This window comes from Hippoglossus stenolepis, chromosome 13, assembly GCF_022539355.2.
Source record: "Hippoglossus stenolepis isolate QCI-W04-F060 chromosome 13, HSTE1.2, whole genome shotgun sequence".
NCBI lineage: Eukaryota > Metazoa > Chordata > Actinopteri > Pleuronectiformes > Pleuronectidae > Hippoglossus > Hippoglossus stenolepis.
In genome coordinates, this window is record NC_061495.1 from 24,505,008 (window position 1) to 24,649,186 (window position 144,179).

A 144,179-nucleotide genomic window follows, 5' to 3' on the forward strand; every position below is an offset into this window, starting at 1 on the left:
CTCTCTGCGTTTGAAACTGCTGAACTGTTGATCAATCACGTTATCAAGATTCATGGTATCCCAGTGACATAGTTTCTGACCAAGGCCCACAATTCATATCTCAAGTTTGGCATGCTTTCTGCAAAGCTATGGGTACATCTTCAAGTTTATCTTCAGGTTTCCACCCTCAAATCAATGGCAAGGCAGAAAGGACCCACCAGGACCTGGAATCCACCATACGCTGCATGGCTGATGCGAATCCTACCTCTTGGAGCACACATCATTCAAAATATATTCCACCATGCACTGAATCCAGGAAGCTCTCACCCCGCTTCCTCTGGCCCTTTTGTCTTTGACAAGGTCATAAATCCCACTGCAGTCATGCCTAAACTTCACAGCAACATGAAGATTCATCCCACTTTCCATGTCTCCCAGCTTAAAACTGTTATTTCCAGTGATCTGTTTTAAAAAATATATATATTTAATAAACAAGCACTAAACGTCCGTGTAACACTTGCAATGGAAAAAAGGAAAAAGTGAGATAAGTTCAGTTGTGTGAATGCTTTGCTTTGCCCTTAGAGCAGGTGGCTATGAAGTCCCAAACTAATAAAGTAACATTTCTAAAATCGTATTAAATTTGTACTTTAAGGAGGATCAGCATCTTAGTTGGAATGATTACAGGGTCTGATGTGGACCAAAGTACTAAAAGGAAGAGAAATCTTTCTTGGATTAATGTATCATTTGTCTTGGTTATAATTAGTTGTTTGTTTCCCATTATTCTGATCCTTATTAAGAGGTCATTGAAGCTGGTCACTGGTCAGTATTCTGTCACCATAGTGCAGGATGTTCAAGATTTGTATGAAGATTACCTAGAAGAACTACCTGATTTGCATCACCTCAAACAGCTGAGCTGGGGAAACACATTGACAGCACCTGTGTCTGACTATCGTTGTTTATATTACCAGCATGCCCATTGTCGTTTTTACATACTGAGTGCATTATGTTGCATTCCTGATGATGATAAAAGTTCAATTATACGAATGTAGGGCTGCACGATATTAGGAAAACATGTGATAACCTTGTTTGAATATCAAGATAACGATATGACTTGTGATAAATAAACATAAACGCTCCCTGGCTACAGATGCAGGGAACTTGGACAGCTCCAAAGTACAAGGGAGAAGGTGCACAGCTTGGCCACAGTGTCACCAAGACCGGGGCAGACACAAGGGAGCCATGCAAAGCTCCATTAAGTCTGCTTAAAGTGTTAATTTTGGGTCTTTTCATACATCGTGAAAAGTATTTTTTTTTTACAGTTTATAGTGTCCCCGTCAGTAATTTACTGCTCCTTTCTGTGTCTGTATCATCCGTGCTGTGCACTGCGCCAACCGCGTCAAGCCAAACCAAGCTGCCATCTCCTCCAGATCTATACATTGACTTAGTTTACAGGTTCTGTTGTTTTTACACAATCTGAGTTTACACGTGTCCAATCAGACTGTTTGTGTGTGTGTGTGAGAAAGAGAGAGAAAGAGAGAGAGGAAAAGAATGCGCGGGACGGCAGATGAATGCGCTGCTCTGAAGAATGATTTAACTTATTTGAGAAAAGTATAATTATGTTATGATCAGTGTTGATATTGTGGCTTAAACTGTAGCAAGATGTCAGCTGAGTGTGAGAGAGAGATATCTGATTGGCCAAATATATTGACATGTACATATATTGACATGTAGAGTGTGAATGCATAGCACATGGAACACCATTTATAGCAGTTCAAGCTGTCCTTTGTGATACATATGTTGATATCACAATGACGATCAATTTCCGATATATCGTTCAGCCCTATGAACTAGTTAATATTGTAGTATCCTTACAAAAAATAAGGGCACACAACAAAATACGGGCTGACAACACGGGAGACAATTGCAGAGGCAATTCCCTAGCAATGCATCTGCATTCCTTGCAACGGACATCTACTAGAGGCTTCCAGTATATCCAGTATACAATAACCATCGTGAACTGTATAGTTATATATAGAAATTCAGTTTAGTTGCACTTATATATGGCATTTACATGTAGCACTTGTGCTTTGGCTTTTTTTTAAGCAAGTTGTACTTACATGATTCTTGTTGTTCTGGGTTTGCACCCTCATGGTTGAATGCACTTATTGTAAGACGCTTTGGATAAAAGCATCAGCAAAATGATATGTAATGTATCGTCTGGACGGATGTATTAGTTCATTGGCTCATGACATTTTATTTTGATTTACTTCAAACTGTAGTAATGGTGTAATTTGATGTTACACTGCCATTTGATTTGATGAGGCACATCATGTGAAGTTACATCACAATTAACATTATGTTTGATGTAATGTTCAACATTCTATTTGAAGACTAGAACCAATATGTGTCTTTATTTTGTTGTACTTTGGGAATACCAGAAGTTGTGAAGTTGGAAATGTTGTGATAATTTTTGTATCATCATCCCTTCACATCGATTCGAGTCCATTAATTAATTATCATTATTTACTATGTTTCATTGAATACCATTTTCAATGTCATTAATTACTTATTATTCATTATGTGTCGATGTGTCATTAGTTACTTGTTATCATTGACTGTCATTATTAGGGTTGGGTATCATTTAAATTTTATCGATTCCGATTCCGCTTATCGATACTGTTTTTTATCGGTTCCCCATTTTGATTCCAAAAGGGTAAAAAGAAAAGAGGTCAAATGTTGAGATAACAAAAATATCTTTATTGGACTGGACCGATGCACAGTAGCTGTGCTTCATGTTACACTGGGGCAGCAGTGGTAATGCCTTGTGGTAGACAGGCAACATTACAAAAGAAAACCCACACAACTCATCTCAGAGCCTCATCAGACATGCTCAATGTTTTTAACCCAACTGTGTAAATTAGTAGTAACTGAGATAGAGGCAATGTTGAAACTTTTTGCCTTAAAAGTGTTTAAATTAACCATTAACAACACATAAGTCGTATTTGTGGATAATTAGTAGAAGAAAATGTTCTAATTGTCCCTGTAAATTAATGTTACATCAATAACTGTCAACTTTAAGATCTCTGATAAATATTAATCTCTCATATGTTCTATAACAACACAGTGGAAATTCAACAGTTCAACCATTTGTGGATAATAACTCTGAGCTGCTTGTAGTATATCTTATTTATATGAAACCTACTGACATAAATCATACAAGTCATGTTAGTCAGGTTTCCCTTGAATACCATGGAGCCATCACGGCTCGCTCTCCCTGGAGGTGCTAGCGAGGTGCTACAGTACTAGGGCTAGCTGAAGATGACACACTCAGGCTCGGGACCGCAGGACATTAAACGCTGAACAGTCTTTCAGATCGATGTCGTGCTGCCTTAAATGTTTGGTGAGCTTCCCGCATGCATTGCACGTTGCCTTGTTGTTGTTGTCTTTTTTTAAAGCGAAGCCACACTTCTGACCGTTTATCGCGGCTCATCTTAGCCACTTTAGCCATGCATGCTAGGTCGAGTCGAGACAAATGGACAGGCTGTTGCGTAGTCCGTGACGTAGTCACGTAGGCAGGTCCTAGCAGATACATACTCCCTTTACCGAGTCCAAATGGTGCAGAATGCTGCTGCACAGAAGTTAAGTACAATCAAGAAATATGAGAACATTCCTCCAGTATTTTAAAATTTACAGTGGCTGCCTCTTTCTGCACTGAAAAATAATCTAATTTATGAAGCAATCAAGGATTCGTTATTAACCCCATAGGTGCCATATGAGCTTTGATTGTTGAACGGATGGTTACTTTAACTATACTAATTACCAATTGCTTTTGTCTTGAAAATAACTATAACTCATACCTCATACCTCATTTGCACCTGGCATTAAAATTCATTGTAAAACAGGTGGTTACTACCGAGGGTTGAGGCAGCACGGAGCACATGGGACACAGCTCCGTTTGAAATATTTATTAAGATTAATTCACACACTTTAACACTTCGCACCACTGTGTGTGCGCGTGCGCGCGTGTGTGTGTGTGTATTTTTTAAGTGACTGAAGTAGGCGGGACCCGCGTGCACAGGCTTTAACAGATGCAGCCCGATAGCGAGGTGACAGAGAAGGCTCAGACCCTTTAGAAAGAGATACTGTATGTCTTTGTGTTTGAGAGACAGACTGGCGGGCTAAATGTCGGACCGCTGACTCACTTTTCACCTCCTGATTTTTTTTTGAACGACGGTGGGCGTAGGACTGGAGCGGCGGCACGGAGCCCGGAGCAGGAACTTCACAGTCAGAGGCTGACGCCGTGCAGAGGGTGGACTATGGGCTCTGCTTCCTCCTCTTATCGGGTCATCTACCTGGACGTGGATGGCAGGATCCAGAAGGTACAAAACATACAGAATGGAGGTTGGATGTCACTGTCATAGAACAAATGAAATTTATCTTAGTCATCCGGTAGGCACCCAATCATCTAGAGAATTTTAAAAATGTGATATCTTATCTAACTTTAGAAAGTAGGCATTTCAAAACAACGAAATATTTAATACATATCTATAAAACGTCATTATTTAGAATAGAAATATTAATGTTGTCAATATTGAATAAATTAAATGTGATTGGAAATGGTTTAGTTTTTTGATATATTTTGGTTGTGTTATTAGGCTATTAATTTCATAATCTACAAGTAATGGTTATTGTTTTTAAAGTTCTTAGTAAATATATAGGGTTATCTCACTTTTGTTGCCCTGCAAACAATATCTCTCAAATGTAGCAGCCTGGTCGGTAAAATTACCAAAAATATATAGGTAAAACCTTGATAGACACCCTGAACAGCAGTCATATGAAGTCACCTAAATTGTACTTTTAAGTAGACCATAAACTATTTAAGGGCTACTGTGTGTCTGAGGGTTGAACAAATGAAACGAATAAAATATCACAGAGTTGCTTAAAGGGGACATAGCATGCCCATTTTACCACAAGTTGATATGGTTCCTTGGGGTCTTAATGAAATGTCTGTAACATACTTTGGTCAAAATACCACAAGGATCATTTCAAACAGCACCCTTTTTACCCTGTATAAAACAGCCCTCCACAGAGTGACCTGTTTTGAGTGCCTGTTCCTTTAAATGCTAATGAGCCAGCTCCCCCCTCCCCCCTCGCCCCCCATGATTTTAAACGATATAAATTACATATTTTATATGATATAAATTATCAAATATGCATCCCATACTTTGTATTCCCCTTCTGTTGTCCTGGAGTTTTAATTTTCCCAATCACATAATTAATTGTCCCCTCTGCCCATCCACTACAAGCACACAAGCAGACAGACAGAGAGAGAAAGAGAGGTGGGGGCTATGAAGACCATCATTTACCCCCGAACCCCGACATTCAACGGGTACAACAACAAGCGGAGAAAGCAGAATCGCGGGCTGACCTTATATATACAGTCTATGGGGCTGACCAGTGCGGAGAAATGCACGTCCCGTGTGAACAGCCAGGCGGCTGCGCGCTTGGGAACGGCGCTGCGCTGCCTCGCAGCCTCGCAGCCTCGCAGCCTCGCTGCGTCCGGTGTAAACCCGGCGTAACGAGTGTGGGGGGGCGGGGGGGGATGAGGTGGGGGGTGGGCCAAGGCCATGTAGGGAGACTTCCAGTGCCTTGTTACGACACAAAACCCAGGAAGCTCAATCGAGTCACTCAAGCATGACGTTTCTGACTTAGAGGAACCATAACAAAACGCGCGAGTGTTTTTTCCCCAGAGTTTTTGGGTTGGTAGACATGCCAGATACCCACATTAACCTGTAGAAGCACTAACAAAGTGGAATTTGTATGCTATGTCCCCTTTAAAATCCACAGCATGCACAGTGGAAATCTTGCAACTCCCATTTGAATTGCATAAAAATCGAAATGCTCAACATTTCAGTTCTTATGAGATCAACGTCTGTAAAGATTGAAGTGTTCAAAACAATAACATAGAATTTTAGGATTTTGACAGAGTGGGTCAAATTAATTGTTGGAAAAGCAACAGCTGTCAACATTTTATCTTAGATTGAACTTTATTCATCCCTTTTCTTAACCTTTTTATTTTGTTCAATATCAAAGAATTGCCAACTTCAATCTGAAATCAAAAAAAGATTGTAATGCCTTCACAGCCCCCCCCCCCACCGCTGTGGAGTTATTATTACTCATTGACAGTGAAGGGCAGTAAATGGTCTTTATTTATATAGTGCTTTTCTATTCTTGATGACAACTCAAAGTGCTTTACAGTACAGTTTTACGCACTTTTCTCTATGAGAAGGCTGGGATTGAACCACCAACCTTCTGGTTAGAGGAAGACTGCTCTAACTCCTGAGCCACAACCACCCTGAAGTGAAAACATTGAAATGCTAAGAGTTTTCACTGTCCCTCTCCAGACTGGAGTTTGTGAGACAGAGAATGTCAGAGCTCTGTTGACACTGACAAACCAATGGAGGAGGGACAGCAGCTCATAAAAGGCCATATAATGAGGTTTATACCTCACCAGCACTTTGCATTTATTGCGTTGTGGCTTCTTTATGGAGTCCACAGAGTGTGTAGCTGTCCGCTTCACAAAATACATGTAATTTCCTCATGCACACAATTTCACAATTTGTAAAAAAAAAAATCCAGCAGGGTGAGAGGATTAACATTTGTATAAGGGTCATATGGCTTTATGTGTATCAAGCAAGGACGTTTTTTTTTAACTGTCTGGAAACTGGAAAATGATACTAGCCAACATTTTATGCACAGTATAGTTCAGTGCTGAGGCTACATTTTGGTTTTTTCATTTCTCTTTATTTTATTTAAATCTTCTGGTCGGGTGTGTGTTTTTCCAGGAATGAGTGATTGCATTTGATGCCTCACCACCAGCTAAACCTGCTGTGTTGACTGTTAATAATATTGAGTTTTGTGTCTCATTGGTTCAGTAGTCACTTGTTGTAAGGCTGCTTAGATCAGCTCCTGTCTATGCTGTGTAACAGACTTGGTTTTGGGTTTTAACATACTACTTTTAGGTCAGAGTTACACACTGAAGGTCAAATGCAGCAATATGTCTATGTAATGATGAAGAATCTGAACAAAAATCAAGGGAAAGGCTGTTATTGAAATCAGTCCCAGCATTTTAAAACTAGAGCATGGATTTGTTTAGCAATGGTTATTAATGTGGAGAATGTAATTAAATAAACACTGTGATTTAAATCCTACCAAGGACTTAAACTGCCGTATAACCAAAAAGTAATACAACGCATGTTTTTTCATCAGTAAAAGTGCACTTAAGTGTTCTAGGGATGTTATCATTTTCTAAAAGACATATTTCTTTCAATATAGAAATATAAATATGATTTTATCTTTTTATATCATGTTCATCATCATCATTTTTTTTGTCTTAAAATTACTTATATTCAATTAGATTTAATTTGTATAGCACCAAATAACAATAAAGATTTTATCTCAATGAACTTTACTAAGCAAGGTCGAGACCATCTTGGGTCTTAGGAAATTGTGATTTTTTTCTATCTCCAGACTTGTTTATACACCAAATGATTATTTACCTAAATCTAGTCTATCTAAATGTATTCAATTTATCTGTTAATTGATTTAGCAGATCATGAGAAACATGTTAGTTGAGTCTTAGTCCTTATGCTTTTCCATGCACTTATAATTGTAACACCAGCAGAATGTGTTGTAAATTTCATGCTTAGGGAATTTACAGAAATTAGAATCAGCTCAACTTTTCTGACTACATAAAACTCAAACCTTGTAGGATATATAAATCGATGTCGGTGTTTCTAAAGCACTGACCTCCATCAGTTCCTGTCTCTTCCACATGTGATGGCTGCCAGTGTCACACTTCTGAAGTGCTATTTGACCTCTCACCTCCTCCACAATCATCTCTCCTTTTGCCTCCTGACAGCCCTCATTAAACCCGCCCCCACCCCTGCCTCTGGTTACACTGATAAATCTTGTCATGCCATCTCTCCCTGCACCTTGGCTGTTTGGGGTGTTCTATGCCATCACATTCAAATGTCAGGTTTATCTATTTGGGTCATCTTCTTTCTGTACTACACAAAACATTTGTGATATCCAATTACAGTCTTGAACATTATTTCATCAGTAAAGAGCTCTTGGGAATCTTGCATATTCAGATTCAAGAGTTTCTCTCCAGTGGCACATTGCTCCACTTTCAAATTCTGTAGTTTGAGGAGGAGGGAGAATCAAAATACCCTACTGCAATCTAATTAGAAGCACAAGATAAGCAGAAGAAGCTGACAAATGTCTTAGATTATTTGGAAATTAGTGTGTTTTGCACATAAGAATAAGCAAGACTGAAGACTAGAGCCTACCAAAAAACTGTTTTTTAAAATTAGATTTATTACAAGTAGAGGGGCAAAACAAATTAAATTAGGATTGGGGGTGGTGCTATGGTCGTCTTCACAATTTAGGACATTTCAGATTCTCATCAGACGTCTTCTTTACAATGCAATATATAAGCTCTAATACTACCCAATAACTGTTAGGAACATACCAGTGAGCCACAATGTCCCTTCTTGTTGCCAGAAACACTAACAGTAAATTTTTCATTAATCTGCTGCTGAAAATAGTAATCAGTAAGGGTGTTCCGATCGCCGTTTGAAGTAGTATTGGCCGATACCGATTCTGATCACGGAGTCTATGGCTCTGTTTACACCTGATTAACATGCGTCTTGGGTGATCCAAGTGACCACTTATATTCTGATTTCTCTTCCCCGATCTATATGCAAATAAACACTACAGGGCTGAATCCTACAGGAGCGCCACATGAACTCCTGTATCAGTCTGTGTCTGTGTCAGATGTTTCACCTGCGCTGTCAGCAGCTGCAGGAGTGACACTGTGCAGGATTTTATAACTGAACTATATGAGCAGGACACACACTTTAACTTTCTCTGACTGTGTGGAATTCTGATGTTTTCACATCAACGATAGCTAGAAAGGCAGTAATACCAGCGAAAGGAGAAATATGTGTCTGTCCTGCCGGGCTGTGACTGGCTCTCACCCGGGAGTCACACACAGAGGACCGCAGTAGAGGAGGTTATACAACCCGATCAGATAGACCACTCGGGAAAGAATCCCCCGCCATATATGCAGATAAACACGTACATCACATCAGATGAAATGTTTTAAAAAATGTACTTATATAGTTATATAAATTACTTATATTTCAGAAACCAATAGCAGTGGTCGGCTAGTAAGTTTAGTTTCGGGCCAATTTTTTTACCAAGGCATTAGATAGCGGGCTTAGTGAACTGCTTCACTGTCATCAAATTGTGTTGTGCAGCCATATATGTTTAAAAATATTAGAAATAAAACTAAGGATTATTTGACAGAAATTATTATTTGATTTCTGAATTATTCCAAACACCCAGGCCATACTGGGTGCGTGTGCAGCACGTGACGGCAGCCTTGCTGATCTGCTGTGTCTGTTGTTTACACAGGGAGCATGTCTGCTGCGTGCCTGCTGCGGAACTGCTACATGAAGTTTATGGTATGACTACTTTGTTTCCTTGATTAAAAGTAGCCCTATGTACTCAAATAAATGCCTTGACTCCATGGTATGAAGCCGTGCGTCTGAATGGATATAGTCAACGTAAACATTAAAGTGTTGCATATATGAATAGTATTATTTGACATGTTCGACAGATAGACATTGAAACTGTGGTGAAAGATAATTTTCACCGTCCATTTTTAGGCATGCGGAGAAAAAAGGCAAGACTCTGAGTCTCCAGAAGAGCAGTGCATCTTATACACCTGAGACCCACATGCCTCTAACTTGATAACGTGGGCACTGAAACAAAAAGCAAGACGTTCCACAACGCACACAAACTGTTCATGCACTCAGTGTAGCCTGGGCGTTAGGCTCAGCTAAAAATTGAGCTTAGTGATGACATTAGTACGTAACTAGGGATGCACTGATATGGAAATTCTTGGCCGATACCGATATTTAAAACAACAATCTAGCCGATAGCCGATACCGATATTTGTTTATTACTTGAATAATATGAAAAACAGAAAAAGTGACAAGTGTAACTTTAGATGCCATGTTGAAATCCTTGGTGGTATTACCCCCTCTTGAAATGTCGGCTGAACATGTCTTGCAAATTGCTAAACGGCGATCTTTCTCTGAGACAGTGAAGAAATCCCACACAGCCGACGCTGCCGACATTGTCTCTGCTGTTTGTATGTAGTACCTGTTGCGCATGTGCACACCGGACCTGCATTTCTCCGCACCGGTCAGCCCGCGATTCTCCGCTTGTTGTTGTATGTAACCCGTTCAATGTCGGGTGTCGGGGGTAAATGACGTATTCTCCAAGCAAGCCTTTAGCCCCCCCCCCTCTCTCTTTTTATCTATATGACTGCTTGTGTGGCTGTAGTGGATGGGCAGAGGGGGACATTTAATTATGTGATTGGGAAAATTGGGAAAATTAAAACTCCAGGACAACAGAAGGGGAATACAAAGTATGGGATGCATATTTGATCATTTATATCATATAAAATATGTAATTTATATCGTTTAAAATCATTTTTCAGTCTGTTTCCTGGCGCAATATGCTCGCTCGCACGCCGAAACCATCGGTGAAGGGCGCTGGCGCGGCGCATCGCAGCCCATGTGAACCGCACAAAGGTTTAACAGGGGGGTGGATGGGAGAACATCGGCCAATGTTATCGGTGAAAGTCAAGTTTATTACCGATATGCCGATGGCAGTAAACGAGGCGAATATCGGCCGCTACCGATATACGGCCGATACATCGGTGCACCACTATACGTAACATAATAACACTTATACTGTTGCTGCTTTTTTCAGTATTAGCTGTGCAACTAACTGGCAAGCTCAAGTACAGGCAAGAGAAGAAAATGCTAACCCACTCAGTTATTTTCTAATGACTGTTGCTATTTTTTAATACAATACAATGGTACAAGCCATGGGTTCAAGCCATGACCTCATAGCTCCTAGCGCAGGAGTAGGCAACCTTTACTATCAAAAGAGCCATTTTGCCCCCTCTTCCCCCAAATAAAATTTGTCTGGAGCCGCAAAACATATTTGATAACACAGCTTATAAAGTTTTATATATAGTTGGTTGCATTTATGAAATTATAGAACGACAATAAAGCAAACTGTTGACATTTTATTGCTATTTTTAACTCTTACAACAAAGGAAAACACTAAACTCTTATGAAGAGGAGAACAAAATACACTGGCATGTGTAGGCCTACTTTGAAATAAATTAAACACAGAACTATGCAGGCCTATTTGAGTCCTCCCCATATTTGTGGGAAATGTATAAAATAAGAGGTAGCCCACTTTGAAATAAATAAAAACATATAGCTGCAGATATATTATTTAGCGCAACCGGACCGATTACCTCACATCAGTGGATCATATCCTCCACTCTGGGATATTATTTGGAAAGTGAATAGTTTTTCTTCATTTCTTGGAAGTGATCTCCAGGTCTCTGTGCGCCTGATGGCACAGTCACGTTCACTGCAGTGATTTGATGATACATGCACAGTGTTAGAAGATATTGTTAAAAACTGTTAATGACTCGGCTCTGTAACTCTGCTGTTTAATGGAATCTGAAAGTAATTTGTTGTAAGTTGTTTTATATATTTTTCAATTAAAAGGTTTGTGTCGAACACATATGTCGCTCGAGCACAACTAAAGCTGTTGGTTTTAATGTAAATGATGAAGTGGATCAATAATCTGGCTTCAGTTCACTGCCTCACGTCTGCACCGCCACTTTCCCGTCTCCAAAATGTTCGTAAGCATGGGTCCGAGTTTGCGTGGAAATGCGCAAATTTTCCCGTCAAGTTTGTTTTTATAAATCCCAACGTTTGCGTGAGAAGTGGCATACGTACGTTTCAGGCCACGTTTTGTGCGTATGCAACGGTTATAAATGAGAACCCTGGTATTTCATGATGGCCTGATACGAACAAACATTTTGTAAGATCAGCAGTACCAAAGACTCTTTTCAATCATCAATCTCCAACTCTTTCAGTAGACACTAACCTCTTAGCTGTTATCTTTGTTTCCTTTACTAAATAGGTGGTCATTAGTAGCCAATTCTCTCAACCACTCAAGTGGCATCCAATCTCACCTTGCCAAGGACACATTACCCTCCATGGTCAAGGCTTTCGAAGAGGGCAGTTCACTTGCAAGCCAAAATGTGTAGCAATATTGCTCTGCTCACATTCACTTTTCTGCCACCTCTGGTGAATAGCATTGCCGACGCTGAGGGAGCGTCAGCTGGCCCGGTCGGGACCCGCTCCTGCTCCAGCCTGCCACACCGCGCTGAAGGAGGTGGTGAGCGCGGCCCAGATTTTGCGTCCGCGTGCAGCGCTGGAGGTGACGGCGAGCAGGGCTCCGACTCCGCGCCCCGCACAGCTCCGGAAAAGCTGGCGGCTGGCGTGTCGCAGATTCTGGTGGAGGGTGCGTCGGCTGTGATGCCGACGGATGCTCCGGTCTCCACGCCTGGTCCTGTCTCCAAGCCCCTTCCTGTTCATGCACCAAGGCTGGCGGTGAAGCCAGCATCCCCTGCTCCTGTTCCCACGCCCCCTGCTCCAGTTCCTACCCCAAGGTCGGTGGTGAGGCCAACACCTGCAGCCCCTGTCCCATGTCCCTCGTTGGCGGAGAGGCCGACACCTGCAGCCCGTGTCCCTCGTCGGTGGAGAGGCCGACACCTGCAGCCCCGTTCTGTGTCCCTCGTCGGCGGAGAGGCCGATACCTGCAGCCCCTGTCCCGTGTCCCTCGTGGGCGGAGAGGCCGACACCTGCAGCCTGTGTCCCTCGTCGGCCGAGAGGCCAACACCTGCAGCCCCTGTCCCGTGTCCCTCGTCTGCGGAGAGGTCGACGCCTTCAGGCCCTGTACCTGTTGCCAGGGCGCCTGTGGGGCGTCGCCCACTTGCCCGTCCTCCGGAGAGACGCTGCTCACGACCACGCCCATCTGCTCGACCTCCGGAGAGATTCGGTGGGTAGGCTGGCTTCCTCTCCTGGTCCAAGGGGAGGGGGGGGGAGTAGGTCAGGCCGGATGGCTCCCTGGCCTGAAGTTGGTGATGGGGGTATGTGGGGGTGAGGGGGCTGGGAGAGCACGCTCACCTGCACCACAGAGGATCAATCAGCACAGGTGAGAGATGTTAGCGGATTGGTCCTCACGCTTAAAAGGCAGCGTCTGCGTTGCCTCGGGAGTGATCACTCTGGAACTCAGACACACGGAGGACTGAAACTCTTGAAAGGACTGAGCTGTAAAGCTAGTTGCTTTAAGTTGAAGTTTATTTATGTTTGTTGAAGTGTGTCTGGATTAAATAAAAATGTTAAAACCCGAATGGTTTGTCTCTGGCTGCTGTGGTGAGAGCCCTGTGGTATGGTCTACTGTTACAGTGCGTTTTACATAGTGTGGAAACACTTTAGGAAGCCAGCGGAAGAGAGGAGACAGGGGCTACTGGCTGAAGTAACTGCTGTGGTATATGTGTTATGGAAACTCCGGAGAAGCCAGCGCTGTTGTTTGTGGGTCCACAAGGCCATCCGGAAGAGCACACAGCTCGGGGACTTTCACTTGCTTCTCCAGGTGCTGTGTCTCTCGCTATGCAATAGACATGAATTTTGAGTCTAATGCTCCTGCAAGTTGCATCATGCATGTTGCCAGGGGTGAGAGATGCAGAATTTGTGTCTATTCGCATCTTTTCTCTTATTTGCCTTGACTTAATATGTAAACTTGTCTCGCAACAATCATCACAGCCAAACAATGTCTCCAGCACAATATCAGCATCAAAATGACCTCTTCAGCTCTCTAGATGAGCAGGGTACTCATCCCCAAAATAAAACATTCGACATCGATCCATGCAAGATTTTAGCTGCATCTGATGGCAATATGGATGTTGCCATCAAGAGGCTACACGTCCGAAATATAGGATTCTTAGCACACAAATTGAAGTGTGTGGTGCAGAAAATTGGCCACATTACCTACATTACATTACACATAAATTGATAAATGGGCAGGCTGCATCAGAGCAGTCTTTATGTGGTTCAGGAAATCAAAACCATCTTGAAGGCAAAGCAGCAGGTCAAAGGCCAGTTCAACCCATAAGGTTTTATTTTGGAATTCCTAGATTTAACTATTTAATTCGATATTCATGTGTGTGGTAATTGAATTTGGGTTTTTTGTTGATGTTTGTTGGTTTTGATGTCACCCCCGCACGTGCCCTTGGGCGAGAGTGTGTGCAATTTTCCGGTGGTGTAAATGAGTTTCGAGTTGATGAATTTCGGGGCTTCCGGACACTTGAATCACCACACTTTTTATATATTTCAGTGAACTGTCCCTTTAATTTGTTTGTTATCATTTCTTTAAAAAATATATATTTTGAGATTACAATAAACATACCCAATGGATTAGGCAGTATCTGAGTTGTTGTATTGTTAAAAGTTTAATGATACTCATCTGTAAATCCCTGATAACCCATTGTAAAGGAAATTCCAAATATACCTTATTTGAATAAACATCAACTTCTTTTTATGTTTTACTTTCTCTGCCTTTCAGTGTGCCACCATGTTGTAGATATTTTAATTGTATCCACTGCAAGTCAACTATTGGGTCATCAATTATAAATTAAGTCCTTGTCTTTTATGAATATGTGTGTTGTTCTCCCTCAGGTGGTCTTCAGTAGATTCTGCAGCCCGTATGACATTAAGGAACTGTTCTGTACAGCACTGGGTGTGCCAAGGTAAAACACACGCACGCACGTTTATCTATGCTTTATTTCTCACAAAGCATAGATAAAACTGAACAATATTGTCGACCAGATTTGGGCATTACACATTTAACATTACAAATCGGTTACCATTATCTACTCAAAACCCAGCAACCCAGCATCTATTCCCCTTTTATAACAAATGTTATTTTACCTTATTTACCTTACCCCCCTTACAAATACCCTTACCGGTCCTTCTAAAGTGTAGTTTATGCTTGCTGTTCCCGGATGAAGATTGCAGAGACTGTTGGTAAGGTATTCTGCAGGAAACTATGGAAAGGCAAAGAAGTATGCACAAGCCCGAGGCAGTATTTAACAAGCCTTTTATTTCCCAAGAAAAATGTCAATGATTTATAAAAATTTCAATGTTTTGCAGCAAAACAGGAAGTTGTTTTAACTTTCACACATTTGGAGGGCTAAACATGCGCGAAAAGTTGCAAAACTCATCACACATATCGGAAGTGACAAACATTTACTTCCAATATGGGTCTTGCATATATGTGTGGCAAAAATGGCTAGATAGCGCCCCCTATAAAATTTCTATGAAGCATCCCTGTAGGTAGGTATATGTACCATGTCCAGACTTAAAAAAAAAAAGCCCTAGACCCTGCAGGAAGTCGGACATTTTGAATGTAATGTACAATATTTGCTTGTTTTTTTACCAGTTCCTTGCATTGTACTTTAACAAACTCCTCCTACAGGATTAATCAGTTGGCTTCATATTGGGTCAGTGTAATCTAAACACCTTCAAAACGAAAAGTTTGTTCTGTTCTGTTTCTTCCCCTTTTTTGCCTTTTTTATTGTAGCTGTACTTCTCTCAGTGGTGACACCTATTGTTTAGGAGAACACTGCACTGAGTCACTGCACATCAAGCGGGCATATGAAATGGAAAGGAGCTGTGTCATCATCACAGTTGGCTAGAGACTATTGTAGACACACATCCACGATATCTTAAATTCAACATCCGGTAACACAACATTCATTTTTGTCTTCATGCAGGAACACTAATCTTTCCTTGCTGGATGCCTCTGGAGCCATGGTGTCCATCGACCCCACCATGCCACACAACACAGAGAGGTATTGAAAACTTATTGATTCATTGATTGACAGAACATCTGTTCAGTCCACCGGATGGCCGATGGACTCTTTTGCCAATTGACCAGTGTTTTAGATGACATTACTTTGCACTTTATAGATCACCCTTAGAGTTTACCTGAAGCTTTTTAATTACCAAGTAATCCTAATAACAACCAAGGCCCAATCCCATTTCACCCCTTGGCCCTACCCCTTAGCCCTTCCCCTTCGTTTTGCGCGTTCACGTTTAGGGGTAGGCTGTCCCAATACCTGTTGGGACGGAGGGGTAGGGCTGAGGGTAGGGCTCTATACCCCTCCAAACGGAGATTTTTCAGCCCCTCACTTCAAATGGAGGAGTACCCAGAATGCCTTTCGAATCACCGGCAAGCTGCGAGAGAGACCCAAAAATGTAGTATTTTCTCCATTAATAAGGATTAAAAATTTACGATAACGATTGTAATATCTTAGTTTTATATCATTTAAATGTATTATGGTCACTTTTTTCACAGCAACATAAAAAAAAAGATTGCGAGCCCGCTAGCATTAGCACACCTGCATTAGCATGCTAGCTTTCTTTTTTTGCATAATAATCCCGTATTTTCACATCGACGACTACTGATGATGTAACGGCTTCTTGAAAGGCTGTCCCAATTCTTAGGGGGAGGCTTCAACCACTACCCCTTGTGACTCCGTTTCAAGGGGCAAGATAACCCTAAAAAACAAGGGGTAGGGCCAAGGGGTGAAATGGGATTAGGTCTAATACCCATTTTTAACACTTTTTTTCCCTTCTATTAACATTGTTTACTTTTAGTGTAGGGAGATCATCCTGCGCACGGCTTATCTTGGTTTCCTATTGACGGTGCAAACATCAGTCAAACAAGCAATGTTTACAAGCAATGGAGGGAAAATTTCGATTCAAACATTACACATTTTTTCCGATGTTATATGATTCAATAATAGCTTTCCTCCTTTCATGTCCTAAAGGAGATACTATCTGATCGCTGAACACATTTATCAGGCAGTGTTTAAGAATAGCACTGGTGTTTGACATTTTCTGTTGTAAAACATGTCTTTGGGGATCAGGTCTTTGGAGATCAATGCTGTGCTAAAGATCATAATGTCTGTCAGCCATCAGCCCAACCCGACAATATTGACTTTCATAAAGAGACAGTTACCACTGTCCAGGGTTCTCATTTATAACTGTTGCGTACGCAAAAAACGGGGCCTGAAACATACGCATGCCACTTCTAAAGCAAACGTTGGGATTTATAAAAACAAACTTGACGGGAAAATGTACGCATTTCCACGCAAACTCTGACCCATGCGTACGAACATTTTGGAGACGGGAAAGTGGCGATGCCGACGTGAGGTGGTGAACTGAAGCCAGATTATTGATCCACTTCATCATTTACATTAAAACCAACAGCTTTAGTTGTGCTCGCGCAACGTATCTCTTCCACACAAACCTTTTAATTGAAAAATATATAAAACAACTTACAGCAAATTACGTTCAGATTCCATTGAACAGCGGAGTTACAGAGCCGAGTCATAAATAGGTTTTAATAATATCTTCTAACACTGTGCATGTATAATCAGATCGCTGCAGTGAACGTGACTTTGCCATCAGGCGAACAGAGCACACAGAGCGCACTGGAGATCACTTCCAAGAAATGAAGAAAAACTATTCACTTTCCAAATAATATCCCAGAGCGGAGGTTAGGATCCACTGATGTGAGGTAATCGGTCCGGTTGCTCTAAATATATAAATAATGCCGTGACACTGGTGCGTGATTCTGCGTGATTGATGCATGCGTGATTGATGCATGCGAATGGAAGGATGAGGAGGGAATGGAAGGATGCTGAACTGAGTCCAGTATCGCACAGATCGACCGATGGAACCGAACCATCCCAGTACAAACACGAGCATATAATGATAATTCTGTTAAATTCTATAGATTGAGGACATCACAGCTGTCTCTGAATTTAATAATCCTGCAGTTTTGGATGATTAAAATAGGAACAGACAATACAAGTTCCCTCAAATTCTGAGAGGGGGTTTTCTTTTTGCCTCCACCTTTGAATGGGATCTGTTTTTATTTTAGGCTCCGTTCTTTCTATCGTACTCACTCTCACACATTGTATTATCCACAGCAGCAGCAGAGTATCAGCAGTGTATTTTCTTTATTAGTGACATCACTGCTGTCCCTTCACCTCCACCTCCACCTCACTAACAAACACCTCGATGTCAGTGTCAGAAAGTTTTGCTTCCCCTTTTAATCGCTTGATGCCGTGACTCTTTCATGACTCACGGTGGAAACCCATGGGTCAGCATCATAATTTAATATTCATGAAGTGCTTTGTATTGACCATTTATGGGTGAAAGGGGACGTGTGGAGGGCAGACTTGGAGGCAAATCCACGTACGAACGTTCCCAGGTGGACTTTGATTTATAAAGTGAACATTGCATTCAGGTGTGCGTGCGCACGGTTTTATAGATCGGAATATTCTTTTGCGTACGCCATTTCCGGCTTTTGTGCGCACATACACTTTTAGTATGAATCCCACGCACTGATTTATAAATGAGACCCCAGGACATTCTCATTTACGGTGGTCCTGTATAAGCATTCTTTAACGCCATTACCCATTGGTTGGTAAGGTGTGGTGTGTGACTTCCGCACCCCCGCCATCTCCAAAAGTTCCCTTAGAAGCCTGCTCTCAAAGTTGGCCCCTTGATCCGAATGGATCCTCCTCAGTAACCCATATACACAGAAGAAGTCATCCCACAATTGGCGGGCAAAGTATTTTGCAGATTGACTTCGACAGGGGAAAGCATGTGCCATTTTGGAGAACGGTCGGTAATGACCAAGACATCAACTGTTTACTTGTCACTCAGTCTAGCAGGGTCCAAAAGTCAATCCACACCGGTTCCATTGGTTCAGAATGTTTTTGAAGGGTTCACGGGCTTCAAGTTCAAGGGTCTTACCAACAATACATCTCTCACATCTTTGTATAATGATATCTCTTTCCATGCCAGTCCAGAAAAACATCTCCCTGGCAAGGGAAAGGGTTCATGCACGGCCCTGATGACCAGCATTGTCGTGGAGGCCAAGGAGAATCTGAGGCTTAAGGACGTCTGACACAATGAAGTGGGACAGCTTCTTGTAGAGCCAGTGGTCTTTTTTTACCCTGAATGACGTATTGTACTATTAGCTTTTTTACAGTGTCTGAGGAGCTTACTGACGCTGTCCGGTTCAGATGCTGCCTCACGTCGCACATAGAACAGGATCCTGCTTATTGTTCGGTCTTGCTCCTGAAGACTCAAAAGCTGGCTCTGAGGAATGCAGTGGAAGTGTCTCCCTCAGGCAGCTGTGGCAGTGGTAGGTTAGCACCTAGCAGACCACAACCAGCATGAGTGCTCAGCGCAGCGGCACCTCGTCTGAGCTGATGGAACTTCCCACAGGTTGAGGATCAGGTTCAGCACCGGAGTCTGGTGACTTTGAGCTTGCGCCTTGGACCACCTGACAGTTGTTTGTCAGCCGAAAAGCCTCTTGCACTCTACACCTGACAACACCATTTTTTTTCAGCAAGCGGTAACCAACACATGACTTTTTTTTTTTACTCCTTGGATGAACTTAAGATCGAAGTTGTACACTGCCAGCTTGGCCACCCACCTTTTTTCACATGCATCTAAGCGTGGTTTTGTCAGAATGTATGACAGGGGGTTGTTATGTGTCCAGGCGGTGAAGTGTTTCCCTTTCAACCAATGGTTAAACTTGTCGCGTGTGGCCCATTTCAGCGCCAAAAATTCCAGTCTGTGCGCCGGATAGTTCATCTTAGACCGGGTCAGCGTCTTGCTGTCAAAGGCGACAGGCCGCGCAACGGTCTCACCAGGTGCAACTTGTGACAAGACAGCTTCAAAGCCATCAAAAGAAGCATCAACAGCAAGGATGAAAGGCTCGTCGAAGTTAGGGTGAGCCAAGGTGACACCATGAATAAGTTCTCTTTTCAGGGTTTGGAAGGATTTGCGACACACAGCTGTCCAGTCACTTGGTGTAAGATTTGGTGGGGGAAAGAGGATTTCTTCTTGGGCTACCTGCCTTTCTTGGCCAGAGATTGAACTTGCCATCCAGAAAGGAGCCTGAACAGAGGTTTGGCTCTTGCAGAGCAGTCAGCGATGAAATGCTGAGAGTAAAAGACCATCCCCAAAAAGGACCTGATCTTTTTCCGGGAAGGCGTGACACCATCACTCTCCATTAACTTTTCCTCTCCTACATCAGCAATGGCCTTCACCTTGTCAGAGTCTGTTCTCACCCCATCTGCACAGATGACATGTCCCAAAAACTTAACTAAGCTCTTCAGGAGATGGCATTTCTTTGGTGCCAGCTTAAGTTTGTGATTTTTCAGAAGGGAGAACACCACCTCCAGACGCCAGCTGCTCATTGGGGTTGGAGCAGCCAGAAGTCTCCAATAGTCTTCAGACTTTTTCATCCAGTGTATGAGCATCTTGATAGCATTGCTACCAACAATTATGTAATTCGCTTGTCCAGGGATGACCAGTGTTAGGGATGAGCAACTTGAAACCAAAGATAACCACCTCCAAATCATAAACTGCTTTCAGGTAGACGTGATGACCTCCAGCACCAATACCAACAATGTCATCAGCAGGAGAACTCTTTAAATCAGGGCAGTGTTGCAAGAGACGAGAAGCAGCAGCTCCACTTAGGGAGCAAGACATACAGCCACTATCAATCATGGCTTTCAGTTGAACACCACCTGCTGCATGAACATCAGTGTAGAATAAGCTGTCAGATTTCTAAAGTGTCTTTCAGGACAGTGCAAAGGAAGAAAGAGATTCATACAAAGATTCCAAGTCAACACTGTCACAGCTGGAAGGGTCACTAACATAATCCACACTGTCCTCTACAAAGTGTGGACCCATTAGTTTTACGGCTGCTGATGAGTGGTTGACGACGTGCGGCCAGGACAAGCACGCATACAGTGATCCGGTGAGTGGCACAGAAAACAGAGCTTATGGTCACGACAGTGAGTGAAGGTGGAGTGAGCTGCATCATTACAGACAGAACAAGGCATCTCATGTAACCCTTTAATCCTGGGACGCCGTGAGCCAGACTGTCTGGTTGGACCTGAATGAACAGGTCTCTGCAGAAGCAACTTCTCAAGCATGCTGATAAGGCGTACCAAGGTAGCACAGTCTGTGGCCTGCGACTGCGATGAGCCCTGCCCCCCAGTAGGTGGCGGAGTGGCAGTGAACTGTGTGTTCATTGTAACCCTCTCCTTAGTTACCTTACTCACCGTGGATGTCACCCCTGAATGATACTCATACTCAAAATGTCCTGAACTTCATGAGCAGTCCACTTGTCCATTGTCTTCGACCGAAAGGTCATAGAAAGTTCAGGAGAGGGACAGTTTCTTATGAACATGCATGTTACCTCAGTGCCAGGACAGTCAAGCGACTTGCCCTACTCTTTCAGACGTTCAATGGCAAGGTCTACGGCATGGTGCAGCCTGAGCCAGTAGTGAAATGCATCCTCACCTTTCTCAGGCAGAGTGGTATAAAAGTCTGCTAATGGGAGGAGTGAGCATGGGGCAGAGTCAAAGTGCCTCAGTAGGAGACCATAAATAGTCTCAGGGTCATGGGTGATGTCTATGTCACTGTTCCTGGTACCAAACCTGACGACATATCTGGCTTTGCCTCTAAGATGAACAAGGATCTTCTTGGCTTGTTCCTCAGGGTCTCAGGTTACCTTTCTTAATAAAAGCCCTAATGAGGCCCTCCCACTCTCTCACAGAAACAAGGTCAGAGCTGTCCCCTCTGAAGCATGGGGGATCTTTCAGTTTTCTGTGGGACACAAGCTGCACATGAGAGGAGTCAAGCATGTTTGAAGTTGACATGTCAGCATTGGATGGAGAAGTGGCACCATTGGTTAGAGGGGTACTAACAGATGGGCTAAGTTGGGCAATAATGTTCTGTACTACCTTCTGACTAACCTGCTGAATCGCATCTCCCATCTGATTGAAAATCTCAGTGGCAAGGGCATCAGTGCTAGGAATAGTAGAACTATTGTGTCGAGACTCATGTGAAATGCATACAGGGCGACTTAGGGGAGAGGCTACATCCCTATTGATTGAAGGGAACCCTGGTGTAACCTGACTATCCCCCGTAACAATACCACGTCGTGAACAGGATTTTCCAACTGCAAGAACATAGAAGAACTCAACATTCCTCTACCCCTGCCAAAACCACGGGGTGTGCTAATATCCTCCTTGATAACACTTATCATGAAAAATCGAAGGAAAATGTATAATATCAGAAATATAGATGAAACACTCAAAATGCAAAAAGGTAAGTACAGATGATCAGCAAACAAATCTAATCAATGTGCACTCAGCTCCACCTGATTACACACAGAAGATCAGCAGCAACAGAAACCATCCCCAGATTGGCGGTAAAGTAACCACCATCCAGCAAGAGAACCGAGGTTCACAGCACCAATGTTACGTTCTCTATATTGCTCTGCTGCTATTTGAATGCACTTCACAGGAGTCAGCATTGTATGGAGAAGTTGGACCGATTTATTCTGCAACACATGGGACAAACACACAAACACAGTTGTGCAGAATTAATGGCAAGTTGGTCAAAAGTCTGTCCCCGCTCGAAACACAGCGTGTGATCGTTTGCTACTGAGAGATAAGCAAAATGCACCGAATTTAGTATGACACAAACTTCCACTGTGGATTTTCAAAATAAAACACTTACAATAAAACTATGGTTATAGTCCCACGTTTAACAGGAATTTAACAATAAACAAGTTCATTATTTACACTCTTACGCTCCTAGCTGGTTTAAAATATATACCTCAAATGTGCTCAGAAAAGCAATACGAACTTGATGATATTTCACATTCAAATTGTTAGTTTTCAGTCATAGTGCCACCTACTGGTAACAGGAAGTAAGTCTCGTATGACAACTTTCATTCTGATTTGTGTGCGTGGTCTAGCGCCGCATGATGGACACAGGAAGTGACGCGCTTAGCTTTTCTGTAGTGCCCAAAATGCACTGAGCTGTTTTCCTAAGTCTGGTTCCCGTTGCTGTGTCCGGCCTTGGCTGGTCCCGACACGTGCGAGGTGCGAGGGCCTGTAAGTGCTGCTTGCAGCCCTAGTTATTACTATTATTATTATTATTATTATTATTATAATTACATTCAAGTCCAGAGGCCTGTAGTATGAAGCTAATTCAACATACCCAGGATATTTTTCAGTTATCCTGGTGAATTTAACAAATGCAGTCAGGCTAAGCGGTCACAAGCTGGTTATCAACTTTTGTAAGTCAAACCAGGTTTTCCTGCACAGCGTCTCATATTTGGTGGCATCTGATCATGATGGTGAATCCTGATCGTGGTGGCTGCTGACCGTGGACTATGATTAGACTTGATATACAATATGTCTACTCAGATACCATTACTGACAATAATCCATCAATTAATTTACCTTCCATTATGCTACAAACTGTTTATTCTAATCAATGCTGTAAATACCCTTTATCTTTCTGTTGTTCTCCATTACACGTGGCATCTATTGCACTTCTGTCCGTCCTGGGAGAGGGACCCCTCACATGTGGCTCTCTCTGAGGTTTCTATGTTCTTTTTACCCTGTTAAAAGTTTTTATCACTTACTCTTGTTGAGGGTTAAGGGCAGAGGATGTCACACCTTGTTAAAGCTCTATGAGACAAATTGTGATTTGTGAATATAGGCTATACAAATTAAATTTGATTGATTGATTGATATTTAGGAGTGATTGGACCGGTCACTTTGCTGTGAATTTATTGCTGCTAAAATGTTATCTAAGTGTGCCATCAAACTATCGTATTATGCATGTTCTGCTTGGTACAGTGGTTTGTCAACCAAACTTTGAAAGAAACTGCAGATTTTACAAAATAATGTTATTTTCTTTTCGTGAAATCTTGCATCCCCTCATACTCATATTGGCAATGAGGAATTCAAAACAGTAGGACTGTAGCTGAGGGTGTAGAGCGGTCATCCTCCAACCAGAAGGTCGGCGTCCCGATCCCAGTTTTCCCCATCTGCCTGCCGAAATGTCCTTGGGCAAGATATTGAACCCCCAATGGCCCTTTATAGAAAACAGTGCTGCCCATAGATGCACTGTATGAATGTGTGTGTCAATGGTTGAATGGCAAAACTGTAATGTAAAGTGCTTTGAGTGGTCATCAACACTAGAGAAGTGCTATATAAATACAGACCATTTACCAGTACAGCTCAAAGTAGAACAACAGAAGCTGAATCATATGTTCAATATTATTAATGGTTATGCTCCTAAGTACTTGTGCTTTAAGATTACAGGGGATAATTCTCAGCACAGCCATAATACCACGGCCAGTGCACGCTCATGTCTAGTGCCTAGAGTAAATCAGAGGCTCCTTTTCTTGCACGGGAGAAGGCGCACAGCCCGGTCACAGCACCACCAAGTCCGGGGCAGACATCAGGGAGCCATGCACAGCTCCACTAAGTCCACTTACAGTGTTAATGTGGGTCTTTTCTTACATGTTTGGACCGTGAAAAGTTATTTCTTTACAGTCTTTAGTGTCTCTGCTCCTTTACTGCTCCTCTGTGTCTCTATCATTCACGCTGTGCGCAGCGCCGACTGCGTCAAACCAAACGGAGCGCTCCCCGCCACCTCCTGCTCCACATACATTTACTAAGTTTATAAAGTCGGTTGTTTTTACCCAGACTGAGTTTACACATGTGCCCGATCACACTGTGTGTGTGTGTGTGTGTGTGTGTGTGTGTGTGTGTGTGTGTGTGTGTGTGTGTGTGTGTGTGTGTGTGTGTGTGTGTGTGTGTGTGTGTGTGTGTGTGTGTGTGTGTGTGTGTGTGAGAGACACTCTCACTCATTAATAAAAGAATCGATCATTATGTGATGATCAGTGTTGATATTGTGACGACAAACAAATCAACTTTTGAACTGTAGCGAGTCAGAGATGTCAGCTTAGAGAGAGAGAGACAGAGTCTGTGTGTGCGCTGTTACTTCCCTCAGGTACTGGGATCATGAATAAGCTTCATAATTATTTTATATAATCAACAGCTCATATTGATGAATCTGACCTTGGACAAGCGTGATCACTAGAATTTTCCACAGTAAAATTTTGTCGGAGGAGGCAGAGCGAGATTTGACGGAGCCATGCTATCATCTAAAGCGGCCAAATGTATTGACATGCAGAGCGTGCTGAGCTTGCACATCGTTAAAACAACAATTACGATATTATCGTAGATGATATATATCGCACACCCTTAAGGGCAATGCAGACATTGCCCTTACATGTTGGGTTGATTACATATAAGGCCCCAGCAGCTGACAAAGGTTTGTCATTCTCTCTCATGAGAATCTATATCTATGATGGTGCCATATTATTAAGGACTATTCTAAATTTAACAGGAAGCCAGTGTAGAGAGGCTATTATAGGATAATTGTGATCTCTTTTCCTGGTTCTTTTCAGTAGTCTGAAGGCCTGTGGGAAAAAGCTCTTGGTGAGTCTGGGCAGAAGGTTAAACGGGGCGGGGTGGGTGGAATCTCTGACTATCTTGGCGGCTCTGCTAAGGCAGCGTGTCCGGTGTAGATCCTGTATAGATGGGAGGAAGGTTCTGATGATTTTCTCTGTCGTCCTCACCACTCTCTGGAGGGACTCCGAGGCAGTGCACCTGCCATACCAGACTGAGAGGCTGCTGGTCAGGATGCTCTATAGTGCCTCTGTAGAAATTAGACAGGAGAGGGGAGGTTTGCTCTCTTCATCCGCCGCAGGAATTGAAGATGCTGCTGTGCCCTCTTGACAAGGGAAATGGTGTTTGTAGTCCCAGGAATTTGGTGCTTGTCACTGATTCCACAGCGTTACCATGGATTGTATGTGGAGTATGTACAGTGTGCTTCCTCCTGAAGTCAACAGTGTTCTCTTTTGTCTTGTTGACATTCAGTGACAGGTTGTTGTCACACCAGACACCGAGTTGGTGCACTTCCTCTCTAAAGGCTGAGTCATTGTCGCTGAGGCCCACTACCACTATTGTGTCATCTGCGAACCTGATTATGTGGTTCGAGTCCTACTTGGCACATTATATTACATTACATGTCATTGAATGTTGATGTTGAGTGCACTAAGTGTATTGGATAAAAGCGACTTCCACTAAATGCAATCAACATCTATGAGAGGCCATTCTGGGTTCAGCATCTTTCCCAAGGACACTTCAGCATGGGCTGGGATTCGAGTCGCTGACCTTCTGGTTGGAGGACTACCACTCTACCCCCTCAGCCACAGCTGACCACAGCACCAGTCGTGGGTCATCAGTGGAGCGGTTAGGTTGGTATGCAAACTGGAGTGGGTCGAGTGTTGCAGGGAGTCTTGATGTTATGTGGTCCTTGACCAGCCAAGTAGTATGGTCTTCATTTTAGCGGTGGAACTCTATATCTTCCGAACAGTAGCTTGAGACAATTTCAGTGTTGGAGCACCAGTTGTTGTTACTGTAAATACATACACCTCTTCCCTGAGATTTACCGCTGAGAGCGTGGCTCTTGTCGGCATGGAATGTTGTTAACCCATCGATACGAATGGCGTCATCTGGAACAGTGGAGTTTAACCATATCTCACTAAAGATGATGGTAGGAGAGTCCGCTGCTGTGTAGGACTCTGGGTCTTGCCAGTGTAAAATCCCCAGTTCGCTGAGTGTTTTGGGTTCCAAAGCCAGTAAACTGCTGGAGAAGCTACTGGATAAGTTGGATGCAGGAAGTCCGAGCAAAGTACAGTGATTGTAAACTAGTCTGGTATCTGACTGTGTCGGAATAGAGGGCACATTAAACGTAAACCGCACATTGCTAACGGGAGCCGGAGTATCCACTGCCATATAGGGCATGCAAAATGACATGTAATGTAATGTATAATAATAATAATAATAATAACTAGGGCTACGTTGTAGCACTAACGGGCCCGAGCACAGGCATTTTGAAGCCTGTTGCGGTTAGTGGAGAGAGCGATCAATGACCAAGAGCACGTCTCCGCGTTGCATGCGTTTTGCGCACTGCGGGAAGGATAAACGCTTCACTTCCTGCGTCCGTCACGCAACGTTGATCCTTGCCTGCTACTTGCTCATTACGGTCCACGCTATCAATTGCAGATCACATGGGGACATTTTTATGTAAATCGAATGATAGTTGTAAAATAAAGCTTACTTCCTGTCGCCATCACTATTATTACCTACAGACTAATAGACCTGTTTGAGTAGGGGCTCTGATGTGGCTTGAGCAATTTTGTGTCAATTGGACAATGTAACAACAACTTGATTTTCACACTGATCAGTAGGTGGCGCTATGACCCTGCACTAATATTAATATATGGAGCTGTTCAGGTCAGGATTGTGATCATAGGTCAGTAGTTCGGGGCCAGTTGGATAATGCAGAGTGGATTCACAATGGACATGCATCTCCATATGAAGTTGATCTGATGAAAGCCCTGGGACAAGTACATCAAAGTAAAAATGTGGAAAATGGCCAATATGGCCACTAAAGTCAAAATGGCGGGCTTCCTGTTGCTTTTTTCCAATTGCACCTCCGACCTTTTTTGTTTGTCTGGTCATGATACACCTGGGCTACGATTTTTGTGAAGATCGGTGAAAGCTAACTGAGGGGCTTTTCCTTAGATGGCGCTGTTGAGCCATTTTTCCACGCCCATTTCAAATTACTCCAGAATACAATTACTTTTTGGGGTTTTGAATTCCCTGCAAACTTTGGTAACAATTTGAGCATGTCTAGGCCCTGAAAAAGCCCCAAAAGGAAAATACAAATCTTTTCAATTTCAATAGGGCCTCCCACCGGAGGTGCTCGGGCTCTAATAATAATTGTTGTTATCCTGCAGCTCTGGAGTCAGAGATACCTGCAAAGAGAGAGAGAAAGTGAGAGAGAGACTATGGGAGGAATACATACATATATGTTTGTATATACATGTCTGTGGGCGTGTGTATAGATGTGTATGCATATATGTAGAGGGGTGTATGTATATTATGTTCTTCCATGTGTTACATTTTGACATGGTGAAAAATAATAAACACAGTCTTAAAAAATAAAGACTCATCTCCGGTATCAACTAATCTGTGCCTGTATGTGTTTCCTGTTGTGTTGTAGGTCACCGTACCGAGTTTTGCCTATGACTGGAGGACAGTTTGCCGGTGAGTTGTAGAACACACTTAAGCAAGGCCTTTATATGACACGTTTAATTGTTTTCATGTTTATTGCACACAGTCAGTGCGTTTAACAGCCATGAGTTCACTCAAGTTCTAACACAAAAATGCTAAAACAGCAGGATTCGTAACAGGATTTGTGCACTAATGAATAATTTGAAGAGGTGTAACTGTCGTGTTGTATTTATGGGAGGGAAACTCCTAAAGCTTTTTTCTCTGTGACTTCAAATTTGTTGATACACGTGACTATTTTGTACAGCTACAATTTCTTTTTGACAAGTACAAATTCCATTGTCACAGTGGCTCAGTTGTTTTGGACCAAAAAACCTTCATAAATACTGCAGTAACTTTAATTGGACAGAGCTGGACGTGACCAGTTATATGTATCAAAAAAGACGGGATTAGACAAAAAGGCCTTCTGCAGTGGAGCTAAATTAAGGTCCCATTACAATTTAAGGAAATACAGTATATAAATATTTGCATATATATGGATGATGATTGAAAGAGTAAATCTACTGCCATGTCAAACAATAGGCAGGTAATGAACAGGCCCCCTTTATTGCAGGACTGACTGGTATGCGTTGGAAGCTTCAACCAAAACGCTGCTTATTTACTTTGCATGGGGTAATGACATGCCTTACTTAACTGCATTTTGTTTTCCTTGCGTCACGTTGCATATAGCAGAAGTTGAGCAGAGCACACATTTTCATGTAGCAACAGAGGCACCAGCCAATTAAATTATGTTTAAACAAAGACTCAAGAGCAAGCACTTGCCAATCAAATCCCGTTATTGCAAAAGAGGAGGCAGTGTTAACTGGTGAGCCTGGTGTGTTAATATGGTCTTGGATTTTATTTATTGTGTTCTTCTCTTTAGTATTGTATTGATAGCTAGCATGGAACATAAGCACGAAAGAGGGCTATGTTGTGTGTCCAAAGCATGGAACTCTAATTGTTGTCATGATGATTACACATGTAACAAGCACCGTCAAGCGTTAAGGAAAAGCATAGGTGTGAGTCCAGCGTACTACTATTGTCTTTAAAGCAAACCATTTCAGTGCAGATGGAGAGATACCCGAATCTGAAAGTTTCATAAGTAACAGAGATCAACTTTTTCAAGTGTCTTTTTGTTAATCAATTAAAATATTTCACATACTTTCCTTTAATTATCCGTCCTCTTATATAGTCTGTTAGGTAGGCATATATGTGTTGAATTAGTTTTTCTAAAACCTAAGTCTTGCCAGCTTACTTTCAATTTTGTCCTCTGAAACAGGTTTAAAAGACGATATAACACCATGAATCAAATTAAAGTCTAACCTTAATGATTTGCTACCTAGTGTTTCAATATACTTTCCCTGCTATTAAGTTTAAAAATACACATTTAATATTGTGGGTTTAACTTAAAGACAGGACTGGAAGGTTAGATTTAGTTAGTTAGTTTTGCAAACAAATAACTTTTAAAATCGCATTATAATTCCAGGAATCGGGCCTTTACTTAATCCAATTACAGAATACCGTTATATCACTAACATGAGATGGACCTGCTGAATGTTTAAATTTACTCCAAGCAAAATCAACATCTTTAACATTTAAGACTGGGGATCAGTCCAAACCTTGGATTATCTCCTTATGGTTATCAGCTGAGTTGCACAAGCAAAGCAATTTACAGGAACTGTTTTATGAGCACTAAAGATAAACATCTCTGGTGGTCACTTATACCGTCAACTCAAACTCAACTCTTCATGTATGATCTATCTGTGTCAAATCAGTTGTGCTCTAAACTATGCCATGAATACAAGTAGAAGTGTTATGGATTGTTTTTCGTTGGACCCCAAAGCAGAGACTGGCAAACAGATCGGAACTAAGACAGAGTTTATTGCACAAGTAGGCAGAGAAAGCAGGCTGTGGAGGCAGGGTGCTGGCTGGCTGGAATCCACGAGAAGACACGAACACAGAAACAGGAACGGGGAGGACATGGCACGGGAAAACAAAGACGAGGACGAGCTGCAAGGCACATAGGAGGAAAATACGGATTAGTAATTAACAAACACAAGGACTAGAGAGCTGAGGGAAATACATGCGGGTGCGCTACCGAACAAGACGGAATTATCTGGCAGCGTAGTGGAGTCAAGACCAGGCTTTTATTGAGAGGTGATGATGAATGAGAGCAGGTGTGCCTTGTCAGCAGCAGCGGGGAAGCCAGCCACACCCCCTGCCACACACATGACCTGCAGGGGAAGAGCAGAAAGAGAACACAAAAACCACCAAACACAGAATCATCACAAGAACCTTGTACTTATTGTGTGAAACCAACATTTAACAAAGCCTCTATGTGGAGCAGGATTGTTTTGAACTACATTAGCATGAAAATCAACCATTGAATTATCTCTCTGTCCTACTTGAGAGATTTCAGTATACTACATTCTCCAAACTTTGATGGAAAGTGTTATAATGTGGAGGATGATTACATCAGCCGACAAGATGGTAGACATCCCTTATTTCCAGTTTTTGGAGTAATTTTACAACTTTTTTTGCTGGAAGTGTTACAAGTAACTTTCAAATTGAGCTATGCAATTACAATCACTGAAATTTTTTGACAACAAGAAATAGACAACTGCAGACTATATCAGTAAAATGCAGTTGTCATTTGAGAAGAATGAAAAGCTCTATTCTGATTTTCTATAGAATGCTTACTACTGTTGTGCACATAAACAGTCAGATTTTGATTATTGGCTCATTATTAATAATCATTAAAGATGGATATTTATATTTTAAAAGCTAATCAATCGTAATTAATAATTATAAGGCACCACCCTGGCAATAATAACAATCAATATAATAAATAAGTTTAAATTTAAATGTTCACCTAAAACATCAATATATATTACAACCCCAAATCAGAAAAGTTTGGGACGGTATGTTACTTTTGAAATTAAAACTTTTTTTTTTTAAGATTTTGAGAATGATGATTATTTGACCTGTACTACAAAAAAAACGATACAAAAGCACATTATTTGATGTTTGACCTCATGAATTGTATTGTTTTTTCAAAATAAACACTTTTTTCAAGTTTGATTCTTGCAACATATCTCAAAAAAAGTTGGGATGGTAAATCATTTACCACTTTGTAATGTTGCTATTCCTTTTCACAACACTTTAAAGACGTTTAGGGACTCAAGACACCAAGTGATGAAGCATTTCAGGGGTCATTTTGTCCCAGTATGGGGTCTCCGTTGTTGCATTTTGCGTTTTCAAAATGCGCCACATATTCTCTATTGGGGACAAGTCGGGACTGCACGCAGGCCAGTCCAGCTCCCCCTGCCTCTTCTTCTGCAGCCATGCCTTTGTAATGTGTGCACAATGTGGTTTTGCATTGTCTTTTTGCAATATGCATGGATGTCTCTGGAAAAGATGTTGTCTTGAAGGCAGCAGATGCTGCTCCAAAATCACATAAGTGTAAGTTACCTTTAACAAGGGCACTGATACAACCCCATACCATGACAGAACCTGGCTTTGGGACTTGTTGCTGGTAACAGTCTGGATGGTCATTTTCATCTTTGGTCTGGAGTACACAGCGTCCATTTCTTCCAAAAAATACCTGAAATACTGACTCTTCTGACCACAATACACGTTTCCACTGTGTTATGGTCCATCCCAAATGCCTTCGAGCCCAGAGAAGTCGACGGCGCTTCTGGACACAGTTAACATAAGGCTTCCTTTTGGCACAGTAAAGTTTTAACTGGTATTTGTGGATGTAACTACGTGGTGTGTGTATGAGCAGCCTATGTAAATCTACACTTGCTCTCTCAACACAGATAAAGAGGAACTCTTTCAGAATGTACTGACGCAAGTAGCTGAACAGTTTTCAAGGTAAGCAAATGGCTGAACAGGTTTCACACAGCAGCAGCTCTATTAACTCTTTGTACTGTAGTAACTGTTGTATATGAACATATTATATGTGCATATTTTCTCTGTTAATTGTAAATAATTTCTTAAGTCCCTCTTACTTTCTTTTAGATTTTTTCTCCTTTTATATCAAGATTTTAATTCTTGTGAGTCTTTTATAGTGTATCTCCCAAACCAAAGACAGGCTTAAGCAAAGCAACTTGTTTCGTATCTGATAACAATACTCCTTTTTTCGTTTATGAAGCTGATTTTAAGTAGGCTATTGCACCACAATTACAAGATCCTGGAGAATGGTCTCAACTCATACAGGAGTTTGCAATCCTTCTTCGTAATCGCTAAAGGGTTTTCATGCAGTTGCAACATGTGAATGTAACAATTTGTGATGTTGCATTTTCTCCATATCACTTATTTCATACAGTATCTGCCTCTTGCCTTTGTCTTTGCACATTTAATACATTTTTCAGGGGGACATGATTTCACTCGTATACCCTGCTTCAGCTCTCCTATCATACTTTTTTCTCTGACTCTGAAGTGCATAGGAGTACAAAAGCACACAAGAGTAGATGTACAAAGGGTAGGACAGGAGTACACTGGTGCAATGTTAACAAAGCAAAATGGCATCACATACAGTGCAGTCACTGATCTGACTGCAGAGTCACAGTTTGAATAAATAGATACGATACGAAGTCATATGCTACAGTCTGACAAAATGTCTTTAAAGAGCAAGGGATGAATCAACATTTTAGTTGTAATTCCAGTTGCTTATTTTGTCTGGTTAATGGCCTGTCCCAATTCCTCTCCATTAGCCCTACCCCTACATCTGAAGTACCCCACAACAACAGGACTCGCAACATCATAAGCAGCCAACCAACTTTATTGCAGTGACAAACAATATCAACTATTAATATATTAACAACCGTTACAACCAAAATTATAATAGTGACAGTGACACATCTGTACAATTTGCAGGACAGACGGACAGATTGATCCATCAATCAATACACAGTCAATCACCACGTGCTATTTCAATATTACGTAAGTCCTGTCCATAGAAACTGAGTACTGAAAATGTAATAAAATGCGCGTTGGAATTTTGCAAACATTTTTTAAAACTGCATATAATCGGAGTAACGAATGTTACTCATAACTCTTAATCAGACCGGTTATAATCTTGTTTCTAAGTTTATCTTGTAAATTCACTTTACAGCAATTAAATTACATTTCATTTGTTACTGGATTAAACTAAGATATTTCGGTGGATTCTAAAACATTTCCATAGTAATTTTGCAAGATTTCATTCTTAAATTTTTGAACATTTTTGCCACACTGGTCACCATGTTGATTCGCTTTGTCCCTTTGTGAAGCATTTGGGAATTTCCATCTACCCCTTTGTTTTTAAGGTGGTCCTGAATATACTATGGTTGAAGGGTTGATGAAAGGCTAGATGGCCGATACCCCTAGATCACATGGAGAAACACGAAAGGGTAGGGCTAAGTGGTAGGGCTAAGGGGAGAATTGGGACAGGCCCTAAGTATTGCATCTGTTAAATTCACACAGATACCAAGTCTGGTTTGGTACAAAACAGTTTACACATTATTAAATTCTACCTGCAGCAGAAAAGTGTAAATACAAAAGATGTATTGTTATCATAGAGACAAAGTCTCAGATGGCAGTAACTTCTCTTTCTTAAGTAATTTCTACCTGTCTTTCTCCCACCTGTGTCAATCTCTCCAAAGGGCGTTCAAGATCAATGAGCTGAAAACTGAGGTCACCAACCGTCTTGCCATGTTGGAGAAGAGAGTAGAATGTAAGTTTGTTCCCATCACCCCATGTACAAGTATGTTGGCATTTATTTGACAGTTTAAAGACTGGAAACATTGGTGGAGAGACATGCAACAAGCTCCCAGGTTGGAATTGAACTGGTTGGTTACATCCCCATATTTTCATGGCCCATAGTAATGTATTTATGATACACAGATTACACACAGTAATGCAAAAAGATGCAGACAATCAGTTATACATTACGAATAATCAGAGACTTGCTTAGCTTTGACTTTCATCTCAGCACTGAATATCACATGGTGCATTGTGGCAATTATCCAGTGCTTGCTAAGGCCTTAAGCAGAGAGTGGTCGTACTGTCCTGATTTATCAGTGGCCATAATTATGAAAAAAGAGTCAAAAGCATCCAGGAATTTTGAAATAGACAGCATAGTAGAGCAGTGCTAGGGTCAAAGACATTATCACTAAAAGCCAGTTGGACTATCAATAACAATATCTGCACTTAAATTAGAAAGAGTAAAGTCCAATACTGCACGAGTTTGAAACACAAAAGAAATGTTTTATGCAAGTCCACACACCCTCAGCAGTTATATTTCACCCTGACTCAAGAATACACCACTGATGTATAACATTTTAGGTTCTTCATATACAAAAGATAAATGGTAAATAGTCTGTATATATATAGCGCTTTTCTAGTCTTGATTACCACTCAAAGCGCTTTACAGTATAATTTTACATACACCCATTTACGTACACATTCATACAGTGCACCTAAGTGTAGCAGTTTTCTCTATGGGAAAGAGCAATGTGGGGTTCAGTATCTTGCCCAAGGACACTTCGACATGTGGAATGGGGAAGACTTGGATCGAACCGCCGACCTTCTGGACTCACAGTCGTCATTTATTATACAAGTATTTGATTATAATCCAAATGAAACTGATCTGTTGACTGGTGTTTATGGTAAATCATTTAAGTTTAGCAATTTTGTGTCTCATTTGATTTTATTGTGAAAGAAAAAACAACATAATATCACCATCATATATCAACATTTGACCACGTTCCTCTCTAAATATTGGCACCGGTTGTTAATGGTCTTTACCTGCTAGTCTGATGGCATCCTGGCACCTGGTGGGAATGTGTCAATTCTCCCATGATTAAAAACTAGCTAGAACATATCATCAATAAAGGTGTTGTGATTGGCAGGTTGGCGGCACTGCCCTGCACCATCAGAGGTTTTTTTCTTTTTTTCCTTTTATTACATAGGTTTTGGTGTTCTTGATGGGCTAGCTATTATAAGAATTACCCACAGGAATATTTAATCAGTGAATATTTTGCAATCATTACATCTTTCCTGGAAAAGCTGTGATTAAAGATGAAAGTCAAAATTAATATATGTGTACTTCAAGTCACTGTTTTTATGGCTCAGTGGCCAATGGCATTATGTTTTCGGGTTGTACGTCCGTCCATCCCATTCTCATGCACACGATATCTAAAGAATGCCTTGAGGGTAACTGAATAGATTTTGGTGGTCAAAGGTCACGCTGACATCGCAAATCAATTTTTTGTATTATGAAGGTGAATTGGATCTGAGGACAGCTGAGAACAATGACAGGATGTTACACTTTTTAGAATGTATAGTGCTCTATTTAATAACAATTATCTCGTCACGTATTATCAATTTTTATAAATTTATAAGGAACTCATAATAATTCTCATATCTATGTTATAGTAACTGTGTAATGACCCTAAATTTAAAACCGCAGTGTATTTGTTTTATTAGAATAGGCCTAAAATGTTTACATAGACTGCAGGTCGTGTTCCCATGGAAATGATACTTCAGTCGCCCAGAAAGGGCAAACTTGTTAGAAACAGGGTTCCGCTTTTTATTTTATTTTATTGCAAGGCAGAGAGGACGAAACATCAACAACAACAATGATACAAGGCAGACAAAAACAGTGGATAAATGACCATCACAATAACAAATCAAAATTGTGTGTATAGATATGCGTGTGTGTGGGGGTGTCTGTGCTACAGCCTATAAGTTTTGGATCTGTGGAAAATAAAGAAAACTTAAATTCAAAATAAGTTAATAAATTAAGAATAGAAGAACTATATCAATAAATAAACTAGGGCTACGTTGTAGCACTAACGGGCCCGAGCACACGCATTTCGAAGCCTGTTACGGTCGGTGGAGAGAGCGATCAATGACCAAGCGCACGTCTCCGTGTTGCATGCGTTTTGCGCACTGCGGCAAGGATAAACGCTTCACTTCCTGCGTCCGTCACGCGATGGACGCAGGAACAACTTATTTATCACACTGATCAGTAGGTGGCGCTATGACCCTGAACTAATATTAATATATGGAGCTGTTCAGGTCAGGATTGTGATCATAGGTCAGTAGTTCGGAGCCGGTTGGATAGTGCAGAGTAGATTTACAAAGTACTTCCTGTTTCATGGCGAATCAGTAGATGGCGCTATGACACTGAGGAAATATTGACATAGAGCTGTTCAGGCTTGGTCTCTGATCATGAGACAGAAGTTTGGCGGTGATAGGACAATGCACACTGGAGTTATGACAACATTGTCTCCTTTGGCGAAGGATGAACCTTCGCCGCACCTCAATGTTTACACGGTTTGAGGAAATGTCACAATTCTGACCATGGTCCAATGACTTGACTGAGCTCTTTTGAGCTGTATATTGTAAAGCAGCCAGGAGCAGTGCATCAAAGTATAAAACATGTCACTTTCTTTAGCCACCAGGGGGCGCTGTGATTTTAAGTCATGATTTCTGTGTAGATGTCATCAGGCCCGGACTCTTGTCTTACATGTCTAGTTTGGACTCGATTGGACCATGTATGTCCGAGATACAGAACCTCGTGTTTTGATGGCGTGTAATCAAACTTTGACCCCACGCCACAGTCACACCGTGTAACGAAAAATCGATCTTTGAGTTAGTTTTTATCTCCATCTTGTTGTGATGACACTCACCTCAATTTGAAGTTGATCTGATGAAAGCCCTGGGACAAGTTCGTCAAAGTAAAAATGTGGAATATGGCCAAAATGGCCACTAAATGCAAAATGGCGGGCTTCCTGTTGCGTTTTTCATAATGCTCCTTGAGACTTTTTTATATGACTGGTCACGATACACCTGGGCTACGATTTTTGTGAAGATTGGTCGAAGGGAAACCTAGGGGCTGCGTTCCAGGGGGCGCTGTTGAGCCATTTTTCCACGCCCATTTCAAATTACTCCAGAATACAATTACTTTTTGGGGTTTTGAATTCCCTGCAAACTTTGGTAACAATTTGAGCATGTCTAGGCCCTGAAAAAGCTCTAAAAGGGAAATACAAATCCTTCGAAATACAATAGAGCCTCTCACCTTCGGTGCTCGGGCCCTAATTAAAAAAGGAGAGTGGTTGGTGGAATTGACTGAAATCAGAGCTAAGAGCAGAGCCAAGAGCAGAGCCAAGACGATGTCAGGGTGCTCCAGAATGGGTCAACAGGATCCTCTTGGGTCAAGAGGATTATGTTTTATGTGTTCATTTTTGTATTATTAGGGCCTGAGCACCGAACGGTGGGAGGCCCTATTGAAATTGTAAGGATTCTTCTTCTTATTATTATTCTCTGCCAAATGAATTGGCTTTTTGAGGGCTTTAACATGCTCAACTTCTTACCAAACTTTGCAGGAAATTCAAAAGTCGGAGAAATTTACGTATTCTGGAGTAATTTGAAATGGGCGTGGCAAAATGGCTCAACAGCGCCACCTATACACAGCCCCTGAGTTCACTTTGACCGATCTTCCCGAAAAATTGATACACAGGTGTATCATGTTCAGACGCACAAATAAGTCTCAAGGAGCATTATGAAAAACGCAACAGGAAGACCGCCATTTTGCATTTAGTGGCCATTTTGGCCATATTCCACATTTTTACTTTTATGTACTTGTCCCAGGGCTTTCATCTGATCAACTTCAAGTTGAGATGAGTGTCATCACAACAAGACGGAGATAAAAACTAACTCAAAGATCGATTTTTCGTCACACGGTGTGACTGTGGCGTGGCGTCAAAGTTTGATTACACGCCATCAAAACACGAGGTTCTGTATCTTGGACATACATGGTCCAATTGAGTCCAAACTAGACATGTAAGACAAGAGTCCCGGCCTGATGACATCTACACAGAAATCATGACTTAAAATCACAGCGCCCCCTGGTGGCAACAGGAAATGTCGTGTTTTTGGAACGTCTTACACTTGGAGGTATTCCTCCTCACCCACTGCTCGCAGCCATGTCAAACTGTATCAAGTGTGTCTCAAGACATTGATAATGAAGGCATAAGATTACTGTGACCTTTCGTCAAACGCCATAATAGTGGCGTGGTGTCAAAGTTCATCAACTCGCTGTGACACATGAAATTGCTATAACTTCGGTGTTCGAGGTTCAACCTCCCTCAAACTACATTTGTGTAACAACAGCCCCCCCCCTGCAGACATTCAGATGGTTTTAAGGAATGGGCGTGGCAAAATAACTGACTAGCGCCCCCTAAAGTGCAGCCCCGGCACTACGATTGGCCGACATATACAAAAATCGATAGGGACATGTGTCTTTTCATAATAAACAAATAAGTCACTTGGATAGATATGCTAGACCAAACAGGAAGCCCGCCATTTTGACTTTAGTGGCTATTTTGGCCATTTTTCACATTTTTACTTTGACGAGCTTGTCCCAGGGCTTTCATCAGATCAACTTCAAATTGAGATGAGTGTCATCACAACAAGATGGAGATAAAAACTAACTCAAAGATCGATTTTTCGTCACACGGTGTGACCGTGGCATGGGGTCAAAGTTTGATTACACGCCATCAAAACACGAGGTTCTGTATCTCAGACATATTTGGTCCAATCGAGTCCAAACTAGACATGTAAGACAAGAGTCACGACCTGATGACATCTACACAGAAATCATGACTTAAAATCACAGCGCCACCTGCTGGCAACAGGAAGTGACATGTTTTATACTTTGATGCACTGGTCTTGGCTGCTTTACAATACACAGCTCAACAGAGCTCAGTCAGGTCAAAAAACCATGGTCAGAATTGTGACATTTCCTCAAACCATGTAAACATTGAGGTGCGGCGAAGGATCATCCTTCGCCAAAGGAGACGATGTTGTCATAACTCCAGTGTGCATTGTCCTATCACCGCCAAACTTCTGTCTCATGATCAGAGTCCAAGCCTGAACAGCTCTATGTGTCAATATTTCCTCAGGGTCATAGCGCCACCTACTGATTCGCCATGAAACAGGAAGTACTTTGTAAATCCACTCGTTATCCAACCGGCCCCGAACTACTGACCTATGATCACAATCCTGACCTGAACAGCTCCATATATTAATATTAGTGCAGGGTCATAGCGCCACCTACTGATCAGTGTGAAAATGAAGTTGTTGTAACATTGTCCAATTGACACAAAATTGCTCACGCTACATCAGAGCCCCTACTTGAACAGATCTATTAGTCTGTATGTAATAATACTGATGGCGCCACCTACTGGCAACAGGAAATAAGCTTTGTTTTACAACTATCATTCAATTTACATAAAATGTTCACAGTGTGATGTGCAATTGATAGCGTGGACCGTAATGAGCAATTAGCAGGCAAGGATCGACATCGCGTGACGGACGCAGGAAGTGAAGCGTTTGTCCTTGCCGCAGTGCGCAAAACGCATGCAACGCGGAGACGTGCGCTTGGTCATTGATCGCTCTCTCCACCGACCGCAACAGGCTTCGAAATGCGTGTGCTCGGGCCCGTCAGTGCTACAACGTAGCCCTAGTTATTATTATTATTAGTAGTAGTAGTTCTCTTTCTTTTTCCTTTTCCCTTTCCAAAACTTGGTCTACAGCAGCCAAAATAACACAAAACCACCAAATTAAAAAGCTCAAAAGGACAAAAAAATGGCATCAGCATGAATTTGTCAGACAAAGTTGAAGTGCGCCCCTAAAATAGCATAGAAAAATTATTCAGACCGGGAGGTTGTTATTAAAAGTTTGTTGGGAGTTTCTTTACAGAAATTACACAAAATGGAGGATCATACTTACACATTAACAACAGAAAAAAATGATGAAGCGTAGACCAACGTTGTCTAAGACAGCTAAAATACTACAAGGTGAAACAAAACAGGACATGTGACTGAAACAGGTCTTATACATGTGTTGCTTCCAAGATGGAAATCTCTGATGACAGAAAAAGGGTTTCAGACTGACGCAGAAGTCTCCAGTTTTATACAGGACAGGTATTTCACCACACAAATATAAATTAAGTTTTGTATCTGTTTTACAACAATGCGCAAGACCAGAACTAAAGTTTTTGTAAGTTGAACCCAGGTGATGTATCAGAGACAGTTAGACATAAACTACATCAACGTTACATTTTAAACAAGACAGCTACCACACAAATTGTATAGTAACATTTACATTGTAACAGACAGTTGGCATCGGTTTTCCGTATTGTCATCTATTCATGCCCAAGATCAATGTTGAGCCTTCCTAGATTTATGTATTTTTAGTAATTTTGATTGTTTGTGCAAGTAAACTTCCCACCACCTTAGGATGTAAAATAGTATATGAGAGGAGTAGCCCACTGTGTCATGTAGCACTTATTTTCTTACTGTTCTTTTTCAGCTATCAGAAAGACCAGACTGCCCGTAGGGAATTTCATTCAATCTGGACCTTATATGAATCTGAAAAAAAGTATGTCGAAATATTTACATAGAAACTGCAATGGGTCGTGGAGACATACAACCGCAATGCGGTAACAAAAAATTGTGTTGTATTGGTCTTGTTAATATCATGCAGACCACGTTGGATTATAATAAAAAATTGTTTTATTAAAACCAACCTGCGTAGCTTCAGTGTTACAGTTGTTGTGATACTCTGCCTTACACAGACCAGACAATATTAAATGTTGTGCCTTTGGGCATCCAATAACTTTAGCTATCAGAAAATATCTAAGATTAATATTAAAATATACTCCATAACATAAATGAAATGGAGTTCTTGACATTGTAGAGGTTGGCAAAATTCACACTTATGTTACTATGTGACTATAAGACCGATTCTTGAGAAACGGGAAAAAACACGTCCAGCAGTTGAAAATGCTCTTGGGTTTAAAAATAAAAAATATTTTTAATTGTAGATGTTATGAGGGATTAATAATAGAATGCATTCAATACAATTATTCCCTTTAATTTAATAATTATGATATCAAATCTATGACACTTAATATCTTCCTACTACATCTATAACATGTGCAAATTAAATGGATTAAATTATTTTTATTGATTAATAAGCTTGTTTCATCAAAAGAAAAACTTAATTATATCTCATAACAGAGCAAAGTTGATTTTGAATGTCAAATGCTTATTTCATAAGGTTTCAAAGTTGTGTCCCCACTTTTTGCCAACACCTGAAAATGCTTGCTACATGAACTCCATTTGTTTGGTGAACAAAATGCCTATTATGTCAACTCCGTCAAATCTGTCGGTGGTGACAGGCTTATTACGGAATTGACATTTAATGGGAAGAATAATTTTTTTAGTTTTTTGAGTCATTTGAGTCAAATATAGATATAGATAATTAGTTTGTCTAATAATATACAAATATACTAAATATGTGGCATCAGCATTTTCTGCTTTTTTTATTGCTTTTGTGAATCATCAACTCTTTTAGGGTTTAGTTGAGGGAACAAAGGGTGTACACACACATACTAGTGAAGGTACACAGACACACTCCCTCTCTAGTACAGGAAAATATGGTTAATCATATTGATAGTGTTCTTTTTGGGTTGTGATTGAAATTTGACTTGGTGAGACGAAGAGCATGCTGCAGAGGGAATGACAAAGAAACATTCCAAGGCATGTGCTTCTATGCAGATTTAGTGAAGGGGTGAGATGTGTGTGTGAACCGAGTGAAAAATAAAATCCCAGGAGATAAGACAGGCTGAAGACCTCTTCGAGGTCTTGGTGGGGGTGACGAGCAAAGTCTCCGATTTGTGGCTCTGATGTCATCTTGGCAGTTACACAAACAGAAATGCTATACATGAACAGAGATAATATATAATATAGTATAGTGGTACAATTTTCCATTACAGGGTGTTTTTGTCTCCACCGCCAGATATCGGTCAACTCCGTCAGGTCTATGTCACCTCCATCAGATGCATATTTTGATAATATTTCAGTGATATTTTATATTTTTTTAAGAATTGTTGGTCATATGTGAAATAGTAATCTGTCTCCTAACATGATAACGTGTAGTATAGCAGTTATGCCTAGCATAGCAGAACACAGTTCACGTGTTTTAAATCTAAATAACCTTTTGATTGCTTTTTAAGGTAAATCTAAAATTCCATTATACAGTACAATAAAAAAACACAGATGAAAATCTTTATAATGTGAAAATATATACATATTGAAAGTACTTTTCTTGAGGGCTCTGTCAGCCTTGGTGAAAATTGTTTTTGCTATAGTTTTTATAGATCTAGCATTATGTGAGTGAAAATACATTTTAGGTTTTGGTGTTTAGTACATGGTAGATGCATACATTTAGTTTAATTTGTCTGAGCTTATGGTTACATTTTTTCACTATTGGATCCAGTTTTGTCTCAGTTCTCAGTTCATTAGCTGCACTACAAACAAGATAGCGGTTAACAAAGAAAACTACAATGATGGCGTCTCAACCACATGGCTGCTGTGTTTCTTATGCCACGTCCCATAATATCTTGGAGCTTGGCCCTCGAAATTCCGACTTGAGGGGGTATTTCAGTTGCAAATTGTGACTCGTGGGTTGGCAATTCTAAGCATGAAGAGAAAATATATACGTTCGATTCTTAGTGAAACTGCAGCGGGTCAGAGGACGTCAGCTGAGTAGGAGGTCCTTCATATGTATATATATATAATGCTGTTTTGCTCCGCGCTCCGGAGTGGTCATGCACAGATGAGGACATTTTTACAAAACTAAAAGAAGAGGGACTATCTTCGGAAAACTGTATTGGTGTGTGTAGGGACAGGGCTGGAGCGATGCTGGGGAAAAAGGCAGGACTGAAAGCGAGTGTCTTACAAGTGGCGCCGCACGTAAATCCCACACACTGTATTATTCACAGAGAATCTCTTGCAAGCAAAACACTTGAACCAGAGCTTAAACATATTCTTGACATTGCGATAAAAATGGTCAACTACATAAAAACACGTCCACTCAATATCAGACTTGCTCTTGCGGGGAAATGTGCTGAGCCGCCTGTATGAGCTGCGGGACGAGGTGCGCATATTTCTGATGGAGCATGGATCCCAGCTCGCTGACCCACCTCACTGACCCTGACTGGTTAACAAGGCTGTGCGAAAAGACTTTCTCAGCCCTGACATACATAAAGAATAAATACAGAGTGCAGCTAAACGTGGAGAATGATCTCCGAGTCGCCATCTCCACAATAAAGCCGAGAATGGACTTGCTCTGCTCCATGCATATTGCCCACCTATCTCATTAGTGAGTTTAGAGATGAAAGTAATGTTTAGGCTAAAATAAATAACCCTAAAGTTTTTGCACATGCCAGTAATAAGGTGTCTGCTGCTCATTATGCATACAGACGCGCACAGACATCACCTGCGCACTTTTTTATACTTACAGTATAGGCTCACTCAGCCCTGCTGTTTATACAGGGAGTTTCCCTGTATTCTGGTTATATCCTATTTCTTAAATTGCTATAAAATAATATCATGGCTGTAAGGCTGTTCTTTTGAGTTGTATTAATGCCCGTGTTTGCATAGGCCTAATAGTGCGTATGCGTGGCTGTGCGCAACATTATATACCACATCCAGGGTCGGTGGGGGTGGCCAGCCTCTGGCACCGTTATTTTGGTGGTTGCGGGCTGAAAAGTTTGAGAACCCCTGGTGTATGGGGCCAAAGATGACATGTGGTCAGGATTTGGGTACACATGTAGGCCTGTCTATTGTTCACCAAAAGTGGATCCCAACACAGTGTTTCCAGGCTCTCCTCCCTGCAGCAGCTGCTCCAGGAGCACACCCTTGTCTCGCCCTGACAGATCCTCCGCCCCTAACTGACTCTCCGAGGGCTATCAAATTGGTTTCTTCTTCACCACTTTCATATGTGGTTCTAAATCAGATACAGATCATATTTTTTTAAATGCGACCTCAGTCTGAACAGCCATTTGACCCGTATCGGAGTTCAGATTTAGATTCGGGCCACTTGGGCCCACTGTGTGAATGTAATGCTACGCAACTGATGTCCTATTACCCAGTTTCATTAGTTTCATATGCTTCACATACAGATTTATTTGTGGTCCCCGCATCCCAATATAAGCACTGTTCACCACATGTTTGTGTTGTGATTATTATACCGTAAGCGTGACACCATTAAATGGTGTGCCTTTGGGCATTCAATAAATTCAGAAAAATATTGAAGATTAATATATTAAAAATATTAATATTATATAATTAATTATAATTGATTAAAGTTACCTCGGGGCCCCACCCTTCAAAAGAATGGAAAAGATAGCCAATTTATTGATTAAGTCTCATGAAAGTACTAACTACAAATTAATTTTGAGAATTACAGAGAATTTGGTCGAGGAGGTGGAGTTGCTGCTATTTTTAACTCCAGTCTATTAATTAATCCTAAACCTAAACTAAGCTACAACTCATTTGAATGTCTTGTTCTTAGTCTTCCACACCAATCCAAGAAACACCAACAGCCAATCATATTTGCTGTAGTTTACCGTGCTCCTGGGGCTTATACTGAATTTTTAACAGAATTCCCTGAGTTTTTATCAAACCTAGTCCTAAAGACCGATAAAATTATTATTGTTGGTGACTTTAATATTCATGTTGACAATAATAAAGATAGCCTTAGCGTAGCATTTATTTCGCAATTAGACTCAATTGGTTTCAGTCAGTGTGTACACCAACCTACTCATTGTTGTAACCACACACTTGACCTTCTATTATCATACGGTGTCAAAATTGAACATCTAACAGTACTTCCGCGCAATCCAATTCTATCAGACCATAATTTAATAACCTTCGATTTTTCACTATCAGAATATATGCCACTAATAATGAACTCATTTTCAAGATGTTTACCTGATAGTGCTGTAGCTAAATTTAAGGAAATAATTCCGATTACATTTAAACCCGTACTATCCGTCGATATAAACAACAAATTCATTAAAAACCCTAGCTCCACTGAGATTGACCATCTCGTCGATAGCTCTGTAAGGTCATTACGATTAACATTAGACTCAATAGCGCCTCTAAAAAAGAAACATATAAAACATAGTAAATTAGCTCCGTGGTATAATTCCAAGACACATGAGTTAAAACAAGTATCAAGAAAACTAGAAAGGAAGTGGCGCTCCAGCAACCGTGTTGAAAATCTCGTAGACTGGAAGAATAGTGTTAAAGCATATAAGAAGGCCCTCCACAAAGCAAGAGCTGCCTACTATTCAAAACTAATAGAAGAGAATAAAAACAACCCCAGGTTTCTCTTCAGCACTGTAGCCAGGCTGACAGAGAGTCACACCTCCACCGAACCCAGTATTCCTCGATCCCTAAATAGCAATATCTTTATGAATTTCTTTAATGATAAAATTCTAACCATTAGAAATCAAATCAACCATCTCCTGCCCTCAATTGGCACTAATACCCCATCAAGAATAGAAAACTCAGAAACGGCCAAGAATCTTACCAATTATTTAGACAGCTTCTCTCTGATCAGCCTCGATCAGCTGACCAAAATAATCTCATCTTCTAAACCAACAACTTGTATCTCAGACCCCATTCCTACAAAATTACTTAAAGAAATTCTGCCCCTAATTGACAGTTCATTACTGAACACAATACATCTGTCATTATCATCAGGATATGTACCACAGTCTTTTAAAATAGCTGTAATCAAACCCCTCCTCAAAAAACCCACCTTAGACCCAGAGGTTTTAGCCAATTATCGTCCGATATCTAATCTCCCCTTCCTGTCTAAAATCCTAGAAAAAGTTGTAGCCAATCAGCTGTGTGAGTTTCTCCAGGAAAATAATATATATGAAGACTTTCAGTCAGGGTTTAGAGCCAATCACAGCACAGAGACAGCCTTGGCAAAGTCACTAATGATCTTCTAATAGCTTCAGATCAGGGGTTTGTGTCTGTCCTCGTTCTGTTAGATCTTAGTGCAGCATTTGACACAATTGACCATAATATTTTATTACAGAGACTAGAACAGTTAATTAGCATTAAAGGAACCGCCCTAAAATGGTTTAAATCCTATTTTTCAGACCGCTCCCAATTCGTGCAAATTAATGATGAGTCATCTGTGCGCACCAAAGTTAACCATGGTGTTCCACAAGGCTCTGTGCTCGGCCCAATTTTATTCTCATTATATATGCTTCCACTTGGAAACATTATCAGGACACACTCGGTAAATTTCCACTGCTATGCGGATGACACCCAGTTATACTTGTCAATAAAACCTGAACAAAGTAATCAAATAACTAAACTCCAAGCATGTCTCAAGGACATAAAAACCTGGATGACCCGCAATTTTCTCTTATTAAACTCAGATAAAACAGAGGTTCTAATACTTGGCCCTAAACACCTTAGAGATACATTATCTAACGATATAGCTGCGCTAGACGACATTGCCCTTGCTTCCAATGAAACAGTCAGAACTTGGGAGTGATCTTCGATCCTGATTTATCCTTTAATTCTCACTTAAAACAAATTTCTAGGACAGCCTTTTTTCACTTGCGTAATATCTCCAAAATCAGACATGTCCTTTCTCAAAAGGATGCAGAAAAACTAATCCACGCCTTTGTTACATCCAGACTGGATTATTGTAATTCCTTATTATCAGGCTCCAGCAGTAAGTCGTTAAAGACTCTGCAGCTTGTCCAAAATGCCGCAGCACGTGTCCTGACAAGAACCAAGAAAAGAGAGCACATTTCTCCAGTATTAGCTTCGCTACACTGGCTTCCGGTTAAATCTAGAATAGAATTTAAAATTCTCCTCCTCACCTTCAAGGCCCTTAACAATATGGCACCATTATATCTTAAAGAGCTGTTAGTACCTTATCAACCCACTAGAGCACTGCGCTCCCAGAATTCAGGCTTACTTGTCGTCCCTAAAGTCTCTAAAAGTAGAGTAGGAGCCAGAGCTTTCAGCTATCAAGCTCCTCTCCTGTGGAATCATCTCCCACTTTCAGTTCGGGAGGCAGACACCATCTGTACGTTTAAGAGTAGGCTTAAAACCTTCCTTTTGATAAAGCTTATAGTTAGAGCTGGTCCAGGCTTGTCCTAGACCTGCTCTTAGTTAGCTGCCATAGGTTTAGAAGGTCGGGGACACATGACACACGGAGCTTCTCTTTCCAGCTTCTCCTTCCTCTTCTCAACCGTTATCACATCAAAGTAATTCATATCCCATCAATACATGTTACTGACTTGACTTCTCCCCGAGTCCCTTGCCTTATTGTCCGCAGACCCAGGGCCGCGGCTGTGGCCACATCATGGATTAGGATCTGTGGATCACGTATCAGAGGTCGTAATGGTGGATCCAGTATGGCGGATTCTGCATCGCGCTGGCTGATCGTGATAACAAAGGCAGATCCTTTATCGTGTTGGCATCAGATACTGGTAGTGGACCACGACCGAGGTGGCAGCTGATGATGGATCCTACGGCGCCGTGGACAATAACTGTGGACTATAGTGGCATCCGATCTTGATGGTGGATCATGATCTTGCTGGCTGCTGACCATGGACTATGATTGCAGCAGGACTGCTCGATACATAGTATTTCTCCTCAGACACTTGACCATTAATGACATTAATCCACCAAATCACTGACCTTCAGTTATACTTCAAAATGTTTACCCTAATCAATGCTGCTAAAACCTTTATCTTGATGTTCTCCTTTACACTTGACATCCATTGCACTTCTGTCCGTCCTGGGAGAGGGATCCCTCACATGTGGCTCTCTCTGAGGTTTCTACGTTCTTTTTTCCCTGTTAAAAGGGTTTTTAGGTAGTTTTTCCTTACTCTTGTTGAGGGTTAAGGGCAGAGGATGTCACACCATGTTAAAGCCCTATGAGACAAATTGTGATTTGTGAATATGGGCTATACAAATAAAATTTGATTGATTGATTGATTGAAAAAGATTAAGAATGAAATTAATACCTATAACCAAAATTACCACATAATCAATCAATCAATTTGTATAGCCCATATTCACAAATCACAATTTGTCTCATAGGGCTTTAACAAGGTGTGACATCCTCTGCCCTTAACCCTCAACAAGAGTAAGGAAAAAAAAACAGAAAAAAAAACCTTTTAACAGGGTAAAAAGAAGGTAGAAACCTCAGAGAGAGCCACATGTGAGGGGTCCCTCTCCCAGGACTGACAGAAGTGCAATAGATGCCACGTGTAATGGAGGACATCAGCAAGATAAGGGTATTTGCAGCATTGATTAGAATAAACAATTTGTAGCATAATTGAAGGTCAATGAATTGATGGATTATTGTCAGTAATGGTCGAGTATCTGAGGAGAAATATTATATATCAAGCAGTCTTGTTGTAATCATAGTCCATGGTCAGCAGCCACCACGATCATGATCCATCATCAACATCGGATGCCACCATAATCCACAATCATGATCCACTGCCGCCATCAGGATCCATCATCAGCTGCCACCTCGATCGTGGTCCACCACCATTATCAGATGCCAACACAATACAGGATCCGCCATTATTATCACTATCAGCCAGCACGATACAGAATCCGCCATACAGGATCCACCATTACGATCTCTGATACGCGATCCACAGATCATAATCCACGATGTGGCTGCAGCTGCGGCCCTGGATCTGCGGACAATAAGGCAAAGGGACTCCGGGGAAGAAGTCAAGTCAGTAACATGTATTGATATAAAGATATTTATTTCTTTGATATGATAAGGACGGAGAAGAGGAAGGAGAAGCTCCGTGTGTCATGTGTCCCCCGATATTCTAGACCTCTTGCAGCATAACTAAGAGCAGGTCTAAGACAAGCCTGGACCGGCTCTAACTATAAGCTTTATCGTAAAGGAAGGTTTTAAGCCTACTACATAAGTAGTTAGCAATGTTGAAAGATATGGAGTTCTTGACAGTGTAGAGGTCGGCAAAATTCACACTTACGCAACATTAATGAAGACATTTGTCAAAGAAAAACATTATTATGAAGATAATAAAAGTATAAAAACACAAACTACTAAAGGTGTACTTACTATATAAAGATGTGCAGATGTGTATTGGAGTGTGAGTGTGTGTGTGTCTTTGTATGTGTGATTGAGTGAGTGAGAAAGTGTGCTTTCAAAATGGCGGCTGGTCACTATGAAGACAAAAGACCCTCTGGAGTGTTGGGATCATGTGGCTGAGATCACATGTATGTTTTAAGTTTGGGCAGATGTGTCTGAAGTGTTGGTGCCAGGTTATAGAAAGTAGTTAGTTGCCTGCAAAGAAAGACTGTAAAGAGCATAACAGAACTGACATTAATTTTCAAATAACTTATTACCAAATATCACAACAACCCAAATCAAACTCATAAACATCACATGAATACAATTTAACAGTCTTTGCTTAGCCTAGTGTAATTATTAAGCCCAGTTGTGTTACCCGTCCATGAAAAGAGGAAAAGATCCTTTTTGATTTGCTGTTTGAAGTCCAGTGAAGTGGTCTTGCTGGTTTCTGGCTCCTGTTGTTGTGGTTCTGCTGTGCGATGCAGCTCTCGTGCTGAAGTTCTTAGGCAGGCTCTCGTGTTGCTGCCTTTTGGAAGGCTTGAGCATTCTGCTCCAGGCAGGCCTGCTTGAAGGTTGGTAGGGCTTGGGTAGGGAGGAAGTTTCCCTGGCGAGGTGAGCTGAAGAGCTACACCTCGCCTCCAGGAGAAGTGAGTAGAAAAAAGAAAGAAGAGAGAGGGAACTGGGCTTATATTGGCCTGGTTACCTCATGGGTCATGCGGGCCACAGTGAGTAATAGTGGTTGAAAGTTGTGTCCAGGGGCAGTTTTAACACCTAGATGTGAAGTTGAAGTACCCTGGGGGGATTGAGTTCTGGAGGCTCTCCTTTGTCACCAGAACAAAGAAACATGTGGTGCAGGCTTTGGCTACACATGTATGCCAAACTATTGTTCACAAATAGTAGGTCCCAACATTTGTTGAATTTTTTCATTTGGCTGTTTATGAAGCCATTGTAATACAAGTGATCCTTTCCTATTGTGAATACACTCACAAATTGGAGATCAAATTGGGGATGGAAATTGAGAACGGAGTCCTGTTAATATGGTCTGAACCATTGAAAACATAAGTCTCCAAGCTTATCAACTCCTTTCATCAATGCTCTCTGACAATTATGCACTGCACAATAGTGGTTCAAACTCACGTGTCTACTTTGTGGAAACTAGCAACAAGAAGGAATCATGTAGGAGAGAGAAAAGATAATAATGGTGCTAATTGTAATACATAGGTTTGCATATGCTGCAGTAACTATGGGAGTCCTATGGGAGTCTTATCTGTTTGCAGCCACCAAGCTAGCATCTACTGATCACCTGCATAGATGTTTGAGGGACATCTGCAAAAGCTACCAAAGCTACAAGAATAACCTATGTTACACTCATCTAAACTGCATGAGTCTCTTTGCACATTGGCCATACACCAACCACCCACGACTACGTATGAATTCTCAACCTGTGAGAAACCCTGCAGTGCTGCCTGTATTGTGTGAAAAAATAGCTGATTCAAGAAAGGGTGAAAACATCAGCGGTATTCTGATCTTCCCATGTAATATGGCTTAAATTCAATGAATGCCATATATTAGAGACAGCGTTTGCATGAGTGCCATTGCTTGCTTTTTAGGGTAAAGAATTTAGGGTAAATTTAAAAGTAATTCATAGTTTTTTGTATCAGAGCTCCATACTAACGTTTAACATTGGTTGCACTGGTGTGCCTAACTTTTTCATTTAGGTGCACCCAAAATGTTTCACTGGACCTTTTTGTACCGCAGTAATATACCTTTTGTACCTTTTCTTTACAGTTCCCATATGCATTGGTAATGTCTTTACTTAGTTCAATTCATGTATCAGGATATTTCAGTGTACAATAATTTTGCCTTGATATAAAAGAAATTCTCAGTGAACGAAAGCTGTAAACTAGGCAAGGAATCCTCTAACTTGGTGTATTCTCAAAAATATTAAGGTAGGCCTGTCAGAATAATCAGTGTGGGTGTGTGTGTCTGCTCGTCACATTTTCAAAATGTTTAAATACGTGTCTCATAAACTCTTGAGCAAATCAAACAAATACAAAGCAAACGTCAGTACTGTTCAGGTTCTAATAACCTGCGATGAGCGTCTGTGTTTATATTTAAAGTGTAAAGTGAGCGCAGGTGAGCAGGAGTGTGGAGGGAGGACACTCAGACTCTGACACAGTACAAATCAACCACTGCTTCTGCTGTGATCCTGAAGCAGCTGCAAAGTGGAATCTCTGTATTCACACTTTCTGTTTCAGTGTTCAACAGACATCGCCTCGTTCACCTCCTCCTCTCCCTCATCTCTGCTTCACATGTAGTCAGCAGGGCCGTGGGAAAAGGCTTTAAGTTGTGAGCGCGGCAGTGAGAGTGGAATTTTTCAGGTCAGCTTCGCGTTAAGAATAGGCTATAGGCATCAAATACCCTTATCTTGATGATGTTCTCCTTTACACTTGACATCTATTGCACTTCTGTCCGTCCTGGGAGAGGGAACTCTCACATGTGGCTCTCTCTGAGGTTTCTACCTTCTTTTTACCCTGTTAAAATGTTTTTTTTTGTAGTTCTTGTTGAGGGTTAAGGGCAGAGGATGTCACACCTTGTTAAAGTCCTATGAGACAAATTGTGATTTGTCAATATGGGCTATTGATCTTCATATTTCCATACACATAATTTGTATTTAACGAGTTTTGGTGAAAACAACAGGCTACTATGATATTAATCAAATGTTTGCCAGTCTCACAACTGCCAGACCCCAGCCAAAACATGGTTAAACAAGTCCAAAAGGCTGTCGCACGCAGCGGACAAGAACACATACGTGCAATATTTTAACAGCACTTATAAATTACATTAAATCATTTAAACCTTTGTCCCTTTAACATGACGCAGACATCGGGCACACAAACACACATAACATACAAATAGCCTTTGCATATTGAACAGGTCCATGAGCCCATTGCGCACAGCGAACAAGAACATATCCAAATATGTGCAATACTTTAACCGGTCCAACCGCCACATTTGCACACCACACGACAAATTATCGGTGAATTTACTGGTTAATGATAAAGTGAAACTGCTCGGCGGCAGCTCGTAATAAACCAAACACTTTACCTTGAGCTGGCGCTCCGTGTTTGCGGAGATGAAGTCCCTCATTAGGGCACTAATGTCTAAAGAGCTCAAAATGTCTGTGTGACATTCATCAAGGACAGGTGAGTGAGTCTCTTCTGCGTCATGGTGGACCGTAACCATGTTTTTAATCGCCGCAAGTTGGAGAAGGAACGCTCTGATGAAGCAACTGATATTGGTAAAAATATACATAATTGGATGAGTTTTTCCGCGTCCGTAAACAGAGCTCTTGTTTGAGGATGGAGCTTTGATAGACATGATGCTGCATCTCTCACTGTGCTACATCGGGTGTTAGCCGCAACCTCTTTGCAACCAAAAAGCGACTCAAACAGCTGTTTGCGCTTTGGCGATTCCCCAATCACAGTAGCAACATTCCGTACAAAGTTCAAAGTATTGGCCACAAGGCTCACTTCACAAGCGACTTCTTGGACAACCAAATCCAGTGCACATACATTGACTGTGGGCATAATTCTTGAAGGCGAGCCTGGACTCCTGAAAAGCACCCAGACATATCACTGGCTCCATCAAAGCAATATGCTATAAGGCGTTCGACGGCAATGTTCAGCCTAAAAAAACATCCTTTATACAGGAGAAAAGAGTTCGTCCAGTGCTGTCCTGTGCATTATAAAATCCCCAAAATAAAGAGTGAGACTCCAGGCTGCTGTCAACACATTGCAAACTACAGGAAAACTGCTCCATGGCGCTCGCGTCAGTAATGCCATCCGCTGTTAATCCATAAAATCTGGATTCCAATGAACGGGCGACAATGTCAGTCTTAATAGCGTGAGCAAACTGTTGGGTAAATTCATTTTGTATAGTGTTGGACATCCAATTGTCTCTTCTGGTCACCTTGACTTCCTGTAGACCATGATGCATTGCATTATTTATATATAATTATTATTCGGTATTTAATTATTTCTAAAAACTTCCCCAGTTGATCATTTCTTTGTAAGTAAATAAGAACAGACTTTTTTTTATTTAAAAGTTTAAATACTATTATATTTATCTTTAAACATCTGTTTTTATGCATCTTATGGGATGTCTGCCTTTTCCAACAGGGGGTTCTGCAGCACCCCCAGCACCCCTACTTCCCACAGCGTGTGTCAGTGTGTGAGTGAGTGGCCAGCCGGTGCCTTTGTGTGAGAGTGTAAACTCCGCAGAGGAGATGAGAAGAGGAAGTGGCAAGATGCGTTAAAATACATCCAGACCAGCTAAATGTTGTTTTGTTTTGTTGAACTTTACAGATTTAAAAAGTCGCACTTTGGAGCCCTGTAGTAGAACAGTACTATTGCAAATAATGTACATTTCTCTCAAAATCCCAAGGCACACCTGGACTTGCCTCATGGCACCCCAGTGTGCATTTGGGAACCACTGGTCTAAAGTAACATAAGCACCACACAAGTTTCTATCAGTAAGAAACCTAAATTTAAACAAATGCTGTAGCATATTATTTTCTTATTTAATAAAATTTAGATGATGATGACAGACTGCTACGGTAGAGACAACAATACATCTTCCTTGACACTGAAAACCTATGTTGGCCAACTTATTTTCATTAACATTATAACATAACATTATAACATTTAGCTTCAGCTAAATGTTACAATGTTAAATGTTAGCAGCTTGAGTCTGAGCAGTCCAAGCAAGTCAAGTGAGTTGGTATATTTGTCATTGTTTTGGTCTATTTTCAAACAATTCTAGCAGAATATAGAAATGATATCTGAAGTCAGATAATCATAGAACTATTACACCTTAAGTCACTTCCCCATGTTCAAGGCGTAAAAAAACAAATCGGCCTGATGGAGCTAGGGATTTGACATGACATAACATCATGGGAGTTTCCTGTAAAACCTTGCTTTGTGTTGGTGTTCAGCATGGTGTGCAAGAAGCAGATACATACGTGCTTGTTGGTGTTTCTATTTTGTATACGTGTATGTGCTGTGTTAAATACATAATTTCCCCTTCTTTCTCCTTTTCCAACGTATTAACAAACACCAGATTGTATGCTGTCAAACACACATTGACATGCTACCACTCCACTTTAGCAGACAGCCTTTTTAGCTAATTCCTTTGGCTCTACTGTCTTGCCACGTGATGTGGCTGCGGTTTCATAATAGCCCACTGTGCACTGACCCTTTCAGTCACCATGACAACATGACCTGAGTTTGCTTTGGTCACCATGGTAATTCCATCATCTCTCTTGAAGCAAAGTGATGGTAGACAGTTTTATTTTTTGCTTGTTTCTGTGTATTATCCAAGGACTGTATATACCCATACACTGCCCTGACTCAATCACATGATTTCACAGTACCATTTTATAGCATCAAATAACTAATTAAAACCAAACCAAAAATGAACAGTTGAACATACATCAGCATAAAAGAAACTATCTAAATCAATAGAAACCATCTAAGGAAAAAGATTATTGGGTCTGTACTTATACAGATATTCTTAATTTGGCTCATATTCCATCTGCCAACATGAAGGGAGTGGGATATATGACTTATTCTGGATTCATCACTATTAACAGTCATTGGTATTAATCAAAAATATTGTCCACCAACACATATCAGTCACTTGTCAACCTGTCAGGGTTGATGTAATGAGTAAGTTAATTCATGAATCATGTCATCCTTAGGAAAAGGATCAACCCTGCTTCTTCTCATTAGTTTCCTTCATTTGATAGTGAAAGTTTTGTGAATAGATCTTTTTATTCAATTCAATTTTATGTGTAAAGCACCAAATCACAACATACAATATCTCAAGACCCTTTACATAGTAAGAACTACTGTTAAAACTGGCTTAACAAACAGGACTCAATAGCAAGACTCAGACAAGAAATGATCATAAAAGTCCTTTATTCTCCAGGCCCGTACACACCTGGTATTGAAATGTGTTTTTTGTGATCCGATCAGGAGTGGACAGCAGTACAGGTGTGAACACACTCAGATTGGATAGAGAACCGATCACGCCAAACCACATTCGGAGATGGTCTGGGCCACATGTGGTCACATTGTTTTAGCAGTGTGAATGCAAATGCGTCAGGAACCACATATGAAGGACCTTGCTCCTTCTTACCTGAGGTCCTCTGACCCGCTGCAGTTTGTAACAATTCGCCTTGTTTCGGAAGAAGGGGAAAGTTACTACGCTATTTTAAAAGGAGCACGGGCGGACCTGTCCCGCTGTGTACGGGCGCCGCCGCCTGACCAATTTACAATAAACGAATACTATTCTATAAGGCCGATAACCTTGTCATCGGCCCCACCACATATGAAATAATATATATATAAACAAAATAAACCCAGATATGTTGCATACAATTGTCTGTATTGACACCAAACCCAATCATACACACGTACCCCCTGGACGTGCGCCCGCAAACAAAGCCGAAAACGTGAACATAACCACACAATTTACACCAATCCCATACATCAATATTTCCCCAACCCCAAATTCATACAGTCCCCGAATCCCCAGACAACGTCCCAAAGCAAAAATGTATGCAGGTGTGGCGTGGAGAGATGCCGCAAACAATACCAAAAATGGGTCCACGCTATCCTCACCACCTCTGAGCGCCCAGAAAAATAGCTCAGTCCTCGCGGTAATCCTTGCAAGTGTCACCCAGGCAAATAATCCCGTTTTTGGAAGTAATCCCATGTAGGTCTTCAGGACCGCAGTCGACTCGAGCGTGGCTGGTCCTCTGCCGGCCCGCATACACAAAAACAACTCCCCTGCCGAGCCGTCACTTCCCCTCATTTATCACCTTTTGATGTTAAAGAAACAAATACATACACAATAACACATTCAATAAACAAATATATACGGAGATCCCTTCCCTTATCCTTATACTTTAAGGCCTCTGACAGTTTGGCTATGTACAGAACTTATAAAACATGTAGACAAGAAGGCACAGATTTATCTGTCCTCCCTAACACATTTCCTGTACATCAAGTGAACTTAGGTGACCTTTACAAGTTTCACCATGAATCAAACGTATTTTTCCTCTTCTTGTTGATTTGTTTGTGACTGCTGGCAGAATATCAACACTGATCACCACATAATGATAGATACTTTCCTTTAATAAGTAAAATCTTTTTTCACAGCGCAGCTTCACGAGATTCATACAGACTGTACTGACTCGTCTCTCTACCTCTTTTTCACTTGCTCGTTCCGACACACACGTGAACTCAGCCTGGGAAAAAACAACAGAACTTGGTCTTCAAGAACAGAAATGACGTACATGTTTGTAAGTATAGAGTGGCAAGATTCGATCACGAGCCACATGTGGAGCAACATTTTAAAGCTAGGTATGAACACACGCAATAAAAAATTAAAAAAACATGTTAATACCAGGTGTGTTCGGAGCCTCAGAGCCACAGGGCTAATAATGTTGGAGATTAGGAAAGGGCCCACAAAATTAGCAGCCAACTTTCAAGATTCCATGTGAAGAGAAATGTTCCGCTTGGACTGCCAAACTTTCTGGCCTGTCTGATAAGAGGGGGCTGGAATCCGATGGTGATCTGACACCTCCTTTGCCATTTTGATCACCTCCCTCTCCCGTCTCTAAGTGCAACAACACAGATGAACCATAGACAATGCTGAGGGGACCTGAGATTCTCTTTCCAAAGCTGGGAACAGTAGGCTAAACCAGTGGCAGAGCAGGGTATGGTGTTATTATTCCACCCAGAAGCAGTGTTGCCAACTTGGCGACTTTCTCGCTAAATCTGGCGACTTTCCAAATCCTCTTGGCGACTTTTTTTGTCAAAAGCGACTCGCGACAAATCTAGTGACTTTTTCTGGTGTTATTGGGGACTTTCCTGGTGTTTTGGAGACTCTGACGTGAAAGCACGTATTGTTCTAAAAATGAATCACGTGTGCGCAAAGCTGCCGCTGATCCCGCCCTGGCTTACAGAGCGGGATGTCAATGTTTCTTCACTGTCACACGAAAATAAATCACTGCATTTGACTCACGTTAATGTTGTCAAGTTATAACCGTCTATACAAAACATTTTTATGAATGTTATATTTATGTCAAAAAAATTAAAAAATTTTACTGTGACTTGTTGTAGGCTCCTAGTTGGAGCAACTGTAAATGTGAATTAGAGAGAATTAGAACAGGGGCAGAGGGTGCAATAACCTCTGCACCCTCCTGACCAAGTGGTAGGCATTTCTGAGATCCAACTCGGTGGAAATCTTGGCTCCATGCAATCGTTCAAATGCTGATAATAAAAAAGGAAGGGGGAATCTTTTATTTATATGACGTCATTGGGCCCTATTTACCAATATCTTCTTAAGAATTTTCTTAAATCTATTCTTAAGAAGTTTTCTAAGAAAACCCTACGTCAGATGCACAATTGTTTGCATCTGAGTTCTTATATTGATGAATTTCATGTCTTCGTAAGTTGAAAGCGCATGTCAATGCCCATAAATAGGTAAGAGACTGCAGTGCCGTAGGCACAAAGTAGTTTTATTTTGTAGTGTCAGCAGTGGACATAATACAATACCGCAAAAAATATTCAGATTTGAAGTCAAAATAAATATTGTCAAACACAGATTAGAGAGGGGGACGGGAAAAGAAAAAGAAGGTGCACATAGTTATCTGAGCTGGAGCAGCCCATAATTGGAAACACAGCACTGCAGGTTAGGGCTGGGTGATGTGGAAGAAAATCTCATCACAATAATTTTTTTCACATCAGTCGATATGGATATTTATCGCGATATAAATCGAACAACCAGAACATTTGCACATTTGTGTTTATGCACAATGTTCCTCTTACATTTTATCTTATGCAAAAAACTGATTTTTACTTGCTTGGACAATCATCCTGTGCCACTGCACTTTACATATATCATTTCATAAAAACCACTAGAGTGAAAAGGTGTATATAATGTACACACTCAGAATTTTTTCATTTCTTTATTCTCTTGTCTACTTTATTCTGACTTGCCTGCTGCTGTAACAATTGAGTTTCCCCTGTGTGTGGATCTTATCTTATCTTAAGCGCCACTGCACTGAGGTGTATTACTCCGCTGGTCAACAAGTGACTCTGCTCCTATGAAACCTGCTGAATTCATATTTATGTTCCTGGATAAATGGGGCATCCCTTCTTCTGCAACAATGAAGTTAAGACACTACGTTACGTCATTGTGGCAATTTACGATGCCACCGGGGTCTCACCACAACAGCCAGAGACAAACCATTCGGGCATTGAAAGGTACATTAAAAGGTATCATATAAAACACAATATAGCACATATCAGGCAATAACTTAGTGTGGTAAATAATAAACAGTTAAGAAAAAAGGAGAAAGAAAGAAAAAAATAAGCATTATACTAATATTCTTGCTCAGAACATATTAAAAAAATTATACTATGATATTAGCACACATAACATCTGAGAGGACATCAACACATCATGGCAAATAATCCACTTGGGAGCATTACTCATGTGTACAGATTTGCTTAGATTTTAAATAATATTTAATTTTAAAAGGGTAGTAAATGGTACAGTTTCTGATAACTATAGGGAGTCTAATTATCCACAACGGTTATGTGTTTCCCATTAATAGTCACATCTGGGCGTATGGTACTATTGGACCTCTAAGAAAAATACATGCAAACCGTTTTATTAGTGTTGAGGTCAGCCAGCCACACAGAAACACTACTCATAGCTGTTGTTAATTTCTGAGCAATTTCTGACTTACTTTTGCCATGATCAAATAATACTGTATCATCTGCATACATTTGAGCATCCACTTGTGGAAAAAAAAATAAGCGGTAGATCATAAATGTAAACACTGAACAAAAGAGGTCCCAGTATTGATCCTTGGGGAATTCCACAATAATTATAGAGAAAGTCGGACTGGCTATGTCCCATATGAACTTTATGACCTCTATGAGTTAAATAGGATTGTATCCAATTAATCGCTTCACTAGAATTATATGAGGACAGCTTAGTTAGAAGCACATTATGGTTTACAGTATCAAAGGATTTTTTTATATCTAGAAATACTGCACCAACTGCACCATATAAGTCTAGTTGTGATTTAATACGCTCAATGAATCGTCAGAAAGGAAGTGTCTAGACCAGTGGTCTCCAACCTTTTCGAGCCCAAGATCACTTTTTAAATCCAAACGCAAACTGAGATCTACCCCCCTGTTATCTTCCAAGGAACCCATTTAGGAGGGTCATTTTTTTTTTTTTTGCATTTTCTGTTAAAGGCTGAATGTACGAGCATAAATATACACAGAGAAAGGCAGTTATGCAACTTTATCTATTCAATGAACAATATTCACATTAATATTCATTCATATTTACAGCATCTGTTCAGTGCACAATATTTAGCTTCAGTTCAACACTGCAGCACAATGTTTTTTTACATGGCCTTTGACTTGAATATGGCCATAAATGTGACTATTTCCTTGTGTGAAAGTAGTCCCTTGTACTCAAATAAATACAAATACTATACAGTTTGAACCTGTGCATATTCTGCTCCTGCAAATATTTCGCAATAAAATCTCCTAGTTAAACAAAAGAATGGATTCCGTCAACAGAAACGCTGGGGTCCTTTTATTTTGAAACGCTTACAGAAAATTTGCAACCACTTATGTTTGTAACATAATTTCAACAGATAAACATTAAAACTCAGCTGAAAGATAATTTTTTCAGTTTATTCTTCTGTAAAACGCAATGTTTATCTGTCTATGACACAAACGTAACACTTCCCAAACCCGTTTCAAAGTAAAAGCACTCCAGCGTTTCACTTTCTGAATCCATTCATCTGTTCTAAGGTTCTAACGGGGCTTTGATTATTATCGACAGACCGGAAGATGTGCGTCTTCTTTCCTTAGTATACTAGTATTTACTTGAGTACATAAACCGACCTGTTTTGAAGGCAATGCAGTAGATAAACCAGCAGCTCCGCCGCCAGCAGCGGACACGCTGCCATGTAAACAACTGACACACAGCTGATCTGCAGCGAAACCGCAGCCAGTGAGTCCAGAGAGTTCGGGGATCGACAGTGAAGACTGCGAGATCGACCGGTAGATCGCGATCGACGGGTTGGCGACCACTGGTCTAGACCATCTACATCTTTAGCTTTTGAGTTATTTAAAGAGTTAATGAAATGGTTAACTTTGGATAATGATATTTCTGGAATGCAAAATATGTGTTTGGTAGCATCAATTGGAATAATATACAGTGGGGCAAAAAAGTATTTAGTCAGCCACCAATTGTGCAAGTTCTCCCACTTAAAAAGATGAGAGAGGCCTGTAATTTTCATCATAGGTACACCTCAACTATGAGAGACAAAATGAGAAAAAAAAATCCAGGAAATCACATTGTAGGATTTTTAAAGAATTTATTTGCAAATTATGGTGGAAAATAAGTATTTGGTCAATAACAAAAGTTCATCTCAATACTTTGTTATATACCCTTTGTTGGCAATGACAGAGGTCAAACGTTTTCTGTAAGTCTTCACAAGCTTTTCACACACTGTTGCTGGTATTTTGGCCCATTCCTCCATGCAGATCTCCTCTAGAGCAGTGATGTTTTGGGGCTGTCGCTGGTCAACACGGACTTTCAACTCCCTCCACAGATTTTCTATGGGGTTGAGATCTGGAGACTGGCTAGGCCACTCCAGGACCTTGAAATGCTTCTTACGAAGCCACTCCTTTGTTGCCCGGGCGGTGTGTTTGGGATCATTGTCATGCTGAAAGACCCAGCCATGTTTCATCTTCAATGCCCTTGCTGATGGAAGGAGGTTTTCACTCAAAATCTCACGATACATGGCCCCATTCATTCTTTCCTTTACACGGATCAGTCGTCCTGGTCCCCTTGCAGAAAAGCAGCCCCAAAGCATGATGTTTCCACCCCCATGCTTCACAGTAGGCATGGTGTTCTTTGGATGCAACTCGGCATTCTTTCTCCTCCAAACACGACGAGTTGAGTTTTTACCAAAAAGTTCTATTTTGGTTTCATCTGACCATATGACATTATCCCAATCCTCTTCTGGATCATCCAAATGCTCTCGAGCAAACTTCAGACGGGCCTGGACATGTACTGGCTTAAGCAGGGGGACACGTCTGGCACTGCAGGATTTGAGTACCTGGCGGCGTAGTGTGTTACTGATGGTAGCCTTTGTTACTTTGGTCCCAGCTCTCTGCAGGTCATTCACTAGGTCCCCCCGTGTGGTTCTGGGATTTTTGTTCACCGTTCTTGTGATCATTTTGACCCCACGGGGTGAGATCTTGCGTGGAGCCCCAGATCGAGGGAGATTATCAGTGGTCTTGTATGTCTTCCATTTTCTAATAATTGCTCCCACAGTTGATTTCTTCACACCAAGCTGCTTACCTATTGCAGATTCAGTCTTCCCAGCCTGGTGCAGGTCTACAATTTTGTTTCTGGTGTCCTTTGACAGCTCTTTGGTCTTGGCCATAGTGGAGTTTGGATTGTGACTGTTTGAGGTTGTGGACAGGTGTCTTTTATACTGATAACGAGTTCAAACAGGTGCCATTAATACAGGTAACGAGTGGAGAACAGAGGAGCCCTAACAAAGTGGAATTTGCATGATATGTCCTCTGTAAGTGTATCAAAAAGGACACTACTGAAATATTACCAATGCAATTTGTATTATGAATATTTTTTAAATAAAATAAATACAAAATTAGCACTGCATTGACAACATTTTATTAGAAGTTACTTGAGATTACTTGTAACTTGAATTAGTTTGGGATATCTTCAAATATTTTGACTTGAGATGAATCCTGCAGGAAATTCTTTTTTTTTCTTATTCTAATTTCAAGTACAGCAAATCAGAATGCATCATTATATCCTCACTATGATATTTCACAAATTCACTTGACAACATATCTTTCATAAGTAAGACTGAGGATGATATTTTTCAGAACCCACTCTCCCTGACTGGCTGTACCATAGTAGCAGTTTCAGATCTGACGCGCATAGCCACTTTACACAAGCATGCCATTTGCCTGGATACCTGGTTGCTACAGCAACATCATGGAACCCACATGCATCTCCATCTTCTCTTTGCTTTTGTCGCCATGGTCACAGATTCTAATGGGAGCTGGAGTGTTGAGCTGACTCTTTCTGATTCAGAGAGGGGTGGATTATGAAAGAGAGGAGGATAGGACCTAAATGGTCTGTATTGTTTCTATTTTTATAGTGCTTTTCTAGTTCTAATGAATACTCAAAGTGCTTAACAGCACAATTATACATTTACCCATTCCCACACACATTCATACAGTCCATCTATGTGCGCACTGTCTCTATGAGAAGGGGGAAATTTGGGACACTCCGGCATGCGGAAAGGGGAAAACTGGGACCCAACCACCGATCTCGATAGATGAGGATATATTATCAGTTAAGACATGTGAAAGTCCAAAAGCTTCTGATAGCAGCTGCAGGTCAGCACAGATATACTTGTATTTTACTATTAGCCAGTGTAGCTGGTTTTGTTCTTCATCTGGTAAATTTGTAATTTTTAAATGTTGAAATCTCATTTTAGTGCTTTCCTTCAACTTCTAAAGACACAGAGAGATGAAGGAGGTGTATGTGAAGGTTAAAAGCTAACCTTTTGCAGCTCCCTAACTCTATATTTCTGAAGCCCAGCTCATCTAAAGAATTTGATTCCAATCCCTTCTGTAACTTAACTCTGCCCAAATATTCCAACTCTTATTGAACTACTTTTTACCGTAAGTTTAACAAATATCCTGGGAAGGACTTCCATTCAGCGCTCCCGCCTACTTCCCCGTTTCTAGCCTGATCTGCAAAGATATGTATACTGGGGCAAGGAAAGGTTAATTAAACCCTTGAGGAATCTTCTTTGTCTAATTTATGAGTCATTCCACAGCTTCTTTGTTTGGTCAAGGCCTGGGCTCCAAAAGGTGGATTTTCTTAATTTGAAGTCATGTAGTAGATTTACTATCGTGTTTCGGGTCATTGACCTGCTACATCACCACCTTCTACTTCATCGTCAGCTAGTGCAGGGGTTCCCAAAGTGGGGGTCGCGAGATGCCATCCAAAAAACAAATACAATTTTTAAATAATTTTAAATGGAATATTTAACCCACTATTGTATAAATATATATCAGTTTTTTCCTTTTTCTTTGTTGACCCATGAGGTTATTACGACACGGATTAGCGGAATGAGCGAGAGGTACAAAGCAAAAAGAAAGTCCTTACTAAACAGACAATCCCAGCCGAAGCTCAAAGGGCATCATATTAGGTGGCATATTTAATTGCACAGGCAAAAAAGCCACACATAATCGGCGAAACATTAATTAAACCCGCTGCTGTAGCTATAAATCTGGCCATGCATGGGGATAAATTAGCCCGTGATCTGGAATCAGTGCCGCTGTCTAACGGGACTATTGCCCGGTGCATCACCGACATGGCCCAGGACATAAAGTGCCAGCTGGTGGATAGAGTTAAGAAAGGGAAATATGCTTTACAGTTAGATGAATCCACAGATATATTAAACTCTGCCCAGCTGCTTGTTTTCATCAGATACAGTTTTGACGGAAAACGTAATGCTGTTTTGCTTCCCGCTGGAGGGGACGTGCACAGGTGTGGACATTTTTACAAAACTAAAAGAAGAGGGACTATCTTCGGAAAACTGTATTGGTGTGTGTAGGGACAGGGCTGGAGCGATGCTGGGGAAAAAGGCAGGACTGAAAGCGAGTGTCTTACAAGTGGCGCCGCACGTAAATTTCACACACTATTATTCACAGAGAATCTCTTGCAAGCAAAACACTTGAACCAGAGCTTAAACATATTCTTGACATTGCGATAAAAATGGTCAACTATATAAAAACACGTCCACTCAATATCAGACTTGCTGTTGCGGGGAAATGTGCTGAGCCGCCTGCGTGAGCTGCGGGACGAGGTGCGCATATTTCTGATGGAGCATGGATCCCAGCTCGCTGACCCACCTCACTGACCCTGACTGGTTAACAAGGCTGTGCGAAAAGACTTTCTCAGCCCTGACATACATAAAGAATAAATAGAGAGTGCAGCTAAACGTGGAGAATGATCTCCGAGTCGCCGTCTCCAAAATAAAGCAGAGAATGGACTTGCTCTGCTCCATGCATATTGCCCACCTATCTCATTTGTGAGTTTAAGAAATGAAAGTAATGTGTAGGCTAAAATAAATAACCCTAAGGTTTTTGCACATGGCAGCAATAAGGTGTCTGCTGCTCGTTATGCATACAGACGCGCACAGACAAACACAGACATCACCTGCGCACTTTTTTCATGAAAAGGGGAAAAAGGGTCCTCTTTGAGGTGCTGTTTGAAGTCCAGTGAAGCGGTCTTGCTGGTTGTGGCTCCTGTGGTTGTGCATCTACTGGTCAGACTTTGTGTCGTGGCCAATTGCTCGTGCTGAAGTTCTTAGGCAGGCTCTCGTGTTGCTGCCTTTTGGAAGGTTTTAGCAGTCTGCTTCAGGCCAGCCTACATGTAGGTGGAAAGAGGTTGGGTAGGGAGAGGGGTCCCTGGCTGGTTGAGCAGAGCTGAGAAGTCAGAAGAAAAGAGAGACACCCACCTCTCCTCCAGGAGAGTAGAAAGAGAGAGAAAAGAGGGGGAACTGGGCTTTTAGGTTGAAAGTTGTGTCCTGGGGCAGGTTTAACACCTAGGTGTGAAGATGAAGCACTCTGGGAGACTGAGTTCTGGAAGCTCTACTTTGTCTCCAGAACAAAGAAGACAGGTGGGCAGGCTTTGGCTACACATGTAGGCCAAACTACTGTTCACAAATAGTAGGTTCCAACACCAATTTTTGTACATGTTGGTCAATCCTGGTGCTAGGGCTGCTCTTTAGGGGCGCTGTTCAGCTATTTGGCCACACCAATTCCTTAAAACCATATGAATGTCTTCGGGGGGCTGTTGTTATACACATGTAGTTTGAGAGATTGAACAATGTACACTGAAGTTACAGCAATTTCCTCTGTCACAAGAAGCCAAAAAGTAGTTATTGCAAGTTTAAATCCATTTTTCCCCTCTTACTTGTTAAATTACTTTTATTTACTTTATATATATACTTTTATGCGGTGATGGGTACAGACATGTGCTTCTTGATTTTTTTATTGATTACATTTCTGACCAACAAAATGACTCTACATTAAATGTCACAAAAATTTAAAATCTGTTAGAGGCCAGTAGCTATATATGAGACCAACCCATCTATCAATAAGATCAGTTTAATAAATACAATAATTAAATGCCCCATTACTTTAAACAAAGACTAAAACATTTTTGTTTGAAACAATAGGTCTAATAAGGTTTTAACATTTAACATCATTTAACATGACATTGTATTTGCCTACAGTGGAGGGCATGAAGGTGGTGGAGATTGAGAAATGTCGCAAAGACATCAAGAAACTCCGTGAAGAGATGGCATCAAGACACAACAGGTGACAGCTACAACAGTAACAATTGGTAAATGGTCTGTATTTATATCGTGCTTTTCTTGTCTTGACCACTCAAATCACTTTACAGTACATTTAGCCATTCACCCATTCATAAACACAGTCATACAAAATGGGGTGTCAGGGGCTTGCCTAAGGACACATAAGTATAATGAATGGAGGAACCAGGGATCGAGCCGCCAACCTTCTGGTCACCTGGATTACCCGGTCTACTTCCTGTGCCACCCTCTGTGGCTAGTCTCGGCCCAATAATGCCTAGATCCTCACTTTTATTGCAGCTCATGCTTCTATTGAGCAGCAGAGTGTTGTCAGGACATCTGCATTACATTGAGCATCACCCTACTCTAAATGCCAACATGCACAGTGGTTAGTAATTCATTAGAATGTAATTTCCATGTTACTGCAGTAGTAGCAGAAATAGTAGTAGCTACTGTATTATTGGCATGGGTTCAAAGACAGAAAATTTGATAATTACAAAATTATTTAAGTAATTTATTAAGGTAGCATTTCAAAGGTTATTTCTTTAAATCAGTGATGTCCCATGTGGAAATACAGTATATCACAATGTTATGATAATAAAGATAATTCAGTAATTGACAGATAAAAATGACAACAATCAGTAGTTAGGTGTCACTTGTAGTTCTAGCATTAAACCTTAATAGCAGCTGTTGTTACAATGGGAATAGTAACACTGCTGAAAGATCATTGTTAGAAGATCTATTTTGGAAATGAAGGTCATTTAACAGACTTTGGATCTTATACAGTATATACACAGTATGAAATGTTATTATTTACTCTTGTTTTTTTTCCTAATATGAAGCTGTTTTCTCTTAATAGTAACTTCCTGGAAGACAATAAGAAGCTGACTCCTCGTAGAGATGTGCCCTCCTATCCCAAGGTAAGGCTTTCCTAGAAAGTCTCCACTGCACAATAAGCCTCATGCAAGACCATTTTTCCGTTCTTATCTAAAAAATGTCTTAAAATGTTTTGTAAAGCTACTTTGAAGGAACATGACAACAGTTCTAACTTCAGAAAAGTCTGTAAATGCATAAACATGAACAATGCGACCTTTGTGTATTTGAGCAAACATACACAAGAATAGCACATAGAATAGTGTAAAATAAAGTTTCTGGGCTTTTACTATCCGTAATTACTTGAAGGAGGTCAGTAGGGACCCTCAAAGTATGAAAACAGTCACTCCGCTGACTTTTTCGCTCCATTCTAACAAATATGTTATCGAAACGTCTCGTTTCGTACTTCCTCCTCCGTATGAGTCATACGGGATCGCACTCCTCTCTCAGCCCCACAGCCGGTACCAGTCCAGCATCTGAACCCACCACCACCCCTCCACACCGAACGCGACACCAAGGAGACTTGTTGCTGAGCTAGCAGCTTGTTAGCTACCATATACTAACCACAAAAGACTAATCAACACTGAAGAAACACTGCAGCGTGGAGGGATGCAAGGAAGAGAATGTGTTTCCGTGCACTTTCCTCCTAAGACGAATGCTGTTCGAGACCAGCGGTTACGCTTTATTTCTTCTGACGTGCCGTGGCGCTGTGCTCAGTACGGAGTAACATAGACATTACTCTGTATTGAAACTCCATTGTGAAACTCCGTACTGTAACTCGGGACGATACTTCTACATTGGCCGACTGTCCTGCTAAAACTTGAACAAACATGAGGATGGTGTAACTTACCGTTCAGAAACATCCTGTCGTAACCGACTGTAAATATGTGGCTGGTCTGCTATAGCGGTATCCAAACTTAGCGTGACTTTCAGCTGTGTTTACAGCCAGAGATCGTTAAATGCGCCAGAATGAGACCGGTGATAGGCCTGGTCGCGTGTCACTCAAAGTGCAGTCAGCCAATCAGAGGAGGGACTCAAGAGGCAGGCGAAAACAGCCTGTTCTGTCTGCAGCTCCAGAGAGAAGCAGAAGAGAGGACATGGAAATACACATTGCAGCAGTTTTTGCGACTTTAAACCAGTGATATATCATCTTAAAGGTACGAATACCTCAAATTAAATCCCAGAAAGGTGTAAAATATGGGGCCTTTAAGGCCTCAATGTTACAGTGTTACCTTTAGTTTTTATCAGCATCAGTAGTGGAATTAAGGGACCTGCTTAAGCAGTGTTGTCATTTGTCACTTGCCACCAGCTATGTTAAGGAACATCCAGAACACCGATTTTGCGCTTCACCATGGTACGAGTGCACATATGATTCTCATTGTATGAGCACTTCTATCTTGTATGTGACTTAACAAGGGGTATCATGAGCCAAAGAGCTTCAGTCTGCGCTATTACACAGAATAATGTCAACATAATTATGAGGTATAATTTATATGGAATAAACAATCCATTAGTGACATTTTTTGTTAGAATAACAGCAGATTAATTTCATGTCACTCCTAGGACAGGACTACAATATATGTAAATTGTGTTGGTACTTGAAAGAAAGTTAAAAATACGAGAAACTTAAGCCGTTTTCAGACATGACCTGTCGGGTCAAAATTATGGTGGTTTCAATCTAGTTAAGCTAGCCTCCCTAAGTGTTTGTAGAAATATTTACAAGAAAATAAAAAATATATATTTAAATAAAAAAAACACACATCAGCTCTAACGTTACCTCCTCTATAACCAAAGTCAGACTCAGATGGTTGTAGTTCTGGCCAAACACACCAATGAATTCATAAACAATTTACACACAAAGACAAGCTGTATTTTAGACATTTACATTTGCCTGTTAAAAGCTAGTGTTTCCTACAGTATGACTTCCAATGGATATTTGTTAAACTGCAAGCTCTGTTGCCTGCAGTACATGCTGTCACAACAGACCATAGACGCCCTCAAAAAACCCTACTTTGACGTCTGGCTGTGGGAGGCCAATGAGGTAAGACTCACAACTCACAGCTAAACCTGTCTCACCCATAGTTCCTCCCTTTCCTCTCTCCCTGTGTCCCATGTCTTCCTGTCTATCCAGCTGCCTGCTCTGTGTGTGTGTTTGTTTGTGTGTAGTACCATCTGTCTAAGGAGACAGTAGAAGCTCTTAGATTTCCTACATTTGATGCTTGGCAGTGGGAACCTAATGAGGTGAGACTTGCTCTGTGATTAATCAATTTATTAATTTTGCATTAAGGACAGGCTAATAATGTTTAATTTTGTTTTATATTTTGTTTTCATTGCTGATTTATCAACTAATTGAGTTATAAAATATCAATTGATGAATATGCTTTTAATAAGTTCTAAATCAGTCAATATTATTTCCTAAGTCAAAAGTCTTTGGTTGAAGTAGGATGTGTTTTTAATTGGAAACTCACATTCTCTGGTTTAAACTTACTGAACAAAAACTGTCTAATGGCAGACATTTTGATTTGTAAATAATGTTAAGAGTGTTTCACCGATTTAGCATCACACTTGTAAAGAACCTGGTGGACTCATAATGGAAGACTTAAAAGGATCAAAATCGATACAGCTGAACTGCCTATATTCACTTTTATTGCACACATTGTTCTTCCTCATAATCTAGTACCTATATTACCCAAAATGCAACTACAATGGGGACAGTTTAGTTAAAAATGCAAGTGTGTTATTCTAGTAGCATAGTAGCGTATGTTTCACTTGTAAATGTATCTTTTAGTATCAGATTTAACAATATTCAATTATTTGTAGTTATTAGTATTTAGTAAATAACAACTTCACTCTCTTTGTTTCAAAATGAAATTGAATATGTGCTACTATAAAAATCTATATTCTGTCTATTTTCTTTTACAGCAAAATCAAACCACACCATATAGACAGGATGTAATATTACATTCTGTATAAAACTAAGGTGTTCACTTCTAATGCGGCCTGATAAAGTGCAGCACTTTATCAGTAACTGATTGATCTATTGCACTTCTGTCTGTCCATCTGGCTCTTTCTGTTTTGTCCCTGTTAATATATATATATTTTATTATTATTATTAAATTTTTTTCTTACTCTTGTTAAGCCCTATGATACTTACTTGTGATTTGTGGATATGGGCTATACAAATACAATTTGACACATCTGTTTTTTGTGGGAAAAGTTGTTAAAAGTGTCTCCAAAGAGAATGGCATGTGATAAATATTCTCTCTGGCTGACATAAGACTCTGAGAAATGAGCTTACTAGACCACTGCTCATTTCTGCCTGAAGCAAACGTTAACTGCTACTAAGATAACAAAACAAATTTTGTTATCTCCATTACCAGCCACTGTCAATTGTCAATTGTACATGAGTTATGTAGGCGCCATAATTTGACAAGGAAGAGGAATGTTTGGAATATACTGTCAGCAATAATGGAGTATCTGAGTAGACATATTGTATATCAAGCAGTCTTGTTGTAATCATAGTCCATGATCAGCAGCCACCACGATCCACCATCATGATCAGATGCCACCATAGTCAATAATCCATCGTCATGATCCACTGCGGCCATCAGGATCCACCATCAACTGCCACCTCGATCATGGTCCACCACCACTATCCACAATCAGCTGCCAACACGATACAGGATCCGCCATTACTATCACGATCAGCCAGCACGATACAGGATGCGCCATTAGGATCACGATCTCTGATTCACGATCCACCATCATAATTCACGATGTGGCTGCAGCTGTGGCCCTGGATCTGCAAACGATAAGGCATAAGGACTCCTGGGAAGAAGTCAAGTCAGGAACATATATTGATGAGACATTCATTTCTTTAATGTGATAAGGAGGGAGAAGAAGAGAAGCTCCCATGTGTCATGTGTCCCCTGACATTCTAGACCAGGGCTCGGCAACTCGCTGCTCTAGCCCCTCATGTCGCTCTTAACCCCCTCTACAGTGGTTCCATGTATAGTGTTGTGCATGAACACGTTCATATTTTTCGTGAATGATGAACTGAACGAATCAGTTGAATGATTTGCACAAATTGGAATCGATCTGAAAAATAGGATATAACCCAGGTGAGGCCAGTTCCTTTAATGCCAATTAACTGTTCTAGTAGTCTCTATGATAAAATTTGAAGATCAATAGTGTTGAATGCTGCACTAAGATCTAACAGGACGAGGACAGACGCAAACCCTTGATCTGAAGCTATTAGAAGGTCATTAGTGACTTTTGCCAAGGCTGTCTCTGTGCTGTGATTGGCTCTAAACCCTGACTGAAAGTCTTCATATATATTATTTTCCTTGAGAAACTCGCACAGCTGATTGGCTACAACCTTATCAAGGATTTTAGACAGGAAGGGGAGATTAGATATCGGTCGGTAGTTGGCTAAAACCTCCGGGTCCAGGGTGTTTTTTTTTTTAGAAGGGGTTTGATTACAGCTAGTTTAAAGGACTGTGGTACATATCCTGATGATAATGATAGATTTATTATATTCAGTCAGGTACTATTAATTAGGGGTAGAATTTCTTTAGGTAACTTTGTGGGAATGGGATCTAAGATACAACTTGTGGGTTTAGATGATGAGATTATTGTGGTCAGCCGATCAAGGGTGATCAGAGAGAAGCTGTCTAAATAATTGGTAGAATTCTCAGCTGTTACTGAGATTTCTGTGCTTGATGGTGTATAAGTGTCAAATGAGGGCAGGAGATGGTAGATGTTATTTCTAATAGTTAGAATTTTATCATTAAAGAAGGTCATAAAGATATTGCTATTCAGGGATGGAGGAATACTGGGTTGGATGGAGGTGTGACACTGTCAGCCTGGCTACAGTGCTGAAGAGAAACCTGGCGTAGTTTTATTCTCTTCTATTAGTGTGGAGTAGTAGGCAGCTCTTGCTTTGTGGAGGGCCTTCTTATATGCTTTAACACTATCTTTCCAGGCTAGGAGATTTTCAACACAGTTGTTGGAGCGCCACTTCCTTTCTAGTTTTCTTGATACTTGTTTTAACTCATGTGTCTTGGAATTATACCAGGGAGCTAATTTACTATGTTTTACACGTTTCTTTTTTAGAGGCGCTATTGAGTCTAATGTTAATCGTAATGACTTTACAGAGCTATCGACGAGATGGTCAATCTCAGTGGAGCGAGGGTTTTTAAAGAATTCGTTGGTTATATCGACGGATAATCTGGGTTTAAATGTAATTGAAATTATTTCTTTAAATTTAGCTACAGCACTATCAGGTAGACATCTAGAAAAGGAGTTTTTCATTAATGGTATGTAGTCTGATAATGAGAAATTGAAGGTTATTAAATTATGGTCTCATAGAATTGGATTATGTGGAAGTACTATTAGATGTTCACTTTTGACACCGTATGATAATACAAGGTCAAGTGTGTGGTTACAACAATGAGTGGGTTGGTGTACACACTGACTGAAACCGTATGAGTCTAATACTGACATGAATCATCATTATTGTCAACATGAATATTAAAGTCACCGACAATAATAACTTTAACTATCTGTTTTTATGACTAGGCATGATAAAAACTACAGCAAATATGATTGGCTGTTGGTGTTTCTTTGATTGGTGTGGAAGACTAAGAACAAGACTTTCAAATGAGTTGTAGCTTAGTTTAGGTTTAGGATTAATTGATAGACTGGAGTTCAAAATAGCAGCAACTCCACCTCCTCGGCCAGAGTCTCGGGGAATGTGTTTATTTATATGACTGGGGGGAGGAGATTCATTTAGACTGTTATATTCTTCAGGATGCAGCCAGGTCTCAGTGAGGGACAATAAATCAATGTTGTGATCTGAGACTAGTTCATTTACTAAAATAGCCTTTGATGACAGTGATCTTATGTTTAAGAGTCCACATTAAATTCTCTTTGTTTGTTGTGTTGTTGCAGAGGTTGTGTTAATTTTCATTTGTTTTTTTGTTTGGAATTCTCACTCTGTTAATGTTTGATTTAAATAATTTAATGTGACGGTGGACAATTAAATTGTGGGGTTGTGGTTGTGTGACTGATCCAAAGGGAGTGCAGAGAAGTGTGTAGGACTGCAGCTCTATATTAATGTATATAACGACTATTGTATATAAGCAATACTTACTTGTCCTATAAATAATTACAACAAAAACAAAGAGAAACTATTGATTTAAAAAAATCATGCCATAGAATTAAAGATACAAAGAAAAAATAGGTATATAAAAAAACACATTACATATAACATTTATATAACACATATATTAAAGCTTTTAGAATTGGACAGTTCAATGTTCCATAATAATTTTTAATCCGGAAAGCAGCTCATAGACTGTGGAAGTGCGTCAATAATGGTGAGCAACATAGTGTAGCGACCCTGTCCAGGTTGGTCTGTCAAGCTCCCATGATCTAAGCCAATCAGTGTGTGTAAGGTAGTCACTATGCACACTGCATTAGTGGAGTAAGTGAGCTGGATGGAAGTGTGGGGTTCTCAGTGAGTTTTATTTTGTCTGTGTGTTATGCCTGATAGAGTTTTACCTTACTGCTTAGATATTGTATCAGATCCTCTGTAAAAGTTAGCACTAAATGACCAGCCAGTGCCCTACTATATGCACCTGCGCTACAATATACACTTTTGTTTTTTGTTCATAGCTTTGTATATGGTACCGGAAGATCCCTCACTGCATACAGACACATCACAACTGCTTTCCTTTGTTCTTCCAGATGCTGAGCTGTCTGGAACATATGTACCATGACCTTGGCTTGGTTAAAGACTTCAATATTAACCCCATCACACTCAAGAGATGGCTGGTGAGACCTGGACCACGAAAATTCAAATAGATTTACAGAAACAAAGCAAGAACTTCCAGATTCCTGACCAAAGTTATAATTGCACAACTTCAATGTTTACAATTTTTTGGGATTTATGTGAAAAAACACAGAAAGAAATAATAACCTGTCTCTATTTCTTTCTCTCTCTGTGTAGTTATGCATTCATGACAACTATAGGAATAACGCCTTCCACAATTTCCGTCACTGTTTCTGTGTCACCCAGATGATGTACAGCATGATCTGCCTCTGCAGCTTACAGGTAATCAGCTTCATACAGATGTGACTGCTGTGAGACTTGAGGCTTCACCCAATAATGACTTGAAACTCTACACTTAAAAGCAAAACCTTTAACATGCTAAAATTGGAGGACATAAAAAAAGAAATAAGGCCTTGCATAGCTACACATATATTTAAGTCAAAACACTAATCCCTGTTTAGTACTGTAAAAAGCACGGTTAACACAGTATTGAAACATTAAGATGTTGAAATATTTTAATATAAAGTATGTATGTCAAGACTTTCATGGTCAATGTACTCATCATGAGAATTTCAAAATTATTAACAATGTTGTCAGTCGGGGAGCTTTTTCAGAGTCTGACAAAAATACACCTCTATCTATATATATTTCTGTGTGAGGTTTTGTTTTTAACTGGACCCGAAAGCAGACGCAGAGAGGGATTGGTTGTGAATGAAAAGAGTCTTTTAATGGAGAGCTGCGGCAGGCAGATATCAGGCTGGTGGCTGGCTGAAAGTGAGTAGACGATCCTGTGAGCAGGAGAAGAGGCAGGCGGGTTGGCTCTGGCGAACCTGAGGCACAGGAGAAAATAGCATTAGAATATTCACTAGAAGCATACAATAATAGATTCCACTAGAAGTCAGCGCGGACGAAAGTGTATACCACTGAGGTAACTGATAATATGGCGATGAGTGGAGAGAAGACCGGGGTTATTGTAGAGCTGCTGATTATGTGTTTGAGACCAGGTGTGGAACTCACGCCAGGTGCCAGGAGTGGAGACTACACACACACATGCACACACATGCACACACAGGAAAGGAGGAGAAAAGGAGGGGAGCATAGAGAACAGGGAAAACACAAGAGTAATGGCCTGAGCCATGACACTGCTTCTTTGAACCAACCTTTTTGTTATCCCCCCGGCATATAATGCGGTGCAATATAGTGATCAGTATACAGTGCTGTCAATCTGTCTATCTGCAATCATTTAGTTTCTAGAGCAGAACTCATAAACCATCAGGAATGATTTTCATGAAACTTCACAGTTATGTGGATCAGGTATTAAATTTGAGTCTTATTGTCTTTTAGTCTCTATATTTGGAGTTTAATGTTTTTTTCCCCCTGTATTTCCACGGCAATACGTTTTACTTGGCTAAGTTGAGAATAGGCACTTAATGCAGAACTCTTTACCAATGATCAGCGGAGAGACATACCATGTTCACAGGGTGTGGATATCACTCAATACCCTAGACCTGCACAGTAATTAAAGACTATATTAGACAAGGATCAGGCTGTTCAGCAGATGGCAGAGGAGTCTTTTCTACATTTGGTGAATTTCCCATTTATTTCTATATATTTCTGTCTGCATGCGAGGCCAAAGAAATTTAGAGACATTTTCATTTCAAAATACCAAATATCAGATATTTTATTTATTATTTATTTTATCTATCAGATGAAAGAAGCTTTTTACCATCCTTCATGTTTAAATCTCTTGTGTAATGGGGGTGTCGTTTGCAGGAGATGCCATATGGGCTCTTTGCCCTATCCTCATATGTCAAGCTTATCAAGTTTTTTAGGCTTAAATGCTCACTCTCAATTGGAAAGTGATTCTGACATTTAAGTCTGTTACCTACTGTATTTCCAGTACTACTTTTATTTTAAATTTTTTTTATCAGAATGACATAAAAAACATCTGTGTGTAGAAATTAACTGGTTTAATTTATATTAATAAAACTAACCCTATAATAAATATCTAAACTTTCAATATAATTTTGCCTGGAAAATATATTTCTCTCTCCTCTCTGATCGAGTAATCATATAATACTTGCCTCTCCTCAAATGCTTTTTTGTTTTGGCAAAGTCTTTCAGTTCACCATCAAGTAACATTTTAATTAATATGATGTAACAATGATAATGCAGTCATGCTGTAAAAGTCATTGGAGGGTTGGAATGGAAAGCTATGCTGTGAAAAAAAGACATGTCAGCTTATTGTAAATGCTGAAGGTACAAAGGAAAAGAGGATCAGGAGGAGGATTGGGTGTGATAAGAGGAAGATAAAGGTCAGAAAAGGGAAAGAGAGAATAACAGGGAAGGAGGAGCTTCTTCTCAGGAACTCTCCCTCTCATCTCTTCTACCTCTGATATTTGAGACGACTATTCACAAGAGGCTTAATTATCATAGGCCTAATGAATGATTATGAAGCATCTGCACCAGTGATGTGCTAACAAGATCTCACACACACACACGTGGTTAAACACTTGATTGCTGCATTGTGTAATATAATTTTATATATGTAATATATGTATATGTTTATTTTTAGGAGAAGTTCACACAGGTGGATATTTTGATTCTCATGACAGCTGCTGTGTGTCATGACCTCGATCACCCCGGATTCAACAACACGTAAGACAAACTAACACAAACACATGCATACTCAGAAATCTCACCCTACATGGTAACTATTTATTTTCTTTGTGTCAAATCATTTGTTCCTGCTTTGCATCATTCCTTCCTTCCTCCTCACTCCACCTTCTCTTTCTCCCTCTCTTACTCTTTTCGGTTTTTTCACATACTCTTCCAGTCCTTCCATTCCTTTCTTACTGCTCCTGCCTTGGTCTTTCTGTGCCTATCCATCTTTCTCTTTCTTTCGTCGTTCTTTCGCTTATGTTTTCATCTTTCCATCCCCCTTTGTCCCATCTCCTCCCATTACTGTTACCTACTCGTAGCATTCCCTGTGTCTTCTATCTTAGAATTTATTAAACATTAACAAACAAGTCACACTTACCCTGGCAGTTAATTTAGTGCTGCAATGGCAAAAGGTACTGAATCGAGGCCCTAGAGATCACTGTTCTCTCCTTTCTTTTTGTATTTGAAGCTTAATTCTTGTTTTGCTCTATCCATCTCATCCTACTATTTGTTCCAGGTACCAGATCAATGCCAGAACAGAGTTAGCAGTTCGCTACAATGACATCTCCCCTCTGGAAAATCACCACTGTGCTGTAGCTTTCCAGATCTTCGCTCAGTCTGATTGCAACATCTTTTCCAACTTCGACTCAGAGGCATTCAAACAGATACGACAGGTAAGTCTGTGTGCTTCTGTGTGTTTGTGTATGTGTGTGCATGATGAGCTGTTTCACCTTGTGCTTTGTTTCAGGGAACCATCACACTGATCCTGGCCACAGACATGGCGCGTCATGGTGAGATCCTTGATTCCTTCAAGCAGAAAGTCGACAACTTTGACTACTCAGATGAGGAGCACGTCACCTGTGTAAGGACACTTTGATTTACAAACAACTCGCAGGCTGCTGTGTTGTCACCGACAGTTTTTAAAGATGTTATATTGCACCAGCATCATCACAACATGGACACACTATAATTAATGACATATAGATTATTGTTAATAACAGTCTGCATGAGAAGGTCCTATAGCTGATAAAATAATATTAAACAGCTTCATTTATTTGTGTTGCACAAATATTTGTGTGGCCAACAATGACATCAGCTGATTTTGATGTTTTTCTCCCTGTTCTTCTAATGAGTAGGTTATATCTCATTATATGTTGAAGTTTTTACGAGTGTACAATTTGAAGGAATTGTATTGTGTTCTTTTACGTGAACATGCTCTTTTATACGTGAATACTTAAATTACTGCCCATTGTTTGCTTTTCTGGTATTCCCCGTTCCTTTTGTGTGTATAGCTTTTTATGTGGGTCAGGGACAGCCAGTGGCCAGAGGCAGTACGTTTTTGTCCGTCCATACGTACAGACGGATCTGTTAATCCTATTTTTGTGAACACAATATCGCATCAACACCTTCAGGGAATGTCTTGGAATTTTGTAAAATGTTCAGTTGGACTGAACTGATTAGAATTTGGTCATGGTCATAGGGACCTCACAAAACCCTTTTTTAATGTTGAACGTGTAATCTTTAGAACGCCTTGAGAGAATACTTAGTTTTGGGAAGTGTGATGGAAATTCATCTTGAGATTTGAAATAATGAAATTCTCAGACTGGAGTTGCCTTTGAGTCTTTTTAATAGTAAGCTCTGCAGAGGTTACACAACAAGCACGGGTGCTCAAAGTGGAACTGGCCGCAAGTTCACAAAAGCCAGAACATATACAAAGAGGCGTTTCATAAAACATAATATGAAAAAAGACATGAAAGCAGTTGGAAGAAAAACATCACCAAATAAGGGCATACACCCTGTTGATCAAGGTCATAGCAGTGAGACACCGCCAAATAAGGGTTCCATCCTGTCAGGTAGACAGTATCACAGCAGTTAGACACCTGGTCAGTTGAATTTTCCACTACACTTCCCCCTTTGATCATCAATAAAAATATGATCACTAACGAAAAATAATCAAGAAACATCATAATCAACATCATAATCATAGAAGAATATCGACGAGTCTTCAACCCACGCACTTTGCGTACGTACACCATGGAGAGGTTCTAGAACATCGATGCATGGCAGGGAGGTGCAATAGGTAGCCGCTGCTGTTTTTGTGGAAAGAAAAAAGTTATTTTCCTGTAATTGAGCAAGCATTTAAAATGAAAATGGAAGGAAATCAGGTCAAACAACATCATCATCTCATTAACCATTATCAAAATTTAACATACTGTATTGATTGGCATAAGTAACTCATATTAAAATGTAATAAAATGTTAAATGTCAACATACAGTATATCTAAGGTTGAAAATATGCAGTAAAAACTTTTTAAATTCTTGCTAGGAAGTAAAAATTGATTAAGTATGTACAAACTTCATAAAGTAACTCACATCAACCTTAAAAATTCACAGAGCTTCAAATTAAAGCATCATCAAATATGAAGTTGAAAGGATAATTGCAGTAGCTGTTTTTGTCTAGTGAAATCACTAAGAAACACGTAAGCAAGCTGGGGGGAGAAAATAACATAAAAAACATAAAATTGAGTATCGTCATCAGAACCATCTGTGCTGTCAGTGTCCAGGTAGGGAGGGATGGGGAATAAGTTACGGATCAAGGGGACCTGAATCACTTCTCTTGTGTCTAGTCAAATTTGCATGTGCTGGATGGTTCTGAGAGGACACCGTAGGAAAAGACAGTTCGTTAGATCATCAGAGACTTTTACAGGAGTGCATCTAGACAGAATAATGTGCAAAACAATAATAGAGGAGATCATAAGTAACACGTATAGCGAGCCTCTCAGGCCACACAACCCTGGATGTCGAAATGGCCATGGCCGTGGCCTGTCCATGGTCTCAGTTGTCAGGCAGATTTCTTCTGTGTTGTGGCAGAACGCTCGTGTGGTTAATCATACAACACTCTCGGTGCTTCTCAACCTGTGGAAGTATCAGTGTGTGTGCTTTGAGTTGAAGGCGTCAGCTGGTCAGATGGAGCTGGTACTCATTTGCAGTGGCTGGTGTGGATCCAGGTGGCTCTTTCAGCAACTTTCACTGCTGTGTGGGTTGTGAGCAGTACCTGGTAGGGCTCTTGCCACCTGTTTCCTGATGTCTGAAAGAGAAGAAGTCAGGTTAGAGCAATAGGACAACATATCATGATCACACAAGTCTGTGGATGGAAGCGGAGAAGACGGAGGATCCACACCAATGTGGGGTTCATTTTCCCATCCTCATGTACATCAGCACCAGAGGCAGGACTTTTGTCCATGCAAGACCTGTGTCTTCACAGCACTTTGCAAGTTTAGTTTTGAGTGTGCCGTTCTCTCGTTCCACAGTTCCACCACTGGCTGGATGATATGCACAGTGTGTTCGCACATCCATAGTTAGATGAGAACCGAGTTGTTTGACATTGTCACTGGAAATTCTGCTAGGAATTCCCCATCGTGGAATAATGTCTCTTAACAATGCAAAATGGCAGACGGAAGATCTGTGATGAGACCGTGGTGTGCTATCTTTTTACCAGAAGATGTGAGGAACTTTCTGTGTTGCCAAAGGGCGCCAAAATCATGAGTTACACCGAACGCATATCTGGAGTCAGTGTAGACTGTGAGTGTTTTACCAGTAGCTAATTTGCATGCTTCCGTGAGTGCGATGAGCTCTGCTGCCTGGGCTGAGAGGTGATGAGAAAGAGAACTCTAGAGGAGAACTTCGTTATCTGAACAAACAGAAAAACCAACACAGTTAGTACCAGAGACAGGGTCACGTGAGGCGGACCCATCGACATACAGAATCAAGTCAGAGTTAGAAAGAGGTTCGTCAGAGAGGTCAGGTCGTGGGAACACTGGACTTGAAGTTCAGCCACACAGTTGTGTTCTTCCCCGTCATCCGGAAGCGGAAGAAGCGTGGCTGGGTTCAACGTTGAACAGCGTTTCACTGTGATGTTGGGCATGTCAAGAAGAACAGTGTGATACCTCAACAAGCAAGCAGCAGAGAGATGTGAGGTCTTCTGTTCTGTAAGAATGAGAGACACAGCATGAGGAACAAGGAGTGTCAAGTCAGAGTAACCTACTATGTCTCGTGAAGCAAGGACGGCTTTTTTCACAGGCGGGCACTGCACACAAACAACGTGGAAGGCCAGCTGCCACTGGATCAAGTTCGGCGGAGAAGTAGGCGACAGGGCGATATTTGTCACCATGAGACTGAAGGAAGACGGAAGTCATGCAGCGGTCTCTCTCATCCACAGCCTGAACAAAAGGTTTGTCAGGGTTAGGGAGAGCAAGAGTGGGAGATTGCTGCAGCGTCTTCTTCAGTGTGACAAATGCCTCGTCTGCCTCTGGAGTCCAAATGACACGTTCGTGAGGAGTGAGTGATTTGCCATGGTACAGAGCACCTAAAGGGGCTTCAAGAAGAGCAAAGTCAGGAATGAACGTTCTACAATGAATGACATGAGTTGTTTCTTCGTCAAGGGTTTAGGCATGTTAACAATAGCTTCTACTCTCTTATCAGACAGGGATTTGCCATCTTTGGTGACGACATGACCCAGAAACGTGACAGTTTGTTGTACAAACTGTAGTTTGCTGAGGCTGACTTTATGGCCCTCACGAGCCAGATGTCTCAGCAAAGCGATCGTATTGGTTTCACATTGCTTCTGTGTGGGACTGGCAATTAGTAGATCGTCAACATACTGCAAGAGAGCTGAACCCGGAGTGAGGATGAGGGGTTCAAGACTGTTCCTGAGAGCCTTATTGTATAATGATGGAGACTCACAGTAGCCTTGACACAGGCGTGTGAACGTGTAGGCCTTGTTTTCAAAATTAAAAGCTAACCAGTACTGGCTGTCTCTGTGGACAGGAACACTAACAAAAAAGCATTGGATAAGTCTACAACCGAAAACCACGCTGCATTAGGCGGGTTTGGGAAAGCAGCGTGTATGGGTCGGGAACAATATGCGATCGAGCAATTACAGCATCATTCACAGCCTTCAGATCCTGCACAAACCGCCACTCAGTAGGTTGACCTTTGTCTCTGATCTTCTTAACTGGGAACAGTGGAGTGCGGACCGATGAATCAGGGCAGGGGACAATTACACCAGCCTGCAAAAAGGATTCAAAAACAGGACGTATCCCCTCCACTGCTTCCTGTCTGAGTGGATATTGTTGTTTACATGGCCTATAATCAGATTTTAGAGTGATTTTGCCCACATTATATTTGTCCTTTGCCCACAGTGTTTCAGGCAGATCTGAAAGTAAAGGAGAAAACATCAGAGGGGTTGGACAACATTGCATAAGAATGAAGGTGATTTTCAGTCACAACAAATGAGCGTGTGGCTGGAGAACAGAAGGTTGGAGACATTTTTAGATCAAATGCACTCAGACTGGGTGAATACATTACGTCAGGCGTGGTTGTGGGTTGCCAATCAACGGCAGCCTGGCATGATCTGACAAATGGGCCTAAGTCTTGCCACTGGTCATCATGGGACTTGGAGAGCGAGATGTGAGGGCTGGAATTCGAGACGCGAAACAGTGCCATCTGTTGGTCAGTGAGTGAGACGGAAGCTGCACTTCTGGAAACAGACCAAAAAATATTGGACACTTTCAGAAAATCATCAGGAAAAGGCAAAAACAGAGATTCATAAACGTGATCTGCTGTGTCTGTCACATGTGAAGTGCAATGCAATGAATCAGTGTGCATAAAATCAGAAAAAGGGTGTCGAGAGACCCTGACCTGGAGAGCAGATCAGTGGAGACATTTATAGGAAGTTGCCACTGATATACAAGCAGCTGCTCATGTGTGGTCTGTGACATTGTGAAGAAGAATTGTGCGTAACTGTCACTCCATCAGGGGAGGATACTAAATTTAGGCCTAACACAATCATCACATCTCTTCCTAATAGATTAATTGGGCAACAGGGAGACAACAGAAAATCATGTTCAAACCTTATGGGATGTTTGTCAAACCGAGCGGCACATTTGAGAGGTTTTGTGAAATTTTCTTTTACAGTGGCACCGCTGGCACCTTGAGAGAATATAAAGCGACCACTCATCTCAGGAGATGTGGGCAAATCTGACATCCTAACCACAGAATAACCTGCACCAGAGTCGACCATGAAATTAAGTTTGTGACCGTTAACACACAGTTCGAGTTGAGGCATTTTCTTAAAAGCATCACTATTGTACTTAACATAAGAACCACAAAGTTGTGTTTGCTCTGGTGTGTGTGTGTGCGGTTAGTTTAGCAAGCGATTTCTTCATTGCAGTGGCATGTATGTATCTGTGTTTCACTTCCCTTTCTCTGATCCTCGGCGGGTAAATTGGTCGTCTGCCCCTCCTCACTTTCTGTAGTTCAGTCAGCAGTGAAAGTTCTTGTCTCCCCCTCCTCTCGCTGCTGGGGGCAGTCCCTTGCCCAGTGTACAGAGAAGCCTCGCCCACGGCCACGTCCGCGCCCCCCTCTTCCTTGTACAGTGAAGTTGGCTCCGCTCTCAGCGTTATCTTGTCTGCGTGGCCTTGACAGGGCAGACACAGCCTGCATCATGGTTAGCTGTGCTTTCTGGAGTTGTTGATTATTTTTCTGCTGAGTTTTGTCTTTGGTTTCTTTGTGTTGACGTTCAGCATGTTCAGCATGACATCTGACCTCTATCAAGCGAGCATCCTCAAGCCCGATGCAGGTGTGGCCTGCGTCTGCCCGTAGTGGGGGGAGCAGACCATTCAGGAAGGCCTGTTTCAGATGTGTTTCATAAGCCCCTGGCTCGTTGCCAAGGTTGTCAGGTATGGGGATGCCTCTGTGTTGATTAAACAGGACGGTCAGACGTGTGAGGAAATCTCCTACGGTTTTGCCTGGTTGTTGTTTGCACCCCGTTATTTTGGACATGTCAATTTTATTGGGGAAGGCGGTCCTCAGGGCGTTGAGGAGTGTGTTGAGAGTGTTGACGAATGCTGCATTAACCGCATCATCCCAGTCTGGTGAAGTCAGACGGAGGTCTCCCCCACAGTGCAGACATATCTTTGCAAAGTCAGTGGGGCCTAAAGATGAGGAAGAGGTGGCGTCATCATTCAGTCCTCCCGCTGCCCCGTCTCCATAGGCTGGGAGAGCGGTGGGTGGAGTCTGAGATGGGCCTGATCGTTGATTGGTGGAGTCTGGTCTCTGCACATCATATGAAGGAGGGTTTTGTCGTAGGTGAGGAGGAAGGCAGGCGTCGAGGGGAGGACTGCCACACCCTGTAATGGAGAATACAGAGATCTATATGATTTCTTTTCAACTTTCTCAGTTTCCTTCTTATCAACCTTAGCCATCTGTCTGTTTGTTTTCTGTCCCTACACTCTGCCTCTTTTTCCCACTTTTCAAGACACTTTCTTATTATCTTCTGTCTTTCCACATTGCGACCTTGATTTTTTTTTTTTCTCTTTTTTTTGTTGCTTTTTAATTCTTCCTCTTTCTCGAGGAGTTTCTCTCTTAAAAGTTTAATTTTTTCGACAATGAATGACCCGTTATGAGGAAAAGCAAAGTCTCTGGACCATATTGGAAGAAAATGTCACACTTTCCCGTCCTCACTCTTGCAACCATAAAGCCCACCATTTGGACTTTCTGGGTTTTGAAGTCCCTTACTTCCCTTGTTACCCATCTTTATCAATTAAGTGTATGAAATTGTGCACGTCCACAATTTCCCTTGAACACTCAATTTAAGACGTGGACGTCTCCACGAATCCTTGTTTCTCTTTACGGCAAAAAACAGGGAAAAAAAGCCATCAACAAGGATGATTGCCACAAGATGGGTCAGATTAACATTAATAATCCACAATAATCCAGAGAGAATGACTAATACACCCGTTCCAAATAAAACCCTTTAAATGTATTATTTCTTATGGTTGATTTTGTATTTGAGAAATCATCTAAACAGTCATGAAAATCTGAATTTCAACATCTCACCAGATATAAGATGACCAAAGAGAGGTCTTTGGATCCCTGTGAAGAAGGTCCGGAACCCAAGTTATTTCGGCCCTCTCTTCTCTTAACTGTTGGAGGTAGAGGCAGACGATTTTTTTTCTCCTGGGTGATCAGCCACCGAAGACTTCTCGGGTCCACACGATCTTTCAAGGGATCCCGTTCGTGACGCCAAGTTTGTGATGGAAATTCATCTTGAGATTTGAAATAATGAAATTCTCAGACTGGAGTTGCCTTTGAGTCTTTATAACAAGCACGGGTGCTCAAAATGGAACTGGCCGCAAGTTCACAAAAGCCAGAACTTATACAAAGAGGCGTTTCATAAAACATAATATGAAAAAAGACATGAAAGACATGAGATCATCTGTGTCTGTCCGTCCGCTGTAGCAGTTGGAAGAAAAACATCACCAAATAAGGGCATGCACCCTGTTGATCAAGGTCATAGCAGTGAGACACCGCCAAATAAGGGTTCCATCCTGTCAGGTAGACAGTATCACAGCAGTTAGACACCTGGTCAGGGGGATTTCCAATACTTTAGACACTGGTCAGTTGAATTTTCCACTACAGAAGTCAAAGTTTATAGTCAAGATTATGGTGTCTTTGGCCTCACAAAACATGTTATTGGCCTCTTGAACATATTTCAAATCTGCTTTAAATCAATTTCTTTAGATTTTGACCAGTTGTCACTTTGACTCCATGAGCAACTGATTTGATTTCAGTGGTCAAAGGTAAAGATCACTGTAACCTAATTTGACTTAGAAAATAATCAGAACTAGAATTTGAATCTTACACTTTAATTAATTCCTTTGAAACTGTGAGTTTTCATCAAATGCCATGTTAGTGGCATGGCATTGAATTTTAACAAGTCGCCATGACACACAAAATTGCTGTAACTTCAGTGTACATCGTTCAATCTCCTTCAAACTACATTTGTGTAACAACAGCCCCCTGAAGACATTCCTATGAGAGCAGCCCTAGTACCACGATTGATCGACATGTACAAAAATCGGTAGGGACATAAGTCATTTCATTATGAACAAAAAACTCTCTTGGATCAATATGCTAGACCAGTGGTTCTCAAAGTAGGGGGCGCGACAGGGGGGGCGCGATGTCACAGACGGAGAAAAAAAACACCGCCGACTTGTCACTGGTTCGTGAAAGCTCGCTCAGTGGCGAAATGCAAAGGGCTGGACTGACACAAACAAATCAAATACTGTTTCGTTCCTGATCCACCAATCAAAAGAGGAGTGTTATCATTTGAACGCGAGTTGCACGTACGCTTCCGAGTATAAAAGTAACCGCAGGCATGGTCAGCGCTCACCCTCACTGAGACAACACCCTGCAGAGTTTGTGCGATTGCTCTTGTTTCCTCTATCATTCAGATATTCATTGCTTTATAAACTTTTTAAAGACTCACTCCTTCCTTAGTAATACCTTCCTGCACTTGCCGTAGGCCTATTCGTAGCCTAATCTAAGGAGTAATTTGCTCCACAGTCTTTTTAGAAAGCTCGTAGCCCCAAGAGCCAGCCTTCTAGCTAGCTAACTTCTTCCAACTGCAGCTAGCCCTTTCCTCCTTAACACCTACCTTTACATCTTCAATCATCCACCGTGTTGCAACAAATAAAACACCAGCACTTGAATACTATTCTGTGCTGTCCCTGTCTACATTGTGTACTGTTCGTTTTGTTAGGAACCATTGCCTAGCACAGCCTTATTCATTATTCGTGTGCAAGTCGCTCACAGCCACACATACAAACACACTCACAAGACCACAACGTTGCAATTAGAACTTTATTAACTTCACACACACTGTATCAGCAAACAAACACAACTATGGACAAGTTTCTGATTCGTAAAAGTCAGGCAACCGATGCGCCAGTTGCGAAGAAGCCAAAGCTTCGCAAATATGACGAGAGCTATTTGCAGTTTGGTTTCACCGTCACGACTGAGCAACGTCCTCAGTGTGTTTTGTGTGCCGAGGTGTTGGCAAATGACAGCATGAAGCCATGCAAATTAAAAAGGCACCTCGACACCAAACACCCTGACTTGAAAGAGAAGCCTGTGGACTTCTTTAAACGTAAACGTGATGGCCTCCAGCAACAACAAACCACCATCTCCAAGCATAGCACTGTCTCCAAGCAGTGTCTGGAAGCATCGTATGTAGTTGCTCATAGAATTGCTAAGCTTGGCAAACCCCATACAATTGCCGAAACACTGATTTTGCCGGCCGCACAAGACGTGTAGAATAATGATAGGAGAGAGTGCAGCTGCTAAACTCAGCGCAATACCTATGTCAAATGACACTGTGTCACGCCGAATATCAGAAATGTCTAGTGATATCAAAGAGCAACTAATACACTACATTCAAATCAGTCCTTACTATGCACTGCAGCTGGATGAATCCACTGACATCGCTGGACAGGCCCAGCTTCTCACTTACATCAGGTATGTGCGGGAAAAGGAAATTGAGAAGGACATCCTGTTTTGCCGGCCTCTTCAGACCCATACAACAGGGGAGGCAATCTTTAATGTCCTTGACTCGTTCATCCAAGACAGTGGTTTGGGCTGGGGAAAGTGTATTGGCCTCTGCACAGATGGAGCGCGGTCGATGACAGGGCGTGAGCGTGGCCTCGTAGCTCGCGTCCAGCAAGTTGCTCCACTTGTGCAATGGACACACTGCATGGTCCATCGCGAGGCACTTGCTGCAAAGAAAATGCCACCGCTCTTCGAGTCAGTGCTTCACCAGGCCGTGAAAATAATTAACCATATTAAAGCTCGTCCACTTAACTCCCGTTTGTTTGGGGTCCTCTGCCAGGAGATGGGGTCAGGGCACGAACAGCTGTTGCTGCACACTGAAGTTCGCTGGCTCTCCAGGGGGCGGGTGTTACAACGGCTGTATGAGCTGCGAGAGGAGGTAAAGTTGTTTTTGACTGAAAGTCAAACAGATCTGGCGAAGCACCTGGATGATGCCATGTGGTTTGCCTCTCTCTCCTATTTGCTGAATGGCCTTAACCTGTCTTTGCAAGGCCGCGAATCTAACGTTCTGCTCCTCGCTGATAGAGTGAATGCCTTCACGCAAAAAAATTGCTCTCTGGCATGGTCGCATCAGTTCTGGAAACTGCGACATGTTTCCCAGCCTTGCAGACTTCATTGCCGATGCACGTGGCACTGATTTCTCCTCTCTCCTCCAATCAGCTGCTGATCACCTTTCAGCGCTGAAGAATCAGTTTGGGTCCTATTTCAAAGAGGACTACCGTTCATTCGCCTGGGTTCGGGATCCATTTCTCTGCTCAGCAGACGAGCTGTCAATAGACATGCAAGAGCAGCTTATTGAGCTGAAGAGTGACAGTAGACTAAAGCATCTGTTTACCACCTCCCCTCTTTCGTCATTCTGGGTAGCAATGATGCCGGAATACCCTCAGCTTTGCGACATAGCCTTAAAAATGATCCTCCTTTTCGCATCGACTTATTTGTGCGAGGCAGGCTTTTCAAGACTGACTGCGCTCAAAACTAAATATCGCAACCGCGCACAGATCGAGGATGACCTGAGGATATGTTTGTCAAACATTGCCCCAAGATTTGAGGACCTTTGCAAGGCAAAGCAGGCTCATGTCTCACATTGACAGACCTGCAAGATTTTTTTTTAAAGATCACAAGAGGCCCATAATAATAACAGTATCTCCAGCTCACTCCTCCGTTTCTCTCCCTTTCTCCATCTCACTCCTCTGTTTCTCAACTTTCTCCGGTTCACTCCTCTGTTTCTCTCCCTTTGTTTTCTCTACCTGTATCGCTATCTTTCTTTTTCTTTCTACCGTCTTTTCATGTGTAACTTGCCTCTAACTCTCTCATCTGTCTGCACTGTAGAGTCGCAATGTTTACCGCCTGGAATGCACAGACTTGATTGGTTGAGTAGTATCACATGGGATGGCTTAACTCGCATGCAATTGGTCTGTGCGTTTCCTCATCCGCTAAACCACTACCGTAAAGACTACAAAAGCTGCGCCGGTTACAAATAGAAGCGCCCCGTCAGGTTTTAAATATAACCTTCTGTTTTGGCTGTAGATCCGGGTCCGTATGGGACGGCTTCTGGGTCCGGACTCGGACCGCGGTCCGCCTGTTAGTGACCTATGCACTAGAGGAAAGGGAAATACGTAAAAAGAATAATATGTCTCTTTAATCACTGCTGTCAGAGAATATTTCATCATTAAGTTTCATGCTCGATGAGACTCAACAAAATGCTGGACCTGTGGTACGGTTCTGTCAGAGCATACAAAGCCCTCCCCCCACACCTCTTGGGTGTCTGACAATAACTGTGTCCAGCTCATCCCCTCTTATCGCAAAGCAAACGCATACGCCTGCAAACGCCCCTAATTCCTGGTAGTTAGTGCCTGTTTACAGCCTGTGAAGTCTGCGTTCGCCCGTGAGTGCTGCCGGGGAGACGCGGAGCGAAGGTGTGATCTAATTAGCATATGAATTGCAGTGAAACCGCTGGTGAGGACTTCACCATTGGATGAAACCACAGACCTTTGAAACTCTTGATTGGCTGGTAGATCTGTTGCTATTGGTCACCCTTGATCATTATAATACACACGTGGACAAAACCCTCCCACACAATAATAATAATAAATAAAATAGTTATTACTAATAATTTATATATAAATATACATTTTTAGTAAGCCTATACCAAAAGCACTGCAGTTACTGAAGACTATACATATATTCACGAGTATTTTTAATGAAAAAGGTCTTTAACAGAAAAGATAACAAACGCAGTAACAACAAAAGTCAAAACTGAAAAAACTAAAGTACACGGGAGAAAACACAGGAAGCTTACACAGGAGATGCAGAGGTGCAAAGGCTCAGGAGACACAGGAGATCAGGACAGGCATGACAGGACATAACGACGGTTAGACAAGAGATCACAACTAACATACGACAACGATCCGACAAGGACAAAGGGGAGCACAGAGACTTATATACAGACACACAGGGAAGGCAGGGGCAATTGGACACAGGTGTAACACATGGGGACTGGTGCAGACAATCACAAACAGGAAGTGAAGAAAGAAAACCCACAAGGAACAGAGACTACAAAATAAAACAGGAAACAGAACCTGGAGTGTGAAAACATGAAACACAGAAACAACTCAAACAAACATAAACACAGGGAAGTACAAGAAACATGAGGCAATAACCAAACAGAAAACACTCTTAACAAAGAGGCGGCAAAACACTGACAAATACCAAACCATGACATCAGGTGAAGCTTGAAATGTCTCTTTGCCGCCTCTGGGTCATAAGTTCTTGGTGGCATTCTGTCTGAATCTGCTCCAGTGTATAGACGTCTATGATGTGTAGCTGTGAGATTCAGTGTAGCTTCTAGTCTTATTTGAAGTGTGGCACACAGGTCAGTGATCTCCTGGCTGTGGAAGGATGGATCCATGTCATCTGTCCCGCTTCAATCAGCTGTTAACACAAGCAGTACAATTAGCACAGTTCAATGACAACATACACCTATACATGTAACTGAAATATGATCTAATGAATCTAATCTTACCCTCTTTCTTCTCTGTCGACTCCTGAACTTTTCAATGCTGCTGCAAGAGCTGCAAGGTCCGGTTGGATGTACGGGAAGTTCCTTCATTCTGGCTCATAGTACGTCTTAATACGTCATAGTACGTCTTACAGGCAGCTGGAAAACAACATAGGTAACATGAGCATATTATTAATAAACGGAAATAGCCTAATTCACCGTTGGAAGAGCCACAGCAGAAAACACAATTAATACAGTTACTTACATACAATGGCGTCATTTTCCACACTGCAAATCCGGACTTGCAGCTAGAGTCTCGGCCAAATGTGCAGTGACTGCCTCGTTGTGTGTGTGGGGGGGCTCAGGCTGTGAAAACACAATGATGAAATGGATCAGATAAAGTAAACTTAGAGAATGTATTTTATACAGCACAGCGCGTATCTTGTTTAATCTTACCCTTGGTGGCGCCTGCCATTTGCCTCACAGGTGTGAAGACGACGGACAGTTTCCTATAAAATATAATAGGACAAAAAGTCTGGTTTATGAAAAAACTTAACAAGAACAAACTTTTTAAGTTTAAGCAGATCGTACATATTTAAACACTAGTTCTACTCAAGCACTCGATGCTCTCTTTTTCTTTTAGCAACTTTCTCGCTAATCCCACAGTTGTTTACACGCTATTCAGATCTAAGAGTTACTTAGCTTAGCAGTTAGCAATGGCGTCTCTCTGTACCTTAGCTCTTACCGTAATTTGGGGATTGTGCGCCCCGTCTTTTCCGCTTCAACTCCTCCACACTGGGCCCGTGGCTTTGCTTTCCAACGCAGTCATCCTCTCCTCCAGGGGAAACAGTGTGGTGTTGACTTCAGCAAGTTTTTTACACCAAAAACAGTCATTTATCAAACCACGCAAAACAACAGCCAGGAGTTTCTTGTTTGCGGGAGACAGACGCTTCATTCCTGAGGCTGTGATTGGACAAGCCCTCTAACGTGAAGAGTTAACGACGGACGTGGCCTCTTCAGGAATGGACGTATTCACGAGTGTGATGTTTTCAGAGTAAAACTTCTCATATGACCTTTTCACTTTTGAATCAGCGGTTATAACAGTTTTTTTAATTGTACTTAACATTTATATAGGATGAGTATGTGACTGAGGACCAGTTTATTCTTTCTGGTGTTAAATTAATGTAATTACATGATTCTTGCTGTTCTGGGTTTGTACCCTCATAGTTGAATGCACTTATTATAAGTCGCTTTGGTTAAAAGAGTTTTTAATGGAATACTGAGAAAGTTGAATAACAACATAAGGACAATTGAAGTCCAAATTATTCGAGGCAACACCTTAGTATGCCATGGATATGTGAATACGGAGCTGAGATTTTTCAAGTAATTTGAGAGGACAAATATTTGGGACTTTGTCACGCGGTGACACAGCTGATATGCTTTATGTGAAGCACAGTGTTTTGGTGTCGGCAGAAAGACTTCTCTTAGAAAACTGTACAGTGGTGCCACTCTCTCCATTCCAACCGATTTTCTTGGATGAGCTTGACAGCATTGTAATGTTAACAATGTATCATCAGATGTACCCTCAAAATTGTATCACTGATTACACTCATTATAGCATACTTACGTATATAAGGTAAATCTATTCAAGCTACAATTTATGATTCTATAATTATACTTAGCCTGATGTATTTATAGGAGAGATTTTCTTAAAAGGGAGTTAGTACCTTTTTTAATACAGAGTTCACTCAGTTGTGTAACCTCTGCACCATCGAGTGAAACTATCCTGATTTGCATTTGTAAAGATCACAGTTTTGTCATTTACATGTGAAAGCCTCCCCTAGACCTAGGAGCAGGGTGGCCAACTGCCAAGCTTCTCAGGCTTGTAAAACTGCCTGAAACTGGAACCCCACATCAACTGCCTGCAGATTCCTGTGAACAGTCGTTAACCTGAACTTCCACAGAAATTTACAGGGGCATTAACTGACAAAAAAATCTTCTTTTCATGCATTGGGAGGGAGCAAGCAGGACAAATAATCTCCTGTTCAGAGCAACCAGGAGTTATTACATTTTCCAGCCATCCCTCAGCCAAGAGAAGGTTGCCCAAAATGTGGAAGCAATCTATTGCCATTCGTGTGGAAAAATACAATCACCCCAAGGTGCTTAATGACTAGACGAGTAGCCCTGACTTCATTAGTCATGCAGTGCTTTGAAAAATTTATGAAAAAAGAGCTTCCACTCAATAACGGAGAAACTCCTCGACCCTCTTCAGTTTGCTTAGAGGGCTAAGTTAAGGGTCGCAGATGCTACTGCTACCCTATTAAATCTGCCTTTAAAAATACCTACAAATGGGCAAAACCCATGCCAGAAATTGTATTATTGATTTTTCATTTGCTGGGGCTGGTGACAGGATGCCGCACCTTTTACTAAACACAGCTTATCAGCCAAAGGTCTTGGCTAGGAATTTTATCTCCAGGCCTCTGGTGCTGGAGGGCCTTTTATCCTCTGCCACATGTTAAAATATGGACCTATAAATGGCCATGGTGCACTTTAAGTATATAGTGTTAATACTAATATTCCACTCATATTGGTGATATTCGGCATTTTGCTTCTATATCATGAATGCAATTTAATATTAACATTTCTGTACCTTTAGCCAGCATTTAAATTCTCAATGCAGGAGTTTTATTTGTAACAGTACTTTCACACTGTGTTAATAATATTTTTACATAACCTAAGGATCTGAGTACCCCCCTCCTCTCTATGTACTGCTGACACTTTTACTGCCAGGTACAGGAATTCTCTTTTACTGCTCATCCTCTGGCAAACCTGCCCATAAAGTATTCAAAATCACAAATACAGAAATTTACAGAAATAAACTGTTATTATTTATCGACACATGCAGAGTTTAGTTTCATCATTAAATGAATTCTTTCATATTAGCCCAGCAGCAATGGTATTCATTTTCTAGGGTAGCAAGTCAGTGCACTTAAACTTAAAAGGCATTCCTTCTCACTATACCAGGTTATGAACTATGCTTTTCGGTGTTTAATTTTTGTTTACAGTGGGGTCAAAGAGTGTACTCTCTCAGACCCATTGTAATAACTCTATTCATGGTGACCTATGTCCTCTTACACTGTGCTCTATTCAGCTGAAGATGGTGCTTATCAAATGCTGCGACATCTCCAATGAGGTGCGGCCCATGGAGGTGGCTGAGCCATGGGTTGACTGCCTGTTGGAGGAGTACTTCATGCAGGTGAGTCCACTAAAATGGGCAAATATTTTCAAATTGTGCCATTTTTATGCAAACAGCAATCCCATTAGTTTTCATTGTTTCTTATTTTTTCTTTAGTTTTCATTGTAAAAAGTATGGAACCCCATTTCTGCCACTGAAAGAAATGGGGTTTCTCTTGATAATATCAAAAATGTAATGTCATAATTATGAGATAAATATTCGAAATGATTAGAGAAAGTCTTATTTATGAGATAAAGTCATATATGAGATAAAAAGTCAAAATTATTAGATAAAAATTTTCCTTACTGTTGTTAAGGGCAGAGGATTGTTCAGCCCTATGAGACAAATTGTGATTTGTGAATATGGTGGATACAAACAGAATTTGATTGATCAATTGATTGGGTCATAATTATAAGATGTAAAGTCAGAATTATGAGATACAAAGTAGAAATGATAACATACAGAGTGGAAATTATGTGATATTAAGTCATAATTATGAGAGAGAAAGTCATAATTGTGAGAGAGAAAGTCATAACTATGAGAGAAAAAGTTACAAATTATGAGACAAAGTCTTATAAGATAAAAGGTTTATGAAATACTTTTATACAACAGTCGAAGGAGCCGCCCTTTTGCTGGAATTATCCTCTTCAGTTTAACATGAAAATGGACTACAAGTACATTGAGGACTACTTTAAACGTGACTTTACAACAGATGAAATACATATTCCATAAAATGGGTAAGGAGGCCATAATCGCTCTCACTGGAGGATCTAGCAACTGTTGTTTACAATATGTTGATTGAACCTGGATGTTCAATGTGTTGGGATTATTCTACATTAAGTGTAGCACCATTAATTGGTGTGCCTTTGGGCATTCAATAAATTCGGCTGTCAGAAAAATAATAATATTAAATAATAACTTCAATTGACATTAAAGCTACCTCGGGGCACCACCCTTCAAAGGAAGTGGAAAAGATGAAGTGTCATGAAATTGCTAACTACAAATTTGGAAATCTGATTAATAATTAAATTAACAACTTTAACCAAAATTACCAAGTCAGCAAAGTTGAAGGATATGGAGTCCTTGACACTGTAGAGGTAGGCCAAATTCACACAATTTACTGACAAAAGCATGTGTGTTAAAGAGTGTGTTTAAAAATGGCAGCTGGCCACTAAGAAGACAAAGGCCACATGGAAAAGTGGGACCATGTGGCTGAGGTGTGATGTTACATGTGTATGTTAAGTTTAGGGAGATGTGTGTGAGGTTTTGGTGCCAAGTTAAAGAAAGTTGTTATTTGCATGTGTGGTGGCAGTTTCTGTAGAATAATGATACTCTATTGTATAATAATACACACATAACATTGTTTCTCGGAAAGTTCAACCAAAACACCTGCAGGTGGGCTCACCCCACACAGCCACCTAGTGTGACGTGTACAGAATGAGCACAGAGCACAGGAGAATCACTTCACTTATACAATCAGAAGCCCCTCCCCGCGAGGAGCCAAAAGGTATTCTTCAGTCTCTTGATGTCTGACCAGGTTGGGCAGAGTTCCTGTCTCAGATCTCCGTCTCAGACCCCTGGTGTGCCTCTATCTGGTGTGAGACAATCTGTCTCCGAGATCCCCTATCTAGATTTACAACATCAAAAGACCCCAGTCCTGTATACAATGCAGAGTTCCCCTCACCCATCTCTATCAGACACACTAAGTAACACCCCTGCAGTGAAGCATTTGCTAAGACACACATGTGGGGGCCATAAACACTTATAGTCCCCTCTGCAACTTTTGTAAGTCACAGAAACACATTTGTTATCTACTTCTTCTAAATACATATCTGTTCTTCTATTAAACATTACACAAATGCAAATCTGCCATTACACATGCAAAGAAAGACCCTGAGTCTGTGAATAGCATTATTCTAACATAACTAACATTAGCTTTAATTACTTATTACCAAATATCACAACAACACAAATCAAACTTGTAAAACATCACATGAATATAATTCAACAGTCCTTTGCATAGCCTACTGTAAAAATCGCAGTTGTGTTACCAGTTCATGAAAAAGGGGGAAAAGGTCATTTTTGATGTGCTGTTGGAGTCCAGTGGCTCCCGTTGCTGTTTTTCTGTTGGCAAGACTTTGTGTCGATGCCGCTCTTGTGCTGAAGTCCTTAGGCAGGCTCTTGCGCTGCTGCCTTTTGGAAGGTTTTAGCAGTCTGCTTTAGGCAGGCCTGCTTGGAGGTCAGAAGAGCTTTTGTAGGGAGAATGTTTCCCTGGCTGGTTGAGCAGGAGAGGTACCCCTCTCCTCCAGGAGAAGTCAAGTAAGAGTGAGAGATACCCATTTCTCCTGGAGGAGAGTGAAGAGAGAGGGAGCTGGGGATTTATTAGCCTGGTGACCTCATGGGTCTTGGGGCACACAGTGACCAATAGTGGTTGAAAGTTGTGTCCAGGGGCAGGTTTAACACCTAGGTGTGAAGATGAAGGACCATGGGAGAATGAGTTGTGTAAGCTCACCTTTGTCTTAAGAACAAAGGAGACGTGGTCGCAGGCGTGGCTACACATGTAGGCCCAACTATTGTTCACTAATAGTAGGTCCAAACAAATGAATTATCAACAAAATGCACAAGTCTAAAGGAACAACAATGAAAATGTTTTAAAATGCTATTTTGTAGGTATGAACGATTGTTCATGCCATGTGCATGTTTCTAATGTTCTTAATGGCCTGGATTTATTTCAGTACTATGTAGTAAAAAGAAAGTAAAAATAATCCAAAACAAAGAGGTGTGCTCTATTTGACCAGTGTAATAATACAATTTGACATTGATTTAGAGTCACTAGGTCAGATGACATCAGGGGTGTGGGAGAAGGCTTTAAGTTGGGGGTGTTGTAGTGGAAGGGGGATTTTTTGGTTTGTTTTGCCTGGGGTTAAGAATAGCCTTTAGAAATCTTTTTTTGTGAAAATTCCATTCAGGTCCTATTCTAAAACAACAGACTACTATAATATGAATGAAAATTATGTCATATATTTTAACAGCAAGGGCAGAACAAGAGCAGAACATACGAATACTGGACATACAGTCCTCTTATTGAAGCAACCCCCCCTGATTTTACACACCTCCATCAACCCCGACTGTCAGACAGGGGAGGGGGAGTTGCTGTCATTTATAGACATAAAATGTAATCCCATTTTTCAGAATTGTTTTTATACTGTAAATAACTGCAAAAACCCAGCACTCATTTTCATAATATAAAGACCGCCCAACCCTAATAGTATTTTTATTGAAGAGTTTGCTGACTTTTATCACATTTTGTACCAAAATTTTATAAAATCTTGGGTGATTTTAACATAAATTTCTGCTGTTCTACTTTTTTTAATTAAGTTTTATTACAGATTAGAGACACTGTAATTATTTAATCTCACAAGGCAATACATGAACCAACTCACTCAAAGGGTCACACTCTTGATCTCAACCTTTGTAACGGTCTTAGTCCTAACAACATTGAAACTAAGGATATCTGTCTGTCTGACCACAAAGCATGTTTATTTAATGTGGTTTTATCCCAACTACCTTTCAACCTTGATGCACCTGTTAACCGCCATGTTTTTAATCCTACGTCTGTTAGCAAGTTTTCTGAACTTTTTACTTCTGCCTCTTTAACTGCTTTTAATCCAAATTTTAACACAGAGGATCTGGTGCCCCTTATTAATCACACCTGTCACACGGTCCTGAACTCTCTAGCCCCCTACAGTAACCAAAAAATCCAAGATGGCAGCCCAGCCCTGGCTAAATGAAACCACCCATGCATTTAAAAGAGACTGTAGGAGAAAGGAATGAAAATGGAAAAAAAACTGGTTTACATGTATCCTGTGACATCTGGAAAGCTGCAATGATAGTCCACCAAACAGCAATTAAAGACGCAAAAGCATCATTCTTTTCTAACTGGATTTTAAGCAATTACTCTAATACAAGAATTTGATGTTTGGTAATAGATTCTATCATCACCCCCTCCCCCTCTCATTTTACAGATGCTTTACAAGAGATGTGTGAGAGTTTTTTTAATGCTTTTACAGGCAGAGTGAGTTTCATTAGGCAACAAATCATTTTTGCAAATTTAAACCCGTCTCACTGTCGTTTTTAACTAAAATCCTAGCCCACATGAAACCAACTACATGCAGCCTTGATATCATTCCCACCAAATTTCTTAAAGAAGTTATTGACATAGTTGGGCACAGTTTTTTAATAATTCTTAATAGATCCGGTTGTCCAACCTCTTTTAAAGAAACCTTAATCCCTCTGTTCCTAAAAATTTTTGGCCGATCTCACAGCGGACAAAAACATATCCAAATATGCACAATATTTTAGCCGGTCCAACCACCCCATTTGCACACCACACAACAACATCAACAACATAATTCTACTTTCTATCTCATAATAATGATTTTCTGTTTCATAATGTTGACTTTTTTATCTCATATCTTTGATCTCACAATTATGACATTTCTATCTCATAGTTATGATTTTTTTATCTCATAGTTATGATTTTCTATCTCAAAATCTTGTACAATTTTTTTTTATTATTATCAAGGCTGAGTTTCTCTTTTATTTTATTTTTCAGTGGCGGAAATGGGCTCCATAGAAAAGGACTCAGCATATTGACCAAAAACTTTTATGATTTCAGGATTTGCAGTTCTTTTAGGCAGGGTCAATTTTCTTTTACTTATATAAGATAAATGTACATCAGATTATTATTCTTGTTACATTATTGAATGAGCAGAAAGATAATTTCTCCATCCTATCACTGTTATGTGAGATGTAACCTTCTAATCTTTGTGTCTGTTCTGTGCAGAGTGACAGGGAGAAGGCTGAAGGGCTTCCTGTTGCTCCATTCATGGACAGAGAAAAGGTCACCAAACCAACAGCTCAGATTGGATTCATCAAGTTTGTCCTCCTCCCCATGTTTGAGACTGTTATGAAGGTGAGTATTCAGGATAAAGTCAGGTTAGATTTATGGCTGTTATGGAAGTTTTCTGGAAGCTGGGGAAAGGAAAACTCAGGCAGTAGCTGATGTCTTATGCTGAAGAATTTAATGTAGACTTAATGCATCAAGGAGACCAGAAGGTGGAACAATATACAAAGGCCACCAGAGTACCATGAGCAATTGTCACCCCACAAGTCTGAAGATGTCTCCCACAGCAGCCCAGTATATCTCCCTCTACTTGCATCACACATTCCAACAGCACATCCATGAATGGCTAGAATTGCTGTCACTCTCTATGTTACATGTAGGTGTTCGCATCCTATTGGATAGTTAAGCCTAAAGTATGCATTCTTAAATTACATTGTGTCCTTACATCTTGCCACTTATGAAATATGCAAAAGAGAGGAAGTTGGTGCCTCTCTGTCTAGCACAACCGAGTTAGATATGAAAGTCCATGAGCGTAGACACTACAATTTACTGTTTGTTGGCCCTTTATCAATAACCTGACCTTGGGTACTGCTTAGAGAGAAGGGAGTATCTGTGGAATGAGGCAGGCCCCACTCTCCCAATGGTGTACAGAAGTAATATACACTATATACATTATATATAGTGGCATATACAGTAATGTGTGAGGATGGTCAAAAATTCCTCAATAATGGCAACTTATTGACAGCATCTGTCTGTGGTCCTGAAGATGTGGCTGGAGTAATTTGGCATTTTTAACTGTCTGAAAGCTGTTCACATTAAAAAAGCACCACATAGAAAGAGTGTTTTTAAATGACATGAAAAGTTTTATATTCATGTTCCTGATAATCTCACATCAAACCTATAATTAAGCCTAAAAACTCAACTTTGTGACTGACAATTCCTTTTTATTTAACATGTATTGCACCTTTTCACTGTCCATTTCATTGTGTATATATGGTGTCTTCAAATGGAACAGAAATAAGTTCCCTACAAATTTTAACAATGTCACAATGCGAAGTGATGTTTCATAATGATGACGATCAATATGTGACTAAATAAAATAGAGTAAACTAATTTTAACTCTATTCTGAGATAGTGTTGAGTTATTTGTACTCTACTCTACACACACACATTTTTTTATATCTACCGACTGATTGTCATGTTTTAAGCTCAGGGGACTGTGGGTGAATTTGAAAAGCTTCATGATTTTTTTAACTAGTTCATGGTTGGTTGAGGTTCTGCTTTGGAATATTGTACCTGTTGTAGAAACAGTCTTTCTTGATATCCTGAAGAATACTTGTCATTTTTCAGGTTCATGAAATAAAAAGTAACAGTGCATTACTCTACTGGATTGCTGGAGTTACCTCCCTTCACCTCATAAATTAACAAAATATGGAATATCTTTTACAAACAACATTTTACAAACAAAATTATATAAATCACAAACTTATTGCAGTGATGATACTGACAGTGTGTGTGTGTGTGTGTGTGTCAGCTGTTCCCACAGATCGAGGAGGCAATGGTGCAGCCACTCAGAGAGTCTAGGGACCGATATGAAGAACTCAAACAGATTGATGATGCCATGAATGAGGTTGGAGGATTTCTATAAGTGTACATATCATCTGGCCTTGATGCAGATTGTGGCTGATAACAATTAATGTTCTCTTCAGGTGCAGAAAAAAAAAAGTGAGAACTTGACCATGGGAGGGAAGAAGAAGTAAACATTTTTGAAAGGGTAGGAAAGAACTCTGGCCGTACTTCCTCCATCCATCTATCCATCAATCGAACTATGCATACATCTATCTTGGGCCATAGATGGATGCATAGTTGGATTCACCTACCCAGCCTACTATCTCCCTACATCCCACCTATCCATCAATCCACTTCACTTCCTCATGATGTCACATAGTTTTGTCAGTGTTGGGATCAGAGAGGCTAACTTAAAGGAACACGTTATGGGGAGATTTCTTGATGAATCCAATCTGTGTTTCAGAACCAGTGAGACTAGAGCATGGGAATGAAGCAATGTGACATAAAGTGGAGTCATCAGACACATTGGTTCATTATGGCCCATCACTCTGTCCTGTCCTCACTTGAGCCAGCTGAAGAGCAGTGGACCACCAGGATGTAATCTGGGAAAATTGGGTAGATTTCAATGAGTCACAGTAAAACTGAATTGAGTAGATCTGTGAGAGCAGCTCTTAGACAGCGTTACAAGCTAGTGATGAATTTAAGTGCAAGATGGACAATCCAAAGCCTTTTTCAGGGAGTCAACATTTGTACAGCACAGACTATTTCAGTGAAAAATATTTAGATATGTATCTTGCATTGTTTTCTTTATTTGAAATTACTTGTTTTGTAAAGATTGTACAGATTTTCAAGGCTATTTGTTCTTTGCTACAAAAAATAAAGGTATTACTTTAATTACAAACTCCTGTCTGAACCGTTGATGTTGCTGCTTATTATTGTTGAACTCCACTATCACACAATCATTATCCAAACCTCCTCTTTACTTAATACAAAATATATCTATAAAACAAATATGTTATATGAAGAGTGTTACACATTGGCTCTGTTGTGTCACAAGTAAGGAAGAAGTTCACAAAATGCAGCAGTTGAAATATTTATTTACAATGAAAATCTAACTTAAAGTAAACATGGTAATCAGTTCTGTCAGTGGTGTCTGTAGTGTGTGGGTGAGTGTATCCAAATCCAAAGATCAAACAATTATCAAGATGGTGCCCCTTCCATGTCCATGTGGCGGTGGACCTGGTGAAGGAGAGCAGAGAGAGACAAGAGCCTACTCTGCAGTCTTCTTAAATACTGGTCCGCACAGGTGTGCCACATCCCTGCTGATTACTATGGTCTGACTCCGCCTAGAGGAACCTCATATAAACACACAAGCACAACACCACAGCAGAACAACTCCAGGGTTGTCACAAGAGAAAAGCAGTAAAATGTGTAATATTCTCTTTTATGTAAGTAAGTAAATAAGTACGGACATGTTACATTTGTATGTCATAATAGGTAGGCAAGAGGGTAAATGCCCTGGGTTGCTGACAAAAATTCAGTCAGTTGCTTCGAATGTGTAGTAAACTACATTTTCATATTACAAAATGTAATTTCAATTTCATGTTCTTATCTTGCGCACCATGAATAGCACAATTAACACCCAAAATAGCATAAACAACACTCTTATAATACTATATAAGGCTTCGTACCCGTTATGCCAGGACGTGTAGTAAGAAGAATGGTAAATAGACTATTTATATCACACTGAAGCAGTGCATGCTAAAAATAACAGCAGCATTTCACCATATTTAGCTACAAAACGTTTAAAAATTGGTGTATTTTTTAAAGTCACTTCTTACCAGATTTACAGCAATATTTGTGATCTTTGTCACATTTAAATTAATGCAATGTTAAATATAATTAAATTTAAACCTAAATGTTAAATACTAAACCTAAATGTTACATCTAGATATTAAATCCGAATTTAAATGCTAAATCTAAATATCTCAAAATATTTAGCTAATATGCAAATTCACACTGGCCGTACGACAGCTCTCTGTAAGTTTCTTTTACAACTCGCTAATGCTAATATAGAGGTGGGTATGCTACATGAGTTAGAAAAGAAACTTACCGAGTGCTGTGGTAGCTTTGTAGTACATCCTGTCACTACCGCTGAAGATGCATTGCTGAAATTCTGAATTTAGATTAAACATTCAAGATTTAGATATATATTTAACATTTTGATTTAGATTTGATATTTAGAGTTATATGTAACATTTATATTTAAGATTTAGGTTAAACATTTAACATTATATTTAATACATATTTTAAAGAAAAATGAAAGCAAACAAAAGTTCACAAATATTGCTGTAACTCTTAAAAAGTAACTCTAAAAAATGCAAACCACTTTTTTAACCATTTTGTGGCTAAATATGGTTAAATGTTGCTGTTACTATTAGAATGTGCCGCTTTACAATCTGTACTCCATACTTATCAACCACTCAAAGTGCTTTACAGTACAAGTTGCATTCAATAAGCTTCTCTGCTAGAATACTATTGTATTTACTGTCTTAGGTAAACTAGATCTGTTTGTTTGTAATGTTTTATCTTACCTTGAATTGTATGAGCATGGATTTTGTTTCTCTCAAGTGTTTCAGAGTTAAAGAGAACCAATTAGAGTTAAAGTGCTTACATTTTATTCCAATTCTGTCAAGGGCTAAATTCTATTTTACTTTCTACCTGTGAGGTAAATAGACGTTGTCCTGAATCAGTTTTTGGTAAATTAAGAGATTTTGTTAAACTCACCTCTTCACTAATTAAAGTGACAACTGTCTCTTGCTGTTGAGCTCTGCTGTGTTTCTATTGCTGGGCCATTACCACCTGGTGCCTGATTTGACTCATTAGCAGGGGGTCAGCTCAGCTGTAGCCAACCATCATCAACTGAATGCTGCTCTGTTTCCTTTTATTTGAATATGTGTATACTTTCCGTCCCTGTTCACATATCTACTCATAGATACTATAGGCCTCGCACTCATTCACAACATTACCATAACCTTTCCTCTCTTATCTATCCGACCCGCTCCACACATACCCAACACCTTGTCACAGGGGAACTGCCAGTCAGCTACACGGGTGTGACACTCAACAGTCAACTCTCCCTTACTGCCAACATTACTGCAACAACCCGCTCGTGTAGATACATGCTGCATAACATCAGGAGAATACTTCCCCTTCTCACTCAGGAGGCAGCCTGTACCAGGTTCTGGTCCAGGCTTTTGTCATCTCACGCCTAGACTACTGCAACTCCCTCCTGGCTGGTCTACCTGCTAGTGCCATCCAACCTCTGCAGCTCATCTAGAATGCAAAGGCTTGACTGGTCTTTAACCTACCTAAGTGCACTCACACTACTCAGCTCCTCCGCTCCCTTCACTGGTTACCAGTAGCTGCCCGCATCCGTTTCGAAAAAACTAGTTATTGCGTACCTTGCTGTGAACGGATCAGGTCCAGTCTACATCCAGAACATGGTCAAACGTTACACCCCAGCCCGTCCACTCCGCTCCGCATCTCACTGTGAGCTAGCCAAATCACAACTGTTTGCTGTCCTGGCTCCTAAATGGTGGAACGAGCTCCCCATTGGTTGAATGCACTTATTGTAAGTCGCTTTGGATAAAGCGTCAGCTAAATGAATTGTAATGTAATGCAATATTGAATAATAGTTTATTAATAAGTCATTATTAATAAAGACCAGTTTAAGTCCTCATGGTGTTACGCTAAGAGTTTGCTATCGTTGCTAATAACTCCAGTTGAATATTCTTTGCTGAAATTTTAAGAATTTCTTTTAACATTTGAATATCACATATTCAATGTTAACTGGTCAAGCTGTCAAATTTCCTGTAACTGTTAAGTGCTGTTTAATTAAGAAAAAGCGTGCCACCGGCCCTATGTAACAGAGCTTGTACCTGGCTGTTACTGCCAAGCATTTCAGACTAAGTTGGATAAGAGAGCCTGAGAAAGAGCCACACCAAGCTGCCAGCCCTGTGAATTTATAGAACCCCTATACCCACCATAGTTTTGGTTAGGCTAGTGTACGACTAAAACTACACTACAAGGTTTCTGCCAGTGCAACACCATAGCCAATCACAAACTTGTGATTGGCTATGGTGTTGCACCATTTGGTCTGGAATCCTTCTATTCCAGACCAAACAATGGAGAACCCTTGTGTAGAACAGTTTATTTCTTCATTAGCACAGATCCTGACCCCTGGCCATCCTGAATTCATCAGCAAGCTGAACTTCAGTGAGTGTAGGAAAGAACTAGACTCAATACTTAATGACAGGTTTGATGCACAGACAGCATCCGAGGTTCCATTCTTGAGATGTTTTCTTTTAAATTTCCACAGGCAAACCAACCTTGCTTGTCAGTCCAAAGCAGCCCTAGAACAGGAGGTAAAAGCCCTAAGAGCGCAAAATGCTCTTCTCCTCCAGGAGGCTCAAACGGCTAATAAGAAAGCTGTGCGCTACTTAGAAGACCTGCACTCAGGGGAGTCAGATCTTTGTTTGTCGGAATATGCTAAATCAGTTAATTAAAATCAGAGTGTCTTTCCCTATATCAGTCGTTCAGCCGATGTGATTCAGGTTATTCCTATTCACACTCCAGTAGTGAAAGGTTAACTTCCTGTCATGATTATGAACTCTGGACTCTTATTTTCTGGACTTTGCCTACTGATTAAGGAGAGTTTTGGTTTTTATTATCAATTCTTTGTTTTTATTTGACCTTTACCTGTGTTTCCTTGGTCCCACTCTGTGTCCCACTCTGTTGAGATTTGTTTCATTCTGTGTTTAGATTTGTGTTCCACTCTGTTTCCTTTTTTATTTTGAAAGTTTATGTTGTGTTTCTGTTCAATTTACTTCCTGCCTTGATTTGTTTCACCTGTTTGTTCTGTGCCACCTCTCTCTAGTTTGTCATCGGTTCAGTTTGTATTCAAGTCAAGTCCTCAGTTCTGTCTTTGTCAGTTTGCTGTCTTCATGCTGCCTCACATCACCCACCTAGATCCTGCACTTTTGTGTGAGTTGTTTGTGTTTCCCTGGTTTTTGATGCGTCTTTCAGTTTAGCCCTTTTTAATGTTTTCTAGTTTTCAGTGGCACGCATTGCAGTTTTGCCTTGGGTTGGAGCCATGGCTTCATTCTGTATAGTACCAGCATTTATTTGAGTATACAGGACTTCTTTTATACAAGGGAATACAGTAGTCATATCAGAAACCTCACAAAGGCTATAATAAAAGACACAGACCCACACCGACACACATGCACACTTAAAGGTAAAAAAAAAGGTAAAAAAACCTTCCCAATTCGGATGACTGGTCTACTCAACATCAATATTGCTGAGGATCCAGCAGAAAATAAATGTAAAACGTATTATCTCCACGACATAGAATGACAAAACTATATGTCTCATATGCCAACAGACAGTAGCCTTGCCAAAGTGTGGCAACTTAGAGCAACATCATGCTACCACCCATGTGTAGCATGAGGGAAAGCGGGGAAAATGAGGGATCGCAACAACACCACCTGGGGATTTTCACCTCCAGGAAATAACTAAACTCTTTTGTGCAACAGCACAGGTTCGTTTATATCACGGGGCAAGAGACGTGTTTTACTCGTAGAAAAGAACTTTAATTTAAAGGGGACATTGTATGCCCATTTTACCACAAGTTGATATGGTTCCTTGGGGTCTTAATGAAATGTCTGTAACATACTTTGGTCAAAATACCACAAGGATCATTTAAAACAGCACCCTTTTTACCCTGTATAAAACAGCCCTCCACAGAGTGACCTGTTTTGAGCCAGCTCCCCCCTCCCCTTCTCCCCCCATGATTTTAAACGATATAAATTACATATTTTATATGATGTAAATTATCAAATATGCATCCCATACTTTGTATTCCCCTTCTGTTGTCCTGGATCTTTAATTTTCCCAATCACATAATTAAATGTCCCCCTCTGCCCATCCACTACAAGCACACAAGCACACAAGCAGATAGGCAGAGAGAGAAAGAGAGGGGTGGGGGGGGGCTATGAAGACCATCATTTACCCCCGAACCCCGACATTCAACGGGTACAACAACAAGCGGAGAAAGCAGAATCGCGGGCTGACCTTATATATACAGTCTATGGGGCTGACCAGCGGAGAAATGCTCGTCCCGTGTGAACAGCCAGGCGGCTGCGTGCTTGAGAACGGCGCTGCGCTGCCTCACAGCCTCGCTGCGTCCGGTGTAACCCGGCGTAACGAGTGGGGGGGCTCTGTGTGTTTGTGCCAGTGTTACAGTAGTGCTGAACACTGCGGAAGTCTTCCACACTGCTGGCTGTGTGGCGTTGACACAAATTCCAGCTCACGCATGGGAGAGCGAGCGGTCGCGCCCGAGCAGCTGCTGCAGCCTCCCAGTCCCAACGATCCAGACAAATGCCACAAGTGAGTGAATCGCGGGCTGACCAGCGCGGAGAAATGCGCGTCCCGTGTGAACAGCCAGGCGTCTGCGCGCTTGGGAACGGCGCTGCGCTGCCTCGCAGCCTCGCAGCATCCGGTGTAAACCCGGCGTAACGAGTGTGGGGGGACGGGGGGGGATGAGGTGGGCCAAGGCCATGTAGGGAGACTTCCAGTGTATTGTTACGACACAATACACAGGAAGCTCATTCGAGTCACTCTAGCATGACGTTTCTGACTTAGAGGAACCATAACAAAACACGCGAGTGTTTTTTTCCCAGAGTTTTTGGGTTGGTAGACATGCCAGATACCCACATTAACGTGTAGAAGCACTAACAAAGTGGAATTTGCATGATATGTCCCCTTTAATGTAAGTATGTATGGTAGACTCCTAATTTCCGATTTGCATCATGGCAAAGAAGTGATACAAATACACATTGGCTATGGTCTGCTCAGCTCTAAAATTAATTCAGGCTAAGAATTACTTGTTTACACATTACACAATTAATTAGTAATGTTGCCAGAATAGCACACAAAACCAGGAAAATTTGATATGGAAGCATTAGAATATTGTCAATACATTCTAATTAAGAGTAATTTTGTTAAATATGCAGTTTTAGACCTGTAGGTCATCGTTTTGTCGACTTTTCATTTGTCCAGTCCGGTTTTAAAACAGAGCTTCTACAAACTGAGGGAGAGTTTGTATATAAATACATCACAACTATTATAGCTTAATTTAAATTTGAACATGACATAATACCTGACAGTGTTGATTTGTTAACTGTTTTATTCTATCACTGCAGATCAGAATAACATGAGAAGAAATAAAAACTAAAGCCTATGATGTCTTTTATTAAAAAATTATCCACACTGTTCAATATTTCTATGATTATAAATGAACATGAACAGACTGAGCTCATCACACATTAACATCTTCTCTTCTCTCTGCTTTGGCAGACATAACTTTTAAAAAATTTTCCCATCATTGATTATAGTTTGTTCATCATCAGACAAAAATCTAAAATACTCCGTAATAACCTAAATAAACCCCCCCTGTTTATTTATAGTTTATATTTAGCCTTATACTTTAAGGTCAAAATGTACACTACCGTTTGGGGTCACCCAGACAATTTCGTGTTTTCCATGAAAACTCACACTTTTATTTATCAAATGAGTTGCAAAATGAGTAGAAAATATAGTCAAGACATTGACAAGGTTAGAAATAATGATTTTTATTTGAAATATTAATTTTGTTCTTCAAACTTTGCTTTCGTCAAAGAATGCTCCATTTGCAGCAATTACAGCATTGCAGACCTTTGGCATTCTAGCTGTTAATTTGTTGAGGTAATCTGTAGAAAGTTCACCCCATGCTTCCTGAAGCACCTCCCACAAGTTGGATTGGCTTGATGGGCACTTCTTGCATACCATACAGTCAAGCTGCTCCCACAACAGCTCAATGGAGTTGAGATCTGGTGACTGCGCTGGCCACTCCATTACAGACAGCATACCAGCTGCCTGCTTCTTCCCTAAATAGTTCTTGTATAATTTGGAGGTGTGCTTTGGGTCATTGTCCTGTTGTAGGAGGAAATTGGCTCCAATCAAGCGCTGTCCACAGGGTATGGCATGGCGTTGCAAAATGGAGTGGTAGCCTTCCTTATTTAAAATCTCTTTTACCTTGTACAAATCTCCCACTTTACCAGCACCAAAGCAGCCCCAGACCATCACATTACCTCCACCATGCTTGACAGATGGCGTCAGGCACTCTTCCAGCATCTTTTCACCTGTTCTGCGTCTCACAAATGTTCTTCTGTGTGATCCAAACACCTCAAACTTTGATTCATCTGTCCATAACACTTTTTCCAATCTTCCTCTGTCCAATGTCTGTGTTCTTTGCCCATATCAATCTTTTTTTTTTATTGGCCAGTCTCAGATATGACTTTTCTTTGCCACTCTGCCTAGAAGGCCAGCATCCCGGAGTCGCCTCTTCACTGTAGACGCTGACACTGGCGTTTTGGGGTACCATTTAAAGAAGCTGCCAGTTGAGGACCTGTGAGGCGTCTATTTCTCAAACTAGAGACTCTAATATACTTGTCTTCTTGCTGAGTTGTGCACCGGGGCCTCCCACTTCTCTTTCTACTCTGGTTAGAGCCCGTTTGTGCTGTTCTCTGAAGGGAGTAGTACACACCGTTGTAGGAAATTTTCAGTTTCTTCGCAATTTCTCGCATGGAATAGCCTTCATTTCTAAGAACAAGAATAGACTGGCGAGTTTCACATGAAAGTTCTCTTTTTCTGGCCATTTTGAGAGTATAATCGAACCCACAAATGTGATGCTCCAGATACTCAACTAGCTCAAAGGAAGGCCAGTTTTATAGCTTCTCTCACCAGCAAAACAGTTTTCAGCTGTGCTAACATAATTGCACAAGGGTTTTCAAGGGTTTTCTAATCATCCATTAGTCTTCTAAGGCGATTAGCAAACACAATGTACCATTAGAACACTGGAGTGATAGTTGCTGGAAATGGGCCTCTATACACCTATGTAGATATTTCATTAAAAACCAGACGTTTCCACCTAGAATAGTCATTTACCACATTAACAATGTATAGAGTGTATTTCTGATTAATTTAATGTTATCTTCATTGAAAAAAACAGTGCTTTTCTTTGAAAAATAAGGAAATTTCTAAGTGACCCCAAACTTTTGAACGGTAGTGTATATCAGTTTTCTCTTTTCTACATATGTGATCATTTACGATGTTTCTTTTGTATGTTGCTTTTACCAACCTGACCGGCAAATTTCAGCATTTCTTCACATATCCAATTAGGAGCTTCATTCATAGTTGTGCAGATGTCGCTTATAATTAACGACTCCACCTCGATCACATGAATGCGCTCGTAGCTTGATATTTGAGGGTTGGATATCTAAAATTTTGAACACTCTTTTGCACTGAAAATAGATTTTGAAATTGTTGAAAAAGACATTGCAAGACAGGAGGCCTTCATGCTCATGTTCACTGAGAAAGACAATGTCATGTCTTTGGACGATTATACTATAATAACAAGGTTTCAGAATGGTGTTCATTTATAATGAGACAACAAACACCAAATATAGTAACAAAGTATATACTCAGTGGGCTAGACTGAGGCATGAAACTCCCGGGCTGAAAATGAGTCCCATTCTGGCCCTGCCATAACTACTGCCCATGCCAGACTCATGCTTTATGAGTTGCTGGATAAATCGACTGTTATTTCTCATAGGATTGATAATATTGTATATACTGTATTTACTCTGGCTGGCAGCCTTTATATGATCACCTTTTTAAGATAAGGGACAACAATTTTGTGAATGGTTTATCTGAATCTCTGTGTGACAATGCACTACAACCACCCAGACCAGAACAATCTCAGCCTATGGTTATCTCCTCATAGATTATAAAGCTAAGACACAAGATAATTTGAGACTCAGAACAGCCTTGCTGTCCGATCGATCATGCCTAAAAGAAAAAGGAAAAATGCTGAATATATATATCTGAAACATGGAAACCACTCCAAAAATGTTGTATCTTGGATGTGTCAGAGTGAAATTATTGTTAACAATCATACAGTCAGTGGCTAACACTTGGCCAACACTGATTTGTTCAAATGTGTCACTACACCTGGGGATGTTCTTATTTTTTTTTTATTATTCTGTATCGTTTAAAAAATTTGATTTCTAAACTCTAATGTTAAATACGTTTTAAAAATGCATATTCATCTTCCCATAGTGATTTATTTGAAATTATTACATAACATTCATCAACTTCATTATACATTGTAACCCATATTGTACACATATAAAAATTATATCCGCTGCATACATTAGGTTGTATTTTGTTAACAAATGGACAAACCATAGCACTATTACAAACACGATTTCCGTACATCTTTAAAAACTGTGTGTAAGGCACACCTCTTTGTATATGGCATAGAAAAAACACACAATGCTGGCCGCATGTGACGTAATCATTCTGAACCTTTCTTTTTGAATAAGACAAATACGCAGGTGGAAACTTGTCAGGAGGGTTGCCAAAGCTGTCAAAAAAAATCTTTGTATTTAGTAGTGGTGCACCGATGTATCGGCCGTATATCGGTAGCGGCCGATATTCGCCTCGTTTACTGCCATCGGCGTATCGGTAATAAACTTGACTTTCACCGATAACATTGGCCGATGTTCATTGGTATGTTTTCTGCAGCCTGCCAATCTGGCATCCAGATTATGGTACACTGACGCCGGGTTTACACCGGGCGCTGAAGCGCCGCGCAGCGCCAAGGAAAGCCAGGCCCCTCCCATCCACCCCCTTAAACCTTTGTGCGGTTCACATGGGCTGCGATGCGGCGCCGCGCCCAGCGCCATCCACCGATGGTTTCGGCGTGCGAGCGACGTATCGCGCCAGGAAACAGACTGAAAATGATTTTAAATGATATAAATTACATATTTTATATGATATAAATGATCAAATATGCATCCCATACTTTGTATTCCCCTTCTGTTGTCCTGGAGTTTTAATTTTCCCAATTTTCCCAATCACATAATTAAATGTCCCCCTCTGCCCATCCACTACAGCCACACAAGCAGTCATATAGATAAAAAGAGAGAGAGGGCTAAAGGCTTGCTTGGAGAATACGTCATTTACCCCCGACACCCGACATTGAACGGGTTACATACAACAACAAGAAGAGAATCGCGGGCTGACCGGCGCGGAGAAATGCGGGTCCGGTGTGAACAGCCAGGCGGCTGCGCGCTTGAGAATGACGCTGCACGGCGCGGGGCGGCGCTTCAGCGCCCGGTGTAAACCCGGCGTTACACACCAAGAAGGCCACATGCCAATGCAACAAGGAAGTGCACATGCGCAACATGTACTACATACAAACAGCAGAGACAATGTCGGCAGCATCGGCTGTGTGGGATTTCTTCACTGTCTCAGAGAAAGATCGCCGTTTAGCAATTTGCAAGACATGTTCAGCCGACATTTCAAGAGGGGGTAATACCACCAAGGATTTCAACACCACAAATCTGAAGGCTCATTTGAAAAGCAGACACATTGATGAATACAAGTAATTATTCAAGTAATAAACAAATATCGGTATCGGCTATCGGCTAGATTGTTGTTTTAAATATCGGTATCGGCCAAGAATTTCCATATCAGTGCATCCCTAGTATTTAGTAATATAAATAGCCAGCCAATTCTCCCCGGGCATGTAAGACAAATTTTTATTTACAATCAACATTGCAGGGAGTTTACAAACTCGTTTGTTGCATGCTCGAACCCCAAGAAATTTGTTCTGTTAAGTTCACCTGGATATCAGAAAGATATCCTGGTTATGTTGAACTCGCTTCGTAGTAGGCAGATGCTCCTCTCAAGAGAGTTATGCTTGGGCCTGGAAGCAGCATATACTAGAGCCAAATAGGCAGGCCTTAGTATTGGTTGTATTCATTGTGTATTTTACACTGCATTTGCACATCTGCACTTGCACTTGACTAGTGACAACAATAATCACCAGGTGAAGACTTTTAGTCATGTGTCCTTCTTCCACCAATGGGCCCAATACTACAGACCTTACATCGTCAGAAAATAACAGGGTTAACGATACATTTTTTCTTAGAGATAGTTTTGAGTATTGTCCAGTTCTAAGAGCATTTCTCTGATATTGTTGTTGATTCTGTCCTACGTCCTTGTCTTTATTGTCTATCAATGCCAGGGTCTTGAAAATGACGTGAAATGTAAGGCTTTATCTTTGTATCCTAAGAAGTACAAGTCAGATTTTTTTCAAGAGTGTCATTCAACATCTGATGTGTCTAACTTCTGGAGGTCACAATGGGGAGACGATATATGGTTAGCACATGGATCAGAACACTCATCTGGGGTAAGAACCTTTAAACATAGATTTGATGGGAATACTCTAGAGACCAATATTAATCCCTCAGCTCACTTTATTATATTGATAATAGCCATTAAATGGTGTGCCTTTGGGCATTCAATATAACATTGGTTATCCAAAAAAATATTGAATATTAACATTAAAAATATTAATATTAAATAATAACTTTAGTTCATTAAAGTTACCTCGGGGCACCACCCTTCGAAGGAAGGGAAAAGATAGTGTAGTGGACACGTGATAAGACAGAATTCACCAAAGACTGTTACATTGGTTTACACTAATTGATTGCACTATGTGGTTTGCACGCTTACACACCCTGTAAGGAGCTGTGGGGTTACCAGGGTAACAAGGGCACTGGGAGTGGTTAAAAGCGGATGTTTTGGTGACAACCGGAAGTTCTCTGTAGCGGTAAAATGTTTGTGAAATAAAACGCACACCAAGAGGTGCACAAAACAAGAGATCTCCTGACTACTTCATCCCATCGACTCCTACATTGGTGACCTTGATTTTCTCTGGACGTATCCAGAGACGGACATGGTGACGAACGCAGTCTCGCTTAAGCTCCCGGAGTTTTGGGAATCGCAAGCATCAGCATGGTTTGCTCAGACAGAGGCGCAGTTTGCGCTGAGAGACATTACAGCAGATACCACGAAGTATTATTATGTCGTTGCAGCTCTCAATAGCGCAACAGCGGGCAGAGTGGTGAGAATACTGGAGAATCCTCCGGAGCACGATAAATATGGTGCGTTGAAGGCTCACCTGTTGAAGGCTTTTGGGCTTTCCGACTCCGAGCGTGCACGCCGGCTTCTTTCGCTAAACGGTCTCGGCGACTGCAAGCTGAATTAATGGATAAGATGCTGTCTCTCCTGGGAAGCCACAAGCCGGATCTTCTGTTCACGGAGCTGTTCCTGCAGCAGCTGCCGACTCAGGTGCGGTCTGCTTTGGCCAACACTATCATCACGGATTGCCGGGCGTTGGCTGAGGAAGCCGATAAGTTTTTCCTGGCGGGGCAACAGAGCTGTGCGGCTGCGTGGGACTCATCCTGTGACTGTCCATGGCGGCAGGGGGAGACAGCCGTTGTCAGCGCCGCAGCGGTTAAGCGGCAACAAAGCTCCCACCTGTGTTTATACCATGCACGATTTGGTTCCAAAGCTAAAAGGTGTTGTTCCCCATGCAGTTTCAACAGGACGGGAAACAGCTTGGCCGGCACCCACTAGCTGCCATGGGCGCCGGCCGGACATGCAGTTTATTCCAGATACAATATCTGGGCGGTGCTTTCTGTGCGACACAGGGGAGCAGAAGAGCATTTTGCCTGCATCACGAGTGGACATGCTGACTGACAGGCACGGGCCCCTGCTGGAAGCTGCCAACGGCAGCCCCATCCGCACTTACGCAATAAGGTACGTGGAGCTGTGTTTTGGGGACCAACTTTTCAGCTGGGACATTATAACGGCAAAGGTTACTGTTCCCCTGCTAGGGGCAGATTTCCTGTGTGCTTATGGGTTGTTAGTGGATATCAAGGGCCACAGCCTAATTGATGCAGTGACTTTTTGTTCATATGCCTGCTCACTCGGAGTATCAGACTTTGTGGGACTGTCCAGCATTGTACTGGCCACGGACGAGTTCCACCGCCTCCTGGTACAGTTTCCAAGTTTAACAAAGCCCACTTTCTCATCCAACACCACCAAACATGGCGTGGAACATCATATGTCTACAGCAGGCCCACCAGTTCACGCTCGGAGCCGGCGCCTAGACCCGGTAAAGCTGGTTATTGCTAAGGCTGAGTTTGAGAGAAGGGTACCCTATCGTTATCCTGTCCCGCACATCCAGGACTTGTCTGGCTGGTAAAGTCATATTTTCCAAGGTGGACCTAGTCCGTGGCTATCACCAGGTGCCTGTGCACCCACTAGACGTACCCAAGACAGCGGTTATCACACCATTTGGCCTTTTCGAATTCCTTCGGATGCCATTCAGTCTTAAAAATGCAGCACAGACTTTCCAGCGACTGATGGATACAGTACTGAGGGACCTACCTTTTTTATTTGTTTATCTGGATGATATACTGGTGGCTAGTACTTCTAAGACAGACCACACGTCTCACCTATTGACACTCTTTGAGCGACTCAATCAACATGGCCTGATTATAAACCCAGCCAAGTGTCAGTTTGGGCTGATGGCTATTGACTTCTTGGGACACCGCATTACTAAGGACGGTGCAGTTCCTCTCCCTTCAAAGGTGGATGCTGTCACAAATTTCCCACGCCCACTCTCAGTGAAGTCTCTGCAGGAGGTTTTGGGCATGGTGAACTTTTACCACCGCTTTCTTCCGCAGGCAGCACAGCTAATGCGACCCCTTTATGAGGCCCTGAAGGGTAAAGCGGCCAGGCACGCAGTGATTTGGACTGATGAAAGGAATAAAGCATTTGATGATGCCAAGGCAGCTTTGGCTAATGCGACGATGCTGGCACACCCGCACCCAATGTTCCGATATCCATCACGAGTGATGCTTCTGACTATGCAGTTGGAGCGGTGCATGAGCAGTGGGTCAATGGGGCCTGGCAGCCGCTTGCCCTTTTCAGCAGACAGCTGCGCCCCAATAAGCGGATTTACAGTACCTTCGATAGGGAGCTGCTAGGCCTCTATCTCGCCATCCGACACTTTGGTTTCCTGCTAGAGGGCCGAAGTTTCACAGCGTATGTGGACCACAAGCCGTTGACTTTCGCCATGGTTAAAGTGGCAGAGCCGTGGTCTGCTCACCAGCAGCGCCAGCTTTCCTTCATATCGGAGTTATCCACAGATATCAATCAATCAATCAAATTTTATTTGTATAGCCCATATTCACAAATCACAATTTGTCTCATAGGGCTTTAACATGGTGTGACATCCTCTGCCCATAACCCTCAACAAGAGTAAGGAAAAACTACTTAAAAACCCTTTTAACAGGGAAAAAAGAACGTAGAAACCTCAGAGAGAGCCACATGTGAGGGATCCCTCTCCCAGGACGGACAGAAGTGCAATGGATGTCAAGTGTAAAGGAGAACATCAAGATAAAGGTTTTAGCAGCATTGATTAGGGTAAACATTTTGAAGTATAACTGAAGGTCAGTGATTTGGTGGATTAATGTCATTAATGGTCAAGTGTCTGAGGAGAAATACTATGTATCGAGCAGTCCTGCTGCAATCATAGTCCATGGTCAGCAGCCAGCAAGATCATGATCCACCATCAAGATCGGATGCCACTATAGTCCACAGTTATTGTCCACTGCCGCCATTAGGATCCATCATCAGCTGCCACCTCGGTCGTGGTCCACTACCAGTATCTGATGCCAACACGATAAAGGATCTGCCTTTGTTATCACGATCAGCCAGCACGATGCAGAATCCGCCATACTGGATCCACCATTACGACCTCTGATACGTGATCCACAGATCCTAATCCATGATGTGGCCACAGCCGCGGCCCTGGGTCTGCGGACAATAAGGCAAGGGACTCCGGGGAAGAAGTCAAGTCAGTAACATGTATTGATGGGATATGAATTACTTTGATGTGATAATGATTGAGAAGAGGAAGGAGAAGCTGGAAAGAGAAGCTCCGTGTGTCATGTGTCCCCCGACCTTCTAAACCTATAGCAGCCTAACTAAGAGCAGGTCTAGGACAAGCCTGGACCAGCTCTAACTATAAGCTTTATCAAAAAGGAAGGTTTACAAGGTTTACAAGATATACAACATGTGGCAGGCAAGCACAACCCAGTGGCTGACTGCCTCTCCCGAGCGGTTACTGGAGACGTCCAATTTGGTGTGGACTATGATTGCATGGCAGCAGATCAAATTTCTGATCCAGATCAGGCGCTGAGGACGGCTGAGACAGGACTGAGGTTGGAGGATGTTGCTTTTGGTACTGCTGGCACTACACTCCTGTGTGATGTTTCCACAGGCCACACACGACCAGTCATTCCCACAGGATGGAGACGACAGATTTTTGACGCTTTCCATGGCCTGTCACACCCAGGAAAAAGGTCATCCCAGAAGTTGGTAGCAGCAAAGTTTGTCTGGCATGGTCTTAAAAAGGATGTGCGGAAGTGGGCTGAAACATGTGTGGTGTGCCAGCGCTCTAAAGTCCACCGCCACACTAAGGCCCCCCTGGCACAATTCTTAGTACCCGAAAGAAGGGTCAACCATGTTAACCTGGACCTGGTTGGGCCCCTGCCCACCTCTCAGGGGTTCACACACCTTCTCACCATGGTGGACAGAACCATTCATGGCCGGAAGCTGTCCTGTTGGTTTCAACAGCAGCAGCTGATGTGGCTCGGGCATTTATCATCACCTGTGTCGCTCGGTTCGGCGTTCCATCTGACATTTCTTCTGACCGGGGCCCGCAGTTTACATCTGGGCTCTGGAACACTGTGGCAGAGAGCCTGGGGACGAAGCACCACCGCACCACAGCATACCACCCGCAGGCTAACGGGCTGTGCGAGCGGTTCCACCGTTCTATGAAAGCTGCTCTACGCGCCAGCCTCAAGGACAGTAACTGGGTCGACAGGCTTCCATGGGTCATGTTGGGGCTTAGGACCGCCCCTAAGGAAGACCTACAAGCTTCATCTGACGAGTTGGTTTATGGCCAGCCATTGAGAGTCCCTGGGGACCTTGTTCCTGACACTACAAGTTTCTTGGTCAGCAGCACAACAACGAGGTACGCTCCTGGACAATGCCAAGGTTTTCGCACCAGTTCCCACATCGCAACACAGCATCCCTCGTTCTCATATCCCTGTCAAACTTCATTTTGCGGGATATGTGTTCATTCGTCAGGATGCTCATCGCGGGCCCTTTCAACGTCCCTATGATGGTCCATTTCGTGTCATTGAGGCTGGGACCAAAACTTTTATCGTGGACATTGGCGGTAAACCAGAACAGGTATCGGTGGACCGGCTGAAACCTGCCCACTTGGACCTAACTCAACCTACTGAGGTAGCTAAGCCTCCACGGCGGGGGCGCCCTCCTGCTCACGCCCCGGGCCACCGCACAGCCCTTTGTGTTCCTCCAGTTAAACCCCCAACTTCATCCCCTGCTCATGTTTTACGGAGCCGTGCAGGTCGGGTGATTCGAGCCCCAACGCGTTAACTTTGTGTGTGAATTCTGGGGGGACGTATGTAGTGGACACGTGATAAGACAGAATTCACCAAAGACTGTTACATTGGTTTACACTAATTGATTGCACTATGTGGTTTGCACGCTTACACACCCTGTAAGGAGCTGTGGGGTTACCAGGGTAACAAGGGCACTGGGAGTGGTTAAAAGCGGATGTTTTGGTGACTCCCGGATGCTCTCTGTAGCGGTAAAATGTTTGTGAAATAAAACGCACACCGAGAGGTGCACAAAACGAGAGATCTCCTGACTACTTCATCCCATCAACTCCTACAATAGCCAATTTATCGATTAAGTCTCATGAAAGTAATAACTACAAATTTGGAACTCTGATTATAATTAAATTAATAACAACCAAAATTACCATATAGTCAATCAATCAATCAATCAATCAAATTTTCTTTGTATAGCCCATATTCACAAATCACAATTTGACTCATAGGGCTTTAACAAGGTGTGACATCCTTTGCCCTTAACCCTCAACAAGAGCAAGGAAAAAGTACTTTTAAAAAAACCCTTTTAACAGGGTAAAAAGAAGGTAGAAACCTCAGAGAGAGCCACATGTGAGGGATCCCTCTCCCAGGACGGACTGAAGTGCAATAGATGCCACGTGTAATGGAGAACATCAGAAAGATAAGGGTGTTTGCAGCATTGATTAGAATAAACACTTTGTAGCATAATGGAAGGTCAATTAATTTATGGATTATTGTCAGTAATGGTCGAGTATCTGAGGAGAAATATTGTATATCAAGCAGTCTTGTTGTAATCATAGTCCATGGTCAGCAGCCACCACGATCATGATCCACCATCAAGATCGGATGCCACCATAGTCCACAGTCATTGTCCACTGAGGTGGCAATGACTCAGTGGCAATGACGATTGAGGTGGCAGGATCCACCATCAGCTGCAACCTCAATCGTGGTCCACCGCCACTATCAGATGCCAACACGATACAGGGTCCGCCATTATTATCACGATCAGCCAGCACGATACAGAATCCACCATACAGGATCCACCATTACAATCATGATCTCTGATACGCGATCCACCATCATAATCCATGATGCAGCCGTGGCCCTGGATCTGCGGACGATAAGGCAAAGGGACTCCGGGGAAGAAGTCAAGTCAGTAACATGTATTGATGAGATATTCATTTCTTTGATGTGATAAGGATGGAGAAGAGGAAGGAGAAGCTGGGAAGAGAAGCTCCATGTGTCATGTGTCCCCCGATATTCTAGACATATAGCAGCATAACTAAGAGCAGGTCTAAGACAAACCTGGACCAGCTCTAACTATAAGCTTTATCATAAAGGAAGGTTTTAAGCTCCTCTTAAACGTACAGATGGTGTCTGCCTCCCGAACTGAAAGTGGGAGATGATTCCACAGGAGAGGAGCTTGATAGCTGAAAGCTCTGGCTCCTACTCTACTTTTAGAGACTTTCGGGACGACAAGTAAGCCTGAATTCTGGGAGCGCAGTGCTCTAGTGGGTTGATATGACCAGAATCACATTGGCTGAACAACTGATGTAAGGCGGTGCCTTCTAATCTAAGTTTTAACAATCCCTCCTTGTGTCAATAGAGATCTGACTCTGCTGAGGGCAGGTCTTCTAGATAGTGCAGGGCTTTCTTATTACCCGTTTGAACCTCCTGGAGGAGTAGAGGATTTTTCACTCCTGGGGCATTTACCTCTTGTTCCACGGCTGCTTTGCTCTGACAGGCAAGGTTGGTTTGCCTGTGGAAATTTAGAATCAAACATCTCAACAATGGACCCTTTGATGCTGTTTGTGTATCACACCTGTCATTAAGTAGAGAATCTATTTCTTTCCTACACTCACTGAAGTTCAACTTGCTGATGAATACAGGATGGCCAGGGGTCAGGCTCTGTGCTAGGGAAGAAACAAACTGTTCTACACAGGGGTTCTCCATTGTTGGGTCTGTAATAGGAGGGTTAGATTTACAAGTTTTATAAATCAACAAAGCAGTGTGGTTGGCTTTGGTGTTGCACTGGCAGACACCTTGTAGTGTAGGTTTGGTTGTACACTAGCCTAACCAAAAGAAATATGGTGTAAATCAGTTCACCAAATTTTTATGTACGCTAACTGATATGCAGGGCAGTGACAGTTAGGGGTTCTATAAATTCACAGAGCTGGAAGCACACTGTGGCTCTTTCTCAGGCTCTCTCACTGCATGAAAACAAGAATTTGTGTCAGTTAATGCCCATGTAAACTTCTGTGGAAGTTCAGGTTAACGACTGTTCACAGGAATCTGCAGGCAGCACAGAAAACTTCCAGGAACTGCCGGGAATTGATGTGGGGTTCCAGTTTCGGGCAGTTTTACAAGCCTGAGAAGCTTGGCAGTTGACTCCCCTGCTCCTAGGTCTATGGGGGCGCTTTCACATGTAAATGATAAAACTGTGATCTTTACAAATGCAAATCAGGATAGTTTCACTCAGTGGTGCAGAGGTTACACCTTTTTCTAACAGGTACTGACTCCCTTTTAAGAAAATTTCTCATATAAATACATCAGGCTTAGTATAATTATAGAATCATAAATTGTAGCTTGGATTTGCCTTATATAAGTAAGTATGCTATAATGAGTGTAATCAGTGATACAATCTCCAGGCTACATCTGATGATACATTGTTAACATTGCATGTCTGTCAAGCTCATCCAAGAAAATCTGTTGGAAACATTTGTCCTCCCAAATTACTGGAAAAAACTCAGCACCATATTCACATGTCCATGGCATACTAAGCTGTTGACGCCAATAATTTGGACTTCAATTGTTCTATTGTTGTTATAAAACTTTCTCAGTATTCCATTAAAACACTCTGACAATAAGTACAATTCAACTATGAGGGTACAAGCCCAGAACAGCAAAAATCATGTAATTAAATTAACTTAACACCAGAAATAATAAACTGGTCCTCAGTCACCTACTCATCCTATATAAATGTAAAGTACAATTTAAAAACCGTTATAACCGCTGCTTCAAAAGTGAAAAGGTCAGGTTTTACTCTGAAAACATCACACTCAGCTTGTGAATACGTCCATTCCTGAAGATGCCACATCAGTCGTTAACGTCATCACGTTAGAGGGCTCGTCCAATCACAGCCTTGTGAATGAAGCGTCTGTCTCCCACAGACAAGAAACTACCGGCTCGTGTTTTACGTGGTTCGATGAATGACTCTGTTTTCGGTGTAAAAAACTTGCTGAAGTCAACACGACACTGTTTCCCTGGAGGAGAGGATGAGTGTGTTGGAAAGTAAAGCGGAGAAGACGGACGCACAAAGTACGGTAAGAGCTAAGCTACAGAGAGAAGCAATTGCTAACTGCTTAGCTAAGTAACACGATCTGAATAGCATGTAAACAACTGTGGGATTAGCGAGAAGGTTGCTGAAAGAAGAAGAGCGCATCGAGTGCTTGAGCAGAACTAGTGCATGTTGAAATATGTACGAACTGCTTAAACTCAAGAGTTTGTTCTCGTTAAGTTTTTTCATAAACGTGACTTTTTGTCCTGTTGTATTTTATAGGAAACTGCCCGTCTCTTCACACCTCTGAGGTAAACGGCCGGCCCCAGGAACCGGAGCGAGGGTAAGATTAAAGAAGAGACGCGCTGTGCTGTATAAAATACATTCTCTAAGTTTACTCTATCTGATCCATTTCATCATTGTGTTTTCACAGCCTGAGCCCCCTCCTCCCCACAATGAGGCAGTCACTGCACATTTGGCCAAAGCTCTCGCCGCAAGTCCGGATTTGCAGTGTGGAAAATGATGGCATTGTATGTAAGTAACTGTGTAGTAATTGTGTTTTTTGCTGTGGATCTTCCAACAGTGATGTAGCGAGGCTATTTCCGTTTATTAATAATATACTCATGTTACTCATGTTGTTTTCCAGCTGCCTGTACTATGACGTACTAAGACATGCTATGAGCCAGTTTGAAGGAACCTCCGGTACATCCAACCGGACCTTGCAGCTCTTGCAGCAGCATTGAGAAGTTCAGGAGTCGACAGAGAAGAAAGAGGGTAAGATTAGATTCATTAGATCATTTTTCAGTTACATGTATAGTTGTATATTGTCATTGAATTGTGCTGATTGTACTGATTGTGTTTACAGCTGATAGAAGCGGGACAGATGACATGGATCCATCCTTCCACAGCCAGGAGCTCACCAACCTGTGTGCCACACTTCAAATAAGACTAGAAGCTACACTGAAGTACACAGCTACACACCATAGGCGTCTACACACTGGAGCAGATCCAGAAAGAGTCCCACCAAGAACTTATGACCCAGAGGCATTTCAAGCATCACCTGATTATTTTTTCACTGACTAGGCCAGTTGTGTTTTTACAATATTTGTGCTGTATGTAAATAAAGCTTTGACTCAACATGTACCTTGTAAATGTTTTTTTCCCTCTACAATTTGTTCAACATATAACATCAAGCATCACGTGAATATATGTATAGTCTTCAGTAACTGCAGTGCTTTTAGTATAGGCTTATTAATAATTTATATTTATAAATAAATAATTTGTAATAATAACTATATATTAATTATTTATTACTATTATTATTATTATCGTGTGGGAGGGGATTATCCATGTGTGTATTATAATGACCCAGGGTGACCAATAGCAACAGATCTACCAGCCAATAACGAGTGACTTTTCATTTCAAAAGTCTGTGGTTTCAACCAATGGTGAAGTGAGATAAGTTCTCACCAGCGGTTTCACTGCGATTCATATGCTAATTAGATCACACCTTCGCTCCGCGACTCACCGGCGGCACTCCCCCCTGCGCTACCAGGAGTAGGTTTCTGTCAATTTTTGTCAGGGGCGAACGCAGATTCCACATCCTGTAAACAGCCACTAACTGCCAGGAATTAGGGGAGTTTGCAGGGGCGAAAATTTGGCTTTTCGTGCAGGGTCTTATCCAACTTAGGCTCAAATGCTTGGCAGTAGATTTCCAGCTTGACCAATTAACATTGAATATGTGATATTGAAATGTTAAGAGAAATTCTTAAAATGTCAACAAAGAATATTCAACTTTAGTTATTAGCAACAATAGCAAGCTCTTATCGTAACACTATGAGGAAGTGGTAGTTATTATTAATTCATTATTAATAAACAGTTAATTTATGAATAAATTAAATTTCAACACAATGCACTTGTTTGTAAGTACGGTTGAATGTCTACTCAGGTGGCAGACTAGTGGAATTTAATTCAAACCTTTGGCCAGACTGACAAGTTTAAGATTCCACTTCTGGCGTTGGCCAAAAAGGAAAAAAATTATATTGCATATTTATGAGTTATTGCCAACTGTACTCCGCCTCACACGGGGCACCATTAAATTTGGTTATCAAATGAATATATTGAATATTAATATGAAAAAGTTATAATATTAAATAATAACTTCTAAATTGTTTGAAGTTACCTCGGTGCACCACCCTTCAAAGGAAGGGAAAAGTTATCCAATTTATCGATTAAGTCTCATGAAAGTACTAACTACAAATTTGGAACTCTGATTAATAATTAAATTAATAACTATAACTGAAATTACCATATAGGTAGTTAGCAAAGTTGAAGGATATGGAGTTCTTGAAAGTGTAGAGGTTGGCAAAATTCACACTTGTGCAACATTAATGAAGACAACATTTGTAAAGAAAACATTTATTATGAAGATAATAAAAGTATGAAAACACAAACTACTAAAGGTGTACTTACTATATACAGATGTATGGAACTCAGAATAAGAGACTGCAAACCAAAGGATAAGAGCAAATAGAGACAAAGGAGAAATGGGGAAAAAGAGCAAGAAATCATAACACTATTCAAAATGTTGGAGGTATTAACAGAAAATTGGTGAAAAGACAAACCCCACCAGAATATTCCTTGGCAAACACTTGACCTTGAGGGGCTGATCTCCAGACTGCATAACCTTCATGAGGGGGCTGGTAACTGGATAAAAGAATTTTAGGAGGAGACAGTGGGAAAAAATCTTGGCGCTTGGTGACATCAAAGCTCTGAGGGCCAAAGTTGTTTAACGCCATTCTGCACATTAGTGGAAATGCGTAGATGACGAACCCAAAGGTAGAAGGGATTGAGTTTAACCCGTACAAGTCCAGCCTGTGGACGTCCCTGAGAAGGGATTATCCAGTTGTAATTGATCCCAAAGCCCTGAAGGCTGAGCCAATCTCTGACACTGAGAATCCAGCAGCATATATCAGTCGTCAGCTGAAAAGGTGGAAGCAAGAGGCGGAAGAAGATGCAGAAAGCAGTCCTCTGCTGACTACGGTCTTCAGAACATCGATAATAGAGAATATGCCCGTCCCTGTAAAAAACAGGCTTGAAGATGCGGTGGGGCTGACATAAAAAACACACGGTGAGTTCTGTGATCATGTTGTTCACACTATTGAAAAATATAGAAGAGATGAACTGAGACAAAGAGAGCAGGATCGAGACATACAGAGAAAAGTCTCCCAACTGCAACTGAATGAGCTGGCTCACAGAAATAAGAAAAAGCTTCAAGCTCCTGTAATGGACCTCAGGACACAAGGAGAAGCATTTGTTACTCAGCTCAGTGCTCCTCCCGCCAAATTTACAGCTCCACCTCCCCAAGCACCACCCATTGTTAATGTCCAAACCAACAGCCAAAAACACAACAGGCTCTGACACAGAGGAGGTCACCTTCAATGTCAAATAGGATCAAGGGAGAAGACCCATGGGGCGCGGGTCTCAGGGAAGCAGGTGGGGATGTGGTGACCTGGGACACCACATCCAGTGCGAGCAAAAGGGATGATTGGAAATGTCTCTCTGCTTAAATAGACCACCTGATAAGGTGGGTGTGTATTATAGATGAGAGTGAGGTATGTCACATGATGTATGTCACTGGATTGGCGCAAAACGCAGCTCAAGTTGTCTGCCTGAACTAGCTCGCCGGCGTCGGTCCGTTTCAGTCAGACAACTCACGTTCAAACATTAATTGCAGCATTAGAACAGGTTTAGTGTTTGGCGTCTACGCTCCAACTTAATCACTCCCCTATATGATTACACAGGAATGATGGGAGTGATGAGCAAATACTTGTAACCACCCAAAACTGCACGAATTCGGAGCCTGACGTATGGATCGGTATCGGTGGCCATTCTCCGTAGGCGCATTGGCCTGCGAGAGAATATACTACCTAATGAAACTGTTATGTGCGCCATTCACCGCCACGGTGTGGCCATTCTCCATTAGAACATTGACTTGCAGGAGAACATACTACCTTATGAGACTGGTATGTGTGCCATTCACCGCCGTGGTGTGGCCATTCTCCATAGGCACATTGGCCTGCAGGAGAATATACTACCTAGTGAGACTGGTATGTGTGCGCCATTCACCACCGCGGTGTGGCCATTCTCCGTAGGCACGTTAGCCTGCAGGAGAAACTACTTCCTACTGAGATTGCTATGTGCGCACCATTCACCGCCGCGGTGTGGTCATTCGCTGTAGGCACATTGGCCTGCGGGAGAATATACTACCTAGTAAGGTTCCCCCAAATGCGCCCTGTAGGAGAATATACCTAGTGAACTTGGCACATGGCAACATAGAAACCAAAATTGAACACTTTAAGCCCAGCAAACCACCTGAAATGCAACAATATAATCAGGCTGCAAAGCACATACATATTATTCACTCAAATGTTTTACTTGTATAGCCCATATTCACAAAACACGATTTGTTTCATAGGGCGAGTGCGACATCCTGTCCTTAATCCTCAACAAGAGTAAGGAAAAACTACCAAATATCCCATTAACAGGAGGGAAAAGGTAGAAACCTCAGAGAGAGCCACATGAGGAGCGCGATATATGCCCGAGTGCGATATATGCCCGACAAGGGTGCGAATCTCTGGGCTTCGTTCGCCTTGTGTCGTCACCCCTGGCCAGACATTAATGAAGAATCCCCCAAAACGGCTATGGTCTAAACTTACTCTCTATCGGTAGAGATTATATTTATTTATTTGTATTGTGATTCGTGGCTCAGACCCGATGAATGAACGCTGCGGGCGCACAGCTCCTCCAGGATGGGGTGCACGCCGAGAGGCCCGCGGGAGCCACGGCGCAGACGCTGGACACCCGATTCACACTGAGTGAATCTCGAAGGACCGAGCCCAAATTTTGGGAATAAAGCGAACTTCTTCCCCGGAGGACTCATTTGGATTGAGAGAGACAAACGACCCAAGGAGGCACAATGATCACGAGGTCAACATCTGAGACGCTGAAGCAACTGGTAGCAATACTGCAGCAGCAGTGCGAGCAAAGGGGATGATGGGAAATGTCTCTCTGCTTAAATAGACCGCCTGATAAGGTGGGTGTGTATTATAGATGGTTGTGGAGCTCGAGTTGGGTGCCTGAACTAGCTCGCCGGCGACGCTCCATTTTTGATGCAAGAAACATGTAGCAGTCATAGGAAACAACCAATTGCGTATTATAGCACAAAGCTGGACAGCATGGTCCAGGGGTGGTCACCGTGCTATCGGGGCCTGGCTGCTGTCCATTACGCATATAAAAAAGCATTTACTATCACTATGGGGTATCCAGTTACTTTATTCACACATCACAAAATCTCTGCATTGATTGATCAGAGCAAGCTTTTTGTGACTCAAGCAAGATGCTTGCAATACATGCCGTTGCTAACTTATCCTGATGTAACTATAAAGAAATGTTTGAATATAAATCCTGCAGATGCAGTCCCACGCAGAATTGGCTGTTTTGGCGCCGCTGGTGTCATTAGAGCCTGTTACAACACCAGAAGACATCATCTAAATACAACATATGCAGTGTGTGCAAGTGAACACGCTGTCTCACAGCAGAGGAGGGCAACAAAGGATGAGAAGGGCCTGTGGGGATCCCAGCAGGGTCTGGTGGTTGCACCTGTGGCGTTGTTGACCTTGTTGTTGTCTGAATCGCACAATGTTAGACACTGCGTGAGGAGAGGTGATAAGGAAAATAAGACAACTGGGATATTGGTCACCATATTTGCAGCCGATTGTTGATGAGGTGTTAAGACATTGTGAAATTTGTGCACAAAACAACGTAATAAAAGGAGTAAAGACAACAGTATTTCATATTCCAGTGCCAGAGGGACTATTCAAACACCTTGTAATGAATTATGTTGACATGATAAAATTAGTTCATGGAAAAAGTGATAATTGATCGTTTCAGCCGCTGGGTTGAAGCTGTACCATCAAAAGACCAAAGCCCAGAAACCGCCGAAATTCCTAATAAGTGAAGTGATTCCATGATTCGGCATACCAACAGAGATAAGCTCAGATAATGGAGCAGCGTTCATACAAAAAGTAGGTTAAGGAATCCTGCAACAACTAAGGGTTAAACAAAGGTTGGGGTGTGTCTACCATCCTCAATCACAAGGGATGGTAGAAAGAGTTAATGGAACCCTTAAAGCTAAGCTAAATAAGATCTGTGCTAGCACAAAGCTAAACTGGGTAGATGCTCTACCACTTGCACAAATGAGCTATCGCATGCAAACTAATAGAATCACAACTACATGAAATGCTTAAGGGTCGACCTATGCCAGCGCCGTATTTAAGGGGCCCATACAAAGGACCCCTGTTTGAACAATTGCAGATGGAGCTGAAAGAATGTATGAAGCAATTAACTGCCATACACAAAGCTATCTATCTGCAGGAGAGGAACAGGGTCCAAGGATCCAGCCGGTGACGGAGAGCCCGGTGGTGCCAGGGGACGAGGTCTACATTAATGCTTTTCAAAGGAAGTGGCACCAGCCAAGACGGGAAGGTCCATATTATGTGGTCCGAGCAATGCCCACGGCTTTCCAAGTGGAAGGAAGCACCATGTGGTACCACCTGAACCACTGCACAAAAGCCAGGCCGGTGCAAACGGAGGAGAAGGACAAACAGGATGTCATTGATTCACCTGCTAATGGTGATGGGCTTTCTGGTGTTCATGCTGCCAGGACAAGCCCAGGAGAGACAAGCAAACCAAGACGAGAGACATGAATCAAATAGGTATGATGCAATTAGAGACCAGACAAACATGCCAACAGATCTAGAGTGATTAAGACCAATATGGCATTAAATGCTATATTGAGGTTGGGTATAACATAATCGGAGAGATGCCTACCGTGGATCCAGCACTACTTACTACTTTAGGTCCTGCAGAAGTGCTCACCACTCTGAAACCTGTAGAAGTGCTCACCACTGTGAAACCTGTAGAAGTGCTCACCACTGTGAAACCTGTAGAAGTGCTCACCACTGTGAAACCTGTAGAAGTGCTCACCACTCTGAATCATGTAGAAGTAACTACCACCATGAAACCTGCAGATGTGATTACCACACTGAATTCTGTAAATGTGGCTATTGCTCCAAAACCCGATTCAATCACTCCATTAAAATCTGAGGAAGTAGTCACTGCTGTAAAATCTGTGAGTGCACTAAACCAAGCATTAGAACCTGATGACATAGAGATAGCTACTGTAAACCCCAAGCATGTGACACTTCCAAGAGTTATTGATGCTGGGCCCATGCCAACAATGCCCTCAAGAAATGTTGAACCAGAAGGTGGAAAGGTAGGAAAGTATATTCCATCTCAAAATGAAGAAGATGGTGAGATCCGCCATGTCATTCTCCTTAAAGATAAAACAGCTGACAACCCCTGGGAGTCCCTGCAGTGTGACTGGAGAAGGCATCAAGAGGTGTCTGCGACATTGAAATGCCTAATATTGACAAAGTTACCTCCAATGATCCAACAGGTTAAGCAGAACTAAAATAAACGATATGCCTGATCCACGTGTTCATTTGGATGCAATTGGCCAGCCCAGGGTAATCCCTGAAGAATTTAAATCAAGGAGTGGCATGGGATTGGCTAACCCTGAAATTTGGGGGTTGGGGAGCTAACTTAGAACGAATAGGAATAGTTACACTGGTGGTCTTGAGTGTGATCTGTCTATTGATTTGTTTCATCATACCGATTCTGAGAAAAGTATTCACAAAATCTCTATTTAAACAGATGACCATGATGGCGACTACACAAGAGACGGAGGCTCAGCTGGCACAGTCGGTGGACGAGATTCCAGATCTGTTTCCCATTCCCTCATATCTGACAGACTCAGATACTGACACTATGGACTCAGAGAAGTGATCTATGACAGTATTGGCAGTAGTGGTAAAGTGACCTAACGTGATATTCTGTGATTTTATTAATTTAGGATTACCAACCTGGTGGGTCCGGTGGTCCTGGTTTCGGATTCGATTTCTATTTTAGCAGGTGGCGACTGCCATTTTGGGGTTGGGCTGGTGTATCTTCCCATCTTTTGTTTCTTTTTGCCGACCCATGAAACTTAGTTAGGTTTGTCTTTGCTTTTGTTTTATTTTTATGGTCACTTTCTCTGTTTCCCTAGGAATAGGAGCATTGGACTGAACTCTGGAATATGGAACTGCTAAACATCATATTGTGCCTCGACTGGGACCTCCTGATGCCTATGATTAAAAATGTTTCTGATTGGGTGAATCATATATGCACAATAAGCACATTTAAACTGATTGAATTGATGTTTTTATTGTTGAAGTGAAAATTGTTGTTGTTGTTATTGTAGAATGATTTGCTAAACAGATAGTTAGGGGTCTAGGGACCCCAAAAGGGGGGATTATATTGGGGTCAGTTTGATCTCTGAATAAACAATGTTGTGTAACTGTGGAGTGGAGCGGGCTGGGAGAGCACCTTCACCTGCACCACAGAGGATCAAACACCACAGGTGAGAGCTGTTAGCTGATTGATCCTCACGTTTAAAAGGTAGCAGCGGAGCTGCCTGAGCAGAACACTCAGAGACTCAGAGACACTGAGAGAGTCACGAAGAGGCACAGGAGGACCCAGAGACACTCTCAGAGACACTGAGCTGGAAAGCTAGTCCCTTTAAGTCAGTTTATTTATGTTTGTTCATGTGTGTGTTTTGATTTAATAGAACGTGCTGAAAAGCAGCACCATTGTCTCTGGCTGTTTGTGGGAGAGCCCTGTGGCATGGTCAACTGCCAAAGTAACTTGTTGACTTGGCTTTAATATCTAGCCAAACATTCATCAATGTCTAGCCAAAAGAACATGTCTAATTATACACACGACTTCCAGGAAACACACACACACAGACACACAATATGAGGATGTGAGAAAACCCCCCATAAGAACAAACATGCTCACACACGTCAGCATTGGTAACTAGAGGTGTTTGTCTAGGGTTATAAATACGGACAGGGATGCTGTAATAAACCAGATTCCCCTTGCACTGATAGTCTGCCTCCGGGTGTTCTTCACAAATAAATAGTCTTCAACATTAATGTTAATCCTCTTACAATGGAATGTTAGAAGCTTGCTGGCCAATGGCCAGGAATTCAAACATTTCATTAAAGATACGGTTGTGAAACCAGATGTAGTGTGTGTTCAGGAAACATGGTTATAACCAACAAATTTTGATTTTGTATTACATGGATATATGATTGTGGTGGGGACGTCTCCTCAGTGTAAGTAAGAATAGGGGCAGTAGTATTAAACGCAGCCTCAGCCTTGACTCCTCCTCCAGGGAAACCTCTATTCAGAGACTATATAATGCACCTGTATGTGGCTGAAGTGACTACTCTACCCTACCGGGGTCTTTTTCTGCGGCATGCGCTCTAAATTGACTGCCTCCACAACAGCCTGCATGTGCCCTGTTGCCTGGCCGTGAGTGACACGTGCTAAGGGCCCATACTGGAGGTGGTTCACCTGCTACTGTTTTGTCTTGCTGCTAGGTTTCTTTTTTGTTAATTAGGGTTTGAGGCCTGAAGGGCCAGAACCCTATTGTTTTTGCTACGGTTTGTTATTAGTGCCCGAGCACGACAGTGCAAGGACCTATTGTTTTTTGCTAGAATTCTTCTTCTTTTTCTTCTGCATATTGAAATGCCTTTTTGGGTGCCTTAACATACTCGAAAACTCACCAAATTGTGCAGGTGGGTCATATCTGATGAAGATTTATATATTTTAATGTGGTCGTGAACGTACATCCAAAAATGGCTCTATAGTGCCCCCTAAAAGTTTTCAATGAGGGTCTTTCGATTAATTTACTTTCGCCTAGAGTAATGAAAATCGGCGTACATGTGTATCATGCCCAGACGTACAAAAAATCCTCTTGACACACTTCGCCACACCGAAAAAGTAAGTCTGCCATTTTGGATTGAAAATGATATTTGGCGTTTTCATAGTTATTTCAAATTCGTACTTCTACAGATTTCATGCGATCGACTTCACATTTGGTTTATGTCATGTTAGACACTTTCTGATTAAACGTTATATAAACTGTGAGTTTTCATCAGGGGGTGTAGCCATGGCGTGGGATCCATATGATAATACTCAATAATAGGCATAGTGCCCCCTAGCTGTAACAGGCAATGTCATGTTTTACATTTCAAAAGTCCTTAATAGGTCCATGTGTATTGTCCAATCTGCCTCAAACTGAGTATGTAGGACAAAGGTCTCGCCCTGAAAAGTTCCATATGATAATATTTGATAATAGTCATAGCTCCCCCTACCTGTAACAGGAAATACCATGTTCTACATGTTGGTGTCCTGCAGCTAGCCCGTTCACACTATTTATGTGAAATTTGGTCAGGAGAGCCTAAAGGGGTTGCTGATGCCATAGAATCAAACTTGTGAGTTTTCATCACAGGGCTTGTCCTTGGCATGGTAGCGAAACTCGATGTCTCACCAAGAGCCCTCAAGTAGCTTTAACTTCCATTTTTTTGCTCCAATTACTGTCATACTGTATTTGTGTGATAATGAACCCCCGAAGAGTTCTTTATGCAAATATACTTTAATAGTCACAGGGCCCCCTAGCTGTGACAGGAAGTACCATGTTTTATACTTTAACATTCAAAGCCTACATTTTTCATTTGATCCACCTCAAAATTGGTCAGGAAAGGTTTGAGAGGTTGATGAGGCATATTTTGAAACTTAAGCCTCTACGTTGAATGACGATGGCGTGCACTTTTAAGGAACGCTGACAAACAGGAAGTGGTTAAAACATTACTGCACATGCTTCAAAACTCACCAATTTATGCAGGAGCGTCAGGTCTGGTGAACACTTACATATTTTAATGTTTACAGCAACATAAGTCCAAAAATGGCTCAATAGCACCTATTGCCTAGAGTAATGAAATTTAGCACATATGTGTATCATGCCCAGACGCACAAAAAATCCTTCAGCTACCCTTGGCCACACCCAACAGGAAGGCCGCCATTTTGGATTAAACATGCAAATTTGCCTTGATTTTTTGTATTTTCTCATGTTTTACAAAATCGTACTTCTCCTACAGATTTCATGCGATCGACTTCACATTTGGTTTATGTCATGTTAGAGACTTTGTAATTTAAAGTTATATAAACTATGAGTTTATATAATTACTGTCAATCTGTATTTGTGGGATAATGAACCCGCCCTGAAGATTTCCATATGCAAATATACTTAAATATTAACAGCGCCCCCTAGCTGTGACAGGAAGTACCATGTTTTATACTTTGACATACTACGCCTAGCTTTTTCATTTGATCCACCTGAAAATTGGTCAGGGAATCCTTGAGAAGCTGGTCTCGTCATGTTGTGACACTTAAGCCTTTACATTGAACCGCAACGGCTTGCATTTCGATGGAACGCCAACAAACAGGAAGTGGCTGTAACGTCACTTCACATGCTTCAATCTGCTTCAAAATAGACATGTACAATAACAGTCGCAATATTTGTCAGCTGAGGCAGAATGGCTCAACAGCGCCACCTACTGGAAACTGCAAGTAGTTTCTCTGGATCAAACTTCATTGGAATGACCTAAATTTTTCCCATCCAACTAGAGACCTCATAGCTGAATCGTGGGACAGGATCATCAAGCATATTGCAGAGCCACCTGATGGATGTAGGGACATGCTCTGACATCCTTGCCATTGAGTCCAATGCTAATGTCTGTTTGTTTGGGAGACGGGGGGAGGCGAAATATAGAAAACAGAACAGTTGTTTTATTGTCATGACATGATCCAGAGCTGAATCCTCAAACAATCGTCTGATTTCTTCTATGTCACATCTGTCCAGTCAGGAGTCACATCCTGACTTTCTCACACTGTGAGAAACTTACAGTTCACAACATCATCATCACAACTAAGGGTGGGCCCCTGCGGTACAGAACCAGGTGAAAACTGGCATCCCTTCGGACAGCCAGGCCTGTGTGGCCTTGAGGGAACTGTTCTTTTCCTCCTATCGATGACTGTAAAATTTGTTTCCCCTCCCTGACTGGTTCCCTCCTAACCCTTTTGACAGTGATGACGAATATGAGGATGTTGACTCTTCTGTTGCTATGGATTAAAATAGTGTGGAGGTGAGGGGGCGGGAGAGCACCCTTCACCTGCACCACAGAGGATCAATCAGCACAGGTGAGAGCTGTTAGCTGATTGATCCTCACGTTTAAAACGGCAGCAACTGAGCTGCCTCAGGGAGAGGACTCAGAACACACGGAGGCTGGAGAACTTGCACAGACTCTCATGACACTGAGACACTGAGCTGGAAAGCTCAGGAAATTTAAGTTTGCCTTTTGAATTTATGTTGTGATTTAATAAAATATGCTCAAATCCGAATGGTTTGTCTCTGGCGGCTGTGGTGAGAGCCCCATGGCATGGTCTACTGCCACACTGGCGCCCAACGTGGGGCTCCACGCAGCCAGAGACGCGGACCGGCAGGCGGAGCTGGCACTGGTACGGATGGTGGAAGACCTTGTGGCCGCGTACCAGGAGCAGAGAGCGGAGAACAGACGGGGGCTGGAGGCGCTCCTGAGGCAGGTGGAGAGGAAGACGACGCTGATGGAGCGTCAGCTGGTCCCGCTCCTGCTCCTGCCTGCCGCATCCCGCTGAAGAAGGCGGTGAACGCGGCCCTGATTCCATGTCTGCGTGCGGTGCTGAAGGTGGCGGCGAGCGCGGCCCCGAGTCCACGTCACCGCATCAGCGTGTCGCCAATTCCGCGCCCTCGCGCAGCGCTGAGGCTGGTGGAGGGCGCAGCTCCTGCTCCGGGTACGTCGGCTGTGACGTCTATGGATGCTCCAGTCTCCATGCCTGGTCCTGTCTCCAAGCCCCTTCCTGTTCCTGCACGAAGGCTGGCGGTGAAGCTGACGCCCCCTGTTCCTGCACGGAGGTCTGCGGTGAAGCCGACGCCCCCTACTCCTGTCCCTGCTCCAAGATCTGCAGTGAAACCAGAGGTCCCTGTCTCCATGCCCCCTGCTCCTGTTCCCACACCCACTGCCCCAGTTCCTACCCCAAGGTCGGTGGTGAGGCTGACACCTGCAGCCCCTGCAGCCATTTTCGATTCATGTCGACATACAAATTGTGCAAATTGTATAATTGATCAGGCTGATTTATTGACAATGCCTAACTTTTCAGGTAATTCTAAATATTAACAGTTTCAGTGGGGTGTCTTGTAATCGTTTGGTCACATAAATTGTCACTGTTTTTCACAGACGTTCTCAGACGTTGCTGCATTTTTTGTCTGTGCTGGTTCTGAATGTATATTTTGTTTGGCAAAAGATGCTCGCAAATAAGAAACACCTTTACAAATAGCATCTCAGAGATGCAGTTTCTTTTTTGGAACACAATCAAGGTGTGTAGTAAAGCTGGATTATAGACTGGTGTATATGATGTGATTTGCTTGTTTTAATCTCGTGATTGTAATGCATTTCGACACTTCCTTGAATTCAGAGAAATTTGGGGTGGCCTGCTTCTGCAAGGACAGATCACAACTCACCTGGGGTCTCATTTATAACCGTTGCGTACGCACAAAACGGGGCCTGAAACGTGCGTATGCCACTTCTCACGCAAACGTTGGGATTTATAAAAACAAACTTGACGGGAAAATTTGCGTATTTCCACGCAAACTCTGACCCATGCATACGACATTTTGGAGACAGGAAAGTGGCGGTGCAGACGTGAGGTGGTGAACTGAAGCCAGATTATTGATCCACTTCATCGTTACCATTAAAATAAATAAGTTATTTGTGCTGGCGCAACATAAGCACCCTTTAATCTTAAAAGATATAAAATATATTTATAGTTTCATGGTTTGGTAGGACTGTAGTTTACAATTTTTATTATTATATATTTTTGTGTATAAAATCGCTGAAGTGAACATGACTGTGCTCCCAGGCGCACGGAGTGCAGGGAGTGCACAGACGAACTTGGCAAGGTGTGATCAATTTGTCAGATTGTTGTGAACCTATAAATACTGCAGTCACCGTCGTGCGTGATGATGGATGCACTGGCTCTATTGGAGGACTATGCTAACAGGCGAATTAGGAGGGAACGTGTGTTTAAGGACCACACAGATGTCTTGGCCCATGATGATGACTGGCTAATCAGCCGATTTAGATTCCCGAGAGCTGTGCTCTTGGATCTATGTGCTGAGCTGGGTCCAGTATTAGAGAGACCGACCCGACGTAACCGTGCCATCCCGGTGCCAACGCAACTATTAACCACTCTGGGGTTTCTGGCAACCGGCTCTTATCAGCGGGAATTAGCCGACAGGTATGTGTTTGATATGATCGAAAATATATAATATTTACCCCCCCAAAGTGTGCAACATAATCAGGGCATGTGCAGTTCTGCACAACATATCCCAAATAGTTGGTCCTCCCCTTAATCCTGACCTCAACCCCCACCAAATGATGACCCTGTCCCACTGCCCCCTCCCCGACAGGAAGCCTACCACTTGGGAGCGAGGATAGGAGAGGATGTGATGCGGCGTTTGTGAAAATACAAACAAATGCAAAGGTTCACTTTTTTACAAGTTCTTTTAATGACGTTGAAATGTCACACTGCACCATTCTGATCTCTTTCAGCTCGTCTGTTACACAATTAATGGCACTAATTTCTCTCTGTGTCTGCAGCACAGCATCGGTCAGCACGCGCCCAGAGGTGCCAAGGCGCACGGGACGCACTGTGGCTGGGGACTGGCTGCCGCCCTGCAGCTGCCTCCTCCCTGGGGGCTTCCAAGCCGGGGGCATCCTCTCCACCTACTGCCCCCATCGACTCTGGAGGAACAAACATAATTATCGTACTTTAACACAAGTGTAATTCCGAATTTAATAAAACAAATCTAATTGTGCGTTACCTGTGTTGTCTGGTATCTCTGCCATGTCGGTGTCACCCTCCTTTTCAGACACAATGCCACTGAGACTGGTTTCCCCGAGAATCGAGGCCATCCTAAGCCCCCACCAGTAGCAGTCACACTCAGGCGGTGTGAAGCAATTCTCCGCTCTGTCTCAACTTTTTTTTAATTTCAGCCACAAATCCATCGATCAGCAGGTTAATTTATATGCTTCAGCATTCATGCCGTGCTTTGCATTGACCATTTATGGTTGAAAGTGGGCGTGTGGAGGGCGGATTTGGAGGCAGATCCACGTACGAACGTTTCCAGGTGGACTGTGATTTATAAAGCAAACATTGCGTTCAGGTGTGCGTGCGCACGGTTTTATAAATCGGAATTTCCTTTGGTATACGCCATTTCCGGCTTTTGTGCGTACATACACTTTTAGTATGAATCCTACGCACTGTTTTATAAATGAGACCCCAGAAGTCATTACCCCTGCCATTTCTGTAAATTTGTCACCTTTACACGTCCATGCAACTTCATAAAGCATTTGAATGGCAGACATGGTTGTGTACTGGCTTTGTCTCACAACATCAACAAGTTGTAATAAAATGCACATTGGACTTGACAGTCTGTAAATGAGCACTCACCAATTGGATGGACAAGCAACACACATAAACAGCAACAAACCAATGTGAAATAAACAGTAAATTAAAAGTAGTTAATACTTACATGATCAACAAATTTACCTCTCAATAAATACATTTATGAAAAGAATAGTGATTGCACACTGGTCTTTAAAAAATGTACATTTAGATAGTGTTACTTGTAAAATTATATAATCACATTTTTTGTGCATTTTGTCTCCTGCAGGTATTGAATCCCACAAAAGGAGAGGTAATGCGTGGCTTTGTCATTTTAGTTTTTATTTAATTTATTCATCTGAAACATGCAAAAAGTAAACATTGTTTTTAGTAAGTGATACTACTGTAGCTTTCACAACATTTAAAATATATGGTACACATTACCATAGCATTATTAATGTCCATTATTAATGTCCAAGAAAGATGCGCAGTGACAATTTAGCGATGAAAGGGATTGCCAGTTATTTTTGTGGCTGGCCTTCATGCATATGCATTCAGGCGTTTCCCTTTTGGAAAACAACGTTTTCCAAAAGGGACAGTAAGGTTTGAGGTACTGCAAATTGCTCCATTATCTAACACCAAAAAGTTTGCACAGTACTTTTATGCATGCTGTGTGTTTCATAACATTGCTGTGCAGAGTGTGATGCCAGTAAGGCAGTTGCAGAGGTGAGTGATAGAGATCCAGACTTTAGACCAAACCCTGAATACTGCAGGCAATTTGGTAATCTTTTTAATTTGCGCACCTTTAGTACATCACAAGAAGAACTTTCTAATCCCATTTGCACTTTTATTGGATTGCGGCCTCACGCTAGTTTACCCTGCTTAGTAACTTTGGCCCCTGAACTCTGTTCACTGTATTAATGTGTTACATTAACAGCAGTCATAAGAACATTTTTTTTGTCATTGTTTTTGTTCTTGCAGCGAACGAACCTGGCATGTTAAAAAGAAAACCTGACAGTGGCAGAGATGACAGCACAAAGAAGTTGGACTTAAAGCCTGACCATTTTGCTTGCCCACACTGTACATCCGTGGTAAGCGCACCAAAGACTTTGAGAAGGCACATCAGAGATGTACATAACCTGGACACTACACCCATGATAAAATAAATTTGGTTATTCTGTGTTTAAAATGGGCATCACTGTTATTTAATAACAGAACAAGACAACCAGTGGACGCATGCTGGAGACTCTGTCATTCTTTAATGACAACCGTTATCACCACCAAATAGTGAGGAAAGCATTCCACCACCTTTTGGCATTGATGGATTTTAAATTTGACTCCTTATGCTTTCAATGTGGCCACCACCCAGCTGAGGTTGTGGCAGATGCCAATTGGAAACTGTCCTTCAATGTCTCACTGTTACGACCCGGCTCAAGGGAAGCAACATAGAGGAGTCAAACAACAACTAACTTATGCAAAAACTAGTTTATTGTATTTTAAAGTTAACAACAAGCATAGAGTGGTGCCTGATAGCAATGCTGCTGATCCTGGTTGCACAGAGAGAGAGGGAGAGCCGGAAGCTTCTCAGGCTTTTCAGTCAGCAGGTGCCAGGTAACGAGGGCAGACGAGGGAAGGAGGAGCTCCAGGTTGGCTGGAAAACATGGCACAGAACAAGTTTTGGGACATAACACCCACGTAAGAATGTTATTCCTATCTGTAAATTCATCCACTTTAAAATTCTAGTTATGATGACGATTCTGTTAACAGAGGCACATATACAAAAGTGTTTCCGTATCAATGATAATAAGTCGACAATAATAACATACTTTATAACTTCTTTTCGGAATATTATTATGGAAAAAAACACTTGAGACACACCTTTTTAAAAAAATGTTAATTTGCAGTTGGGACATTTAAAAGGTCTGATCCTGAGTCCATAACTGACAAGAACCTTGAAGTGGACATTGTAAAGGCATGGTCAGATCTGGACAGGTCACTAAAAGGACAGGCGATAAAGGAACCGCCCTGAACTGGTTTAAATCCTATTTTTCAGATCGTTTCCAATTTGTGCAAAGTAATGATGAGTCATCTATGTGCACCAAAGTTAACCACGGTGTTCCCCAGTGTTCTGTGCTTGGCCCAATTTTATTCTCATTATATATGCTTCCACTAGGAAACATTATCAGGACACACTCTGCAAATTTCCACTGCTATGCAGATGACACCCAGTTATACCAGAACAGTGTAATCAATTAACTAAACTCCAAGCATGTCTCAAAGACATAAAAACCTGGATGACCAACAATTTTCTCTTATTAAACTCAGATAAAACAGAGTTTCAAATACTTCGATGTTGCATCTGTTACGCGAGATAAACTCGCGTAACATCGAACCTGCCAGACTTCATTCTGAGGGACTTTAAGTCACAAAATGGCACGAGGAAGAAGAGGAAGAGAGGGAAACAAGGTGGCGTAAGACTTCGCATGTGGAAACAGCGGCTCACCAGGATTCCACTGCCTTCTGTCATAATGGGGAACGTCCAGTCCCTGAGGAATAAAGTGGACGAACTCCAGGGAAACGTCCATTTCCAGAAGGATTTTATGGACTGTTGCATCATGGCCTTCACCGTGACGTGGGTCACCGAGCGAGACCAGGACATTGACCTGCTCATCGATGGTTTTGGGGCCCCCTTTGGCCTCAATCGCAAGGCTGATGTAACAGGGAAAACGCAAGGAGGCGGGGTATGTTTGTATATTAACAAACGCTACTGTAGCTCTGTGACTGTCAGAGAGAACATCTGCACACCAGATGTTGAAGTTTTATCTGTGTCATTGCGGCCTTTTTACCTGCCCCGCGAGTTTCCTTAACTTTTTGTCAATATTGTGAACATTCACCCGTAGGCAAGTGCAGCCTCTGCCTCCAACACAATGTTTAATGTCGTGCAAAATCTCTTGGCTCTGCGGACCATAACTGTGTTCATCTTCTGCCCATCTACAAATAAGTTCTGAAGAGGGAAAAACTGCAGACTAGGGAGATGAAAGACTGGGCCGAGGAATCTGTGATGTCTTTACAGGATTGTTATGAGTGCACTGACTGGGAGATGTTTCAGCAGTCCTGTGATGATCTGGATGAACTAGTGGATGTTACATGTTCCTATGTTGCTTTCTGCAGGGACATGATCATCCCAAACAAGAGAGTTAAAATTTACCCTAATAATAAACCATGGGTCAACAAAGCGGTAAAATCTGCATTACAAAGAGAGAAACTTGCTTTTAAAATGGGGGACACGTCTGACCTGCACATCGCTACCAAAGAGCTTAAAATAGGAATTTTAAGAGCAAAACAAAATTTTAAATCAGATACGGAGAGGAAAATGGCTGCAAACAACCTTAGCTGAGCATGGTCGTGCATGAAAACAATTGCAGGCCTCCAGAATAAAACAAAAATCACACAAGTCATTTTAGATGGTTTTAATTCAGACACTACTTTTGCTAATGCTCTTAATTGCTTTTATAATCATTTGACATGTTTGATTTTAGAAATGAAATTCAAGAACTGAGTCTTAAACCTCAAGAAAATCAACATTTCATTATAAACCCAAACCATGTTGAACAGGCTTTCCGTTCTACAAAGGTGAACAAGAGCCATGGGCCAGACAATATTTCTGCAAAAGAGCTGAGCCCAGTTTTTAATTATATTTTTAATATATCTTTAGAAACACAGCATGTTCCCATGGTCTGGAAAGATGCCATCGTGGTTCCTGTACCTGAAATAAACACTCCAAGCACCCTTAATGATTTCAGACCTGTGGCCTTAACTTCTATTTTAATGAAAATTTTTGAAAAAACTTGTGCGGTCTGAAATTTTAAGACACACGGAGCATGCCCTTGACCTGCTGCAGTTTGCCTACAGGCCTCACAGAGGAGTGGAAGATGCCTCACTCACTCTGCTCAATTAGCTTTTTAAACACTTAGAGGGAAAGGGCTGTCATGCTCAGCTTTTATTTATTGATTTGTCATCTGCTTTTAACCCAATTCAACCTAACATTTTAACCCGTAGGCTTTTAGAAGATTTTAACCAAAGTTTTAATCTTGTGGGCTGGATTTTAGATTTTCTAATGAACAGGTCACAAAGAGTGAGAGTGAATGGATTTTTATCAGATAAAGTTTGCTCTTCCACTGGCTCACCACAAAGGTGTGTGCTCTCTCCTTTGTTTATTATCCTTTATACAAATGTGTCAGAGCTCTTTTAAAGATAGGATAATTTTAAAGTACGCAGATGACTCTGTGATTGTGAGTCTGCTTCAGGCGAATTAAAACAGTCATGGACCTGTTGTTGAGCACTTTGTCAAGTGGTGCGAGGAGTCATTCCTCCAACTTAACATTTGAAAAACCAAGGATATGGTCATTGATTTCAGAAAACCTGCCCACACACACAAAGACACTTTTATCAAAGGTCAAACTGTGGAATGTGTGGAATCATATAAATACCTTGGGACTATTGTTGAGTCCAAACTGATCTTTGAAGCAAACAGTGAAGCTTTGTGCAAAAAGGGTCACCAGCATTTGTACAGTTTAAGGAAAATGTCCTATTTTAATATTGACAAAACCATGCTGACACTTTTTTATCATGCTTTTATTGAGTCTGTTTTATCTTTTTCTTTGGTGTCATGGTTTGGTACCCTGTCCTTAAAGGACAGAAACAGACTGATTTAGATAGTGAAATGGTCCAGTCGGCTGATTGGTGAGCCTCAGATGAGCCTACGGTCCCTGTACATCAGACAGCTACAGAGGATAGCCAGCTCCATTACCAATGATGACTCGCATCCTCTACATGGGGAATTTCAACTTCTACCCTCTGGTCGAAGGTTTACAGCCCCAAGGGGTAAAACAAAACGCTACAGAAATAGTTTTGTTCCATCTGCAATTGTTCACTTGAACAGGTTATAGCCAAATTTGCACTTTTATCCCCATCCAGTTTTCTATTGATAGCAATGCATTTGAGCACTTTTCGTCATTGTTTTTGTGGTCTTGTCTTCCGTCTGTGTGTTTATAATTTTGTACTGTTTTGGATGGATGCCTTCTCTTTTTATTGCTGCAAAACAAATCTATCTATGGGTACAAATAAAGTAACCTTGACCTTAACCTTAACCTTATTCGTTATTATCAGGCTACAGCAGTAAGTCGTTAAAGACTGCAGCTTGTCCAAAATGCTGCAGCACGTGTCCTGACAAGAACCGGGAAAAGAGACCACATTTCTCCTATATTAGCTTCACTACACTGGTTACTGTTACTGACTTGACTTCTTCCTCAGAGTCCCTATGCCTATCGTCCGCAGCTCCACGGCCGCGGCTGCGGCCACATCATGGATTATGATGGTGGATCGCGAATCAGAGATCGTGATCGTAATGGCGGATCCTGTATGGCGGATTCTGTATCGTGCTGGCTGATCGTGATAATAATGGCGGATCCTGTACCGTGCTGGCTGATCGTGATAATAATGGTGGATTCTGTATCGTGTTGGCATCTGATAGTGGTGGTGGACCAAGATTGAGCTGGCAGCTGATGGTGGATCCTGATGGCGACAGTGGATCATGATTACGACTATGATAACGACAACACTGCTTGATATACAGTATTTCTACTCAGATACTCCATTACACGTGGCATCTATTGCACTTTGGTCCATCCTGGGAGAGGGATCCCTCACATGTGGCTCTCTCTGAGGTTTCTACCTTCTTTTTAACCTGTTAAAAGTTTTTTTTAGTAGTTTTCCTTAATCTTGTTGAGGGTTAAGGGCAGAGGATGTCACACCTTTTTAAAGCCCTATGAGACAAATTGTGATTTGTGAATATGGGCTATACAAATAAAATTGTATTGATTTTATTCACATCAGGTTTGGATTACATTTTGACAACATGATAAAACAAATTTAATAGTGTAAGAAGTTAGGCATAATTTTATAAATTACTAATTATACTTATGTTATACTTACAAAATTCCCAAAAATGTAATTACTGAATCCAGTACTTCCGTTCACCACTCCACTTTGGCTCAATGGATGGGAGAGACAACCAGAGTAGGAAATACTCTACTGAAAAAAAGGAAAGATAAATGAGGACATTATATTAGAACTCATTGTGTCAAAGAAGGTATAAATTGACATTGTCCTACACTGAATTTGGTCAGTCTTCATACATTAATTTAAGTAAAATAACTTATATGATGCAGTGCTTTATCATTGCTGGGCATTGGACTTCTGGGGTTTCATACTACTGGACTACTTGATTCTTTAATTAACTATTCTTTAAACAAGCTTCTCTGCTAGAATACTATTGTATCTGCTGTCTTAGGTTAACTAGATAGCTAGTTTGTACTATTTTGTAGCCAACCATCATCGACTCTGGTGTTTAAAAAACAGGATTTGTTTGAAGCGTCAGATGAAGACAGATGAAAACGCGGAGGATAAAGACAAAGGAGTCTTTCGTTGGAGTCTTTCGGGGGAGGCTGAGTATAACGCTGCTCTGTTTCCTTTTATTTGAATATGTGTATACTTTCCGTCCCTGTTCACATATCTACTCGTAGATACTATAGGCCTGGCACTTGTTCACACCATTACCGTAACCTTTCCTCTCTTATCTATCCCACCTGTTCCACACATACCAAACACCTTGTCACAGGGGGCTCTGAAACTGCCAGTCAGCTACCCGCAAGACGGACTTCAACTCTGGCTTTGCTACCCAGCAATCGCTTGACTTCCTTGCTCTCATTGAGACTTGGATCACACTGGCCAACACATCCACCCCTGCTGCTCTCTCACTGTCTCTCTTTCACCGACACACAGACCAACTGGTAGGGCTGGTGGCACAGGTAAGGTACTAATCACCCCCAAATAGAGTTTTTCTCTCTACCCACATTTTACCCCGCTGTCTTTTGAATTTGTGCATTCAACCATGAGGGTACAAACCCAGAACAACAAGAATCAACGAAGTACCATTTTGTTCAAGAAAGCCAAACTTCAAAGTGCCATGTAAGTGCTACTAAATCGCTATTTTATTTTTGCAGATGGGAAACTTAACCTGTTTTGCAAGTCTGCGACTCAGTTGGCCAAGGCTGTTTCACTGGAAGCAATAGGAAAGAAGCGAGTGGAAGGATTTGTTCCAGGTAGTAAGGATGCTATGAAAGGTGTGATTTATGGGGTCTCACTTGAAATCTCTATGGATGAGCTGGTTAGTGGCCTGGACGATGCAGAGATCTCTGAAGCAACTTGGATAAAAGTTTTTCGCGACGGAGCTAAGCGTGACTCAACAGTAGTGGTGTTAACTTTTCGGGAAAAAGCTCTCCCAGAAAGAGTGTTTCTGGGATGTTTGTCCTTAAAAGTTCACCCATATAGGAAGCCCCTGCAATGTTTTAAATGCCAGAGGTACGGTCATGTTGTAGCTTCATGTCGAGGAATTAGAAAATGTGGTAAATGTGGGGGTGAACATGAGATTTTTGATTGTAAGGAAATAGTGCTCAAGTGTGGCAGTTGTGGTGGAGGACATATTGCTGGGAATCGTGAATGCGAGCAGTATAAGCATGCAATGAGGGTGCAGCAGTACAGAGAAATTAATAAAGGGACTACATATGCTGAGGCTGTTAAAAAAGTTACTAAATGTGGTGAAGTAGAGGAAATGAGGAGGAATGAAGGGGGGGGCTCCCCTCCAGTAACACGTGTAACAGAAGACTCAATGGTAGTAAACAAGTTTAATTTCCTGACCTTTATTGTTGAGGTATTGTGTGACATGAGGCAGACAAAAAATAATTCAGATGTGGTTAGAAATATGGTGAAAACTGCTGAGAGGGTCCTTGGAATTGAAGGGGTTGAGCCATGAAGACTTTACAGACAAGTGTTTTCAAGAGAAGGAAAGGTTAAAACAAGTGGAGGTCGAACAGAGGAAGATGATGATACTTAGACTGATTATGTTTTATATCCTCCAGTTGAATGCCAGGAGTCTGGTGGCCAATGGGCAAGAGTTTAAAAATGTTGTAGATGCCTTTAAAGAAAAAACATGGTTAATATGTGTACAAGAGATGTGGCTGAAATCTACTTCAGGGGGAGGATGTGCAGTATTTGTAAGGGAGGGAATTCAATACAGGAGGGTAAATGTGCTATCAGAGCTTGAGTGTGTTGTGATAGAAATATGGAGCTCAACAAGAAGTTTTTCAGTAATAAATTATTACAACCCTTGTCTCCAGTTGGATATGGAAAAATTTGATGAAATAATGGCTCAAGTGCGGTCCCCAGTGGTGTGGTCAGGAGATTTTAATGCTCATAATCCTTTATGGGGCAGCAAATGTAAAGGATCATTTTTGGAAGATTACTTAGATAAGCATGTACTTGTCAGGCTGAATGATGGAAGGCCAACGAGATTTCATGTTGTAAATGGTAATGTATCATGCATAGATTTTACTTTTGCCTCAGCTGAATTAGCTAGATGTGGGAAATGGGACGTTATGGATGGGTACACAATGGGGAGTGATCATTTTGTCATGTCATAAGAAGAGCGGCTGAAAAACACATTCAAATGAAAGGAAATAGGAAAGAAAGGAAGATAGTGCCATGGTGGAATAAGGATTGTAATGAGGCAGTGCAGGCTTGAAACAGAGCGTATAGGCAGCTGAGAAAGAGTCCAGTTGAGAGACAAGTAATTGAATATAAAAGGCTTCAAGCAGAGGCCAGGAAAGTAATAAAAGGGTTAAGAAAGAAAGTTGGCGTAATTTCTGCAG

At 41.6% G+C, this 144,179-nt stretch overlaps 1 protein-coding gene and 1 long non-coding RNA gene across 4 annotated transcripts; both read left to right on the forward strand.

Annotated features, from left to right (window-relative positions):
- Window positions 1–3,244: 3,244 nt before the first annotated feature.
- On the forward strand, window positions 3,245–100,057 carry pde9aa (phosphodiesterase 9aa). 3 transcript variants are annotated; one of them, XM_035174184.1, is made up of 21 exons: window positions 3,245–3,376; window positions 4,220–4,355; window positions 9,457–9,506; window positions 14,664–14,734; window positions 15,761–15,838; window positions 28,035–28,078; window positions 31,903–31,957; window positions 33,730–33,800; window positions 65,553–65,637; window positions 66,490–66,550; window positions 68,470–68,544; window positions 73,254–73,340; window positions 73,516–73,620; window positions 75,914–75,996; window positions 76,517–76,673; window positions 76,748–76,861; window positions 92,598–92,702; window positions 97,528–97,656; window positions 99,122–99,217; window positions 99,297–99,361; window positions 99,620–100,057. In XM_035174184.1, exons 1-20 carry the CDS (start codon window positions 3,353–3,355, stop codon window positions 99,345–99,347), a joined length of 1,677 nt encoding a protein of 558 aa, XP_035030075.1. In that variant the 5' UTR covers window positions 3,245–3,352; the 3' UTR covers window positions 99,348–99,361; window positions 99,620–100,057. The 3 variants fall into 3 exon arrangements, with proteins under 3 accessions (XP_035030075.1, XP_035030074.1, XP_035030076.1); XM_035174183.1 differs by having other exon boundaries at window positions 99,297–100,057; XM_035174185.1 differs by lacking the exon at window positions 9,457–9,506 and having other exon boundaries at window positions 99,297–100,057.
- A 34,195-nt stretch (window positions 100,058–134,252) lies between these two features.
- LOC118120224 lies at window positions 134,253–134,842 on the forward strand. The gene is made up of 2 exons (XR_007034800.1): window positions 134,253–134,508; window positions 134,625–134,842. It is a non-coding gene; the product is annotated as an uncharacterized LOC118120224 (long non-coding RNA).
- The last annotated feature ends 9,337 nt before the right edge of the window (window positions 134,843–144,179 follow it).

Excerpts from the sequence above, each read along its gene's own strand:
- pde9aa (XM_035174183.1), top strand. The coding sequence starts at position 3,353 with ATGTCGTGCTGCCTTAAATGTTTG. Across the intron at positions 65,638-66,489 it reads ATGGCATCAAGACACAACAG|TAACTTCCTGGAAGACAATA; the intron begins GTGACAGCTACA and ends TTCTCTTAATAG. Across the intron at positions 97,657-99,121 it reads TGTTTGAGACTGTTATGAAG|CTGTTCCCACAGATCGAGGA; the intron begins GTGAGTATTCAG and ends TGTGTGTGTCAG.